The sequence below is a fragment of the Lithobates pipiens genome, unplaced genomic scaffold (assembly GCF_037356315.1).
Source record: "Lithobates pipiens isolate NorthernLeopardFrog02 unplaced genomic scaffold, aLitPip1_a1.2 Scaffold_1, whole genome shotgun sequence".
In the NCBI taxonomy this organism is placed as follows: domain Eukaryota; kingdom Metazoa; phylum Chordata; class Amphibia; order Anura; family Ranidae; genus Lithobates; species Lithobates pipiens.
In genome coordinates, this window is record NW_027507685.1 from 220,940,786 (window position 1) to 221,084,964 (window position 144,179).

Genomic DNA, 144,179 nt, shown 5'->3' on the forward strand with positions numbered 1-144,179 from the left:
AATCAATGTTGCCAGTTAATATTTTACGCATGCTCAAATACAAGAACGCGTGTAAAATGCTAATGTAAAGCGGTTAGGATTGCATTGTGGGAGCTCAAATTTATTTGACCCGTGTACACGCATACTTGTAAATGAAGTTTGCAAATACACATAAATACATGCAAAATAAATGCAAGATATTTTAGCCAGGAATAACGATGGTAAAAACATTAGTACTGCGTGCAATTAGCCTCCAGGTTACAAATATCAACCTTAAGATAGAACACACAATTCAGTGTTGTCTCAGAAGACTTTTATTGGGTGGGGGTGGGGGAAATTGGAGGAACTGTGTGTTTTTTTAAAAGGGAAGTAAAGCAGCCATTACACACGGTGAAAGTCATCCCATTCGTAGCAATAAGAAAAGTGCATTCTGTTTCCAGGCAATTCTCAGCATGCTGACATCAAGTCCTGATTTCCGGTGTCTGGCGGACCTGCTGAGTGTCATTATTCAGATGCAGAGTTCCATATAAAAGCTTTGTGAGTCTTGTAGCACAATAATACACAGGGGGAGTGGGGGGGATGGGGAGGGGGGTGGGGACACAGTGAACAAGTAGGGGTCTCGATACGGGGGTAAAAGTCATGTAAGCCATATCCATACAACAGAAATGAGGTACACGTAGGACATTTATATAGGAATACACAGGAGAGGGGTCTTCCCAACCTCCAGGTCTAAGGGTCGCCCTTGAATGCTCTCTGCGTGTTCGGGAATCTCTGAGGATTGCAGGACTCATTGTCTTGTAGAATTTTATGGATATCCTGACACAGCTGGAATGTAAAAATAAAATTATTACTCTGAACACCTCGATACAATATTACTATGTTAGCACATGGCCCAGAGATCTCCTTCAAAGTAAAATAGCCCCAATAACTGTTTTTGGCTGACAAGATCTTGGGGTTGATTTACGAAAGAAAAAAAAATAGGCTTTGTACATTTTGCAAGGGAATTTTCCCCAGAGCTTGCTGTATGCGTCAAAATTTCACTTTACAAATACCCAATCATATGCAAAATCATCAAGACAACATTTTTGCTTACATAAGATGGAAGTCAGCAAAGCTTCATCTCGTTCAATAAGATCTGCAGTGAATTCCCAAGTGCAACTTCTCTTACAAAATTAAACAGCCTATTTGCCTTTAATAAATCTACCTCCTTGTGTCAGGTGTGTCGGTCGTCGGTTGAGATTTTCCTTAATTTCCTGTCCCAAAATCTGTAGTCGCCATATTGGGGTCTTTTAAAGCTGATCTCCACGTTTACTGTTGATTTAGAACATGTCCTCAGCCTGGCTCTCCGCCTCAGCCATTTAGAGGAATCTTTTTATTCAAAGAATACAAAACTGCCTATGAATGGCTGAGCGCTGCTAAAACCAATGCTCATTTTGTTCCGGTCTTCTGTCGAGAAGTGTCCCCCATCGAATCGTGCCCAGGCAGGATGGAGCCGCACTTCAGCCAATTTGCCGATCAACTGGAGTGACGTGACCAGGTTGCAAGTGCACATCTTAAGAGGCATCTCTTGATGGGAGATAACATTTCACAGCCACCATTGAAACCTATAGAAAGAGCGGGGGGAGATTGTAGTTCTCACTGTACCTCGCTGTTGCGGGGCGGCTTTACATGTGCCGATGGTCCTGTTTTGTCTGTGTTGCAGGGCGGGTTTTCTGTGTTGAAAGGGCGGGTTGCAACACAGACAAAACCAGCTCTTCAACACAGCCACTAGCTGCCCTCCAGCAGCAGCGATGCACAATCTGAGAACTACGGTCTCCCCCACTGGTTATGTCAACCCAGCTGATAGGAAGACTAAATGGGGATCGTTACTTCCTGTTCCAGTGATGGTGGGCACCGACACAGAAAGTAATAGGGAATGTGAACTTATCTGCCAGAGGTAGTAACTCTGAGCAGTCACTTTTGTGATTTATACAACTCCACCACAGCCAAGAGGGTGATACAAGTTTCACTGTTAAGAGTATTAAAAATATAGTGGCATTGCTTTTCTGCCCACAGCCTGCCGATTGGACAATGAAGGAAGTCATCAACTCTGCTCACACCTGGTTCAAAGTGTTGCGTACCCCCAACCCTACGGGCTGCTGTTGAAGAGATGAAAGGAGGCCGATATTAAAACAAAATCAGTTACTTATGGTAGCAGGAGTTCCACTTTAGGAGCTCCTCATGTCCCATGCACTTCATCAAAATCTGTTCTCAGTATTTCCATCTCTGTTATTGCTCTTCATTGTGAACCGGCCAAATTTCCTCACCTGTTCTCTGTATCGGCCTTGTACCTCGCTGTTGTCCAACTCTCTCTTCAGACTATCCATACTGGTCTCTGGTTTGGCTCCTGTACACTTCACGGCCCGATTCACAGCGTCAGAGAGGGAGAGGTGAGGTCCTTCTCCTTGCATTGTCTGAAGGAGAAGCCATGATGAATCACAGTACAAGACAACAAAAGGCACACACATTGCTCCGGCCAAATTAAGTCTACCTTGCGTCTCTTGGCGGGCATTCCGCTCAGGTAGGCATCACTCAGTGGTGGTTGCTGCTTTAGCTTCCTTTGGGTCTGAATGTCCTGCCTAATAACAGGGACCCACTCCTGGATAAGAGGGAGAAGCAACAGTCATAAACAAAAAAGTTAAAAAGGACAGTAACATCCCAAAATAAGAGCCAAAGACAACAAAACGAGAGTTTAACAGGATAAAGAAAAGTAGAAAAAAAAAAAGAAGAGTAATTGACAGGCGACAAGCATATGGCACTCACCGGTGGCACTGCTGCTGCCCATGGCTCAGACCCAGCCTCTTCTGGTTGAGGGAGCTCTGGGTCCGGACATAGAACTGGTGCTGAAGCCTGAGTGGGCATAAAGAGGACCTCTTCTACTGTGGTGGCAGGGGCTGGAGAAGAAGCACCCGGCTGTGGGACAGATAGACAGACATGGGTGAAGACAAAGAAGCAAACAGAATAAAAGAGAAAGTATCAATGGGTAATATAATGCTACAGAAAATGGGGCAAACATCAGTCTAAAAAGTTTTTTTTTACCATAAGAACTTTAAGCATAAACCTCAATAACCATAAAAATATATAAATCCATTTTATGTGTACCAAAAGCACATGGCTCCTGCATTTACACAAGATTTGCCCGCATGGGTTTCACCTTCTAGTACCCTCTTGCCCAACTTCACATTAACATGGCAATCAGAAAACCAAAATTTTAAAAAGTGTGCTAAAATTATATACCGTATAGTCAGATTATAGTCACAACCATAAAGAGGATGGCTTAAAAAAAAAAAAAAAAAAAAAATCAGCAGCTACAAAAGTACTGTAGCTGCTGACTTCTAACAAACAGTCCATCGCTGTCTTCACTGGAGCAGATTCTACGTTGGGCTTCAGATCTTCAGTGCCAGCAACTTGGATGTGGGAGGCACTGTGACCTCCTTTTTTTTTACAGCCAGTTTCCCACTGTGCATACGTGAGATCACACTGTGCTTTCAGATTGGTCCTGCAGCCTTCTGGGATGAGTGACGTGTCCGGGGGGGGGGTTAGATAAGCTGACAAATTATTAAGAAAAGGATGGCTTCACACCAAAGGAAAAGGATCCAACACATTTTATTCCAAAAATGGCAGATGACAGCCTGAAAGACAGTGTCACAGGACCCAGGATGTGACATGTTTCACACTGACCACAGTGCTTCTTCAAACATTTTCTTCTCATTTGATCATCAGTGGTGAGCCATGGTTTGCACCCAGCTGCATCGATTGCTCACCAGGAGCAGCGTTTCCTTTCATTTGAACTCTTGACATCATTATTGCCTAGGTGGGAACTGCAGAAGTGGGAGCAGTTACCTGTCCGCAAAAGGTACCCCCACCCAGGAAAAAATAAACACCAATTTTGTTGGGGGGGGGGGGGGAGAATCAGGATGTGCCCTGCAACAGAGCTTTAACCCTGCAGCAAAGCAAAAACTGGAGTCTCTGCCCACCAAATTAGTATCAGTGAACTCATGACTTGTGTCTGAAGTAATGTAAGCCTCACAAAAACAATATTTCTGAACAGATTTTAGATTCAACTATAAGACAAAAAAAAAAAAGGGGGATACGCACACATAAAAAAAGCCTCTCAATACAACTAAAGCAGAAAGAGTCACATTTTCGATCATTTTTAAAATATAACTGATTATGCCACACCATTTATATCAAAAGAAGACAATTATTCAACGCTATCCAAATGTTCTTTAAGTTCATTATAAAAATAATCTCCAATGTGAATTTCAAGGTAATATATAGATGCATGGATCAAAGTGTTAAAAATGCAGAGTTTAGACACTAGATTAAAATGCACATGGGCGCTAAGACCTTGCTGGTATTACCTGAGCCTCAGCAGGAGAGGTCTCCATTGGCTGCTCCTGTGGGGACTGCTCTGTATCCTAATGAGATGAGAACAGAAGAGAAGGACAGAATGAACAGTCGTGTAGGAAAACCATGCCAGGACAAGATGTTCTTGGGACTTGTGAAACTAAAGTATCTAAAAGAATAACTATTCTTGTAACCCCCAGTAATTAAAGCGGGAGTCCACCGGGACTCCGCGTTTTTTTTTTTTTTTTTAAAGTCAGCAGCTACAAATACTGCAGCTGCTGACTTTTAAAATAGTGACACTTACCTGTCCAGCGCGCCCGCGATGTCGGCACCCGAAGCCGATCTCTAGATCGACACTCGGGTGCTGCCGCCGCCATCTTGGGTATGGGAATCAGGAAATGGAGCCTTTCGGCTTCATTTCCCGGTTCCCTACTGCGCATGCGCGAGCCGCGCTGCGCAATGAGGACGGTCCCCGCTGCCTCTGGGATCTGTGTGTTTCCCAGCAGGCAGCGGGGCACTTGCGGAAGGGGGCGGGCACTTGCGGAAAGGGGCGTAATGTACGCCCCTTTCCGCAGAGAGCTAGCCCGGAAGTGGGTGCAGTTACCTGGATTATCCAGGTAACTGCACCCCCCCCCCCCCCGAAAGGTGCCAATTGTGGCGCCGGAGGGGGGGAGGAATCCGATGAGCGGAAGGTCCATTTTAGGGTGGACCTCCGCTTTAAGAGCAGAACCATATATATTACTCACAATGAACCAGTGCTTTGTCCGTGTAGGAAAACAACAGGTTGACTTTAATAGTTGCCACCCCTTCACCAAATGCTCACCCTCTCTTTCACTCCCCCATCATTGACAGCAAAACAAAATACCTGGCAGATCTAAGTATGTGCTCACCATTTCCTTTGTGCCCATGTGACAGTGCTGGTGTTTGGCCACTCAGGCACCCAGTGCTGCCATATAGGAAGCATGGTGCACAGCTCTTTGTAAGCCCCAGATCATAGATTGATATAGGAGTGAGGAAGACTGTGCACAGCTCTTTACTCCAGATCAGGGGTTGCTGTGATGGAGGAGGCTGTGATTGCTAGGAGCACTGCAATATAAAAAGGGGACTGCACTGCAAAGGGGCACTGTAATCATTATAGTGCAGTCCCTTTTACATCACAGTGACCCCCTTAGAGAGCAGTCCCTGTTACATTAATGTAAAGGGGCATTGTGATGTAAAGGGGACTGCACTGTAAAGAGAGGCTGTGATGTGAAGGGGAACTGAGGACACTGCTATAAAGGGGGACTGTGCTGTAAAGGGGAGCAAAGGACAGACAATGAATAGCCCCAAAACCCCCCCCCCCCCCCGGTCCCTGATGCCAAAAAGGTTGGGGACCGCTGCTACAGATCAAAGCTTCATATAGAAGCAGGGAGACAGTGCTCATCTCTTTGTAAGCTCCAGATCCTAGCTTGAAGCAGACACATCATTAACTCTCCCGTGAATAGATTGGCAGGAAAGGGAAGATAAGTGGATGTGCAGCTGGTGGAGCCAGAATGGTCAAACACATATGTTCACCTTTACAAAAAAATAAAAATAAAAATTATAAAATGTAAATTTTTCATTTTTTTTTAAAAGGAGCTTGTAAAAGCATTGCACCCACGATCAGCAGATAATGGGTGTAATGCCAGGCTCCGGCAGACTGTCTGCTCATACCTCAGGCAGGCAGTTACTGAATGACAGGAAGCTCAATGAACTACCTAGAGCACTCATCAGTGCCCTGGTAGTTAATGGAGAGCTATAAGCCGTTAGCCGCAAAGGCTGAAGGTAGTTGTAGTTCACTGATTCACAGGCATCTCTGAATGAATAGTGCAGACGAGTGGCCACACTCTCTTTGAATTGTGACAGGAGGGGGGAGATCCCCTGCCCACTGTCACAGGTCAGGGGGGGGGGGGGCGATCAGGGGAAGAGCAGGCAGATGCTGAACATGTTACACCCCAAATATGTTCAGAAAGGTGAACTTCTCTTTTAAACTTAAAAAGGAGGATTCTGGTTGAAGCAAATGAGTAAGGCCTACTGTTATTAAATATTACAACTTACTCTAGGAGGGTCCCCCACTCTGCGGACGTGCCTCTGCACCTCTCCCTCTGTCACTGGCATTTGGCCCAGAAGAGCTTGCAGTCGCAGGGACAGGACAGAAGTCACCCAGGAAACTAATGCAGGAGAAACATCTGTGGAGAGTCTCCTCTGTAAGAAGAAAAAAATATAAACAAACAGGATTCAAGGAATGGAAAAGCAAAAAAACGTCAGTTCCAAAACAGATATACACCTTCCCTCTTAGATTGTAACCTCTGATTGTTCCATCTGCCTTCATTTCGTAATGTGCTGCGCAAACTGTTGGCGTTATATAAATCCTGTATAATAATAATAAACCCATCCAAAAAAGAGATTGTGCATTGTGCTGGTTATCTGATAACATTATCCAATATCCTTCTCCAAGGCTAGGAAACAGCACATGGTGGTCTTGTTTTATACAACTGAAATCTCATCAGCACACTTTGTAGGTTCTCATCATGTTGGGGCTACATATAATTCATGAAATTAAGAACCTTGGCCATCAAATCTTGCTGCGTCTAGATCTAATTCTTATGAAGGGTCATACATGACATGTTCTGCGAATACATACATCATCGTAACGGATGTTGGCTTGCCATGTGTGACCTTTCATAAAAATATCACTGCGGTGGCGATCGTTTTGCCCTGCCTCGTGGAGGATCTTCTTATGTTCTTGTGAACCTTGCCTGTTTTGCCCTCAAGATAAAAGTATATGTCCAGTAAACATGGTTTCTTCGTTTTGGAAGGAGTGGGGAAGAATTGGCCGCCGCCATCTTGGCTATGGGAATCAGGAAGTGGAGCCTTGTGGCTTCATTTCCCGGTTCCCTACTGCCCATGTCGCGCTGCGCAATAAGGATGGTCCCCGCTGTCTCTGGGATCCGTGTGTTTCCCAGCAGACAGCGGGGGACCTTCGGAAAGGGGAGTAGATATCTGCAGAAAGGGGCGTATATTCTGCAGATATCTATGCCGGAAGTGGGTGCAGAATACCTGTACTGTACAGGTACCTGCACCCCCCTCCCCCCTGAAAGGTGCCAATTGTGGTGCCGGAGGGGGGGGGAGGGTTCCAATGAGCGGAAGCTCCACTTTACGGTGGACCTCCGCTTTAAGATCCATCTGGTTTACTGCTATCTAAGGCTCCATTCGAAAGATTTCCCATCAATTCCTGTCCAGCTGACAACCGTTCCAACTGACAGGAAGTGAGTTGGGCTCTTCAACAGAAACATAAAAACGCCATCCTTTAGCAGAGCCGAGGAGGGTTACAACCCCTTTCAGATTTCTGCCTCCCTTGGGCAGAAAGCGAGAGGAAATCTATGGCTTTTATTGATATCTGGGGTTCATTTACAGAAAGGGGTTCCAATCTGTCAATATTCTATCCAAAAGAAGGAAACGTTTTTGGCGTGACACCAACTTTTATTCCAGATTCCTCATAAAGCTCAGCAGTGCTACTTCTGAAGGAGGAAGGAATTCACAAAAGCTACAAGCGGTTACTTAATCAGCTCACTGACTGGTGCAAATATTCTGTGCCATCACTCCATGCACCAGATGCTGTAATTATTCCTACCTTTGTCTTCTCTACTATAATAAAGATAAATTTCAACTGAACGGTGGAGTTGGAACAAGTTAAAACATTGCAATGAACTAAATATTAAAACTTTGCGTTTTTTTAAAATAACAAACATGTCATACTTGCCTGCTCTGTGTAATGGTTTTGCACAGAGCAGCCCAGATCCTCCTCTTCCCGGGTCCTCCCACTGGCTCCTTCCTCCAAGTGGCCACCATAGGAGGCTGCTTCCTATGGTGGTCATTGTGCAGGCTTCACTTAGTGTCCAGTCAGACACAGCCAGGCTCGGCCCCGCCTGTCAGCTTTTGACTGACAGAAGGAGCCAATGGCTCCTGCTGCTCTCAGCCATGCCTGTAAGAGTCAGGAGAGGAGCTGCTGCAGACATGTGCAGAGCTAGACTGAGATCGGGTTCAGGCGAGTATTCAGGGGGTACTGTGGGGAAATCTGCTCTTGAACATTTTTTTTATTATTTTAAATGCAGGTAATGCAAAAAAACCTTTTACCTTTACAAACCACTTAAAGTGTGACTTTAGTCAAAGTTAAATCCTGCTGGAACACTTCATGCTGCCACTTTTGCAGGTATAGCTATGTAAAACATTAAAAATAAGTGTCTATACTGTTTAAAATCCAGTAATGCACTGTCTCACCTTGCTCTCCACATGCTCAGTTGCTCTCGATTTTAAGGCACTGTGCCGAATTTGTAGAGGCCGATCTGCTGACAGCCTAAAGATTTGCTGCTGTTCAGGGGTACTGGGCTTCAGCAAAATAGCAGCCTCCAGCAAGAAGAAACTGGAGGAATGCTGGAGGCAATTTAACACTCGTTTTGGTAGCATAAATATTATAATTGTGGAATGTATGTTCCTTGCTAAACATTTTTATCAAGTTGTTATGAGTAAAATTCAATTTTTAAGTGACACGTACACATGTAGGACACCACTTACGATTCTCTCATTAATGACAGATGTGAGAGCATGCTGGTCTCCTCGTAGGCAGTACAAATTCAGGGCAAGCCATTCAAACAACGATTGGTTACACATCTCCAGAAGACGCTGCCCGAACGTGGAGTCTACAGGACAATACAAAACATTTTACTAGTTTCCATGACAGACTAAAGCCATGTAGTACACATGACGAGATTATCGGACAAGTTATCGTCCATTTTTTTTTTTTGCATGCTAGTCTCCATATTGAAGTACGAAGATTCTCATATGACAGAATAAAAATTCAGAAGTGATGTAATGTATTTATATTTTCGGACAAAAGCTGTACTGATTAAACGGACATTGTACGAGAATTTTTTTTTTGTTTTGTCCCTTCTGATAATTTTGGATGAAAGCTGTGCACCAACCATCAGATAATTGTACGATCGTGTCGATATTCTGATCGGGTGTACTAGGCTTTCGCCTGCCTTCAGAGCTCATCATTGCTTCTCTGCATTGCTAACCATAATTGCTTCATTCTCACGGCCTACTTTCCTGAGAAAGCAATAAAATAACTTAGGCGGTGGGGGGTCCAGTGCCAAAGTATAATGGTACATCATTAGCAGAGACGTAGAGTTTAAATAGACCCCGACACTTAAAGACTGTAGGTAAAAACTCAGAAATAAAGTATCTTAAATGCTTCGATGTAGGGATGAAAGATCAAATTGGTTCCATTTCTTTTAATAGTTGAAATTGAGGTAAACGTTTTGCCTTCTGCACAATCCTACTTTCCATAAGATCATTTTGATCATTAAAGTGGTTGTAAACCCTATACAGACCACTTTGACCTACAGGTAAGCCTAGATTAAGGCTTACCTGTAGGTGCAAGAAATATCTCCTTAACCTACACGGTTAATAAGATATTGGCAAGAAAGACAGCACCGATGTCTACGGTGCATGTGTGGCGTAGACACCGGCGAAGGCGCAATGAGCGTGCCGTTTAATGAATGGGATTGTGCCGTCACTGGCGGCTCCCGCGCGCATTTGCGGGAGTGACGTCATCGTGGCTCCGGCGCTGTGACTGCCACTCCGGGTATCATGGTGGCAACGGAGGTGGTGACCGAGGACCGCTGCGGGGGCTTCGATCTCAGGTAAGTAATTCACAATGAGCTAGTATGCTATGCATACTAGCTCATTATGCCTTTGTCTTGCAGGGTGTTTTTTTTTTTGTTTTTTAGAGAGGGTTTACTTCCTCTTTAACATATCTAAATAATTTTATCCTCTCTCTTTGGTTACAAAAAGATCTTTATAAACCCTGGCTTCTTAGTGTGAATTACAATCAATACACCAGAATACAAGCATCTAGTAGGCACCCATTCTAAGTTTATCATTATGAAAAGTGTAATTTTGTACAATGTTCAAACTATTATAACAATGTATATAGACACGCTTTTATCGACATGTCTTGCAATTTTATTTGTGGCGATTTCTAAGCATAATCATTTACAATGGTTTTTTCTCTTATTTTTTATTATTTTTTACTTCATGCGACACTTTCAAAAAACTCCAGAGGAAGCTCATCTGAGCGAAACATGTAGAGTAAGAAGTGGTTTTATATGTCAAAAGAATTAATATGAGATCCTTGCAAATGTTTATCGCGGTTTTAAAGAATATATATATTTTTTCTAAATAAAAAGAAATTTATAAAAAAAAAAAAAAAGAATATATATATATTTTTTTCTAAATTGACTGTTTAATTCAATCCTTGGTACCTTAGAAGTCCCACTTGCCCTTTTTTCTTTTTTACTGCCAAAATGGGATGTGGTACCTAATTATTGACGTCATGTCACCCAGTTCTTAAATATATATCTTAAAGGCTTATTTTTTCCATTCTATAAACAATGGTTTATTCACTTGCAATGTGCCTTTGAACTTGCTATCAAATCTGACTTCAAGACGAGTTCATTCCCACCACAACCCCCTCCTTGCCGGTCATAGCCCTCTCCTCTTCTGGGATCATCTCATTTTTGTCTGTGCTGACCCATCTCCTCCCTCCTTACCCTTCGCCTCCCTACATAATCTATTATGTAACAGCCAGGGGAGGAGGAGCAAAGGGTAATATAGTGCATAAAGCCCAGAGGGCAGCACCCAGCAGCAGTCTCCAAGATTCTGAATGTCTACACAAGGGAGGATTTACAGGTAAATAACACTCATAAAACCTATTAAAACGTACCTATAATATATTATAGCAAGTCTGTGGCTTAAAGCAATGGTATGGAGACGGGGGGTAGATTTACTAAACCCGGAGCACTCAGAATCTGGTGCAGCTGTGCATAGTAGCCAATCAGCTTCTAAAGTTAGTTTGTTCAATTAAGCTTTGGCAATAAAACCTGGACGCCGATTGGTTTCTATGCAGAGCTGCACCAGAATTTGCACTTTCCAGTTTTAGTAAATAAACCCCAGGGTGTATCACTTGCAGAGACGCATGCATTACTCACAATTATCTAGCAACTCCTGACATCTTGGTGACAAAAACAGAAGCCTCTAGCAAGTGGAAATGCTCATTGCACAGAGATGGTCTAATCATTGGAAAATCTCCCTTCACTCAGGCCGGATTCTTTTCTCCACATCAAAGGAGAGGAAAAGTTCAAAATATTACATATACAATGATGTTGCCATCAACTATCATGGTTTGTACCAGGGCTCAGGTAGTCAAGGATAGAAAGAGCAAGATATGGACCCTTTCCTGCCCTGTGTTTTCCTGCAGCACTTCGGATACATGTCATGTGTTATTTACCTGCACAATGTAGGATGTGCGTTGTGATCCTATTAAACTGCTCCTGCAGGAACTCGAGATTAGTTCTCGTTATGTCGACATCTTCGCGAACAGGGGCGGTGGCCTGCATATGAAGGGACAAAATGATAAAGGAACTAAATCTTAAGGTGGAACTTTACTCAGTCCTGCTAGATCACTTCATGCTGGCCCCTTTTGCAGGTACAGCCATCTAAAACATAAAAATAAGTGCCTTATACTGTTTAAAATAGTAACACAGTGTCACCCTGCTCTGCACATGCTCTATATTTTTAGGCATGGTACCGAATATGTAGAGGCCAATCTGCTGACATCCTTAAAGTGGAATTAAACCCTCCTATCGTTTACAGTCTGTTTGATCTGCAACTGCCATGGCGCTGCACATGTGAGCCATTAAAGCGGGAGTAAACCGCTAACTTTTTTTTTCTTTCTACACCTATAAAAAGGCAAAAGGCATAATGAGCTAGTATGCGCCGCATCCTAGCTCATTCTGAAATACTTACCTTAGAACGAGGTGCCAGCATCTCACTCGGTCCACGCCGAGGGAGACGACATGTTCCCTCTGCGTCTTCTGGGTATCGTGGCTCTGGCGCTGTGAGTCGCCGGAGCCGCAATGTCGTCACTCCGGCGCATATGTGTGGGAGTTTTCTTCCTGGCAGGGTCTGGTGTCTGCCGGACTTTCAGCCGAGATTCCCCGGAGCGCATGCGCCTCTGAAGTCAGGGGCTCATTGATAGGGGAAGATCTCCTAAACCGTACAGGTTTAGGAGATATTCTTTTTTACCTACAGGTAAGCCTTACAATAGGCTTACCTGTAGGTCAAAGTTACAAATATGACTATACAACCGCTTTAAGACACCAGACATTTGATGGTTTGACAGTTTGGTTGAAGAAACAAGCAAATGGGACAGCAATCCAGGCATGGAACGGTTTTGAAACCGATAAATCTACAGGTTTAATTCCTCTTTATGATTTACTCAGTGGCTCGGGACTTCAACAAAATGGCATCCTACAGCAAGAACAAACAGGAGAAATGCTGGAAGCAATTTACAGGACACACTAATTTTGGTAGCATAACTAATGTGACATGTATGTTCCTTGCTAAAGAACATTTTTTTCCCCATAAAGTTTTTATGGGTAACATTCCGCTCTAACTCCATGTTTCCTTACATTTTATATAGTTTGCTTAGGTCAAGTTAGTCCAAATGAGCCACTTGTATAATGAACTTTTTTCCGGCTGCTATCAAAGCAGCATGATACTTTAGTAGCATTGACTATATACTCAGTATGCAGTGCTGAGTTTCAGCAAAGTCACGGCAGCTTCCCGTCTGCTGCAGGAACAAAATGGAGTTGGGATGAGTCCTTTTCAGCCAGAGGAAGCCTTGTATTTTTAATCAGTGCAAGGCTTCCTTTGCTTGGCCTGAGGTGGAGAGGCAGGCAGATGATGCCGAGATCTCCACCTCTGACTATCAGAGGTAGCGTTGTATGGATGACATGAACTTTAATAAAAGATGCAGGAGTGGAATAAGACAAACATTGCAGGACTGGAATGGAATGGACAGGCATCCCTTACAAAGCTCTCGCGGATATATTCTTCCAAACCGTTCATAAGATTCCGCGATGCCATCTGAAAGAAAAAACATTTATACTGTCATTTATTCTGTCCCCTCATCAACAATTTGATAAATATCAACATCGGAAAACTGGTAAAGTCCAATGTAATTTAAGTTTAATTTAATAGTAACATTATGCCATTTATACTGCTTCAAAGACATACTTCCTCTTCTAGAGATTTTTCATTGTGACTACACATGCACCTTGTATTTAAAGTATACAATGACATTTTAGGTCATTTGAGACCAACAGACAGATGTGTCACGAAGAGGATTAGCAGAGCTGAAAAACATTTCTAGTATACGGTAAAATGTCTGCTCCAGCTGGCTCCTAGCACAAGTCAGAGAAAATGAACCTCCCAGGAGACAGACCCCAAGATCACACACCTGTGTGGTGCAGCAGAGTTCTTGGGATGCGGGCATCTATCCCCACATCCTCCTCGACCCTCCAAGAGGTGCACAGCAGCATCCCCGGAGTCCCAAAGCCTGGACACCTCCTCTCCGCTCCAGCATCAGTAGGGAGGCCCAAAGGACGAGGACGGGCAGGAGGTGAAGGCTGTCATGGAGCTGCTGAAAGAAGCAGCAGAGCACCGCCCAGATCAGGAAGATCATGGAAGATACCAGGCATCATACACTGATACACAGAACTACCTGCAGACTGGGATAGGAGGGCAGAGGAGGGACTGCAGACAGTCTCTCTCCCTCTCTCTCATCTGCCCCCTCACGCCCCCCTCTCTCTGACAATTTACGGGGGGGGGGGGGGGGGGGGTAGGGAGGAAACTGGTGGCGAGTAACTCTTAAGGCCTGGCTAATAGCTCAGGAAATTTTGAACCCTGATATGCAATCTGATAAAGCAGACTTCTAGCATTAATATCACTTTAAATAGTTTGAGCCAAGCTGGCCCAAATTAACCATTTATATTAGAAAACAACGCGACGGCGGTGCGTGTTGTAATATATTGTAGTAGCATTAGGTACAGTAAGCGGCATTGCATTCCAGCAATACAGGCAACTTCCTGCCTGCTGCCGGAAATAAAGAGTTGCGCTAAGTGCTTCTCCGCCATTCAGAAGCCTTGTATTTTTATCGATGACTACAAAGCTTCCTCCGATTGGGCAAGGTGGAAGGCCTGACGTCATCTCCCGGCCTCTCCATCTCCACCCAGCTTGGCCAAAACATTTCATTTGATGAAAGCTGTAAACCTGCTCATCTCCCAAAATGTCTATCCTCACTTTCCCCGTCAAATTTTGAAAACAGCTTGAAGTCCCGATAACAGGCACATTATGCTTGAAGAGGTCATTCAGCAAACAGAAGGATATAAGACAAGTATTTGGCGCAAGTCAAAAATATTAGGTTCCCACTGGGGAGAAGAAGAAGGAGTCTGTGAGATTACATGTAGTAGTGAGTGCAGGGGATGCACTACTTTTGTCAAGTCCAGGGATAGATAACAATAAAAGTAAAAATAAAAATAGAACGTTCTTTAGTTCATAAATAGAAGAGGAGGGGGGGATGATGAATCCACATGCAGGGCTGCCACCTAAAAGAGCTGAAACTTGGGCTCTTGGAATGCTGTAGATAAAGGAGAAAAGAAGAGAGAGAGGGGCGCCTCTGGGTGTAGATGTTTCAAAAAGTATTTATTTTCAATATAAAAGCATAAGATTTTGCACTCACATTTAGTAGGCAAAAAATAGGCATTGAACACAGAGGGTCGTCTGGTATATCTGATTGTGGGACGTCAGCCAGTAATCCGGTCCACATCCGCTTCGGCGAACATCGTAGACTAATAGAAGGAGGCACAGACCCCCATAGTGTGCCTAGACACTTCGCCCTCTTCCATAAGGGGTCCACATCAGGCCTCAAGGTCTGGGTCATTGAGCAGATCCCCAACCATCTCCCTCCAGCGGAAAGATTAAAAAAATTATGCTCTCGTGAAACCTTCTGGATCTATACCCTCGACGCACTCTCCCCAGGGGGTATCAACGAGTGCATCGAAATTGCCACCATCCTCTGATGTCCCATCCGTCCATGGTGCTGGTCTTATCACACAACATTACTCTACACAAAAACATCCCCTCACCCATATAGATATCTTCTGTAATCTATCTGCTCGTTCTAGCTACCTATGTTTTAGGCAAATATATTATTTTATATTATATTATTTTGTATACTGTGTTACCAATACCGTATTTGTCTAGTGATGATATTCTCTTCCCTTTTTTTGTAAAAAAATCATGTGTTGTAAAAAATCATGGATTGAAATCGGTCTGTATATGTACCCATGCATATCTAAAAAATGTTTTTTCGCATTAATGTAACACTTCCCATTCCCCCCCCCCCTCCCTCTGCCCAACCCCCCTCTTCCCCCCCCCCTCTTCCCCCCTTTTTTTCCTTATTTCATCATTTACCCATCTCTCTATTCCCCCCCCCCCCCCTTTTTTCTTCCTCTCCCCGTGCCCAACACCCATGTATGTGTGTACACACATACACACGTGTCCATGTATTTTTATGCGTGTGTGTGTAAGTTCCTGATTTTACCTTCTCTTTTTTACATATATAGATTTTTATACTCGTTTAAACTTTTATCTTTTGATCTAATTTTATTTTTATTTTTATACTTACTTTCAATTTTACCTCTTTTATTATTATTATTTTTATTTTCACTCCCATAGAACCTTTTATTGTTGTATACATAAGATTTCCCCATAGACATGTTTTTTTCCTCGTTTTTGCCAAGCTGCTGCTGCCCCCGCCCTCTCTCTTCCTTTTTCTTTTCTCTTCCCTCCTCCCCTCCCTACTCGTTCGTCTTTCTCCTCCCCACACATTCGGCCGTAACCACGTCCCTTCACCTGTTCCTAGTCCGTTCCCAACCACGCCTACCGCCTGCCCCTATTTAAATCCCGTGTTCCCTTCGTTCTATTCTGATTCTGCCTGATGAAAGAGCGCGGTCGTACGACAACCCCGACCCGCACGCTCAAGAAACGCGTCGCATACCCTCGGACGTCACAGCTCCGCGACCTGGTCATCTCTGCCTCCCAAGCCTCGTTCCAAAGACCGCACACCTTGTGTACACCATAAGCCGGCAAAAACACCTGTAGTGGACCCCATGTGAAAGGAACAGGAACACTAAAGATGATAGATGTGGACCGGATTACTGGCTGACGTCCCACAATCAGATATACCAGATGACCCTCTGTGTTCAATGCCTATTTTTTGCCTACTAAATGTGAGTGCAAAATCTTATGCTTTTATATTGAAAATAAATACTTTTTGAAACATCTACACCCAGAGGCGCCCCTCTCTCTCTTCTTTTCTCCTTTATCTACAGCAAACAGAAGGATGTCCGTACATTGGCAGTGAGGGGTGTACCTGAATATTCTGTGGTGTGGGGTCAGCCTGGCGTAGATACTGCTGCAGGAAGAAGGATCGCAGCTGAGGTTGCAGGTTCTGCAATGGCTGGGACTGTCCATGTAGTAACATCACTACGTCCACAAGTGAGAAGTGATGACAGATGAGAGACAGGAGATCACCAAAGAAACCTGGAAAAAGGGAAATGTAACAGTTTAAAGAGCATATTCAGGCACATAAGCAGCCAGTGGACTGCTAATGCTATCAAGGAAACACTGCAACCATGCTTTGTCAGATGGATTCAGCAGGTTATTCACAGTGCTTCTCAGTCAGACTTTTATTCGCTTCTCAAGTGATTCTTTGCTGTGCAAACAACCCCATCATGCTCCCATACATGTAGGCGAGGGCTGCAGAGGACTTTGAGAAGGTGGTGTTGGAATCAGGGGCCACATTAGCCACAAACTATGGGCATTTAAAAGCCCAACATACTAGCAGCGGAAAGAGTTTTGGTTTCAGGATAGCCATGTGCACTAGATGAATGCAAGAGCAAAAATTCTCAGTCCAGGCCATCACTTTAAAATTAACCTATACTTTAAACTACTTTCTATGTTTTCTATGATGAGAAAACAAAAAAAAACATCAGTAAAATGCCTAAAATACGTACCTTTCCTGGGAGAACGTCCTGCTTCAGGTTTCTTCTTGTGCTGCTCATATAACCAAAACACAAAGGCAACTGGTTATATGATGTGTTGAAGAAGAAGAGGGACCAAGTTGCTCCCCCCATTCAGCAGAGATCAGGAAACCAAATAGCTAGGTGTTTGGTTGCGTCAGCAACACAAAGGCCTGGCAGCATTTTTTACTCCTGGCAAGTTATTTAATATTTTCTACCTAGCTTCCTTTTTTTTTTTTTTTTTTTTTTTATAAGATATGGCAACTAAATGTAGGCGATCAGCCCAACATATCAGAAGTAATCGATCAATGGCAGCCTTTGTATTCTCACGACATTTTGACTTGAATTATTGTCCTGCAATACAAAGGTGGACCTGCAGAGGGCAGTTTATGGGGACAGAAGACATAAAACATCCTTAGCTCAGTGATACAAATAGGGTGCAGTGGAGGAGAGCGTGGCAGGAAAGATACCGACCTCCAGGCCCCTCTGTGTCTGGTTGAAAGATGTTGGGGGAACCGCTGAGGCGCTGGATGAAGGCTGCAATGCTTTCTGTCCCGCTCTGATCCGCTGCACTAAGTGAACCCAGCATAGAGGACAGAACACCCTGCACCACGCTGGTGAAGAACTCTGGTGGGAGGGAATCTGGAGCAGCTGCCTGTGGTGGTGGTGGTGCTGAGGCAGCTGGCGGTGGAGGTGGTGGAGGTGCAGACGCAGAGGGCTGTGCAAACGACTGAGGTGGTGTGACAGACACATTGATATTTTGTGTAGCCTGTAGAGGATAAAAAAAATGGAAAACACATAGAAATCGTAGCATTATAAAAATATAATACAAAAAAAATGGTCTTAAAAAAAAAAAATATTGTAATTCGGCAGATTTGCTAGAAAAAAAATAAAAAAAGTGCCATTTACGAGGGCAGGAGCCTTGATGGCCTGTGCTCCAGGGAGTGGGTTACATGATGCTGGGTGTCATTTAACGTGGAAGACAAGCATCAATAGATCAATGGCCTGGTTAGTCTGTGACAGGGACAAGTAATACTAAATCTTTGGCCCAAGCTAAAGTTGCGTTTTAATCTTTGCTTCAGCAAAAGAGATAGAGGATGACAAAATTCCAACACATCTTACTGCTAATGATGTCTCTACAATCCACTGATAAGAATGTTCAATCTAAACATGTGGAAAAGGTTTCTGGCAATTATGGCCTATGTATGGCCACCTCCACAAAAAGGGAAAACTGCAAAGAGAAATGTGGAAATGCAAATACCTGCAATAGGTCAGTGACTCCTTGCATGAACGAGGGCATTCCAGGAACTGCCACGGCAATGCTTGGCGATCCCATTGCTATGTTGGCCACGCCAGAGCTTGCAGTGCCCAGTAACGAGCCGAGGAGCTGAGACAGCTGCTGTTCCAGACCAGGAGGTGGCTGCGAGGGAGGAGCGGAGGGGGCGGAGGGGGTAGAAGGGGTAGAGGGAGCTGAGGGTGCAGAGGGTGCAGAGGGAGTGCTTGGAAAGGTGGAGGAGGATGTGGTAGTGGTGGTGGTTGACGTTGAGCTGGAAGAAGTGGAAGTGGAGGCGGAAGCAGAGGTGCTGGTTGTGCCGCCACTCTGAGCTACAAGAAAGGGTGAAACTGTTAAAGCCCCAACAGGGTGACACAGGACACAACAACAATCAAATATGGTCAACAAAACAAAAAAGAAGAAAAGAAAAAGAAAAAACTGAGTAAAGCTAATCACGGCCCCTCAACAAAAAAAGTATATAGTGCCTTGCAAAAGTGTTCATACCCCATTGACATGTTACAACCAAAAACGTAAAATGTATTTTATTGGGATTTTATGTGATAGACCAACACAGTGTCACATAATTGTGAAGTGGAAGGAAAATAAATGGTTTTCAAAATTGTTTAAAAAATAAATATGTGAAAAGTGTGGCGTGCGTTTGTATTCTGCCCCCCTGAGTCAATACTTTGTAGAATCGCCTTTCACTGCAATTACAGCTGCAAGTCTTTGGGCATTTCTCTACCAGCTTTGCACATGTAGGGAGTGACATTTTTGCCCATTCTTCTTTGCAAAATAGCTCAAGCTCTGTCAGATTGGATGGAGAGTGTCTGTACAGCAATCTTCAAGTCTTGCCACAGATTCTCAATTGGAAGCCGATGCCTCCTGTATAGCACCAGCTCCCATCACAAACGGAGTGATACCAAAATGCACTCTGCATGGGATGGCAACAGCCGGCGATACCTGAATGGAAGACTTATTAAAAGCTAAGTTTGATACTAAAATCACAGAGTATAACATGGGCATATCTGTTCTGCAATAGTTACTGGGCTGCTTTTAAACTGATCTATAGAATCTGGTTATTACCTGTGGGTTCGGTGTGCTTTCAGAAAGTGCACCACACCTGCAGGATATACAGTGGATATAAAAAGTCTACACACCCCCTGCTAAAACATCATGTTTCTGTGACGTAAAGAAAATAGTCATAGATAAATCATTTCAGAACTTTTTCCACCTTTTAATGTGACCTATAAACTGTACAACTTCATTGAACAACAAACTGAAATCTTTTAGGTGGAGGGAGGTAAAAATTTAAAAAAATAATAATAATATGGTTGCATAAGTGTGCACACCCTTAAACCAATACTTTGTTGAAGCACCTTTTGATTTTATTACAGCACTTAGTCTTTTTGGGTATGAGTCTATCAGCATGGCACATCCTGACTTGGCAATTTTTGCCCACTCTTCTTTGCAAAAAACACTCCAAATCTGTCAGATTGCGAGGGTATCTCCTGTGTACGACATACTAAAGGTTTTAGGACCGTCAAAGATGGAAGGGTGTACCATCCTCAAGGGGATGGTACACCCTTCCATCTGGGTGGATCGGATCAGAGGGCCCATAGCGTAGAGTGGGCTGTGTCCACTCTGCATATGCAAAGTGAACATGGACCTGTCTTCCGCCCACTCCACTCGTTGCTTAAAGAGGAAGTAAACTCTCCCACTCTGATGCTTCTTTTCATTTAATCCATTATAATAAGTAATTATCAAACTATAGCCACTGTAATCCAGCCCAAATCACATATTACTTACTGTTTAAAGAAACTTTAAAAAAAACTTGTTTCCAGGGGTTAGGCAGCTCCATCTTAAGTATTGTTTTCTGAGTCCACAGTGGAGTTTATTTCCGCCCTTACATGGAGCACTTCCTGTACTGTTAAAGCGGACCTCCACCCTCAAGTGGAAGTTCCGCTCATCGGAACCCTCCGCCCCTCCGGTGCCACAATTGGCACCTTTCAGAAGGGAGGGGATAGCAAGCCGCAGATGCCCCGCTCCCCCGTTATGTTCTGGGAAACACACAGTTCCCAGGGCACAGTGGGGACCAGTCTCATTGCGCTGCGCATTAGGGAACCGGGCAGTGAAGTCACAACGCTTCACTTCCCTGACAGAGGATGGCGGTGGGGGCAGCTGAAAGATGAGCAATTGCTCGTCATCTGCTGCCGACATCGCTGGACCCTGGAACAGGTAAGTGTCCATTTATTAAAAGTCAGCAGCTGCAGTATTTGTAGCTGCTGACTTTTAATAATTTTTTTGCAGGTGGCGCTCTTCTTTAACCAAGCCTCCTTCTCAATCCAACGTTTCTATGGCAACCCTGCTTCTCTGTTCATAGGCGACTTGTTTTATTTCATAGTATTTACTTGTGCCGATTGTCTAATGTTTACCTGTGTCAGTCTTATCAGCTTCAGGTGATAAGACTGCAGTAATGGCCAGGTTTACACTGCATGTGATGTCACATGGGGTGTAGGAGGAAGCTCTGAGTGATTATGCAGCCTCCTGGGATTTCATTGTTGTGCCGTAGGAAATCCTGATAACAGATAGACAAGCACATAGAGAGTGTGCCGTAAATCAGGGGAGATCTGGGCATGCTCAGTGACGTCATTCTAAAGAACAAAAAGGATTAAAGCAATACTAAGCAAGTAAGGAGATATCTACAAGCAGTGTTCATTCGGGTTTTTTATGCTGATTTACATGGGACAAAGTTGTGGGGGGAGAGTTTACAACCACTTTAAGTGGCCCTCGTTTTTCAAAAGGTTGGGCACCCCTGATCTAAACCATTCCATTATAGCTCTGGCTGTATGTTTCGGGTCGTTGCCCTGCTGGAAGGTGAACCTCTGCCTCAGTCTCAAGTATTTTGCAGACTAACAGGTTTTCTTCTAAGATTGCCCTGTATTTGGCTCCATCCATCTTTCCATCAACTCTGACCAGCTTCCCTGTCCCTGCTGAAGGAAAGCAACAACACAACATGATGTTGCTACCACTATGTTTCACAGTGGGGATGGTGTGTTCAGGGTGATGTTCAGCTTTAGTTTTCCACCACATACAGAGTTCTCTTTTAGGCCAAAAAGTTAAATTTTGGTCTAATCTGACCAGAGAGCACCCTTTTCCACATTTGCTGTGACCCCCACATGGCTTTTCGCAAACTGGACTTTCTATGGCTTTCTTCTTGCCATTCTTCCATAAAGGCCAGATTTGTGAAAGAGGCGGCTAATAGTTGTCCTGTGGACAGATTCTCCCACCTGAGCTGTGGATTTCTGCAGTTCCTCCAGAGATATCATGGGCCTCTTGGCTGCTTCTCCGATTAATGCTCTCCTTGCCCAGCCTGTCAGTTTAGGTGGACGGCCATGACTTAGTAGGTTTGCAGTTGTGCAACTCTTTACATTTTTGGATGATGGATTGAACATTGCTTCTAGCCTTACTTTAACCACTTTCAGACCGGACCAATTTGCTGGTCAAAGACCAGACCACTTTTTGCGATTCGGCACTGCGTCGCTTTAACTGACAATTGTGCGGTCGTGCGACGTGGCTCCCAAACAAAATAACGTCCTTTTTTTCCCACAAATAGAGCTTTCTTTTGGTGGTATTTGATCACCCCTGCGGTTTTTATTTTTTGCGCTATAAACAAAAATAGAGCGATAATTTTGAAAAAAAACGCATTATTTTTTACTTTTTGTAATAAATAAATATCCCCCAAAAATATATAAAAAAACATTTTTTTCCCCCCAGTTTAGGCCGATACGTATTCTTCTACATATTTTTGGTAAAAAAAAAAAAAAAAAAATCGCAATAAGGGATTATTGATTGGTTTGCGCAAAAGTTATAGCGTTTACAAAATAGGGATAGTTTTATAGCATTTTTATTAATAATTTTTTTTTTTTTTTTACTAGTAATGGCGGCGATCTGCGATTTTTATTGTGACTGCGACATTGTGGGGGACCCATCGGACATTTTTGACACATTTTTGGGACCATTGTCATTTATACAGTAATCACTGCTATATAAATGCAGTGATTCCTGTGTAAATGACACTGGCAGTGAAAGGGTTAACCAGTGGGTGGCAGTGTAGGGGTTAAGTGTTCCTAGGGGTGTGTTACTAACTGTGGGGGGGTTGGGCTGTCATTTAGTGTACACTGATCTCTGCTCCAATCACATGGAGCAGAGATCAGCGTCACTAGTTGCTAGGCAGAATGGGAAAATGTTGTTTATACAGCATTTCCTCCATTCGGCCGCTCCGTGAGACGATCGCGGGGATGCCCGCGGCGATCGAGTCCGCGGGTCCCGCGACCGGACTCACGGGGGTCCCGACCAGCGCGGGAGCGCGCCGCCGGCGGCGCGCTGCCGATGGCACGGCGGCAACGAATATTGGACGTACATGTACGCCAATATGCCTGCCCGTGCCATTCTGTCGACGTACATCGTCGTGCGCTGGTCGGGAAGTGGTTAAACTTCTCCACAACTTTATCCCTGACTTTCCTGCTGTGTTTCTTGGTCTTTACGATGCCATTTGTTCACTATGGTTCTTTAACAAACCTCTGAGGGCTTCACAGAACAGCTGTATTTATACTGAGATTAAATTACACACAGGTGGTCTTCATTTACCAATTAGGTGACTTCTGAAGGCAATTGATTCCACTAGAGATTTTAGTTGGGGGTATCAGAGTAAACGGGGCTGAATACAAATGCACACCACACTTTTCACATATTTGTAAAAAAAAAAAAAAAAAAATTGAAAACCATTTATCATTTTCCTTCCACTTCACAATTATGTGTTGATCTTGTTGATCCATCACATAAAATCCCAATAAAATACATTTAAGTTTTTGGTTGCAACATGTAATTTTCTACATTTTGTCAAGGGGTGTGAATCTTTTTTTCAAGGCACTGTATGCAAACCCTAACATTTAAAAAAAAAATTTGCTCCCATTCAGTGCATTATACCATTGAAAACAATATCTAACAGCAAAGAAATACAGAGCTTTCTTGTACCCTATGCACTCTGCAGTCTTATCTCATGCATTTTTTAACCATGCTCTGGTTACTTTTGTGAACTACAGAGCACCTCCCAAATTCTAGATATAAGGAGAAGGGGAGATGTTATGCAGTCCTAACACTAACACTTTCTGTCATAGGGTGACAATACTGTTCCTCCATACATACACAATGAGTGAACATTGTCACCTTAGGACAGAATTGTGCTACTGACAGGAACACCAGGTGAAAATATAGGGGGAAAAAAAAAGCCTGAAAAAAGGAAAATGAATGCAGTGACCACATTTAAGGACTAGTAAATAATATTTTACATTTTTGTTCTTTGGTTTAGATAACCAAGTTCTCTTTTTAATCGGTTGCGTCTTTTCTTTTAATATGTTGTCAGTACAAAAATATCCCCAAAACTTGTACAAGAAAATAGTAACAATTAATAGGGTTTCATCCATACTCCCACATTGCTAAATGTACAGTATGTGACATTGTTAATAAACGTGGTTCTTCTATTTAACCTGATGGATAATACCCAATAGTAAATTTGTCTAGAGCAGGGTTTTTCAACCGGGGTGCCGCGAAAAAATGACATACAGCCCATTACTATCATATCATTAAAGAGTCACTGTTAACGTCCGGATACAGAGAGAAGGTGGAAAGCTCACCCCACACATCCTCTATGCCAGCGGTCATCAACCCGGTCCTCAGGGCCCACCAACAGGCCAGGTTTGCAACATAACTGAAATACATCACAGGTGATATCATTTGCCACTCAATGATTGCACTATTCTAGTCTGCATCTCCCCAAGGTAATACTTAGAACCTGGCCTGTTAGCGGGTCCTGAGGACAGGGTTGATGACCACTGCACTACGCTGTTATCTGTACCCTTACAAAGGCAAAACTGAAAGCTGTGCAAGCCGCTTGCGTCCTGCCAATCGATGACGTCATCAGCTACTAAGGTCAGGTCGGGCGGCTTGACTGCTTTCAGTTTTGCCTGCAAGAGTACAGATACAGTAAACAACGTAGAGGGGGACCCCTCTTCCTCCTCTTTGTACACCAAGTAACACTTATGAGATATGACTGCAAAGGACTTGACTGTAAAGAGCTTGATTACCTCCCTCTACCTCCTCTCCAGGCTGCTCATGTCCCATGGGTGGGGCCAGTAATCTATCCCTGTATAATCCTGCACAAATCCCCCACCCTGTGGGATGGGTGGGGACGATTGTGTTAGCGGGGGTTGGGGGATTTACAATGTAGAGACCACTTAACTCTGCCTCCCAAACTACATTTTATGGCCTTTTCACTGCAGGAACGAGTATGAAATCATGTGTTTTCCTGCACCGCACAAAACTGAGCTGCATTTTTCTTAATGGCACCCCCATGCATCCAACTGCATTTACATTTGCACCCACTAAAACGCATGGTTCCGCTGGTGGGGTGCGATTTAAAAACCATGCCAGCACCTTTTTTTTTTTCATAAGCATAGCGCAGCCTATTAAAGAACACAACAGGCAAAAAAGGTCTGGCACTCAGGGCGCATCTCCTTGTGTGAACGAACCGTCAGTCTGAGGTGTCCCAGGATTGTGCACAATTATAAAGGGTGCCTTCACTGAAATAAGGTTTAAAAACACTGGTCTAGAGAAATGTTTGCATGCCATACAGTGAGGGAAAAGGTATTTGATCTGATGCCGATTTTGTACATTTGCCCACTGACAAAGAAATGATCAATCTATAATTTTAATGGTAGGTTTATTTTAACAGTGCGAGACAGAACAAAAATATCCAGAAAAACGCATTTCAAAAAAGTTATAAACTGATTTGCATTTTAATGAGTGAAATAAGTATTTGATCCCCTATCAATCAGCGAGATTTCTGGCTCCCAGGTGTCTTCTATACAAGAAACGAGAGAGATTAGGAGCACTCTCCCATGGCCAGGTTCACACTGGTATGACTGTGGATCCGACTTTGCCCTGCGACTTGAAGTCAGACATCTGTCCGACTTCAATGAACTTGGATCCTGACAATGCCAGGCACTTAGTGTCTGGTATGAATCTTTAGGGGGAACTCCACACCAAGTAAAAAACACAAAAACTGCATGGCGCCCCCTCCCCCAGGAGCATACCATGCCCTTCGGTCTGGCATGGATTTTAAGGGGAACCCCTTTTGGAGACCCTTATTAGAGTAAGCAACCCAGCAGGTGAGGACAAGAAACCTTGCCCCCTCTCCCCACATAAAAGCATCTTGTTCCCATGTTGATGAGGACAAGGGCCTCTTCCCAACAACCCTGGCCGTTGGTTGGCGAGGTATGCTGGCGGGGGGCTTATCGGAATATGGAAGTCCCAAGATCCCAGCCCCCTACATTATGTGAAGGAGTACCAGGTGCATTGTACCCCTACCCATTCAGGAAAAAAAGAAAAAAAAGAAAAAAAAGAAAAAAAAGTGTCAAATATAAAACACAGTACACATGCTTTGATATGGGTCTGGTATAGATTCTGGGGGGAACACACGCCGTTTTTGTGGGGGATTCCCCTTAAAAACCATGTCAGTAAAAGCCAAGTCAGTTGGAGTGGAGCTCCCCTTCAAGATCATCAGAGCACAAGTCACATGCCAAAGTCGGATCAGTTAAAACAGCAATCCAACTTTGATCCGACTTCAGTGATATTCAATGGGCTGAAGTAGGATCAAAGCCGGACCAAAGTGGTGCAGGGACCATTTTCCAAGTCGGACCAGTTAAGACGGCTCATAGGAAAACATTGATTTTCACACGTCATGAGCACCAATATGGGAGCGTTTGTTGCACCAGTGTGGGACCCGGCCCAAAGGGAGTGCTCCTAATCTCAGCTTGTTACATGTATAAAAGACCTGTCCACAGAAGCGATCAGATTCCAATCTCTGCACCATGGCCAAGACAAAAGAGCTGTCCAAGGATGTCAGGGACAAGATTATAGACCTACACAAGGCTGGGATGGGCTACAAGACATCGCCAAGCAGTTTGGTGAGAGGGCGACAACAGTTGGTGCAATTATTCGCAAATGGAAGAAACACAAAAAAACTGTAAATCTCCCTCGGTCTGGGGCTCCATCCAACATCTCACCTCGTGGAGTTTCAATGATTGTGAGAACGGTGAGGAATCAGCCCAGAACTAGACAGGAGAATCTTGTCAATGATCTCAATGCAGCTAGGACCATAGTCACCAAGAAAACAATTGGTAACACAGTACGCCGTGAAGGACTGAAATCCTGCAGCGCCCGCAAGATCCCCCTGCTTAAGAAAGCACATGTACAGGCCCATCTGAAGTTTGCTAATGAACATCTGAATGATTCAGAGGAGAACCGGGTGAAAGTGTTGTGGTCAGATGAGACCAAAATCAAGCTCTTTGGCATTAACTCAACTTGCCATGTTTGGAGGAGGAATGCTGCCTATGACCCCCAAGAACACCACCCCACCGTCAAACATGGAAGTAGAAACTTTATGCTTTGGGGGTGTTTTTCTGTTAAGGGGACAGGACAACTTCACCACATCAGAGACAATGGACATGTATCATCAAATCTTGGGCGAGAACCCCCTTCCCTCAGCCAGGGCATTAAAATTGGGTCCAGCAGGACAATGACCCAAAACACAACAAAGGAGTGGCTCAAGAAGCAACACATTAAGGTCTTGGAGTGGCCTAGGTCTCCAGACCTTAATCCCATAGAAAATATATGTGAAGGGAGCTGAAGGTTTAAGTTACCAAAAGTCCGCCTCAAAACCTTATTGACTTGGAGAGGATCTGCAAAGAAGTGGGACAAAGTCCCTCCCGAGATGTGTGCAAACCTGGTGGCCAACTATAAGAAACTGTCTGACCTCTGATTGCCAACAAAGGTTTTGGCAAAAGTACCAAGTCATGTTTTGTCAAGGGGTCAAATGCAAAATGCTTTTTCTGTTTTTTTTTTTTTTTTTTTCTGTCTCACTGTTAAAATAAACCTACATTCCCCTTCTGGGTGTAAATCTTGCATGGCCTTGCCTAGATTTTCCGATTCTCAACATGAGTATGTCTGTTTGTTTAGTTGTTTCAGCAGTTTGTTATTTAGGACTCATTGGTTCATTATCTGAGCCCGATTACACATCTCTCTCATCTCAGAAGCCTATCCAGAATCAGTGGAGTTGTTGCTAGGCCCAAAACCCCAACCAACTGTACCTTTAACTTCATCTTTCTAGAGGAGGGCATACACCTAAAGCTTTAGGCCCCTTTCACACACGGTGGATCAGTGCTGATCCGCCCCGTGGATGTCCGCTTGCTCAGCGGGGATTGCCGGAGTGATCTCCGCTGAGCAGAAGATGACGGGTCCGTCTCTGCACACTGCGCAGGGACAGACCTGTCACAGCGCCGCTCTCCCCTATGGGAGATCGGATGACGACGGACCGCAGTGTCCGTCGTCACCCAATTCGATGACGGATGGAAAAATAGCTTTTTCCTCTGTCACACTTTTTCGGATCGGAGTGGGTCGGATCGCAGCGGACATGTCACCGCTGACATCCGACGCTCAATAGACCCCCTATGGAGCATCCGTTCAGGTCCGCCTGAAAAACTGACAGGCGGGCCTGAACGGCTCGTTCGTGTGAAAGGGGCCTAAACTAAAAGTAAAAGCAGGTCTGCTGTGTCCTCCAATGCATGTTCAAAGACATTCAAAAACTCCACCATCCTCACACACAGCAGTGCATGTTAACAATGGCGCTTTACTAGCCGAAAGTAAATGACAGTCACTCTCACAGTTAAAGTGTACGCATAGCCAAAATTAAATTTGCTATGGATAGGAGCTTAAACAATTTCCTACTCCAGCATGTTATTTTTTGGTGTCTGTGTTCTGATGGGTAGTTTTCTTTTCACTACCTGTCTTGACAACGCAACAGGAAGTGAGGGAAAATCTCCCTAAAGTGAGAGCAATTACGATCTTAGGGCTGCTGTCAACAGAATTTTTTTCCCTCTCTTGGTCTCATGACAACTCTAAAATTTTCAGTAGAATTCCAGGATATACATTATATAACTAATCTTAAAAATTTCAATTTTCCCCTCCTAAATTCTGACTAATCTGTGTAAGAAAGATCTGTATACTTACCCATACCCATTTTCAGGCCGCTCCAGTCTGGTCATGTGATCTCATCTGTGTCAGCCAGCTTCAGCTGCAAGGGAGAATGGAGATCGCCCGACAGCGGCTGGTAATGCCTGGAGCCTTCGACGTTACCCATATGACAGTCATTGTCTGTGCTTCTTCCTCTCCCCTGGTGATATAGGGGAGGTCAGGTCATGTAACCACACTGGAGTGGTCTTTCTTACACAGGTTTGTCAGCATATGAGGGGGAGGGAGAATTTTAAATATTAGTTAGGTGTATCCCAGAATTCTACTTTAAGATGCCCCCTAACTTTGTCTTAGCGACAGTGGCCCCCGGGACAAATAAAAGGGATTTACCTCATCAGGGGGCACAGATTGCAATAACAAATTGTCAAGGGTCTAAAGCCTAGTACACACGATGAATGTCGAGCGGCATTCGGTCAAAGTGTACAGCAGCTGGTCCGACAAAAACTGTCCGTTCAAGGCATGTCGAAGGGGCATGACCGAAAAAGGTCTGCTGAGAGTGCTGATCGAAGCATTCTGGTGGGGGGCTATTCCCCAATGTCAGAATAGCTCAGCGAGGAGGAGATCACTGTACCAACGTTTTGTAGTTTTTTTTTGTTTTTTTTTCGTTCGGCCCACTCGGTTGAACACATTTTTTATTTTTTTTTAAACAGTAGTGTGTGTGTGTGTGTGTGTGTGTGTGTGTGTGTGTGTGTGTGTGTGTGTGTACTAGGGCTTAAGCTTTCAATAATAAAAAAAAAAATGCCTTTAAATCAAAGGAAAGGGATTAGAAATACAGGACTGAGAAACACACCACTACACCGATTACTCACCCACAATGACCGGATGCATGAGAAGTTGCCCCACTAGACCACTGATCATCTGTGTTAGAGAGCTTGGAGCAGCCTAGGACAAATCAGAGGCAATAAAGACAATAGGCAACATAAACGCAACCTAGCGGACAAATTCCAAGGTCATATACACACGTGAAATGCTTTACCTTCCAAAATATTTTTACTTCTGTGCACCCACTCATAGTCCACATACTCCTACTATGGCACAGACCTTACCCATATAGGAGGAGCTATTTTGGGGTTGGTACTTTCTGATTCATTCCAGATGGGGAGATGCATGCTTACCACTGTTAAAAGAGGCAATTACACTTTGCTCTTGGGCCCTTTGGTATGTAGGATTTGTCAAGCATTATGTCTATTGCTCCCTTCGTTCTCTCCATAGAACCAAATACCTAGCTTTTGGAAAATATTTGTGCATGGGACTCTCTGGTGCAGTCAGAATCTGGTGCAGCTGTGAACAGTAGCCAATCAGCTTCTAAATTCAGCTTGTTCAATTAAGATTTGACCAAAAAAAAAAAAAAAATGGAAGCGGATTGGTTTCTATGTAGAGCTGCACCAGATTTTGCAACCCCCCAGTTTTAGTTAATCTCCCCCTATATGTCAATCATACCATGTATTACTGTACAACTATACAGTTGATTACAGATATTGTTTAAAATATTCATAAATGTATATACTGGTATGTCTTACTAGCACCTTGAAGTCTCCTGAGGAAGTCTTCAAAATGTGTTAGTACAGCATCTTTCCCCCACCATTCAGCAACATATGTTATACTCTCATGCAGTTGCTGGCCTATTTTGATAGCATTGTAGTGGGTGGGATACACAAGGTGTTTTGTCTCGTCACGTGACCATTCTTCATGGCTGTAATGAATTTCAGTCTTTTGACTGCAGTCTGTTTACCACGGTTTTTTTTAATATACAAGGTCTTATAAATTAATAGATTTTTAATATATATTAGTGTCTTTTGTCCTTTCCTAAGTTTTTTTAGCACCCTGAAAGATCCATACTTTTCTACCCTTGTTATTTGTATACATCTTTTTGGCACTTTTAATAACCACCTACACAACCTCGTTTAAAAACCTTAATCACTTTGCCTCTCTGGATGAAGGGTTTAAAACAAGCTCATGGCTGCGGTAGTCACTGTGGTACCACCCAAGCACCTTGCAGGTCCTTTTCACACAAGCGGACCGTTCATTTCATCAGTTCAGTCACAAAACGGATGAAGTTTCCATCAGTTTTCCCATCAGCTGCTCATTCGTTTCTCAGTTTTGTTTTAGATCCACTACCAGTGCAAAGACAGAAGCAAAAACTGACCGTTTGTTGTCCGATTACATCTATTTGTTCACCTGTTCCTTTTTTTTTTTTTTTTTTTTTTTTAAACGGAAGAAAAATAGAGCTTTGATACGTTTCAAAAAAGGATATTGACTGTTGTGGATGAAAACCAACTTAAAGCGGAGGTCCACCCTAAAATGGAATCATCGGAATCCCCCCCCCCTCCGGCGCCACAATCGGCACCTTTCAGGAGGGAGGGGGGTGCAGTTACCTGGATAATCCAGGTAACTGCACCCACCTCCGGGTTAGCTCTCTGCGGAACGGGGCATACGCTTAGGCCCCTTTCACACGGGCTTTCCCCATTAGGTCAACCGTTCAGTTTTTCAGGCGGACCTTATCGGATGCTCCATTCACCTCTATGGAGCGGCAGATGTCAGGGGTGACATGTCTGCTGACATCCGCTGCTCTCCGATCCGATTCTGTCCGTGACATCCAGATGGATGGAGACCCCATTTTCCACCCGTCTGGCAGATCGGATCACATAAAAACAGACAGGCAGTTTGTTTTCATCCGATCTCCCCATTGAGAGCGGGGTGCTGACCACTCCCATCTCAGTACAGCGAATGGAGACGGAACTGTCATCCGCCTGCTTAGCTGAGATCAGTGGATCGATCCCCCGCTGAGCAAAGCGGAGTGCAACGGGCGGACTGCTTGTGTGAAAGAGCCCTTAAAGGAATTGTAGCAAACTGGATCATGGTTTGCTGGGGTTTTTCGTCTTCCTCTGGGATCAGCTGAGCGTATAGGTTTGTGTATATGGGATTGTATGACTTTTTTTTTTATTGGTTGAACTAGATGTCTTTTTTCAATGTCATCAGTAAGGCCCCTGTCACACAGGCAACCCAATCAGGTCCACCTGTTAGTATTTCAAGCGGACCTGATGGGAGCCCCCATTCATTCCTATGGGGCAGCGAATGTCAGCGGTGACATGTCCGCTGACACTTGCTGCTCTCCAATTATGTCCCTGAAATCCAGACAGATGTAAACGGAAACCCCATTTTCCATCTGTCTGGTGGACCAGATGAGCAGGGCTCTGACAGGCCCATCTCTGCACAGCAAGCAGAGACAGACGTCATTTACCTGCTCAACGGATCAATCCCTCGCTGAGCAAAACAGAGTCCGCCGGGCGGAAAGCCAGTGTAAAAAAAAAAAAAAAAAAAAAAAAAAAAGGACCTTAAAATGGTGTTCCACCCACAAAAAAAAAATAAAAAAAAAAAAAAAAAAAAAAAAAATGCTTAAAATAATAAAATAAAAAACATTTGGAATTTTTTTAACTCACCTCCAAATGCCTGTTGCTAGGGGGTCTCTCGTAGTCTGCCTCCTTCAGTGCCTGGGCTCCTGATGTCACTTCCCCTTGGCGCAGGAAGGGCTCAGCTCCGCCCCCTCCCGTCAGTCATCTGGGACACATGACAGGTCCCAGATAACTACACGGCCAATCATGGCGCCGCTCACGCATGCGCAGTGGGTGCCCGGCTGTGAAGCCACAGCCAGGTGCCCACAGTTGCAATGCCAGAGCCACCTAGAGGAGGGGGGGGCGAGCGGGGCTTCACTCCCCCACATCGCTGGACCCTGGGAAAGGTAAGTGTCCGATTATTAATTTTTTTTTTAGTTTATATATTTATTTATTTTTGGGGGGGAAACTCCTCTTTAAGTGCATTAAGACTAGAGTTCTCTATACGGACTGCTTGCTACACCACCCTATGTTATAAAGGTGATGAAAGGGGAAATTATTCTGTAGCCCTAACACTTTGTTGTGTCTCCATAGATACAGTACAGTATAATTCAGTGTTGGGATGGAAATTGTTTTACCAGAGGGTTCACCAGGTGAAAAAAAAAATGAAAAAAAAAAATGCATTCACCACATCTAAGGACTTGTGAGCTGCAATACGCTGTATTTCATTTTGGTGTTTAGGCAACATAAAAAAAAAAAAAAAAAAAAAAAGCTCACACACTTGAATTCACCTGTTTATCTGGAGCTCTGGGAGGAAAAAAAAGAAAAATAACCATACAAAAAGGTAACTTGCCCTTACCGCTGTTCCAGATCCTGCCCCAGGAGAAGTCCCTGATCCAGTGGAAGGGGTGGCGGTCGTGGTTCCAGCCTGGGGTGGGTGTGGGGGAGCAGCTGGTCTTGTGAATACAAAACGTGGAGGAGCAGCCTGAAAGCCAGGAATTTGCTGCCCTGTGAACAATTTTGTTAATAAATGTGTAAAGTCCTGGAATAAGGTCATATACGGAGGCAAATAACTTTTTATCATCTAGATTTCGACACCAAGATATCAGTGGGAGTAAAGTAAGTACACAGCTTGAAGGGCTAACCTAGTTTTAGGGCTTCTCTTGAAGAGAACCTGTTAAGAATGGCCATTTGTAACAATCTGAATCTCCCCACTTAAAGTGGAACTTCACTCTCCCAATAAACATTGATTATTTCAATCCTCATGCTACTAGCATTAGTAAATAGATGAGAAAACGTATATCATATTTACTGGTTTTAAACTTTTTTTACATTTCTTCAGTTACTTCCTGGTTTCTTGCCTAGGCAAATTATGTCATACATCCCAAGAGTCTTCAAAAAAGGGAGGAGAGGAGGCGGGTTTTCTCAGCCAAGCACACTCTCAGGCATGCATCCTTCATCTAAGGGCAGCTAGATTCCAGGAAGTAAATGCTACATGAGTAATTTCCCCTCACTCACGATAGACACGGCCAGAAGTGCTATGGGGTTGTTTTTCAAAGTGATTTCTCAACACAATAAAGCAGAGTCGGATGGGGGAGTTAGCTTTGTATATTAAAAGTTAATTAAAATAGTGTGTTTTGGTTTGTGGTGCTCAGATACAGTTAAGATCCATTTTAAGGTGAGCCCAGAAGTGTCGTGCTGTAAGCCCCCGTCTCTTGCCTAAGCTCAAGGCTTGGAACATGCACTAGTACCCTGTACTCACCTGAGGCAGCAGCCATGGCTTGTTGAGTGATCTGATGAGAAATAGCCTGCATGAATTCAGGAGGTAATCCAGGCATGTGTATATGTGTGCCACCACCTGCAACACAGAACACCAATTACTAGTACAAAGTTTATTGCAGGCATGCAAAAAAAAAAAAAAAGTCAAAAAAAGAACGCACAGGGAGGTTAGGAGTTTGTTGGGTGCAATACATAATAGGAGGGGGTACTCTCCAGTTTCATAGAGCCTCCCAGGGGTTTGGCTTATACTGGCTGAACAGAAATATCAAATGGGGGAGGTGCACACTGAACATCGCTAAGCACAATTGACATTTGTCTCACCTGCTGAGGTTGGTGGAATATTTGACGACCCACCGGGTCCTGATTCTGAAAAAAATGCACAAGGTTATAATCTGAAGCAAAGTATGGTGATGGCTAAAAGGTAGCTAACCAGATCCAAAGTCTAACCAGCTCACCCTGGATATTCATCATCATCATGACTGGCTCCACTGTCTGGTGTGTGATGCGTATAACACGAGGGTGCGGGGAAGGAGCAGTGGTGGGAGGAGCCGGTGTTGGGGTGGACTCCCCTGAAGGAGGGCCCTGGGTGTCACTGGATCCACGTGCCGTGTCTGAAGTGCTAGTAGTAGTGGCTGAGGTTGCCGTTCCTTCACTTGTCTGATTAGCATGGGCTCCATTCCCCGTCATTGTCACTGTGGTACCGACATTAATCTGGAAGGAAAACAAATTCCCCGTACACAATAAGCAAGAAACAAGAAAAAGTGATTGGCCTCACTATAGTGGCCTCTGCCATTCATGTGTACAGTCATTGACGCTGTGATAGTGACATTTCAATGAAGGCTTTGTTCACACCTGTGGACCGCGGTATCATGCGGTAAAACTCACACGCTAAAAGTAGTCGGCGGGGGGCTTATGCCTGAAAAACGTTGATTGTAATACACGTTACACATCACTGCACACATTGGAATAAGAGCAATAATTCTAGCACTAGACCTCTTTCGTAATGCGAAACCGGTGACCTATAGGGGGCTGGAAAATATAGGGTACTGACAGGTTTAAAGGTTTGACATGTTGGGTATCCATTTACTTGGTGCAATCTCAGCTTTTATATTTTACAAAAAAAAAAAAAAAAGGGGTAATTTACTGCATTTTTGTGCCCCTTAAAATTAAGTTGTGTTTTTTTTTTTTTACTGAAATTTATTTTTCCTAGACCTGTCTGCTTTCAGAAAATATACAATCCTTGGGGGCTTTTTGTAATCTTCTGGCCTAAAATGACTTTTTAAACATGTACAAAAAATGTTCTGGCTGTGAAAGGGTTAAAGGATACGTTCACCTTCGGTAATATGTCACATGTTCTATCCGCAAGATTTGTTGGTTAAAAAACTGGCTCCTAACTTTTTTAGTTTGATCCTAGATTCAAAGCAAATTTGTTAAGCCCTGGCCTAGATTTATACTAACCTTACCCACGCGTTTCGCCCACAGCGGGGGGGGGGACAAAGTCGATACTCTTGCAATTGGCTAGAGTGTCTTTCTCCCTAAATCAAAGCTACTCTGCATTTCCCAGGAATCTTTCCATAAGAGCAGTGATGTCACACCCAGAGAAGCAAAAGGCAGGGATGAGATAAATAAATCTAGCTTTTTTTTCTTTACATGTACATTTTGGATTTAACAATTTATACAGGGGGTCTGGACAGTATATTCGGACCTTGCTGCAAGGTCCACTTTAACAACGCATGTTAAAGCCTGTGTGTAAGACCCCTTTCACACTGGGGTGTTTTTTCGGGCGTTTTTCAGGCACTTTAGCTTTAAAAAAAGCGCCTGTAAAACGCCTGAAAGAAGCCGCAACTGCAATCCCAATGTTAAAGCCTGAGTGCTTTCACACTGAGGCGCTGCGCTGGCAGGGCGTCAAAGTCCTGCAAGCAGCTTCTTTGCAGTGCTTTTGGAGTAGTGAATACAACGCTCCTAAAGCACCCTTTCCCATTGAAATCAATGGGAAGCACCTGTAAAACGCCTGAAAAGCGCTACTGGCAGCAGTGTTTTGTGGGCGCTTTTAACCCTTTATTTGGCCACTAGCAGGGGTTAAAAGCGCCCCAATAAGGCTCGAAAAACACTGGTAAAGCGCTGCTAGTTTAAGCGGCGCTTTACGAGCGTTTTTCGGGTGCTGACATTGTCAAAGGGCTCTTAAAGCACTTGGGCTTTCACATTGGGATTGCAGATGAGGCTTCTTTCAAGCGCTTTACATGCGCTTTTTTTAACGCTAAAGCGACTGAAAAACGCCCCAGCGTGAAAGGGGTCTTAATGGCACGGCAACAGTGAGTGGAGAGGAGAGGTGAGGAAAGAAAGAGGGAGCGAGAGTGACAGAGAGGGAAAGAGACAGAGGGGGAGAGATTATAATAAAAATGAAAAAAGGTAATAGATCATCTCACCTGTATAGGGATGGCTGCCTGCTGGAGCAACATAGGACCTGTGTAGTGTGACATGGGTCGGACCACGTGCATGTGGCGAGGTGCTGCCATAGAAAGATTACACCGCAAATCAGACACTGCAACCAAAGCGTTCCCTAGCAGCCGAAGACACTCGCCAACAAGATTTATAATTCGCTGTGCCTGTTCTCGTTCCTCCTATAGAAGCAACACAGAGACAGAGTCAAAAAGGCTAATGCGATAGTATCTTACATCTAAAACGTAAACAGACAAGATACAGAACACATAACAATAAACAAATAGCCAGCAGAGCTATAATGGAATAAAATGAGGGTCACCAATAGAATAAATGTGTTGAATTAACCACTTGCCTACAGGGCACTTTTACCCCCTTCCTGCCCAGGCCAATTTTCAGCTTTCAGCGCTGTCACACTTTGAATGACAATTGCACGGTCATGCAACACTGTACTCAAATTAATTTTTTTCACACAAATAGAGCTTTATTTTTGGTGGTATTTGTTAAAGTGGGGTGCCCCCCCCAAAAAAAAAAAAAAAAAAAAAAAAAAATGTAAAAAAGTCAGCAGCTACAAATACTGCAGCTGCTGACTTTTAATAAATCGGACACTTACCTGTCCCAGGGTCCAGCGATGCGGGGGAACGAAGCCCCCCCGCTCGATCCCCGCTCCGCTCGCGGCGCCATCATTCGTACTGTGGGCACCCACTGCGCATGCGTGAGCGGCGCAGTGCGCCGTGATACGCCGCTCAGTCATCTGGGACATGTGACAGGTCCCAGATGACTGTGCGGCATGAGGGGAAGTGATGTCACCAGCTCGGGCAAGGAAGAAAGCAGAGTACGAGGGACCCCCTAACAACAGGTATTTAGATTAAAAAAAAAAAATTTCCAATTATTTTTAATCACTTTTTTATTTTTTGGTGGCAACACCACTTTAAATAAAAAAAAGCTTGAAAGTTTTGAAGAAAAAAAAAAAAATATGTCTTATAGTTTGTTATAAAATTTTGTAAACCGGTAATTTTTCTCCTTCGCCGATATACGCTGATGAGGCTGCACGAATGGGCACTGATTGGCAGCACTGGTGGCTCCTGTTGGGACTGCACTGATAATCAGTGCCCTGTATATCAGTGTAAGTGTCCCTTTAACACAAGCTGGCTATCGGTACTCTTCTCCTCTCACCATCAGAGCGAGGAAAGTAAAGCAGATAACTGGCTTCAGTTTACATGATTATCAGCTGTCATTGGACACAGCTATCATGTAGTAAAGGGCTGCTGCGATTGGCCCTTTACCGTGAAAGGCTCCGTGATCACAGAGAGCGGCGTCCATGCACTGCAGGGTATGTGCGGGTAGCGCGATCACGGGAGGACGTCCATGGACACCCTCCCGGCTAAGTAAGCCCATCTTTCGGCTAGAGCATGGGCAGAAAAGGGTTAAATCAAAAATGTCCAATCAGACTATTTCCTAATGGATACTTTTTCTTCTTTTTTTTTTTTTTTAGAAAAGAAGAAGAAAACTATGAACGGTTTCCAGTCATGTTCTTATATGGTCATCAATTGTTGATGGATAATACAATAAAGATTGTCCTTTACATGCATTTATTCTTACTTGTGTATTAAAATAATGACTCTGTTCACTACATCGACTGTTGGGTACACTCCTCCTGCAGACCCAGTAAGCTGTCTGGCTGAACTTAGTATATGGGCAAGCATTTACTGAATGGCAGGAAGAATCAATGAACTTCATGAGCTCTCACTAGCACCCTCGCAGTTCATTGAGAACTACAAGCCATCAGCTACAACGCCTGACAATACTTGTAGTCAAATTCATTCATGGGGAAATTAACAGAGCCCTGCACTGCTGCTCTGTTTTCAAATTGTGGCAGTGGGTGCAGAGAGAGGATTGGAGCACTGGTGGAGGGAGGTGGATGCATAGGAGCATGTTACATCCTAAAATGTGAACTTTATACCAAACAAGGCATACGATTGGCACCTGGGAGCAACAGCACTAGTTTTAGTTACAAATTCATAAATCAGTCCAACAGGCTGCGGTTATCACCAAGACCCCTTTCATACTGAGGGCGTTTTGCAGGCGCTACAGCGTTAAAAATAGCACATGCAATGCACCCTCAAACAGCTGCTCCATTCTCTCCAGTGTGAAAGCCCAAGGGCTTTCACACTGGAGCGGTGCATTGGCAGGGCGTCAGGAAAAGTCCTGCCAGCAGCTTCTTTGGAGCGGTGTGTTTACTGCTCCTCCACCAACGCCCCCCATGGAGATCAATGTGGCAGCGTGGCTATACCACTGGCAAAACGCTGATATTGCGACGGTTTCAACCCTTTCACAGCCGCTAGCAGGGGTTAAAAGTGCTATTAGCGGTCGAAATGCGCCGCAAATCCGACTGTAAAACAGCGCTAAAAATAGCAGTGCTTTACTGCCAATGCTATGGGCGGCACAGTGTGAAAGCAGTCTTATAGTGGATAATAAGTCAGAGATAGAAACCAGAGGCGCCAATATATCGAAAAGATAGACAGAAGTTGTTCCTACATTCTCATAAGTGCCATTAGTAGCATTGCTGATGATCTCTCTGTAGCGATCCATGAAGGGAGCCAGGCGTTCTTCCACCCGTGATAAAGATTGGAGGACCTCCACATACTCAGTAGGGGTGGGGTGGCTGCAGTGAGATAGAGTACATTATGAGCAGAATTGCATAGAAATAAATAACACAAGAAAAACCAGAGGAATTGGTGAACTAGGAGCTTTGAATCATACAAGCAATCATAGGGTAGGCAAGTAATCCTGTTACCTTGTCGGTGCTGTACCAGCTTGTCCCTCTGAGCTCTGTGTACTTTGGGATGGCATTTCCCGATTTCCAGATTCAACTTCAGGTCCTGATGTTTCCATAGGTTCTGCAGTCTGATCATTACTAGGTTGTTGCTGCACAACAGGAAAATATTACAGACCACAAATGCATAAAATGTCCTTTTCTCAGGCTGCTACCCTTATACACAAGACAGATAAAGTACACAGAGCAGCGTCATGCACCCTCACACTATACCATGACATTATGCACAGCACAGGTATAGTGCACACAGCAGTGTTATCTCCATCCTCACACTACACCAAGACATGTACAGCCGTGGCCAAAAGTTTTGAGAACGACACAAATATAAAATTTGCACAAAGTCTGCTGCTTCACTATTTTTAGATCTTTTTGTCAGACGTTCGTATTTTATACTGAAGTAAAATTACAAGCATTTCATAAGTGTCAAGGGCTTTTATTGGCAATTGCATTAAGTTTATGCAAATAATCAATTTGCAGTGTTGACCCTTCTTTTTCAAGACCTCTGCAATTCGCCGAGACAGGCTGTCAATCCACTTCTTTGCCACATCCTGACTGATTGCAGCCTATTCTTGCATAATCAATGTTTAGAGTTGTCAGAATTAGTGGACGGGTTTTTTGTTCACCCGCCTCTTGAGGATTGACCACAAGTTGCCAGTGGAATTAGGTCCTGGGAGTTTCCAAACCATGGACCCCAAAAGGTAGCCGTTTTGTTCCCCAAGCTACAGTTACCAATTTTGCCTTATGGCAAGGTGCTCCATCATGCTGGAAAAGGCATTGTTCCTCACTAGAGATGGGCTCGGGCTAAACTAAACTAATCACAGGCTGCAAGACATTTCTTGGTCTGTGCAGCTGCAGTGTCGGCTTCCTGGCAGGAATGGGCAGGTGGGTTGGGACTAGGATCCCGAACACACCCGAGCCCATCTCTATTTCTCACCAAACTGTTCTTGGATGGTTGGGAGAAGTAGAGTTGCTCTTGGTGGATGTTTTTGCAACATTCTTTATTCACGGCTGTGTTCTTAGGCAAAACTGCGAGTGAGCCCACTACCTTGGCTGAGAGGCCAAGTCTCAGAATGCTTTACTGTTGGCATCACACAGGACTGATCTCACCTTTTTCTTCTCCAGATAAGGTTTTTTTCTGGATGCCCCAAACAGTCTGAAAGGGAATTCAGAGAAATTGACTTTACCCCAGTCCTCAGCAGTCCAATCACTGTAGCTTTTACAGAATATTAATCTGTCCCTAATGTTTTTCCTGGAGAGAAGTGGCTTCTTTGCTGCCCTTCCTGACACCAGGCCATCCTCCTAAAGTTTTTGCCTAACTGTGCCTGCAGATGTACTCACAGCTGCCTGCTGCCATTCCCGAGCAAGCTCTGCACTGGTGGTGCCCCGATCCCGCAGCTGAATTGACTGTAGGAGACGTTCCTGAACCTTGATGGAATTTCTTGGGCGGCCTGAAGCCTTTTTCACAACATTCGAACCTCTTCCCCTTGAAGTTCTTGATAATCCAATAAGTGGTCAATTTAGGTGAAATCATAGTAGCAGCAATATCCTTGCCTGCGAATCAATTTTGTGCAAAGCAATGTTGACTGCACGCGTTTCCTTGAAGGTAGCCATGTTCAACAGAGAAAGAACACAAATTTCAAGCACCACCCTCCTTTAAAGCTTCCGGTCTGTTATTCTAATTCAGTCAGCATTACAGAGTGATTTCCAGCCTTGTACTCATCAACACAAGTTAATTATCATGAGAAAGAGGGACTTTTCAATTAATTGCAATTCATTAGATCGCTCTTTATAACATTCTGGAGTATATACAAAATGCCATCATAAAAACTGAGGCAGCAGACGTGAAAATTAAGATTTGTGCAAGTCTCAAAACTTTTTTGCCGGAGCTGTATGCACAGGTACAGTACACACAGCAGCATTATCTGGATCCGCACACTAGACCATGATATTTATACAAAGCACCGGTCAAGTACACACAGCAGAGTTATCTCCATGCGCACACTACACCATGACATGTATACATAGCAAAAAGTACAGTACACACGGCAATGTTATCTCCATCCTCACCATACATCAAGACATTACAGATTCAGCCAGTTTTGGAACACTTACCTCTAGGCGATCCAGTATCGACTGAATATCTTGTAATATATGTTGCGCCAGAACAAGACGAACCCGGGGCTCACTCTGTATAGGGAGTAGTAGGAAGGAACAAAGGACATAGGAGAGAAGGATATAGAAGGATATTAACAAGAGCAAGCAGAAAACAAGTAAGGAGGACGTGAAAAAGATAAAAGGCCCAAGGTTGCAATGGTAGCAAAAGCAAAAACATAATGAAGACCAACAGAGGAGAGAGTTGGAAAAGAGCGCCAGACACAACAAGTAAAAGGTGGATGGAAGCAAGAAAACAGAGACAAAGAATGCATTAGACGGTTGCAGCTAGACACAGGTGAAGCATTGGATAAGAGCAGCTGACAAGAACCCCACCACCATCTACATTCACATGCCTCTTAGCCCTCCATATTTCTGGATCGGATTCTGATCTACATAAAATATGATCCAGTCTAAAACTATACTTATGTATCACCCAAGATTATTATTGGGTCCCTGGCTTTTTGATATCTTAAAAATAATTACGTGCCTTTTCAAATAACAAAGCCCAACTGAACTTTTAGTTTAAATCAGCTAAATATATTCCAGGTGTTAGAGTAAATTATTTTCGAAGCAGCCGCAGCCTAAGTATGAAAAGCCTATTCCCTGCCAGCATGTTGCAGAAAAAGGACCCTTGCTCTGTGTGGAAACAGTGGCCTCTCTGTAAACGTTAGGAGAAAATATATATATATATATACACACACACACATATACACACACACCTCTCTTTGTGAAAGCAGTGGTTTCCCAGCGGAAATCTAAGGCTGGATTCACACCTATGCAGTTTTAGTGCTTTTTGCACTGCAGTCCATTTAACATGGTTTCCTATGGAACACGTTCTATAGAGCAAATCTGCAAAATGCACAAAAAATGCATAGGTGTGAATCCAGCCTTACATCTCCGCTGGGAAACCACTCCTTTCACAAAGAGAGCAAGGGTCCTCCTCTACAGAATGCTGGCAGGGACAAGCTTTATTATTGAAGAGGTGGCTGCTTTCTAAAGAAAAACAAAATGCAAACTTTGCATACTTTTAGGTTCTGATGCATCTGGAATGTGTTTAGGTGATGTAAAAGTTTAGTCTGACTTTAATCAGGTTGTGTGTAAAAGTTTATAAAAAACAGGCATTACTTAGTACTTGCAGGAACTGATAGACACGGTCAAGGAAACGTTCAATTAACCTAAGAGCCCCCACAATCCTGAATGAAGCCCTCTACAGCAAAGTGGAGCACCAACACAACCCCACTGCAAAAACACAATGCAAAGCAGGTAACTTATTAAGAGTTGTTGCATTGCACATTAGAATGCAATGGGCATGTACATCCATGACTTTCCAAAAAGCCAATATTTACCTTAAAGTCCCTTCATTAATCTTCAGTCCTCTTCTGTGCATTTTGGGGCCTTTCGATGTCATACATACAAACAAAAGGAGGCTCTGACTTGAGAGGTCTTCTAGACTCAACCCCAGCACCTCACAAATCTAAACTGATGCCCCTTTTTGGCTGCAGAGGTGATCTCACTGCTTTGTGGGGGGGGGTGGACCCAGCAGAAATTCATAACCAACGTCACAGCTTCATTACTGCATTACGGGGCCTTGACCCTGGATCAATCTTGACCTGGGCAGTAGTCAAGGCCCCATGTGCCGTAATGAAGCTGCAATGTACCGCTTATGCCTAAGGACCCAAGGGGAGGGCAGACACAAGCTACTTGGGTACTTGCAAGCTTCACTGTTACCTTAAGTTCCCGTTCACATTGGCACGATTTGACAGGTCAAATCGGAGCCTATTGAAGACAATAGGCGCTTCCCAATCGGTGCAACGCCAACTTCACAGCACTGAACCGATTGCCAAATGTAGTTCCTGCACTGCTTTTGAAGACTTGGGGGGCGATTTCAATAGACATCTGTGCATGCACCCGCACAGATGTCTTGCCAAGTCGCCCCTGAAGTTGGACTGAAATGCGGCTTTGAAGTCGTGCAAGTTCAGATGAACTCGCACAAATTTCAAAGCCGTGTTCAGTGTGAAAGAGGGATAAGTCTAGGTTCACATATGTGCGATGCGGGAAACTTAGCAAATCCTGTGCGTTTCCCACACCACACTGAGATTGCACAGCGTTAGTGCGATCTGCTGCGGGTGTCAATGTTAAATTTAACGACCCCACAAAAAAATCTTGCAAAAGCAATGCAATTGTCTGAATTGAATCGCATGGGTGTTCACACGCATGCAATTCAATCCTGGTGCGGATGCGATTGGAGCTGTACAAAATGAATGGCTCAAATCACACCAAACAGACATCACATGTTATTTGCACAGGAATGCGGTGCGATTCCTGTGCGAATCACACGCGGTGTCTCGCACAAGTGTGAACCCAGGCTTCAATGTTTTAGGACAGGAAATTGTGCGCACTGAACTTTATTCCTTTATTGATTGGTGGGTCTCTAACCCAGGGAGATAAGGGAATAGCGATTGTAAAAACACTGGATTGGAGAGCCTATTAACAGTATTATACATTGCATGGGAACTGTGCACTACAAAAATAAAAAGGTGCCGTCGGCTCTATAGCAGTTTTACTGCTGCAGGGAGGCAGCTGTGCACTGGATTATAATATACACACAGGCGATTCCAGACTTCTGCCTGTAGGGACACATGCCCGTTATAATTCACAGCAGAAGCTGATCTGCGGGTGCCGGGCACTCCATCTCCTCTGGCATCCACCAGTTATTGGCAATACACAGAAAATCAGAGATATCCCCGATATGTAAACAAGACCTACCACAGCTCTAACGGGGGTGGGGAATGGATTGTGCGTTTCTGTAGGGACTAGTAAAAGCAGCACAGTTAACACACAAACGCTGGCTAAGCACACAGTTAACCCCTTGGTCACCCCTGATGTTAACCCAGTGTCAGTTAGTGTCAGAATGTCCGCCGCAATATCGCAGTCCTGCGCAATACAAAAATACCTAGCAGAATACGTATTGGCCAAAATGTATGAAGAAATTAGATTTTTTTTGATTACGGTAATTTTTTGGGGTATGTTTTCTAGCAGAAAGTATGAAATCGTTTTTTTTCAAAACTGTCAATTTATTTTTTGTTTATAGCGCAAAAATGATAAATAAATAAAAATAAAAAAATAAATAGTAGAAATCAAATAGCCATTTGTGTGTGTGGGGGGGGGGAGGTACCCAAAAAGACAAATGCTATTTGGGTACAGTGTTGCAGGACTGCGCAATATTCCGTTCATATAACACAGTGGTGTATCACAAAAAATGGCCTAATCATGAAGGGGGGGGGGGGGGTAAATCTTCCAGCATTCAAGAGGTTATTTGCATTTGTTTTTTTTATTATTTCTGAACAATTTCAAAAAGAGGCCATAAAATCTTCAAAAACATGTTTTTTGTCCCCCCCCCCCCCCTAACAGCTATAAAAGGAAGCATGTAATGTGTAGATTGCCAATGGTGCCCTCCTGCTGAAAAGTCGTTATTAAAAAAGGGGTTGTAAACCCTCGTGTTTTTTCATCTTAATACAGCCCAATGCATGAAGATGAAAAAAATTCTTCTAGTGACCGTCCCCCCCTTTTTTACTTACCCGAGCCATGGAATATCCCACGGCGGAGACGTGCTCTTCCTCTGCCCGGGGTTCTCAGCTCTGGATTGGATAGATAGATAGCAGCCATTGACCCCAGCTTCTGTCAATCAAATCCAATGACGTGGGGCCGAGTTCGGCATTCTGTATCTATGGATGCAAATGCTTGACTCAGGAGCGCGCCCTCAAGATAACCACCCAGGAGAGCGCTTCTCCCAGGAGGTTATACGATGCAGGGGAGGAGCTACCAGCGCAGCAGGGGGACCCCCTGAAGAGGATGGCCAGGGCCACTCTGTGCAAAACGAACGGCGTATATTTCAATGCATTGACCGGTCCCAAACTAGTTTTGGGGGGCGGAAATAGGAGGGAACAAATGTATGAAAGTGTAATGCCCTGTACACATGGTCAGATTTTCCGACAGAAAAACGTGCAATCGACTCATGTTGTCGGAAAATTCGACCGTGTGTGGGCTCCATCTGACTTTTTCTGTCGGATTTTCCAACGCACAAAGTTTGAGAGCAGGATCTAAAATTTTCCCGACAACAAAATCCGATCGCATAAATTCCGAAGGACACGCATGCTCAGAATAAACTAAGACAAAAAAGATATTGCCCCGTTTATAGTCCCGACATATGTGTTGTACGCCACCTTGATCAGATTTTCCGTCAACTTTGTGCGACCGTGTGTATGCAAGACAAGTTTGGGTCAAAATCTGTCAGAAAAAATCCGATAGATTTTGTGGTTGGAATGTCTGACTGTGTGTACAGGGCATAAGTGTGTAGTGATCCTATGATGTACCTGAAGCATGGTGCTTCTAATTGCTATCTTTCTTTATTGCAAAAAACTCTTACAAAACCAAATTTTAATAAAAAGCAACTAAAATTTCCAACAGTCATCAACAAAAACCCTGTGGTCATAGCAAAGATATTTTCAAAATTTGTCAGTCAAAAGTATTTCTGTGCAGAAGATATCCCCCCCCCCCCCCCCCCATTACAGACTTATCATGCCTTGTTGTGCACTGGGTGGAGTCAGCCATCTTGGCAGAGGCAGGCCTTTGCTTTCTTATGTCAGAGCCTCCAGCAAGGAGAACAGTGAGCAGCAAGGTAGTGACATCACCAAATCTCACTCAATCAGGTGACACTAGCAGTGCCTTAGCTCTCACACTGCAGCTAAACTGTACGGCAATGAGGAGTGTGCCTAGGCACAAAAAAAGTTAGAGCCAGCAACTGCAAAAGCAATATGAATACCTTTTATTGCTTACAAAAATTTAACTATAAAAAGGGCTAATGGATTTTGGCAGGCTGTAATCAAGACTACTTGGCGAAACGCATTAGTCCTTTTTATAATCAAATCCATGTAAGCAAGATATTTATATGTATTTTGGCGTTGCTGGCTCTACCTTATGTTTTTGACTACTATCGATAGCTGGAGGTCAATCGAGCCAGAACACCCATTTTTGGATTGCATCTTTGACTCACAAGTAGTTTCCCTGTTGCTGCACCTACATACCAGGAAGTACGCAGATTTTTTGGGGAGGAAAATTTTTCAGGGCACGACTTCAACCTCTCAAAACAAATCCAAAATAAAAATCACATAGATTCAATATACAGTGCCTTGAAAAGGTATTCATACCATTTGATATTTTCCACATTTTGTCATGGTACAAGCAAAAACAAAGTATTTTATTGAGATTTTATGCAATAGACCAACACAAAGTGGCACATAATTGAGAAGAGGAAGGAAAATGATAAATGGTTTTAAATAATTTTTTTTTACAAATATGTGAAAAGTGTGGTGTACATTTCTATTCGGCCCCCCTGAGTCAATACTTCGTAGAACCCCCTTTCTCTGCAATTACAGCTGCAAGTATTTCTGGGGATGTCTCTACCATCTTTGCACTTCTAGAGAGTGACATGTTTGCCCATTCTTCTTTGCAAAATAGCTCAAGCTCTGTCAGATTGGATGCAGAGCGTCTGTAAATAGCAATTTTCAAGTCTTGCCACAGATTCTCAATTGGATTTAGGTCTGGACTTTGACTGGGCCATTCTAACACATGAATATGCTTTGAGCTAAACCATTCCATTGTAGCTCTGGCTGTATGTTTTGGGTCGTTGTCCTGCTGGAAGGTGAACCTCTGCCCCGGTCTCAAGTCTTTTGCAGACTAACAGATTTTCTTCTAATATTGACCTGTATTTGGCTCCATCCATCTTCCCAGCAACTCCGACCAGCTTCCCTGATGAAGACAAGCATCCCCACAATGTGATGCTGCCAACACCATGTTTCACAGTGGGGATGGTTTTTTCAGGGTGATGTGCAATGTTAGTTTTCCGCCACACAGTGTTTTACTTTTAGGCCAAAAAGTAAAATTTTGGTCTCATCTGACCAGAGCACCTTCTTCCACATGTTTGCTGTGTCCCCCACAGGGCGTCCTACAAACTGCAAACAGGACTTCTTATGGCTTTCTTCTGGTCACTCTTCCATAAAAGGTCAGATTTGTGGAGAGCACGACTAATGGTTGTCCTGTGGACAGATTTTCCCACCTGAGCTGTGGATCTCTGCAGCTCCTCCAGAGTTACCATGGGCCTCTTGGCTGCTTCTCTGATGAATGCTCTCCTTGCCCGGCCTGTCAGTTTAGGTGGACGGCCATGTCTTGGTAGGTTTGCAGTTGTGCCATACGCTTTAAATTTTTGGATGACGGATTGAACAGTGCTCTGTGAGATATGCAAAGCTTGGGATTTTTTTTAGTTTATTTTTTTATTTTTTTTATAACCTAACCCTGCTTTAAACTTCTCCACAACTTTATCCCTGACCTTTCTGGCGTGTTCCTTGGCCTTCATGATTCTGTTTGTTCACTAAAGTTCTCCAACAATGGTCTTTACAGAAAAGCTGTATTTATATAGAGATTAAATTACACAGATTACAGTAATTAGGTGACTTCTGAAGGCAATTGGTTCCACTATTTTTTTTTTTTTTAAATCAAATGTAAAAAGGTGTTGGCGCTAAAAACATCAAGGTGAATAATATAAATGGAGTGTGAACAGTATTAAGGAAAAGCAAGTGATGATTGAAAAAGCAAAATATATAAAAGTCCAAAAGTGACAAACCCAACACCATAAATAAATGTGAATCTTCTGGTTTGATGCTTCAAAAAGCTCCACCATGAGTGCTGACGAGGTAGATCGCACGCCGCATTGATTACAATATATCCATCTGCACATGCTGTAGACACCTTAGTGCTGGGCATAGCACAGACACATGTGAGTGCAAAATCTTTTGAAACATTAAAAAAACAAAACTTAGCACATCATAAGAGACCTTTTTGTGTGTCCTTAGTGGAGTCTGTTCCCTTATCCTCAGCCGCCATCTGGAGGAGGTCACTCAGTGGAGAGATGCCTACCTGGCGTTCCTCTGGTCCAATCAAAGCATATTTTGACCTACTGTACAAAAGTGTTCAGACACCTTTGCCGAGTTGCCATCTACCTCATGAGCAGGAACATCAAACCAGAAGATTCACATTTATTTATGGTGTCGGGATTGTCACTTTTGGACAATAATTTATATATACATATACACACACACACATAGTGTGTGTGTGTGTGTGTGTGTGTACTTTTCACATATTCGTTTGTAAAAAAAATTTTAAAAAAAATATGTAAAACCATTTATCATTTTCCTTCCACTTTACAATTATGTGCCACTTTGTGTTGGTATATCACATAAAATCCCAATAAAATACATTTACATTTTTTGTCTGCAATATGAGGGGTATGAATACTTTAAGGCACTGTATACTAAACATGAATCCTTTAAAATCAATTGATATACAAATAGTGAATAATAAAAGTCCATATGACAATATGAATGATCCTTTTTAAAATCCTCTAAACCACCAAGTCTTCAGATTATAAAGTGCTTAGAACTCCTTCAATTAGTGCTCCACCACAGTGTGTACAAAATGCACACTAACCAACTATACATGTTATATAAACCTTGGATATTTACCCACTTAAGGACCAAGCCTATTTTTTTACACTTGGTGTTTACAAGTTAAAAAACTTTTTTTTTTTTGCTAGAAAATTACTTAGAAAATTACTTAGAATCCTCAAACATTATATATATTTTTTCAGACACCCTAGAGAATAAAATGGCGGTCATTCCAATACTTTATGCCACACTGTATTTGCGCAGCGGTCTTACAAATGCAATTTTTTTGGGGGGAAAAAAAATGCACTTTTTGGAAAGAAAGAAAGAGAAAGAAAGAGAAAGAAAGAGAAAGAAAGAGAAAGAAAGAGAAAGAAAGAGAAAGAAAGAGAAAGAAAGAGAAAGAAAGAAAGAGAAAGAAAGAAAAAGAAGAGAAAGAAAAAGAAAAAAAGTTAGGCCATTTTTTTTATATTGTGAAAGATGTTACGCCAATTAAATTGATACCCAACATGTCATGCTTCAAAATTGTGCCCGCTCATGTAATGGCGACATGCGATGTTTAAACATTTCTACAGGTTACCAGTTTTAAGTTACAGAGGAGGCCTTTTACTAGAATGATTGCTCTCGCTGTAATGATTGCAGCAATACCGCTCGTTTGGTTTGAACACTTATACAGGCATGACTTACGTATGCGTTTGCTTCTGTGCGCGAGCATGGAAGACGATTTACATTTTTTTTATTATTATTTAATTTTACGTTAATTTTTACACTGTTCCTTTAAAAAAAAAAAAAAAATAATTGGATCACGTTTATTCCTATTACAAGGAATGTAAACATCCCTTATGATTAAAAAAAAAAAAAAAAAAAAAAAAGCACGACAGGACCTCTCAGAAGGGGATATATAAGACTCCAGCAAGATGGCGGAGAATGAGCTTCCCGATTAAGCTGGTATGCTAAATGCATTTAGACTGCGTGTCCGCCATCGTTGACATCGCTGCCTGTTGGGTTTGGATTAGCGCTTCTTCTTGTTAGAATGCATGCCGACTCAGACCTTGTGGCCTGCAGAAAAAAACTAGGCTGTATATGTTGGTGCCGACATTGGCAACATACAGTGCAAGTGCAAAATCGCTTTTATATTTCTTTTAACTTTTAGGGTACTTTCACACTGGAGCGGGGCTGGCATTTAGTAGCGCTTTACCACTGTTATAGCTGTGCTTTTAAGCGCCCGCTATCGGCCGAAGAAAGGGTTAATAGAGCCCATGTTGCGCTGCCCATTAATTTCAATGGGCAGGGCGTTTTGGGAGCAGTGTATACACCGCTCCTGCACCGCCCCAAAGATGCTGCTTGCAGGACTTTTTTGTTAAAGCGGGAGTCCAACGGGAGTTCCACCGTTTTTTTTTTATTTATTTTTTTTAAAAGCCAGCAGCTACAAATACTGCAGCTGCTGACTTTTAAAATAAGGACACTTACCCACCCAGCGCGCCCGCGATGTCGGCACCCGAAGCCGATCTCTCGATCGTCTCTCAGGTGCTGCCGCCGCCATCTTGGGTATGGGAATCAGGAAGTGGAGCCTTTCGGCTTCATTTCCCGTTTCCCTACTGCGCATGCGCGAGTCGCGCTGCGCAATATGGATGGTCCCGCTGCCACTGGGATCCGTGTGTTTCCCAGCAGGCAGCGGGGGACTTTCGGAAAGGGGCGTAATCTACGCCCCTTTCCGCAGATAGCTATGCTGGAAGTGGGTGCAGATACCTGTACTGTACAGGTACCTGTACCCCCCTCCCCCCTGAAAGGTGCCAATTGTGGCGCGGGAGGGGGGAGGATTCCAATGAGCGGAAGGTCCACTTTAGGGTGGACCTCCGCTTTAAATCAGGCTTTCACACTGGGGTGGCATGAGAGGAGCTTTTCAAGCACTATATTTAGTGCTAAAATGCCTGAAAAGCACCCCAGTGTGAAAGGGGTCTTAATAAAATGATATTACACCGTCTTGGAAAATTACACTTTTCTTCTGGGTCCCGGTGGTTGGTAAGGAGATCTGGAGGGTCAGTGGTTAATGCAACTGTATGTGGAAGTATATATGTGGATCACCACATCTGTATTTTGAGGAGCAATATCGGATGATACCCTTAAATATCCAAGGCGTATACAACTTGTATGGTTGGTAAGTGTGCATTTTGTACTCACTGTGGTGGAGCAATAATTGAAGGAGGTCTAAGCACTTTATAATCTGAAGACAAGGTGGTTGAAGAATTTTAAAAAGGATAGTTCACTTCTTCATATGGACTTTTCTTATTCACCATTTGTACAGTGCCTTGAAAAAGTATTCATACCACTTTAAAATTGTCCACAATTTGTCATGTTACAATCAAAAACAAAATGTATTTTATTAGGATTTTAGGTGATAGACCAACACAAAGTGGCACATAAATGGTTTTCAATTTTTTTTTATTTTTTTTACAAATATCTGAAACGTGTGGAATGCATTTGTATTCAGACCCCCTGAGACAATACACACAGGTGGACTCTATTTATTAATTAGGTGACTTCTGAAGGCAATTGGTTCCACTAGATTTTAATAAGGCCTATTTCATGCAAACGATCCATTCAGGTCCGCCTGTCAGTTTTTTTAGGCGGACCCAAATGGATGCTCCATAGACCTCTACGGAGCGTCGGATGTCAGCGGCGACATGTCCTGACATCCAACCCGCGCCGATCCAAAAAAAAGTGTGATGGAGGAAAAACCTACTTTTCCATCTGTCTGAGGATCGGATCAGGCAAACGACGGACTGCGGTCCGTCGTCATCCGATCTCCCATAGGGAAGAGAGGTGCTCTGACAGGTCCGTCTCTGCACACGGTCATCTTCTTGCTCAGCGGGGACCGATCAGATGTTCACGGGGCAGATCATCGCGGATCTGTCCCATGTGAAAGGACCCTTATGGGTATTAGCGTAAAAAGGGGGCTGAATACAAATGCATGCCACACTTTTCACATATTTATAAAAAAAAACACGTAAAACCATTTATCATTTTCCTTCCACTTCACAATTATGTGCCACTTTGTTTTGGTCTATCACATAAAATCCCAATGAAATTTATGTTTTTGCTTGTAACATGACAAAATGTGGAACATTTCAAGGTATACGAGTACCTTTTCAAGGCCCTGTATATCAATTGATTTTTACGGATTCATATTTAGTACACATTGTATCCAAGTGACTTATGATGGATTTGTTTTGAGAGGCCGAGATTGTGTGCTAGCGCCTAATTTTTTTTAGTCACTTTTATTCGGGGAGGTGGGTGTCCACTCAAAGGGGCAGCTACATGTTTAAAGGATTTAGGTTGGCGTCATACTCTTTTGGCAACACCATTTTTTTTTTTTTTACACTACTTAGGCACATTTAACATTTCCACATGTTCCCTATAATATAACAAATCCTTTAGTTGTATTGTCCATAATGGTGACAGGCTTGCTATAAAGTTCCACTGTAAAGTAAATATGGACCAGCTACAAGCCTCACTTAGACATTAGCCTAGTCATTTATTCCTTCCACTGGTTAACAGGTTCCTACACATTTTTTAGTGTATTCATCTAAAACAGTCATAAAAAAAAAAAAAATAAAAAAATAAAAAAAGTATAATTTTCTAATTCCTCATTTTGTTTCACAAAAATCTTTGACCATTACTTCTCTTCTAATGAATTAAAGATCTGAGCAAATCCCCACCCAAAACACAAAAAAAAACTAACACTGTTTGTCTGTGGTAGAACTGCACACTTAAGAAAACTTGACAAACAGCAGTAACTGATCAACCATGAGAATACATGTCAAAGGACTAGAGGCAGAATCTCCACGTCTCGTACCTGGATGGGGAGCTGCTGGTCCAAGTTTATATGGACATCAAGAGAGGAGCCATCACTCTAAGCAGAGAAGGTAGGAAGGAAGAAGAGAGCCAGAGGGGGATCAGGCGGGATGAGAAAGGGCAGGATGAAATCAGGAACATTAACAAGAGATCAGAAAGGATGCCGAAACAGCAAGAAGGACGAGAGAAGGTAGAGAGGACGAGGAGAGACATGGAAAGACATGAAAGAGGAGCAGGACAGGTGGAGGAGAAGAGAAGAAGGAGGACAACAGTAAACGGTATAAATCAGAGAATTGTTCTAAACATATTAGATCTCCTATTCTACATGTAAACCAACCCATCCAGGAAAGGGTTATACATGCAAACACCACAGGAGAAGACACATTGCTTACAGGGACAGGATGTCAACCAACACAGAGAAAGGGAAATCTGATGGAGGCCTTATAAACTTACCCCACTGACTGTGGAAACACGTGGAGCTCTGCCAGCCTCACCCAGACCTGACATGACATGCTACAGGAAGAGAAATGAAAAGCATGTTAACCTAAAAAACGACTCCACTCTGAAAAAATCATCAAAGGTTTTTAAAGTCCCTTTCACACGGGTGTTCCCTTTTCTCCATCTGTTCAGTCAAGATTTCTTTTTGTTAGAAAATCAGATCCATTGTGTACATCCGTTTTCTAACGAATCTCTAATTTTTGGAACGATTAGAAATTGAAATCGAACGTCGATCGACCAATTTAAATTCAATTTGAAGAATAGCTGGTTGCTAAGGAGCAGGCCAACCGCCATGTCCTTAACAACCCATGAGTCATCAGCTGTCAGCATGCCCCTGGGCGATGTCACAAGGGGACGGGGTCACCCAGGGACATTGGATGGCCGCGCCTCTTATTTAAGATCTGTCAGACAGCGGGAGCCAGCATCGAGTGCACTACACTTTTTTGGGGTTGGTGAATGGGTGGGGGTACTATGCAACCCATACGTATTAACACGAGACGGGTGGGAACTGGAGGCCTCTGGTTAAAAGGGGCTTCCAGATTTCGATAAGCCCCCTGCCCGCAGACCCCCACAACCACCAGCCAGGGTTGTGGGGAAGAGGCCCTTGTCTCCATCAACTGCATGTTGTAGTTTTTTTTTTTTTTTCAATAAATGGCAGACGTCCAGCTACAGAGGTACACAGCAATGAGGAAAAAGGAGACAGGAGACATAAAAATGTAGCCAAGATGCTCAAGTCACTAGTTGGGGACCTAAAATAAAATCGATCTAGTGGATTTCCTTACCGGCAGATTAAACGCTCCCACCATAACGTAGCCGTTTCCGTTTCTCTCAGGACCGCTGGATCCTGGTCCGCCCGCAGCACCACTGCTAGAGCTGGAAGATGTGCTGGATGATCCAGAAGCTCCCCCAGTAGTGGTCTGTGTCTGAGGAGGCGCACGCTCCACCAAGTGAATGACCTTCCCATCCACATCTGAAAGAGCACAACACAAGCTGGTTATTGGGGAAAAAGAGCCACAACCTCTGTTCAAAGCCTACTGTGCAGCTAGACAATGCCAGGTACTCACTGTACTCCTTCAGCTTTTTATCTTCCTGCAGCACACGACCCTGATATATGAGCCGCTGCTTCTCTGGAGGAATGCCAACCGAGGAAGATATGTGATCCTTGAAGTCCTTCACAGTTATCTGTAGGGGGGAAAAAAAAAAAAAGGCAAGATGGCAGCTCAGACAAAGGCCTGTTGTGCGCACACAGAGTACAATCAACATTCTGCTCTGGGTCTCAATAAGAAGAACCCAGAGACTAGTAAGCCTACTTACAGCTTTCTTCTAAAAGTGTAAGAATATAAAACATCCTTTAAGCACTGTATAAAAAAAGGTTTAGCTACAAGGAGATTCTTCCCAACATACAGCTGGCTATGAGTAATCATGATATAAAACAAATATCATTTACCTCTTAGCTTAAAGAGGGTCTACAAGGGAGTGTAAAGTCAAATTTTTTATTTTATTTTTTTAACTCCTTTTCAATTGTCCAACACATGCAGCTTTAACACCTACACGTGGCACGTGCGTCTCTGGTTGACCGTTTAAGTGCGAAAAAACGCTCACTGTACACTCGTAATTCAAAGACTGAGCTGTCACAGACACCTCTTGGTCCGGGCTACAGATCAGAAACTAGTGGGACTGGCTTGTGATCATTTGAGCACTGTGGTAGCAATCACACGATCTCTGATCCTTCATGCCCCCAGGTGTTTTGCACGGTTTAAAAAGGGATGCCAAGGCAGGAGGTGGGAAGATGTTAATAAAGCGTCATCCACTCAGCTGTATAGCAATGCATTGATCTCTAGTCTTGCAGAATTACTTTATTTTTGAACTTTAACTGTTTGCCGACTGCATAACTTGGTTAAATGGCAGCAGAGCAGCTCTCCTGTGCCATACCACATCCCTATTACCTGACCCTGAACTTCCTGGTAAGAGGCTCCCCAACAGTGGCGTGTTCAGTACTTATTTTACTAGCTGTATCAACATAGCCTTTTAGGTGCCTGTGTGAATGAGCCCTAAAAGCAATATGGGGCAGCTGATGTATTCTGGCTCCTCACACATGCAGTAATTATAAACCGCTCTCTGTAAACACACCTCTGCATCTACTGCGAAGGTCCGAGATTGCGAGTCCAACGTTTTCACCGTCACCTCCATCTTCTCGTCAGCCGCCATCTCCCTCCCTGAAATACAAAGAAGAGAAGGTAAGAGTGGTGTGAGCTGAAGGACATTTCCAGGCAGAATTTTGACCTGTCATTGGAGAAGGTATACTGTGTCTTGTAGTTCCACAAAAGAGAAGATGAAACCAGACTACCCAACTTTGACTTTGGATATCCATAAAGAAAAAAAAGACTGTCTCCAGTCCAAAAATAACAGCTTTATCAGACAATATTTACACACAGTGATTAGCCTTCTGACAAACATCTAGGGACATAACAACCCCAAGGGCTCAGAGGACATGGACCCTGCCAAACCAAACTACTTGCTTTGTATTCATAAAATGAATTGTGACCCAATGGAACACTAAAGGAGGTTTATTTAAAGGAGAACTTCAGGCAAGCAGGAAAATACACAGTAGACATAGATGTGGGAACTTACACCAGGCAAAGTATAGATAATTGTGTGGCCGGTATTTTGATCCAGATAATCCTTCCAGATAGCACAGCCAGATCATGGACCGCAACAAAACTCCAGTTTGGCTTAAGAACACAATCCTGGCCTACTATTCACTCTACTCTCTCCTCCTGTCAGCACGTTCCCATTTTGGCACAGGTGGATACAGAAGAGCTGATGCCTAGCAGAGTCGCACCAATATATATATTTTATTGGTGAGTACGAGTACTGATAAAAAATAAAATAAAAAAATTGGTGCAAATCACACTGGAAAGAATCGCATGGGATTTCCCCCAGTGTGTGTGTGTGTGTGTGTGTGTGTGTGTGTGTGTGTGTGTGTGTGTGTGTGTGTGTGTGTGTGTGTGTGTGTGTGTGTGTGTCTATAGATATAAAAAAAAAGGGAAAAAGCACCATCTAGCAGGCAATTTATTAAAAATGGTAGAACTCACAGTACATATCTGGCCAAATGCAAAATCTGCATAGGTGTCCCGGTCCTGCCGATGATAGCAAATCGCAGTCGCTGGAGGTGGTTACAGGGATGAAGGAGAAGTTCCGGTGTTCTGTCCAAAAATGTCTGCCTATCCTATAGTGTCTGCTGTGTACTGCGCAAGCGCATCGTTTACGTAGTACGGAGCACAAGGGGATTGGGAAAATCTCCAAAGATGAACGGCGCCTGCGCCCTTAGTTGTGGTGCAAGCCCCACCATCCAAGTGGACATAGGGCTGCACATAGAGGGCCCCTCGCGGGCTCGCCACGCTTCGGGCACGGCCTCGCTTCGCTCGGCTCTTTTTATTCTAACTCTATGTCCACTTGGATAGTGGGGCTTGAACCTGGACTCACGGCACAGACACTGTTCATCTTCGGATATTTTCAGAAACCACTCGTCCTAGCGGACACTATCCTACAGGGGACACTATTTGACATGACACCAGGACCCTGTGGGTATAGGGCAGAAGTGACGTCAGCTTTGGGGTGGAAAGCCTCTACAGCTCCTCTGGCCCTGTGAGCTACTCCAGCAGCTGTGATTTGCTAGCATTGGCGGAACTGGAACACTATGCAGATTTAGCATTTGGCCAGATAAGTACTGTGAGTTCTAAAATTTTTAATAAAATGCCCACTAGATGTCTTTTCCCCTTTCTATACACACACACGCGCGCGCACGCACACACGCCGGGGGGAACCCATGCGATTCACACCTAATAATTCTGTATTGAAGCAAATCGCACCATATTCTGTATTGATGCATCATGAAAATGCTTGGTATCAGTGCATCCCTAGTATCTAGCGCCGCCCCTACCTCTCCTAGTCTGAGTGATGTGGTATTGGGATATATTCAGGTATTTACATTAGACAAATCAATAAATACAATATAGGAGTATATATATATATATATATATATATATATCTCACACATACACATCTCTATCTCAGTGTATGTGTGTAATCTCTCTCTCCATCTCAGTATTACATTGTATATCCCTGTATGTTGTGGTCGTTGAGGTGGTTTTCTAATAGTTTCTTGAAACTACCAATGCCCCCCGCTGAGACCACCTCCTGTGGAAGGGAATTCCACATCCTTGCCGCTCTTGCAGTAAAGAACCCTCTACGTAGTTTAAGGTTAAACCTCTTTTCTTCTAATTTTAATGAGTGGTCACGAGTCTTGTTAAACTCCCTTTTGTGAAAAAGTTTTCTCCCTATTATGGGGTCACCAGTACAGTATTTGTAAATTGAAATCATATCCCCTCTCAAGCGTCTCTTCTCCAGAGAGAATAAGTTCAGTGCTCGCAACCTTTCCTCATAACTAATATCCTCCAGACCCTTTATTAGCTTTGTTACCCTTCTTTGTACTCGCTCCATTTCCAGTACATCCTTCCTGAGGACTGGTGCCCAGAACTGGACAGCATACTCCAGGTGCGGCCGGACCAGAGTCTTGTAGAGCAGGAGAATTATTGTTTTATCTCTGGAGTTGATCCCCTTTTTAATGCATGTCAATATTCTGTTTGCTTTGTTAGCAGCAGCTTGGCATTGCATGCCATTGCTGAGCCTATCATCTACTAGGACCCCCATGTCCTTTTCCATCCTAGATTCCCCCAGGAGGTTCTCTCCCCACCCCCCCAGTGTATAGATTGCATTCATATTTTTGCCACCCAAATGCATTCTTTTACATTTTCCTACACTGAACTGAATTTGCCATGTAGTTGCCCACCCCATTCATTCAGATCTTTTTGCAAGATAGCTCTCCCAGATTCCCAGCTATCAATTGCTACTTATTATTTAATAGCAATTTTAGTAGCTTCTGCCCTTTGTAGGTTTCATGTGCTAAAGCTGCCCATAACCTAGAATCCACAACCAAAATACTGAGAGATAATCATTTATAAGGTCATCGCCTGAACTGACAAGCTCCTGACTTCTGTAATAGTTTGCATATACTGGCACTATAGAATGTTCTCCAATGATGGAGCCAACTCAAGCATTGCAAGTAATAATTAAAGTGGAGCTCCACCCTAAAATGGACCTTCCGCTCATTGGAATCCTCCCCCCCTCCGGCGCCACAATTGGCACCTTTCAGGGGGGAGGGGGGTGCAGGTACCTGTACAGTACAGGTATCTGCACCCACTTCCGGCGTAGATTCTGCAGAATCTACAGCCCTTTCCAAAAGTCCCCCGCTGCCTGCTGGGAAACACACGGATCCCAGAGACAGCGGGAACCATCCTTATTGCGCAGCGCGACTCGCGCATGCGCAGTAGGGAACCAGGAAATGAAGCCGAAAGGCTCCACTTCCTGATTCCCATACCCAAGATGGCGGCAGCAGCACCCGAGAGCTGCAGTATTTGTAGCTGCTGGCTTTTAAAAAAAAAAAAAAATGGCGGACTCCCGGCGGACTCCCGCTTTAAGGAGTTACCTTGCAAAGTGGGGGTTGGTCAAAAACCATCTCCCAGCATACTAGGACAAGGGAATGACAGGGCATACAATGGATATAAAAAAGTCTACACACCCCTGTTAAAATGTCAGGTTTCTGTGATGTAAAGAAAAAGTGAGACAAAGATAAATCATTTCAGAACCTTTTCCACCTGTAATGTGACCTATAAACTGTACAACTCAGTTGAAAAAAAATAATATCTGCGTAATATGCGTAAAAATGAAAAATTAAAATGCGGCTGCCTAAGTGTGCACACCCTCTTATAACTGGGGATGTAGCTGTGTTCAGAATTAAGCAATCACATTCAAACTTGTGTTAAATAGCAGTCAGTACACACCGGCCATCAATTAAAGTGCCTCAGATTAACACCAAATAAAAGTTAAGCTGTTCTAGTAGGTCTTTCCTGACATTTTCTTAGTCACATCCTACAGAGAGCTTCCAAAGCATCAGCGGGATCTCATTGTTAAAATGTATCAGTCAGGAGAAGGGTACAAAAATAATTTCCAAGGATATTGCATGGAACACAGTGAAGACGGTCATCATCAAGTGGAGATAACATGGCACAACAGTAACATTACCAAGAACTGGACATCCCTCCAAAATTGATGAAAAGACGAGAAGAAAACTGGTCAGGGAGGCTGCCAAGAGGCCAAAGCAACATTAAAGGAGCTGCAGGAATATCTGGCAAGTACTGGCTGTGTGGTAGATGTGACAACATCTCCCATATTCTTCATATGTCTGGGCTATGGGGATAGAGAGGCAAGATGGAAGCCTTTTCTTACAAAGAAAAACATCCAAGCCCAGATAAATTTTGCAAAAACACATCTGAAGTCTCCCAAAAGCATGTGGGAAAATGTGTTAAAAGTTTTGGCCATAATTCCAAAAGCTATGTTTGGTGCAAAAACACTGCACATAATCAAAAGAACACCATACCCACTGTGAAGCATGGTGGCAGCATCATGCTTTGGGGCCGTTTTTCTTCAGCTAGACCAGGAGTCTTAATCAAGGTAGAGGGCATTATGAGCAGTTCCAAATAGAGGTCGACCGACATGGGTTTTTCTCTGGCAGATTCTGATATTTAGAAATCGAGCCAACCGATGCCAAATTTTGCAGCCGTTTTTTTCTTTTTTGGGCAGGTGGCGCTGGTAGGTTTCACACTGAGCCGATTTGTCAGTTTCAGTAACCCTATATGTAACTTAATGCAGAGACCAACTGTCAGAATTCAGCGTAATGTCAGTGGTGGGCAGGACCTGGGGTGGGTGGTGCCCTGCAGCTATCAAATACCAGCCAATGATTGGGCTGCTTAAGAAAGTGGGCGGGCCACATGTAGCAGCCTGTCCAGATCCCATCCCATTGGCTGGTGTTTGATATCTAGGTCCCGCCCACCCCCAACATCACGCTGAATTCTGACAGCTCCTCTCTCTGCATTCAGTCAATGGAATCAATTGGTATTCCAGAAGCACTGTTTGACCTTCCTCTAAAAATCCTTTATCCTTTAATATTTTCCTGCAGCTTTTGGTGACCTGTTCACTTTTAAAGAGGCAGCTTCCATTAGGTTTGTTCACCGATTTCACAGGGCGCCATTCATCGTTTTTCTATTTTTTTATTTTTTTTTTAACTCAAAAAAGGTGCTTCAACATTGGTATTGGTTTAAGGGTGTGCACACTTATGCAACCATATTTTTAGGGCTGAAACAACGAATCAATTATGAAATTAATCGATTAATCGGCCAGTAACATAACAGGGTAAAAAAAAAAAAAAAAAAGAGCCCTTTATAGTACAAAAAGAGCAAATAAATCTCAGCTGTAAATATTACTTTCACAATTCTACAGGAAGGAAAAAAAATTAAAAATAAAATGAACCTACAGTAGTGATTATTTGCTTTTTTTCTACTATAAAGGGCTAATTTTAGTTTTTTTAACCCCATTATGTTACTAAACGTCTTAGACCTGGTTCACATCTATGTGTTTATTGGTGCTTTTTGCAGAAATACACTACAGTTCATTTACATGGTTTCCTATGGGACACGGTCACATCTGAAAGGGTCAGGGACCTTTAAAAACGCAAAATGGTGCTTTATTGGTTCAATATACTTCAATGGAGAAGCTGCAGAAAATCATGTAATGCGCTTTTGCAGCAATTTGTGTTTTTTTTTTTATTCTGCCCAAAAAAATGCAAAAAACCCAAATTGCCGTAAAATCACGTGCGCAAAAATCAAAAACGCACAGCAAAAAGGCACTGCAGAAACAGATCAAAAGAAAACTGCCCAGGTGTGTACCGAGCTTTATGCTGGTAACACAGAAAAAAAATTTCAGATGAGAATATTCAGACGAAAAATCTTCGTACATTCGCTGAATGAAAGAATTTTGTTTGAAATTTTCACTTGTTTTTAACATTCAGTTTCTAAAATGAATGTTATTTCTGAACAAAAACCACATACACTGTCTGAAAATTGACTAAGAAGTTTTCTATTATTTCCAAATTTTCCCGTCACTGTGGTTGAAAATGAACGTCCATTTGACCAACTTTTATTTATTTATTTATTTTTTTTAAGGTTATTAACCGACTAATCGATACAATAATCGGCCAACTAATCGATTATGAAAATAATCGTTAGTTGCAGCCCTATTTAATTTTTTTACTTTTATTTCCCTCCACCTAAACTATTTCAGTTTGTTGTACAGTTTATAGGTCACATTAAAAAGGTAGAAAAAGTTCTGAAATTATTTATTTATCTGTGTCTCATTTTTTTCCCCATCACAGAAACCTGATTTTTTTCTATCCACTGTATTTCAAATCCCACATTACAAGAAATCGGAAATGAAGAAATGAAAGTCATGGCGGTTCCATCTGATGGAAGGTAGTTTCAAGGAAATACAACTTGTAATTATCAACACCAAGACTATGGAAGAACCTAAATGAACGGTTTTACCTACTTTACAGTCATTTAAAAATGTATTTTATCTGAAGAAAAGGAACAATGATACTGAATACTATGTTATTTACAAAGGCAGTCCATCCAAGACCACCCATTCACGGCATGCCAGAGATTTAAAGGGTTAGTTCACTTTTTTTAGAACAGGAAAAGATGAAAACCAAGGATGAGCTCCGGCGTGTTCACACAGCCCACGTGCCGAGCCCGCCAGGAAGTCGGCACTGCGCTAATCACAGGGAGTGAGACATTTCCTGATCTGTGCAGCTTCCTGGCGGGCTCTGCATGTGGGCTGTGTGAACATGCCTGAGCTCATCCTTAGTAAACACACTACATCCTCCCCCACCCCCTGGTTCCTGCTGTACTTACCTTGTGGTTGATGAGCTGTCAGCATTGTTCAATTCTGATTTGGTCATAGTCTTTAGACTAAAATGCCATTTTGGTTTTAGTCGCATTTTAGTCATCTGAATTGTTTTAGTCTTATTTTAGTCGACTAAAACTGAATCGGTTTAGTTAAAAAAATTGTTATGCATTATTGAAGCATTTCTCTAGAATTGTAAAACTCATCATATACTCCTGGAGTAAAAGTGTTATTATTTATGGTGTTGGGATCCAAGGGGTTAACAGGCACCGGTGACACAGTTCAGTCAACCTAAAAAAGCTTTATTCAGAAACAAGCAACACAAAAATGACAGACTTTGCCTTCATGGGCAGTTCAAAACACAAGGTGCTGCGCTCATCGGCTATATAAAAGTCCTTTTAACCAAAGGACCGCCGTATTGCCATTGTACGTCATCACAATGGCACAGGCAGGCACAAGCATGTACATGTACGTGCCTGCCTTCCAGCGGGTGGGGGGTCCAATCGGACCCCCTCCCGCTGGATACGGCGGTCCGGTTCGCTCCAGGAGCGATCCGTGATGAGGGGATGGCTGTTGGTTTCTGGCCACCCCCTCTGGATCGCTCCTGGCCAATGAGAAGCTTCCTCCCACTGTGTATTGTTTACACAGGAAGGAGGAAGTGATGTCATTCTCCTCGGGCGGTCTTTTTGACTGGACTACGGGGAGAAGACTAAAAGTAAGTGTGCACCAACACTACACTGACATGTAGGTACACACAGGCACACAAACCACCCCCCCCCCCGATCGCCCCCCGCCCTCCCCCCCAGTCACAGTGTCACTGATTGCACTGATCATTTCTTTACTGATCACTGCATTCAGTGTCAGTTGTAACAGTTAAAACTGTCAGGGCAGTTAGTGTTAGGTCCAGGGTAGCCCCCTATCACCCCCAATAAAGATTTAACCCCCTGATTGCCCCTAGAGTTAACCCTTTCACCCCCTTTTGCCAGTGTCACTAAGCGATCATTTTTCTGATCGCTGCATTAGTGTCGCTCTTGTCGTTAGGTAGCTAGTTATTTTTTTAGGTTCACCGCCTGGTTTTTATATCGCTAGGTACCCCGATATACTACCCAATAATGGTTTTAACCCCCTGATTGCCCCTAGTTAACCCTTTCACCAGCGATCATAGTATAAGTGTCACTGGTGACGCTGGTTAGCCAGTTAGTTATTTAGGTTCCCCGTCAGGTTTTTATATAGCGCCAGGGACCCCCATATACTACCTAATAAAAATTTGAACCCCCTGATTGCCCCTAGTTAACCCTTTCACCACTGATCACCGTATAAGTGTTACGGGTGACTCTGGTTAGGTTGCTTTTTATAGCATCAGGGCACCCACCATTTATTACCCAATAAAGGTTTAACCCCCTGATCACCCGGCGGGCGATATCAATTAGGTTTTAGGGTCAGGGTCTGCGTCGCCCCAGGCAGCGCTAGGTTAGTGCCAGTACCGCTAACACCCACACGCAAAGCATACACCTCCCGTAGTGGTATAGAATCTGAACAGATCAATATCTGATCACATCTATACTAGCGTCCCCAGCAGTTCAGGGTTCCAAAAAAACGCATTGTTAGCGGGATCAGCCCAGATACCTGCTGGCACCTGCATTTTGCCCCTCTGCCCAGCCCACCCAAGTGCAGTATCGATCGATCACTGTCACTTACAAAACACTAAACACATAACTGCAGCGATCGCAGAGTCAGGCCTGATCCCTGCGATCGCTAACAGGTTTTTTGGTAGCATTTTATATTTAAATCCGGAAGGCAGTGCTTGGTTTTCGGGGTGCCGTGCGCGACTAGACTCCCAAAAAGTCCCACACATGTGGTATCCCCATACTCGGGAGAAGTAGCGGAATATATTTTGGGGTGCAATTCCACATATAACTATGGCATGTGTGAGCAATATATCATTTAGTGACAACTTTTTGTAAAAAAAAATATTTTTTTATATTTTTTGTCATTATTCAATCCCTTGGGACAAAAGAAATATTCAATGGTCTCAACATGGCCCTCAGCAAATAGCTTGGGGTGTCTACTTTCCAAAATGGGGTCATTTGGGGGGGTTTTGTGCCATCTTGGCATTTTATGGCCTTCAAAACTGTGATAGGTAGTGATAGGTAGTGAGGAGTAAAATAAAAAATGTATGCCCTTAGAAATCCTGAAGGCAGTGCTTGGATTTCGGGGTCCCGTACGCGGCTAGGCTCCCAAAAAGTCCCACACATGTGGTATCCCTGTACTCAGGAGAAGCAGCGGAATGTATTTTGGGGTGTCATTTCACATATGCCCATAGCATGTGTGAGCAATATATCATTTAGTGACAACTTTGTGCAAAAAAAAAAAAGTTTGTAATATTCCCGCAACTTGTGGCAAAATATAAAATATTCTATGGACTCAACATGCCTCTCAGTAAATAGCTTGGGGTGTCTACTTTCCAAAATGGGGTCATTTTGGGGGGTTTTGTGCTATTTTGGCATTTTATGGCCTTCGAAACTGTGATAGGTAGTGAGGAGTGAAATCAAAAATTTGCACCCTTAGAAATCCTAAAGGTGGTGATTGGTTTTCGGGGTGCCGTACGCGACTGGACTCCCAAAAAGTCCCACACATGTGGTATCCCCATACTCGGGAGAAGTAGCGGAATATATTTTGGGGTGCAATTCCACATATAACCATGGCATGTGTGAGCAATATATCATTTAGTGACAACTTGTTGTAAAATTATTATTATTATTTTTTTTTTGTCATTATTCAATCCCTTAGGACGAACAAAAAAAAAATATTCAATGGGCTCAACATACCCATCAGCAATTTCCTTGGGGTGTCTACTTTCCAAAATGGGGTCATTTGGGGGGGGTTTGTACTGCCCTGCCATTTTAGCACCTCAAGAAATGAGATCGGCAGTCGTAAATTAAAAGCTGTGTAAATTCCAGAAAATGTACTCTAGTTTGTAGACGCTATAACTTTTGTGCAAACCAATAAATATACGCTTATTGACATTTTTTTTACTAAAGACATGTGGCTGAATAAATTTTGCCCTCAATGTATGACTAAAATTTAGTTTATTCGATTTTTCTTATAACAAAAAGAAGAAAATATCTTTTTTTTTCAAAATTTTCGCTCTTTTTACATTTATATTGCAAAAAATAAAAATCGCAGAGGCAATCAAATACTAGAGGTCGACCGATATGGGTTTTTCTCTGGCCGATGCCGATGCCGATATTTAGAAATCATGGCGGCCGATAGCCGATATATGATGCCGATTTTTTTGGGCCGATATGTTAGGCCGATTTTATTTTATTTATTTATTTTTAATCCCCCTTGATCTAACACACCTTTCCCACTGGGGCGTTTTCAGTCGCTTTTGGGCTAAAAATAGCGCCTGTAAAGTGCCTGTAAAATGGCTCCCCTGCAGTCTGTGTGAAAGACAGAGTGCTTTCACACTGAGGCGATGCGCTGGCAGGATCTTAAAAAAAAGTCCTGCAAGCAGCACGTTTGGAGTGGTGTATACCGCTCCTCCACCACTCCTGCCCATTGATATGAATGGGCACCACTGCCGAAGCGCATGCAATGCGATTTGGCAGCGGTGCTTCATGGGCGCATTTAACCTCTTCCTTGGCCGCTAGCTGGGTTATATGTGCCCCACTAGCAGCCAAATAGCACCGCTAAAATGATGGTAAAGAGCCGCTAAAACTTGCGTTTTACCATCAACGCCTGCCGCTCCAGTGTGAAAGCGGCCTTCATACTTGATACAGAAAATTTCTTACACTTAAACATTTATTAAACAAAACAAACCTCCAATCAGTTTACTTGTATGTATGATTTAGATAAAAAAATATATATATATATAAAATAAAAACAGGTAGTCAAAACTTTTGGACAAAAAAAAAAAAAAAAAATGGGCTAACTTTACTGTTTTTATTTTATTTTTATTTTTTAAATGGTGTATTTTTTTCCCAAAAAAATGCATTTGAAAGACCTCTGTGCAAATGCCGTGTGACATAAAATATTGCAACAACCGCTATTTTATTCCCTAGGATCTCTGCTAAAAAAATATATATAATTTTTGGGGGGGGTCCAAGTGATTTTCTGGCAGAAAATACAGGATTTTTACTTGTAAGCAACAAGTGTCAGAAAAGATTTAGTCTTTAAATGGTTAAACTGAGAACTTCTACACAGAGATGACTTCATTCATTCAAGTGTAAACATTGTATCTTTCTGTTCTTTTCTTGGCAGCCTGCCCAGAGTGGAGGAAAGGGTTGCTATGACGACTCAGTCAACTTAGAACATTCTATACAGAAGTCATTTCAAAGTCCCGCTGTAGTTCTAAATCGGCTTTTTATCAGCACAAATCGGCCGATGCCGATTATTTAAAAAACGGCAAATATCGGCCGATATATCGGCCGGCCGATATATCGGTCGACCTCTATCAAATACCATCAAAAGAAAGCTCTATTTGTGGGAAGAAAAGGATGCAAATTTCGTTTGGGTGCAATATTGCATGACCGTGCAATTACCAGTTAAAGCAGCGCAGTGCGAAATTGGAAAAAGACCTCTGGTCCTTAAAGAGGAAGTAAACCCTGATGGGTTTACTTCCTCTTTTTTTCCCTGCAAAGGTAAAGCATAATGGACTACTATGCATCGCATAGTAGCTCATTATGTGTCACTTACCTGACACAGGAGCCAGCGAAGTCGCCGCTGTCCCCTGTAGTCCGCCGCATCCATCTTGCTGGTGGCGTCTCGCAGCTCCGACCAATGACAGCGGCGAAGCCGCGATGACGTCACTCCCGCGCATGCGCACGGGAGTCGCGTCTCGCAGCTCCGCCGCTGCCATTCGGCGAAGCCGCGATGACGTCACTCCCGCGCATGCGCACGGGAGTCGACAAATTAGGCAGATCCATTCTTGGACTTAGTGCACATGCGCCGTAGACAGCGGTGCCCATTTTCGGGCAAATATCTCCTAAACCATATAGGTTTAGGAGATATTGCTTGGACCTACAGGTAAGCCTTAATCTAGGCTTACCTGTAGGTCAAAGTGGTTTAAAAGGGTTTACTTCCTCTTTAAGGTGTTTATTGGTCCGGGGCTGTAGTGGTTAAATAATGCTCAGCGTCCCAACCAAACATTGCAAAGTCCCAGTTCAGGGGAACTCACCCAGCGGGTTCAGATCAGAGGCAATAGTCTTCCATCCAGCATCACCCTCCCCTCAGCACTGATAGCAAGACAGACATCCTCTCCCCCTCCTCTCTGACCAGCTGCCTAATAAGCAGGCCTGAAAAGGAAGTACTGGGCCTCTTTCATTAACCCTCTCTTAACTCTGCCTCATGCTGACTCCCTACAATGGTACTAAAGTCTTACTAAACCCAGGACCTTGCACTCACTATCTGGTCTCCCACAGTACACATAACATGGAAATGCAATTAGTTTACTAAATATAAACTGCTAAATATCTTTTCTCATCAGCAGTATATAGCAGTCTTGTGACTTCTATCGGTGTCTGGTTTAAGCATCTAGGATGAGTTTTCATTCTACTCCGACCGTCCTACGAGGCTGCAGGACCCCTGACCCTCTGTTTGGACAGCGCTGATTGGCCCTGTGCTGATCACATGCCCTCTACCAAGGAATAACATTTTTTTTTTTTTTGGCAATTCACACCAAACTGAGCATGTGCATAGTGACTGCAAAGGCTCTGTCTTATCAGAAGATGGATTGGGGGCAGTGGAAGAAGGGGGGGGGATCAGAGAAGACAAGATCAAAACAGCCTTTTTACACAATGCAGAGGATTAACGCCTTAGGTTCCACATGCTTTACTGCATATACAGACTGATTTTACTGTTGTCGCTTTAGTAACACTTTAAAGGTTTGAGCATGCACTACACACACAGATTTAGCTGTTGTGATATAGAACATCATTATAAATAAAACCAAGTTTCATAAACAAACAAAAATATTACTTTTTTGACAAAACAGAAGTGCAACTTTAAAATATATGAAAAAAAAAAAAACCCACACTAAAATCTATTGGCTATAACGCCATTGAACATATTAAGGGAGACCCTTAGATTTTTTGCGCCCCCCCCCCCCCCATCTAAAAGGAGACCCTTCTTTGCGGTCCCCCCCGCCCCCTATCCAAGGGAGACCCTTCTTTGCGGTCCCCCCGCCCCCAATCCAAGGGAGACCCTTCTTTGCGGTCCCGCCCCCCCCCCCAATCTAAGGGAGACCCTTCTTTGCGGTCCCGCCCGCCCCCCCAATCTAAGGGAGACCCTTCTTTGCGGTCCCACCCCCCCCTATCCAAGGGAGACCCTTCTTTGCAGTCCCGCCCCCCCCCCCATCCAAGGGAAACCCTTCTTTGCGGTCCCGCCCCCCCCCCCCCATCCAAGGGAAACCCTTCTTTGCGGTCCCGCCCCCCCCATCCAAGGGAAACCCTTCTTTGCGGTCCCGCCCCCCCCCCGCATCCAAGGGAAACCCTTCTTTGCGGTCCCGCCCCCCCCCCCCATCCAAGGGAAACCCTTCTTTGCGGTCCCGCCCCCCCCCCCCATCCAAGGGAAACCCTTCTTTGCGGTCCCGCCCCCCCCCCCCATCCAAGGGAAACCCTTCTTTGCGGTCCCGCCCCCCCCCCCATCCAAGGGAAACCCTTCTTTGCGGTCCCGCCCCCCCCCCCATCCAAGGGAAACCCTTCTTTGCCGTCCCGTCCCCCCCATCCAAGGGAAACCCTTCTTTGCGGTCCCGCCCCCCCCCCCATCCAAGGGAAACCCTTCTTTGCGGTCCCGTCCCCCCCCCATCCAAGGGAAACCCTTCTTTGCGGTCCCGTCCCCCCCCCATCCAAGGGAAACCCTTCTTTGCGGTCCCGTCCCCCCCCCCATCCAAGGGAAACCCTTCTTTGCGGTCCCGTCCCCCCCCCCATCCAAGGGAAACCCTTCTTTGCGGTCCCGTCCCCCCCCCCATCCAAGGGAAACCCTTCTTTGCGGTCCCGTCCCCCCCCCCCATCCAAGGGAAACCCTTCTTTGCGGCCCCCCCCCCCCCCATCCAAGGGAAACCCTTCTTTGCGGTCCCGTCCCCCCCCCCATCCAAGGGAAACCCTTCTTTGCGGTCCCGTCCCCCCCCCCATCCAAGGGAAACCCTTCTTTGCGGTCCCGTCCCCCCCCCATCCAAGGGAAACCCTTCTTTGCGGTCCCGTCCCCCCCCCCATCCAAGGGAAACCCTTCTTTGCGGTCCCGTCCCCCCCCATCCAAGGGAAACCCTTCTTTGCGGTCCCCCCCCCCCCCCATCCAAGGGAAACCCTTCTTTGCGGTCCCCCCCCATCCAAGGGAAACCCTTCTTTGCGGTCCCCCCCCATCCAAGGGAAACCCTTCTTTGCGGTCCCGTCCCCCCCCCCATCCAAGGGAAACCCTTCTTTGCGGTCCCGTCCCGTCCCCCATCCAAGGGAAACCCTTCTTTGCGGTCCCGTCCCCCCCCCCCATCCAAGGGAAACCCTTCTTTGCGGTCCCGTCCCGTCCCCCCCATTCAAGGGAAACCCTTCTTTGCGGTCCCGTCCCCCCCCCCATCCAAGGGAAACCCTTCTTTGCGGTCCCGTCCCCCCCCCCCATCCAAGGGAAACCCTTCTTTGCGGTCCCGTCCCCCCCCCCCATCCAAGGGAAACCCTTCTTTGCGGTCCCGTTCCCCCCCCCATCCAAGGGAAACCCTTCTTTGCGGTCCCGTCCCCCCCCCCATCCAAGGGAAACCCTTCTTTGCGGTCCCGTCCCCCCCCATCCAAGGGAAACCCTTCTTTGCGGTCCCGTCCCCCCCATCCAAGGGAAACCCTTCTTTGCGGTCCCGTCCCCCCCATCCAAGGGAAACCCTTCTTTGCGGTCCCGTCCCCCCCATCCAAGGGAAACCCTTCTTTGCGGTCCCGTCCCCCCCCATCCAAGGGAAACCCTTCTTTGCGGTCCCGTCCCCCCCCATCCAAGGGAAACCCTTCTTTGCGGTCCCGTCCCCCCCATCCAAGGGAAACCCTTCTTTGCGGTCCCGTCCCCCCCCATCCAAGGGAAACCCTTCTTTGCGGTCCCGTCCCCCCCATCCAAGGGAAACCCTTCTTTGCGGTCCCGTCCCCCCCATCCAAGGGAAACCCTTCTTTGCGGTCCCGTCCCCCCCCATCCAAGGGAAACCCTTCTTTGCGGTCCCGTCCCCCCCCATCCAAGGGAAACCCTTCTTTGCGGTCCCGTCCCCCCCCATCCAAGGGAAACCCTTCTTTGCGGTCCCGTCCCCCCCCATCCAAGGGAAACCCTTCTTTGCGGTCCCGTCCCCCCCCCATCCAAGGGAAACCCTTCTTTGCGGTCCCGTCCCCCCCCCCCATCCAAGGGAAACCCTTCTTTGCGGTCCCGTCCCCCCCCCATCCAAGGGAAACCCTTCTTTGCGGTCCCGTCCCCGCCCATCCAAGGGAAACCCTTCTTTGCGGTCCCGTCCCCCCCCCCCATCCAAGGGAAACCCTTCTTTGCAGTCCCATTCCCCCCATCCAAGGGAAACCCTTCTTTGCAGTCCCGTCCTCCTCCCCCCCATCCAAGGGAGACCCTTCTTTGCGGTCCCGCCCCCCCCCCCCCCATCCAAGTGAGACCATTCTTTGCGGTCCCGTCCCCCTCCCCCCCATCCAAGTGAGACCCTTCTTTGCGGTCCCGTCCCCCTCCCCCCCATCCAAGCGAGACCCTTCTTTGCGGTCCCGTCCCCCTCCCCCCCATCCAAGCGAGACCCTTCTTTGCGGTCCCGTCCCCCTCCCCCCCATCCAAGTGAGACCCTTCTTTGCGGTCCCCCCCCATCCAAGTGAGACCCTTCTTTGCGGTCCCATCCCCCCCCCCTCCATCCAAGGGAGACCCTTCTTTGCGGTCCCATCCCCCACCATCCAAGGGAGACCCTTCTTTGCGGTCCCGTCCCCCACCATCCAAGGGAGACCCTTCTTTGCGGTCCTGTCCCCCACCATCCAAGGGAGACCCTTCTTTGCGGTCCCGTCCCCCACCATCCAAGGGAGACCCTTCTACGCGGTTCCCAAAAATGTAAGGAAGACCCTTCTTTGTGGTCCCCCCAATTTAAGAGAGGCCCATCTTAGCAGACTTACAATCTTTAAAGAAGGCCCTTCTCTGTCCAATCACATGTTGAACACATGTAAATGCCTGTAATCAGCTCTCCTCGCCCTGACAGAGCGTGAGGAGAGGAGAGCCAATCAGCGGCATCTCCTCACAGGGAAGATCTGATTAACAGTGCCCAGCAGTGATGCCAGTCAGTGCCGCCTCATTAGTAAAGGAAAAAAAATACTTATTTACAACATTTTCTGACAGAAATTAAGAAAAAAGTTTTTTCTTTTCGAATTTTTTGGTCTTTTTTCATTTTTTTTTTTTTTGCAAAAAAATAAATCCCAGCAGTGATTAAATACCACCAAAAGAAAGCTCTATTTGTGTGAAAAAAAAATGATATATATATAAAAATGTCATGTGGGCACAGCGTTGTATGACCGCGCAATTGTCATTCAAAACGTAATAGCGCTAAAAGCTGAAAATTGGCCAGGGCAGGAAGGGGGGTAAAAGTGCCCGGTATTGAAGCGGTGAAGTATAATCTTAGGGGGAAGGTTGTTGTGAAGTGACTGTCATGGTGACAGGGTGTCTTTATTGTTTTCTGTCTGGAGCTCATGTTGTGTAATGACAGGTCCTCTTTACATGTAGAAAGCCTATCTATTATCAGATCATCCAATAGACACGATGATCTGGGACCCCAGCACACCCGGTCAGGGTGATGTCTGCAGACCAGACACAACATTCCAGGGACAGCTCCCTACATCTCTCTATGACATGATGGCAGCCATGTTGTATAATGTGCCTGTCTACATAGGACTGATCCACTGCGATATACAAGCTTAGTACCCCCGCCTCCCTCAACCACACTGCTCATAAATACCCCCCAATAAATCTCACCTGCAATCCCGGCCCCTCCGGCAACCAGAGACACCGGCAATTATCAACTGTTAGAACGCAAACAGGAGCAGCCGGCCAACTTCCGGGTTCTCACTCCCTGTCTTCCGCTTCTGAGGGTGAAGGTTAAAAGTGAGCGACTTCCGGCCTTTGGAACGCACGGATAGCGCCTCCCGCCTTCCGCCCACACGCTGTAGACGCTGTTTCTTTGCCTTCCGCCCTCACACTGTGGACGCTGTTCCCTTTTCTCCCGCACTTACGTTGCTGTTCCTATTACTTCCGCTGTAGGCGCTGTCTCCTTACTTTTGCCCTCACGTTGTTCCCCTTCTGCACTTACGCACTCTGGTTCATTTGCTTTGGTCACGTGATGGAAATGTTCCAATGAATGCCTTCTCATTAGTTACACACTATCAGATTTTCTGCTGATTTTGTCCTTCAGATTTACCAAAACCATATAATATGAGGTTTCAATTTGTATGCAGTCAGGCAGGCCCATGCACTACATGGTAAATCTGGAGACAGAAATCAGCATAAAATCTGATAGTGTATGGGGCTTAATAGTTTTCTAAACCTAACAACAAAAGATGTAATGTATTGTAGCATAGCAGTCCCTAGAAGGGGTGGCTTCATTGGTTTTCTTCTTCCAGCCTCTTTTATATAGGGACAGCTGCAATACATGGATCTTTTGTTCTTGGATGTAGTATAAAAATTATAAACAGGCTTGTTGGCTGCCTCCCGCTGTCTTTTATTTATCTTGATGTCATTGTAAAGCAGAGACTGTCATGAAACAGCGCTGAATTACATTTTTGTTTTGGCGGAGATTGTCATATAGATGAGATTAACCCATTCGCTGCCAGAGCCGTTTTTGCTTCTTTTTTTTGCACATGTTTAAAAAAATCATTTTACGCCTGAAGATTAGTTTAAGCTGCCAAAACAGCATGCAAGACATTCCAACCTGCAAAAACTATTTTCAGGGAGGTGGCAAACTCATTTTAGGGAGGTCACACTCCGTGCCAAACCCCCCCCCCCCCCCCCCCATTCATAATAAAATAATACTTTAAAGATAATTAATAATATAGTGTCATGATAAAATAATACTTTAAAAGATAATGTTGTGTCACACTCACCAACAATGCACCCTCACTGTGCCCATTTGCAGCCTCATCAGTGCCAACAATGCAGCCTCACTGTGCTCATCTGCAGCCTCGTCAGTAACCATCAATGCAGCCTCACTGTGCCCATCAATGCAGCCTCACTGTGTCCATAAATGCAGCCTCACTGAGCCATCAATGCTGCCTCACTGTGCCCATCTGCAGCCTTACTGTGCATATCTGCAGCCTCACTGTGCCAATCTGCAGCCTCACTGTGCCCTTCTGCAGCCTTACTGTGCCAGTCTGCAGCCTCACTGTGCCCATCTGCAGCCTTGTCAGTGCCCATCAATGCAGCCTCACTGTGCTCATCAATGAAGTCTCACTGAGCCATCAATGAAGCCGCACTGTGCCCATCTGCAGCCTCACTGTGCCAACAATGCAACCCCATCAATGTCCATCAATTCAGCCTCACTGGGCCATCAATTTAGCCTCACTGAGCCCATCTGCAGCCTCATTAGTGTCAACAATGCAGCCTCACTGTGCCCATCTGTATCCTCATCAGTGCCCATCTGCAGCCTCATTGTGCCCATCTGTATCCTCATCAGTGCCCGTCTGCAGCCTCACTGTGCCCATATGTATACTCATCAGGGTCCATCTGCAGCCTCACTGTGCCCATCTGCAGCCTCACTGTGCCAACAATGCAACCTCGTTAGTGCCCATCAATTCAGCCTCACTGAGCCATCAATGCAGCCTCACTGTGCCCATCTGTATCCTCATCAGTGCCCATCTGCAGCCTCACTGTGCCAACAATTTAGCCTCACTGTACCCATCTGTATCCTCATCAGTGCCCATCTGCAGCCTTACTGTGCACATCTGCCAACAATGATGCCTCACTGTGCCCATCTGTATTCTCATCAGTGTCCATCTGCAGCCTCGTCAGTACCTTGCTTACACATAGCGGGTGTCTCCCGCTGTGTCATGCAGCTGCAGTCTTAACTGTTCAGTGGCCTTCCACCGTAACAAAGCCCCGCCTCCTCATCCATGATAGACGGTCAACTGAACACTGATACGATGCTGGGAAATTGAATCAGTGTTCTGTCTATCATGGATGAGGAGGCGGGGCTTTGTTACAGTGGCCCGCCACTGAACAGTTAAGACTGTAGCTGCATGACACAGCGAGAGACACCCGCTGTTTGTGATTACTCCAGGCTGATTGGCAGTGCAGGCTCAGCCGGGAGATCGTGCCGCACTTGCGGGTGTCCATGAGCCCGTCGTCAAATGCGGGAGTATCCCGCGAGTCGCAGGAAACTTGAGATGTCTGGTATACAGTGAGGGAAAAAAGCATTTAATCCCCTGCTAATTTTGTATGTTTGCCCACTGACAAAGAAATGATCAGTCTATAATTTTAATGGTAGTTTTATTTTAACAGTGAGAGACAGAATAACAGCAAAAATATCCAGAAAAACGTATTTCAAAAAAGTTATAAATTGATTTGCACTTTAATGAGTGAAATAAGTATTTGACCCCTTCGCAAAACATAACTTAGTATTTGGTGGAGAAACCCTTGTTGCCAATCGGAGGTCAGACGTTTTTTGTAGTTGGCCACCAGGTTTGCACACTTCTCAGAAGGGATTTTGTCCCACTCCTCTTTGCAGATCCACTCTATGTCATTAAGGTTTCGAGGCTAACGTTTGGCAACTCAAGCCTTCAGCTCCCTCAACATATTTTCTATGGGATGAAGGTCAGGAGACTGGCTAGGCCACTCCAGGACTAGGGTTGCCACCTGTCCAGGATTCACCCGGACAGTTCGGATTTGGAATCATGTGTCCGGGTTTCAGACTGTCTGCAACCCGGACACATTATTTAGACTGGCCTATGGCTTCCCAGCAGGTTTGCTGGCTGCAGTTGTCTAAGCTGAGAGTGTCTGTTACTCTCTTTCACACTCCCCAAAGCCAACATTAACAACCCCCCCAAACACATACAGACGGGAGAGGAGAGAGGGCTCGATCTGAACCTCTTCCCCTCTTTGTCTGCCCACACTCCAATCCCTGGCACTGTGCTTCAGAAAAGGGAAATTTGGGCCAGAAATTTGAAGTGCAGCAGCCTCACATCCAACTGGATGAGAGGTGCTGACTGTCAAGAGGTGAGTGAGCTCACCATCCATCTCACCATCCATCCATCTGTGATTGAAGTCTCCCCCCTTCACTCTCTTGCCTCTGAGTAAGTACACTAAGGCAAATTAGGGTTCTCAGAGCACCCCTTATATCAGAGCTTCCCTTTACACCAGAGGCCACAGTCTTTCCCCTTACATCAGAGTCCTCTCCGTACATCAGAGTTCCCCCTTAGATGAGGGTTCCCAGCGCATCCCTTATGTCAGAGTCCCCAGAGTTCTCCCTTACATCAGAGTCTGAAAAGCCCCCCCCCCTTACAGTGAAAGGGAACCCTGCGAATTCAGATGTAAAGAGGAACTCTGTGGACTCTGATGTAAAAGGGAACTCTTGTTATTAACTTCAAATGATAAGAAATGTTTTTTTAGTAGCAAAATATATGTATAGTTTATACTATAAAAAAAAATTGCTGTGCACCGCTAAAGTGTTCGGGTTTGAATTGAAGAAAAGGTGGCAACCCTATCCAGGACCTTAATGTGCTTCTTCTTGAGCAACTCCTTTGTTGCCTTGGCTGTGTGTTTTGGGTCATTGTCATGCTGGAATACCCATCCACAACTCATTTTCAATGCCCTGGCTGAGGGAAGGAGGTTCTCACTCAAAATTTGATGGTGCATAGCTTTGTCCATCGTCCCTTTGATGCAGTGAAGTTGTCCTGTCCCCTTAGCAGAAAAACACCCCCAAATCATAATGTTTCCACCTCCATGTTTGACGGTGGGGGTGGTGTTCTTGGGGTAATAGGCAGCATTCCTCCTCCTCCAAACACAGCAAGTTGAGTTGATGCCAACAAGCTAGATTTTGGTCTCATCTGACCACAACACTTTCATGCAGTTCTCCTCTGAATCATTCAGATGTTCATTAGCAAACTTCAGACAGGCCTGTACATGTGCTGTCTTGAGCAGGTGGGCCTTGCGGGCGCTGCAGGGTTTCAGTTCTTCATGTAGTCAGGGCCATCTTTAATATTGATTGGGTCCTGGGCAAACATTTTCTTGCCCCCCCCCCCACCAGGCAATTTCACTCTCCACCTGCTCTGAGACATACAATAAATAGCAGCTGGACTTAAAATCAGTTTACTGTATCAGATCAGGCAGCAATTGTGATTGGTTACCAGCAGTTATAGCATATCATCACTGCTTACTGACTGGTTGCTAGAGGTTACAGCACACATTGCGGCCCACTGATTAGTTGCTAGAGGTTACAGCACATCATCTCCTCACTGCAGGGGAGCATGATATACATATGAATGTCGCCTTTATTTACATATCAATGCTACCAGCCGCAGCTATTTACTTAGTATTGCAGCCGCTATTTACACATGAATGCCGGTTATTTACATGTAAACACTGGGTCTGCAGGTGAGTCATCTATACACATCAACAGGGCAGAGCTGGGCAGCATTAGGACCAGCACTTCACGCTAAGACATTGGGACACTTCAAGGGACAAGGGAATTTAAACCTGGATAGTTAGCAAGTATGAGGCAGCTGTTTTGGGCCCCACAACAAGGACAGGGCCCAGGGCAGCTGCCCCTTTTGCCCTGCCTTAAAGACGGCCCTGTGTGTAGTGTGTATGGTTGCCACCTTATCCCTTTAAACCCAAACACATATTAATTGCACAGGTTCGTGTGCAATGGTTGGTGCCTTATCTGCATTTGATTGGCCTCAGAACCTGTGTAATTCAAAGGTGTTTAGGTTTAAAGGGATGAGGTGGCAACTCTAGTCACGTGTTACCAATTGTTTTCTTGGTGACTATGGTCCCAGCTTCCTTGAGATCATTGACCATATTGTCCTGTGTAGTTCTGGGCTGATTCCTCACCATTCTTATGATCATTGAAACTCCATGAGGTGAGATCTTGCATGGAGCCCCAGACTGAGGGAGATTGACCGTTATTTTGTGTTTCTTCCATGTGCGAATAATCGCACCAACTGTTGTCACCCTCTCACCAAGCTGCTTGGCGATGGTCTTGCAGCCCATTCCAGCCTTGTGTAGGTCTACAATCTTGTCCCTGACATCCTTAGATAGCTCTTTGGTCTTGGCCATGGTGGAGCGATTGGAATCTGATTGATTGATTGATTCTGTGGACCACGGCCTTTTTACAGGTAACAAGCTGAGATTAGGAGCACTCCCTTTAAGAGAGTGTTTTCCTGTATAGAAGACACCTGGGAGCCAGAAATCTTACTCATTGATAAGGGATCAAAAATGCATTTCACTCTTTAATGTGCAAATCAATTTATAACTTTTTTGAAATGCGTTTTTCTGGATATTTTTGTTGTTATTCTGTCTCTCACTGTTAAAATAAACCTACCATTAAAATAATAGACTAATAATTTCTTCATTAGTGGGCAAACGTACAAAATCAGCAGGGGATCAAATGCTTTTTTCTAGGGCTGCGTAAATTAACGATTAATTCCTCAATTAATCGATAATTTTTTTGATCAATCAAAATTCCTTTGATTGGTACTCACCTCTCCGTCGGCTTCCGTGTCTTCAGGGAGTTCCGTCAGAGATCCGGTGACGTCACGGACATCGACGTCACCGGACTCCTCCCCCTTCCCCAAGTGCCTCCATCTGCTAACGAAGGGAAGGGGGGAGGAGTCCGCTGACATTGATGTCTGTGATGTCACTGGACAGCCTGGACAGTGATGGTAAATATGGATGTGGTTAACTGGGATCATTCAATGAGCTAAGCGTAGGCAAATTTGATAACCTCTGTTTTTAGCATTGTTGTCCTTAGAGGCCGATAAGCTGTGATATTTTTAACGTGTGGATCAGCACTGGTGGAATAACTTGTGGATCTGGCTGTTTATCATCTCTCTGGACTGCTATTTCATCCCTCTAATTGCCTTCAGATTTATTATTATTTGTTCTGTTGTTATTATTATTATTTTTTATTGTTTTTGCGCTGCATTTATATCCATATTTACCATTGCTATTTGAATTCTGTGAAAATTCTTTAGTGTCCAGCTTGCATAAGGGGGGTGTATTTTAGTTTAATTAAAAAAAAATGACTTACGTCAGTGCAACAGTTTGAATTTAAAATGTATTTGTGTGAACTGTGAAGTTAAGTCATGGATTGTGGAAACCAACTAGTGTCAGGTGATTGTATATAGTGTATACCACATTTACCACTGACTATTGCAGAGTTGCAATGCAATGAGCTAAAGGTAGTTGGATCTGTATGTGCATTATAAATAATCAAAATTAGTCGATTAATCGATTTAAAAAAACGATTAATCGAACATGAAAATTTTAATCAGTAACAGCCCTACTTTTTTCCCCTCACTGTATATTTTCTGAAAACAGAGGCCCTGGGGGGAAAAAAAAACGTAACCTCTTGGTGCCAACGGCACTCAAATATGCGGCCTCTCGGCGGGTGGGCCTTGTCACAGAGCGGCCACATATATTCACATACCAGAGCAAACACAGCTGTGCTGAAAGTGTGCACCCTACAGTTTCTGGCGGCTAAGGGAAAGCTCCCAATCGCAACTTGTAATCGAGAGCTTTCAAATCATGTGATCGCAATGACAGCCAATCACGGCAGTCACAGGATCATAAACCTCGCCTCTCGAGATTTGAAACCCCCTTAGAAGGCAGGGAGGTGGCTGTGCCAAGGGGTTAAAGTGGTTGTAAACCCTTACAACCAACTTTGACCTACAGGTAAGCTTAGATTAAGGCTTACCTGTAGGTCCAAGAAATATCTCCTAAACCTACACGGTTTAGGAGATATTTGCCGAAAGACAGGCACCGCTGTCTACGGCGCATGTGCCGTAGACAGCGGCGCGCAGGCCCACTGAGCGCGGCACCTGTCAACGCTGATATGCCGGGCTTGGTGGCTCCCGTGCGCATGCGTGGGAGTGACGTCATCGCGGCTTTGCCGAATGACAGCGCCGGAGCGGCGAGACCCACCAAGAAGATGGATGCGCCGGACTACAGGGGACAGCAGTGACTTCGCTGGCTCCTGTGTCAGGTAAGTGACACATAATGGACTACTATGCGATGCATAGTAGTCCATTATGCTTTACCTTTGCAGGGAATGAAAGAGGAAGTAAACCCATCAGTGTTTACTTCCTCTTTAAGGTAATTTATGGCCACACAAACGCAATATAATATGCAATTTTAGTAAAATATAAAAGATTAGGTGAAATGAAGTAAATAGATAACCAATGTATCAAGCCTTAAAATTGTGACCGACCGTGAAGCAACTACAAGCTTAGGTTCCACAGTGAGTATAACAAGAATGCTTTACTGCATATACAGACTGGTTTTACTGTTGTGGGTTTAGTAACATTTTAACTGTGAATTATGGGCCTAGAATTACTGCTCTCACTCTGACGTGCATGTCGTTATGTGACATGTTTAGCGCAATCAAAGTTTTCGTAAGTAGAGGCCCCTACACATGTGATTATGTTGTAAGGTGGGATTGGCTCAAAAAACTTTTTACGTGATTTTAAGTGTTTGGGTAGAACTTCAGTGTTTTGCCTTTTTTTTCCTTTTTTTACTAACTTTATTTTTATCGCATAAGGACCAAAGTCCGACATGTTATAGCATTTTGTTGTGATAGGTTCTCTCTGATTTTTCCCGTGGCCGTGTCCTCCACTGAAGCTAATGGAGCACAGATCTCACTCCATCAGCTTTTCCAGCTGCTGACCCAAAATTTTCTTAGTGCACATTGCTTCTGTGTTCATTCTAAGTAATGGATGTTCGCTGGTCTCCCTTCCCTTTTAACAACTGACACCTGCCCAGGGGGGTCCTGGGCCCACAAGTGGGAAAGCAGAACTCCAGGACTGTGGCGGGGAAAATGCGAGGAGGTGCTGCATTACCAGGGACCCGTAGAAGTGATCAGACAGCTTTACAGCCACCCATTCTCTTCCACCACATAGCTGACTGTTGCCTTGTCAGATTTACACACATTCCCAGCTGCTGTAGCACTCAGAGGTGCGTATAAACCCCCCCCCCCCCCCACTAATCCTGATGTACTGTATGACATACGTTGGTGGTAGCGAAAGGGTTGTATCATTATACAAAACCAACAAAGCCAAGCTGTAATTGTAAAGAAAAAAATGCTGCTGCAATGTTTAAAAAAAAATCTGCCAATGTCCTCTGGTAACTGAGTCAATCTCCAGGGACCCCCCATGGCTCTCAAGGGTTCCTCCATCTGACTTACACATTATTAATGTATCTTGTGTAACATCACACCCCTGTTCCCCTATCCTATGTAGGGTCCGTCCAGGTCCGAAAAAAAAAAATCAGTCCTTTTCCATTTTTTCAGACGTAAATAGTTTAGGGCAGTCTGATATAAATGAATGGAAGTCTGTTTTCATTGGGCTGCCCATAGATCCAACATAGGTCTGTGAAGGTTCAGTTTGTAAATGCAGAAAAAACTGAATAGAAATTATTGTCACAATAGTAACATCTGTTCCCATTCTGCTCTGATATACAGTGCCTTGCGAAAGTATTCGGCCCCCTTGAACTTTTCAACCTTTTGCCACATTTCAGGCTTCAAACATAAAGATATAAAATTTTTATTTTTTGTGAAGAATCACCAACAAGTGGGACACAATTGTGAAGTGGAACGTAATCTATTGGATTTTTGAAACTTTTTTAACTAATAAAAAAATAAAAAGTGGGGCGTGAAAAATTATTCGGCCCCCTTGCGTTAATACTTTGTAGAGCCACCTTTTGCTGCGATTACAGCTGCAAGTCGCTTGGGGTATGTCTCTATCAGTTTTGCACATCGAGAGACTGAAATTCTTGCCCATTCTTCCTTGCAAAACAGCTCGAGTTCAGTGAGGTTGGATGGAGAGCATTTGTGAACAGCAGTTTTGAGCTCTTTCCACAGATTCTCGATTGGATTCAGGTCTGGACTTTGACTTGGCCATTCTAACACCTGGATACGTTTATTTGTGAACCATTCCTTTGTAGATTTTGCTGTATGTTTGGGATCATTGTCTTGTTGGAAGATAAATCTCCGTCCCAGTTTCAGGTCTTTTGCAGACTCCAAAAGGTTTTCATCCAGAATGGTCCTGTATTTGGCTGCATCCATCTTCCCCTCAATTTTAACCATCTTCCCTGTCCCTGCTGAAGAAAAGCCGGCCCAAACCATGATGCTGCCACTACCATGTTTGACAGTGGGGATGGTGTGTTGAGGGTGATGAGCTGTGTTGCTTTTACGCCAAACATATCGTTTTGCATTGTGGGCAAAAAGTTGGATTTTGGTTTCATCTGACCAGAGCACCTTCTTCCACATGTTTGGTGTATCTCCCAGGTGGCTTGTAGCAAACTTTAGACGAGACTTTTTATGGATATCTTTGAGAAATGGCTTTCTTCTTGCCACTCTTCCATAAAGGCCAGATTTGTGCAGTGTGCGACTGATTGTTGTCCTATGGACAGACTCTCCCACCTCAGCTGTAGTTCTCTGCAGTTCATCCAGAGTGATCATGGGCCTCTTGGCTGCATCTCTGATCAGTCTTCTCCTTGTCTGACTGAAAGTTTAGAGGTACGGCCAGGTCTTGGTAGATTTGCAGTGGTCTGATACTCCTTCCATTTCAAAATGATCGCTTGCACAGTGCTCCTTGGGATGTTTAAAGCTTGGGAAATCTTTTTGTATCCAAATCCGGCTTTAAACTTCTCCACAACAGTATTACGGACCTGCCTGGTGTGTTCCTTGGTCTTCATGATGCTCTCTGAGCTTTCAACAGAACCCTGAGACTATCACAGAGCAGGTGCATTTATACAGAGACTTGATTACACACAGGTGGATTCTATTTATCACCATCAGTCATTTAGGACAACATTGCATCATTCAGAGATCCTCGCTGAACTTCTGGAGTGAGTTTGCTGCACCACCTTTCAGTTTTTTATTTGCTAAAAAAGTTTAAATTATCCAATAGATTTCGTTCCACTTCACAATTGTGTCCCACTTGTTGGTGATTCCTCACAAAAAATTAAAATTTTATATCTTTATGTTTGAAGCCTGAAATGTGGCAAAAGGTTGAAAAGTTCAAGGGGGCCGAATACTTTCGCAAAGGCACTGTAGCCTGGGAACTGTTTATGGATCCCCATGCTGATTGGATCAGACAGCACCTATGAAATTGGGAGAAATAAAAAAAATCTGCTGAAAAAAAACTAGGGATAAAATAGTTAGATAAGGGCTTTATCTGGGTTAGCATTAGACTATATTTAGATGTGTGGCGGTTTCTGCTCTCCGCATTGGATTGGACTTCAGACAGCGGTACAGGAGCAACTTGCAGGCATTCACGGGGCAATCCTGCCAGCTCCTGAATGCCCGTTGTTTTCTTTTGGCTATTTGTTTTTTGGCAAACAATGATTTTCAATGTAATTTCAGCGCTATTAAGCACAAGCCCAGTGATTGGTTTATGGTGCAGTCCCATCAAGGGCGGACTGACAACTCATGGGGCCCCCGGCAATAGGAGATTATGGGGCCACACAGTATACACAAAAACACACACACAGTATACAATCACACAGTATACACAGACATGTTTCTATTGGCCGAGAAGGTACTGGAGAGGTGGGGCAGCTATAATCTCGGGATTTTTAGACCAAAAGGATGTCGGTAAGGGACATTTCAGAGACAGATGTAACAAAAAAATAATAATTTTACATACTGTCCCTGGTTTTACTGAGGCTGGCAACCTTGATGGGGCCCCCTAGTGGCATGGGCCCCTCGGGCGGTGCCCGAGTGGCTCAATGGTCAGTCCGCCCCTGGGTCCCATTGACTTCAATGGGTGAGTTTTACAGACTTTGGCAGTAGTCTCTCAAACTCGCTAAGCCAAGTCAAATTTCCTGTCCCTTACCTATTTAAGAACTGTCAAACGGCAGAGCAGGCATTCGGAGGTTAATCTTCGTTGCGGGTGCAGCGTTTTTTTGTTTTTTTTGTGTCCAGTGGTGAGGCAGGCGTCGTGATTGACGATGAATCTTCATTGGGGGACATTGTTTTTTTATTTATTTTTTAATAAAGGAATTGTTGAAAACTGCCTCCTGTCTTTATTTATTTTTGACGAGAGTTCTTACATGAACCAAACCAGGGCAGTGTTCGGCCCAACTGTATGAATGGTATTATAATATGTATACTCCAGTACTGGGTTTCAAAAGTTGTATGTGTCCGGTGATAGGATATACATATATCAATCAACTCTGAATCACCTATGTCTCCACAGGGCAACCTCACATCAAAGATGTATAAATCCTTATCGGTCCTGAGGAAGCGGTGAATTAGTGAAACAAGTAGACCTAGAGCTCTTCTAAGGATACACATCAAGACTATGACAAATTTCTTTGTAACAATACTTTTAGATGTTTTCCACAATGTTATACTAGAATTTTAATTTATATACAATAAAATCCTTATTTTGTGTATATATATATGTTGGATATATGTTGGATTTTATTATCTTTGGTGGTCATCAGTGGTATATTCAAAGTCCCACCTAAATTGGTCCTACTATCCATTGACTCACTAGCTTACACAGGATTTTCCTTCCCTCTGGCTGAATGGAGCAGAGACGGGGGGGGGATAAAGAAATGTAAGTATATGCTGCAGTGCTGGGGATGGCTAAATAAAGTGAATCTGCTTATCTGCCCTGCATGGGACAAGCAAGTTCACTTTAAAAACTAGGGACCATTCCTGTTTAAAGTTTTCATGGTTGGAACCTTCCAAACCCCAGGACAGTTTGATTTCCCAGCTCCATCCCCCTGTCTTAGCCCTTGTACACATGGTCGGAGATTCCAACAACCAAATCCATCGGATTTTGTCCGTCGGATTTTGTCCGACAGATCTTGTCCAAAACTGTTGCATACACACGGTCGGACAAAGTTGTCGGAAAATCCGATCGTTCAGAACGTGATGACGTAATTTCGTTACGATGGGACTACGTTCAGGCTAGTAGCCAATAGCTTTTATGTAGGAATTTGATCTGAGCATGCGTGGCACTTGGTCCGATCCGAATTCTCTACACATGATCGGAGTATGTCCGATCGGACCAGTTTGTCGGAAAATATTTCCAGCAAGTTGGAAAATTTGGTCCGACAGATATTCCGACGGAAACAGTCCGATGCATACCACACATAGTTGGATTATCCGACAAAATGGTCCGATAGGACACATTCCGACGGATTCTCCGACCGTGTGTACAAGGGCATAGACTTTTTGAGAAAATCTCAATCTTCATGTTGAAATTTGCATATAAGTAAATTCATATAGAATGGATAAAGAGGAATCTTTTACAGTGGAGGGGTAGACCTCCACAATAGGATCTGAGCAATGAGGTCCCTATAAGGAAATCAGTGGGGAGTTTAACCCAACAAACTCCACACAAAACATTCATTTTGGATAAACTTGTCCTCTGAAAGTTTTTACATTTAGCTAGTGTTCTTTGGCTTTTTTGAATGTCAGAAGCTATATGGTACTGTAGCTGCTGACTTTTAAAATACACATACCAGGTCAAAAAGTCTAACTCTGTCTTCCAAGAACCAGAGGTGGTGGGGGGAGTAGCCAGTGGTAGCCAATGTGAGAAACGAGGAAGTGGGAGCAAGTACCTGCTGGAAAAGGTACTTGCTACTCCCCCAAAAAATACCAAATGTGCAAAAAGTAGGGGGGAGGGATAGGGATCTGCACTGGCTAATATGTGGGTGAAGGTTCATTTTAAGCCTTGTTCCGAGAACAGGGTCTTCCATTGTCACAATCATTGAACTGACCATCCACCCCTCTATGAACACTAGGAGAGAGCTCTAGTTAATGATTTCCAGATGCAGAGAACAAGGGTCTCTGAGTGGGAAAAATAAACAAAAAGTGAAAAAAGAGCAAGGTTCTGAGAGATAACAGGAGAGAGCAGAGGCACAAGGAGGGCAGAAGAGTCATTTACCAAGAGACTGCTTGCCACAATATTGTAGCCATCGTGGAGAGACCATCATAGACATGTTCAACACTGCTTGGCGTTATTTCCTCTACCTATATGGCCTGGCCATCGACTCCCTCTCCGTCTGTGAACACAGTGACCAGCTCTCAGCATCACACATCAATAGGACCCAGGTAACCAACAAATCATTCAGCTAGAGAGACATAAAATGAAATAACGGTCCTCGTGTTTTGTGATGGACTAAATTAGCTCAGTTGGGTATGGACAGACTCCGAATAGTGGCACTGGTGAGACCCTAGATTTTTTTGTGATGGTGGTGATTGGCTTTTTAGGATGGAGTAGGTAGAGAAGTTTTAATACAAACAAAACACTGCTGAGATGTTAGGCAGACTGATTAAAACTCCAAAACAATGCAAAATTTTAGGGCATTTTAATTACCAGCATTTTTTGTTTTAGTTTTGGATAGAGTTGGGAAGGGCTAAAACCCCTTTTAGATAATTATTTTGCTTTCTGTGACCCAATCGGGTGATCTACCTTCACTTCCTGTCCCAGAGATGCAATAAAGGAAAATTCTCTATAGTGATGGGTACTCTCCTTTTAGACAGTTGCCACCATAATCTGTATGCATTGCAAGATGTAACCTTAGCTCTTGTTTTGGCAACAATTTTCTATCACTTTCTGCATGGTTCTAAGCCAGCCCCCCCCCCTGTTTTTTTATTTTCTAAATAGGTTCCTTTAAACTAGTGCATTGTTGGTTCACTTACCTTTTCCTTCGATTTCCCTTCTAAATGTTTTTTTCTTTGTTTTCTTTGTCTGAATTTCTCACTTCCTGTTCCTCCTCAGTAAGCTATTCTGACTGACTAAACACCGCTCGGATGATGGTGTGAAGTTTATTGAGGAGAAACAGGAAGTGAGAAATTCAGACAAAGAAAAAAAAAACATTTAAAAGGGAAATCATGGAAAAGGTAAGTGAACCAACAATGCAGTAGCTCAAAGGAACCTATTTAGAAAATAAAAAACAAAGCTTTACAATCCCTTTAAAACCTGAGATTTTCTGACGTGTTGGGATCTCTGTGCAACTAATTTCCGTTTGTTTCTTTTTCTATAGAGAAATTAAAATAATTCTATTTAAAAATGGACATTTATGGTATAATATTTAATTTTTTGGCTTCATGGCAAATGACAAGTTCATTGTGCTTGCTTTTGGCACAGGAGCATCACCACAGCAAATTTTTGTCTCTAGTTCTCAACCTAACCGTACCTCAACCTCAACTATTTTAGCCCAATTTCAACAAAATCCTATTTGTACCACTAATCTATAATTTAATTAATCTATAATTAATTAATTAATTTCATTTCATTTAATTAATCTATAATTTAATTTAACCTCCCTATCTCTACTAACCTCTCACACTAACATCCTAACCTACCTAAGCAATCAGCCTAACTGCTAAAGCTTATCTTTATCTATTCCTCAAACCTAAAGCCAGATACTGGTAGAACTTTACTAGAAAATAGTTGTTTTCAAAATGTTCATTCATAGTTCTAATGGTTTAGATCAAATCAATGATCATTTCCAACCACAATTACAGGGAAAAGGAGAAGGATGTAAAAAAAAATATATTTTTTATGTGATTGAATGACATTTGAAATCACATTCTGACCATCCTGAAACTGAATGATAAAAATCGCAACATTGTCATAGCAATCAAGCAAACATTTCCAGGACTTTCACGCAAAATTTGTATACACGATAGTGGTGTTGTTGAATGCTCTTGAAATGATCTTTAAAATTTAACCATGTATGGCCAGCTTAACTCTACCCTTTTTTCCCCTAAGCATAACTTGTCTAAAACAGTAGAAATTATTGTAATGCCAATATTCGCTACATCCTGGAAAGTTCTTCCACCAAAACAAGGCTGTGCTGTAATAAATCAGCACGTAAAATTGTTGTCAAAAATTGGAAATGTGTGTGTGTGTGGTGCACACAGTTAAATCATTTACCACCTTGCAACACTGACCCCTCCGAAAGAGGTCTGTTTTTCTCTTTACCCAGCAATCTAGTAATGGAGCTACTATCAATGGAGGTCTTGAAGGTTTACACATGGTGTACCTCTTGTACTACCTGACCTGTCAATAGATTAGATAAGGGTGCACAGCAGAGTCAACAAATCTACACAATATCCTACATTACCATTTTTTTTGAAACCTCAAGCAACACTGACCCCTGAGAGCAAAGGTGGAATACAACAAACTCTATGTTCTTTATGCTCCATGGAGCATACTCAGAAGTATAAAGGGTTATGGGTTGGGTTCCACGTGGATTTATCACATTGGATACCAGAAAGATCCACAAGCAAGGCACCCGATTATAGCTTTGTGTGCAACAGTAAAGCAGGCCATAGATTATGTCATTTTCTTTCCTGCAACATCAGGCTTTAGACTAGGATGAGACCTTGTAAGGGAATGCTAAAGTGGTTCCTTAATAGGCACAGGGATGAGGTTCGGGTTTGCAATGAATTCCCTGGGATACAAGAGGTTTGTGAATCACTAACTTTTGTCCGAAAACTTTGCAGATTTTCCACCCGAAATAAGGAACAGCCTATAATGCAGTGCATAGCCTTTGCCCTATAAGCTATGTTAGGGGGAGTTTACAATACAGCATTGTGTAGGGAAAGATACGTTTTTTACATTTTTTTATTATTTTTTATTTATTATACGTTTCCATTTACATAACATAATCTAAAAATAAAAATTTGTGCAAGTAAAGTTCTCAGAAATACAATTTTCCTCTGCCATACAGATTAAGATGGGGAGTTAATATGAATTCCAGGTATGGCAATTATTACATAGTTACATTGGTCCAGGACCAATGTAACTATATACTGTATACACCATACCTGGCCAATGCCCATGGAAGCTGGAAATTACTCTAGTAATCACCGCTTCTACACACAAGGTTGCTTACTTAGCATAAGCATTGCATTTTCCCAATAAATGCAAAGCATTCTCTGATTGTTTGAGGTGGATAGGCGGGGTGGGGATCTCCACCTTGTTCAATCAGAGAACATTTTGCATTCATTGAGAAAATGGAAAGTGATTCCTGAATGGTGCCCATGTTGAGTGCTGACCTCCTGGGTTCAGTAAGCTGAAGTTCCCCCACTCTGGATGGAACCAAAAGGCTAGTAGTAGCGGGATCCCACAGGGTTGACCAAGCTGTAAAAATTTCCATACTTGCAATTAAGCTTTAATGTTTAGCATAGTTAAGCTTGTCTTTAGTGTGCTGGCAGATTTCAGTATCAGTTGTAAACTAGATTTGTACATGGTCTATCTTAACAAAAGGGTAAAGATCTAGAAACTTGGCTTCTCTATTTTATGTTAATAAGGGGAAACTTGGTGTGTTCAGAATAGCTTGTAGTCAGCCCAATGCCTGCTCCAAACACCTAGAAAGTTAGAAAATATTTTTTAAATTATTTTTTGGCATGCTGCGTGAACGGGAACACATAAAAACACAGTGGGTTTTTTTTTTTCAAATATAACTGTAAATGTGGAAATACGCTTTAAATTATGAGCCAGCCAAGAGGCCGGTTTCCAACCTTGTGTTCACTTTATAACTGCTCATCTTGTCATACAAGTGTATGGGAATGAAAAAACTTGTTAAGGTAGGCTAAATGCAGGTCAGAAGGCAGTCAACTACACTTGTTAATGAATTATGAATGATCTCAAAGCATTGTTGACACTGGCTCATAACATATCATGTATTATTGTATACTATCTGGGGACCTCAAAATAGATTCTGGGATCCTGTTTTAATACCCTGCCCACAAATTGTGTACTTGTGTTGTAAATAAAAACTTGGAGGCCTCACAATGAGATCTCCATGATTAATATTTTGACCAATGGTTGACTTTATATTAAACTCCTGGCAGTTCCCATTGCAGTACATGGGGAGGTGGCACTTCTTGGCTGCGGCAGCACATCATGGAAGCCAGGAGCTGGAGATTTTCAAGGTTATGGATAACGCCCGATTCAATGTCCAGGAAAGCACAGAGAGAGAGAAACTGGAGTTCACTGCATCCATCAGAGTGTGAGATAAACCGTATGTCTTTATCACCCTATCCCTGCTCTTTTTCTGTTATCTTCTATCTGCTCCACAGAGGGGGTCAATCGAATGTAGGATGAGATTGTTGCATGATACAATTATTTATCAAATATATCACAATGTAAAGACCATAGAAGATGGGGACAGTATGTTGTAGAGGATGATCCCCATGCTCTTTGATGAGTCAGCATCTTCTGTTGATGTCATAATTCACTTACTCCTATAGCACCTCCTGGGTCAAAGATACATTTTCCATGAGTCCTCTAGAAAAAAAAAATGCCCAACTAGGCATGTTGGGTGATGCAACTGATTGCATCCCCCTAAGTGTCACTAGTTAAAACCCTTAATGACCAGCATTAGGACAAAGGTTTGCATGTATCCATGAAAATGTACAGTAAAATGTAGTATGTACTGTACAGATTCCAAATGAAGAGTGTTCATACTCATATTCCCTTGTCCCACCATTCACATTCTATCATTTTTTTGGTTCAAAAACCTTCACATTTGAGATTTCGGGGTGTGTTTGATGCCTGGTCCCCCGCTGTGCTCTGTGGTTCCTTTCCATCAGCCCCGACATCACTACAAAACACAATGAAGTAGGGATAAGTGGAAGGTACCACTGCGTTCAGCAGGGGACATAGGCATCAGCAAGCGTTGAATGGATGGTTCTTGAATAGAGTTAAGATCCGAGAAACGGGAGACAGGACAGTCAATTATAAACTTTTTTCATTTTTTTTTTCATAAGCATTTTATTGAAATTTTACAAAGGTACAAAGTACATTCCGTACAGAGAAATAGCACATAATCCAAAAACTGGATATGCTGTTCACATATATTTAGATGAAACCACAAATAATTCAGTACATTTGGTAATGCGCAAGCAAGTGAAATAAGTCTAGGTTCACATCTATGCGATTGCGTTTGATCCGTTTTCCAGGCACGTTTTTCAGTGCATTTTGCATTTTTAAACCAGCGTTTTTGATGCTGTTTTCATGCATTTTAGCTTTTTTTCTCTTTAAATGCACTGTAAAACACAATGTATAAAGCTGGTTGCTAAGGAAGGGGCCGGTAAGCTGGCTGCCACTTCCCTAACAACCGATGAGTCATTAGCTGTCAGCGGGGTTCCTGCTGAAAGCTGAATTAAAAATAAAAAAATTTGCCGTCCAAAAAATTCGCGAAAAAATGCTGTGGGGTCCCCCCCCCCAGGTCCATATAAGGCCCTTCGGGTCCAGTATAGATTTGGAGGAGATCTCCCCCCCCCCCCCTCGCCAAAAAAAAAAAACGTGTGGGTTCACCCCAATATCCATACCAGACCCTTATCCGAGCATGCCGCCCGGCAGGTCAGGAAAGGGAGGGGATGTGGGAGGGGATGAGGAAGGAAAAGAGGGAGGGGTCGAGGGAGGGGATGAGCGAGCGCCCCCTCCCTCCTGAACCATACCATGCCCTCAACATGGAGGGAATGGGTGCTTTGGGACGGGGGGGCTCTGCAGCCCCCCACCCCAAATCACCTTGCCCCAGGTTGATGAGGACAAGGGCCTCTTCCCGACAGCCATAGCCGGTGGTTTCCGGGGGCTTGCTAGCAGGGGGCTTTTTGGAATCTGGAATCCCCCTTTAATAAGGGAACCCCCAGTTCCCGGCCCCCCACCCTATGTGAATGGGTATCGGGTACATCATACCCCTACCCATTCACCAAAAAGGCAGTGAAAAGTAAAAAAAAAACAAGAGCCAGTTTTTGACAATTCCTTTATTAGTAAAATAGCTCTGAGCCGCCGTCTCTCCCGGTGTGGTCTCTCCCAGTGGCCTTGTCTTATTCCGCCACCGTTTTTTTCCTGGTGTCGTCTTTTTCCTCGCCGCCGCCGCTTTCTTCCTCCTCGTGTCACCATCTTCTTCTTATTCTTCCTTGTTGCCCCCGGTTACACGCTAAAAATTAAAAAAAGCTGATCTCGTCTTCCTCCATTGTTATGTTCCTCGCTGTTCGGCGCCTCTTATATAGGCATGGGGTGTTCCCATCCAATGACGTTGCCCGGAGAGCCCGCCCCTTGTGAAACGCAAGCGTTGAACTAGTACCATAGGAAACCATGTTAAATGGACTGTAGTGCGTTTCTGCAAAATGCAAAATACACTAAAAAACGCATAGGTGTGAACGTAGGGTAAGATGAACAAAAAAAAGTTTGACCAACAACTGGGAATTGTTAAACAAGAGCAAGTAGCTCTGTTCACACGTCCGGCCACAGTTTCAGCACAATTTTTATAGAGAAGGCTGCCGGTTCACGTCATGCAAATTGGATGCGGTTTAAAACGTATCCAATTCACATATACAGTATGTGAACCCAGCCTAAGACAGAACAGAAGCTTTTATTTTGCAGGTCGTACGTTTTAAAAAAAAAATTTACTTAGCAATAAAGTATTTTCAAAGGGAATGTATACTGGTTTCATGCATATATTCTTTCCTTTATTTTCTATAAAAATTATATTTTTAAATTATTCAGGTAAATGTAAAATAATGTATGTTATTATTTTGTATTCTTTTGTTAGGTCAGCAGATGGTACTTTAGGATCTTTATCATATGGCCTTACTTACCTCTAAAAAAGACTGCTGTTTACAGACTTCAACAGCTTCAACTGAAATTTACTTACACAGGTGGACTGTGACTGATCAGCAGCAATTCTTCCCTCATGTGAAGGAAGAAAAAGGGGCCTAAAGGCAGGCAACCACTGCTGTTCTGCATCTTCAGCTAGCAAATAGTGCTCTGAGAATCCTTTGTCATTAAATGTTTATTTGTTAGATAAATAAATAAATAAATATAATAGTAAAAAACTGTTTAAAAATGTAAAACATTGAGTGTCATTCAACCCCAGAAGTAGAGTGAAAATGAATTGCAGATTGGAACTAGAGGTAATATGAGTACTGCAGGGAAAGGTGATCTCACTACTGCTCAGCTTCATACAAGAAGGGCAATGATTCTGCAGCATAGAGCCGTGACTTTTAAGGAAAGCTGCAACAAGTAAAATGCTGACTTAGCTAGGAGGGATTAGTCACATTCAGCTGGACTTGTCTTGTAATGTTGAGATGTTTCACCACCATTCCAAGTGGCTCCGTCATTTCTAATGAATGTACATGAACATATCCAAGTATATATAGCCACGCATGTAACTCTGTAACCTTAAAGTGTTTCCAAACACAAGAAAAAGCTATGACTATATTCAACTCACCTCCTTAGATGTGGTGGCTGCGTTAGTTTTTTTTTTAGGATTTTTAAAAAAAGTATCTTCAGCTGAAGATTCTGCCAGTAACACAACTTCTGTCCTAGGGTGACAAGCTCTCTCACTGTATTATATTAAAAGAGAAGTTTTTTTTTTTTGTTTTTTTAATCATACTTAATAGGTGCATGCAGTATCGATCTGATGCTGCATCTGTACCCTGCCATCTCTAACGGTGAGAACTGAGCAATCAAACACAGCTGATCGTTCCGTTCTCCCCGCCACTCTGAGCAGAGAGCTAATGACTGTCAGTCACCGCTCTCTGCGCTGTTTTTTTTTAAAATTTTCCTTACACCCGATTGGGTATTCTGTAGAAAGTACAGCAAAGAAATGTTATATCCTTTGGTACTACTAATAAACAACTCTTTTTCATACAATATTGACAAATTTTTTCACTTTGCTGTCTAAAAACCGCACTCTGGGGGAACCGTTCTCCCTTGTGTTCTTTAGAAAGTGAAGCTTTACCGCATTCACTAAGCTCTGGGGAAAATTATTGCAATGGCAGCAAATAGGAGGTGTTTATTGTTAGGGTTTGCATACACTTTAATCCAATCACCGCAAAATGTGTAAAGGCAATGCTGGTTGCAGAAAAATGATAAGAGCCTGTGAAATCACTCATTCTATGCATGAAGGTAAAAAACCTTCAGTGTGCAGCTTTCCCCCAGCCCCCCTCCCCACCCAAATACTTACCTGAGCCAGATCCCGATCCAGCAATGTGCACGAGAGCAGCTGCTCTCCCGGCTCTCTCCTTCCTCACTGACTCAGACACAGCAATGGGAGCCAATGGCTCAATCAGTGAAGAGGGGCAGGGCTGAGCTTTTCTTCTGTGTGTCTTATGAACACACACACCAAGGAGCACTCTGCAGGGAGGAGGAGCCAGGAGCACTGGAGGGGGACCTGAGAAGAGGATGATCGGGGCTGCTCTGTGCAAAACCAACTGCACAGAGCAGGTAAGTATATCTTATTTGTTATTTAAAAAAAAAAAAAAATTGAGCCTTTGGTATCACTTTAAAGTGTCAAGTGTTGTCAATCGACCAGGGTATTAAAATACCATTATATGGGTGACAGACGGTGTTAAAGGGGTCCCCAACCATTTAGGAATGCCTGTTCCAGTTTTACATAGCTGATCTCTTTCAATCTTTTTACAAACCGGTTGTCCCCTCTGTCCATAATACACACCTCAGTGCTATTGATAACCTACTTCTGAAAATGCTAGTTGCCTGACAGGCATGCACATTTTGGGTCACTGACGTGTAAGATACATGTAGCCATTAAACTCACAACTCTTTATTTACATATTTTTTCTTGGTCAGTATTTTAGAATACATTAAAGCCATTTAATCAATATGACAGTCAGGCAACCAGCATTAGAGTGAGAGTGGCAGTGGCAGCGTGCTCCAAATTAATTAAAATTTTTGTTTAAAGTGGTTGTAAACCTCAGACATAAAATATGAACAAGGCATACCCCTCTACAGTGTGTACTTGTCTCAATTAAGAGCACTGAATGTCATTTCTGTCTGCTGCCTCCTTCCTCTGATATCAGCATGAGTCACTTCTGACAAGTTTTCCTGACACCAAGAGAAAAAAGGTGACGGGGAGATCAGGCCGATTGACAGCCACAGCTCTGTGCCTGTAAACTGTGAGCTGATTTCTTCCAATCGGCTCTCAGAGCTCTCATCACTGAGCTCTGCATAGTGTAACTTCAGCTTTCCGTCCCCTTAATTCTGACAGCTCAGTCAAGCTGTATAAATTCTGCACTTTGAACACTTCACTGAGCATATGTAAGTGTTACAGGGGTACTTATAAAGTTGTAATTTGACATAGAAACTAATTCTTCTACCTGGTATTTGTATTCTGTGTTGTGTCTGTTGGTCATCCATTTACACTGGTCTCTGTCTCTCTAGTATGGATGGGTCGTGTGTTCCGCGTAAGTGGGTTTATCTCCTAAATGAGGGCAGCACAGAACTCCGGACTGAAGGTCAGTGATCAACAGTGCAATACAAATAAATCCCATCTTATCTGAATTAAAGTGCTCACTCCCCAATTTTAATTGTATCCTGTCGGCAGGACATCCAGACAGACTGACCGAGCTGTTTTCGTGTCATTGCCCCGATTGCATCATCCTGAAGGAAACCGATAACAGCACCAACAGGCTTCTCCTCTACTGTAAGTGAATTAAGGCAATACAGAAAAATGGCTAACCAACCTACCTGCCCAAGTCCATGTGGAAGATTGGTAGGAGTTCCACCTTAGTGTCTTGCCACATGTGGTTGTAAGGGAGGAACATCTGTATTTCAGGAATTGCTCAAGGCTGCTCTATTGCTCAGGAACTGTCTTCCTAGGTCCACTAGAAAACTGACACTTCCAGGAGTGTTGACCTCCTTGGTCCCCTTCAGCTCTCAGTGGTTCCCTACGCTGACCCCCCTTGTCACTATTGTGTCATGTAATGATGTGGAGGTGGTAGCAGGAGGAACCAATAAGATCTGGGGGAAACTCAGGGGAATTTCCCGGAAATGTTGGTTTTCCAGCAGACGTTGGTGGACCATTTCTCAGAAATGGAGCATAGATTAACCATGCAAGCAACTGAAGGGTATGTATATAAACCAGTGGCGGCTGGTGGTATTTTTTTGGACCCACACCCACAGCCACAGACAACCCCCCACCCCCCGGTCGGTATTCATTCCCTATTGTCACACAATAGCCCCCCGAGACCACACTTTTTGAAGACTATTAGAGCCTCTGGGTCTAATCACGTGCTTAAAAAAATAAATAAATATGATTGGAATCCATGTGTCCGGCGCCTCGCATTACAGACCGCCACTGATATAAACCTTTGTTTTACAGGTAGATCATTTCCTGGAAAATATAGTATAGCTACAAAGGCCAATATAAAGACCAATTCCATCTTTTCCTTAATTTTTTTTTATAATACTGAGGTCCAGCAGGTATGAGAATACAAAAGCAGCTCTGGGCAGGGCAGGACTTAGGGTGGTGGGGGCCCCTGGGCTTGAGTCACTTTCGGGCCCTACCTTCTATACATTACCATATTTATCAGCATATAACATGCACCCCAAGTTTAGGAGGGAATTTTAAGTAAAAAAAAAACTTAGGAGGGAAGTTTAAGGAAAAAACTTACATTTAAATGCTCATCATCAATTCAGCCTTATCAGTGTCCATCTGCAGCCTTGCCCAATGTCATTGCAGCCTTGTCAGTGTAGCCTTGTCATTTGCAGCCTTGCCCCATTGTCATTTGCATGTCCTGTGTATCTCAGCAGCCCTCGGGTCCTCTCGGCAGCTCTCGGGTCGGAGCCGAGAGTAGCCAAGTGTACTCAACTCGGCTCACAGTCACACCCAGTCCCTGTGTTATGTCCATCATAGGGCAGTACTGGGCATGACTGTGAGTGGAGCCGAGTCGAGTACACTCTGCTATGTATCTGGGCAGGGCCCAGAGTCCTGTGTATTTCGGCAGCTCTCGGGTCCTCTCGGCGGTGAAATGACATATTCGGCGACTACTTAGATCTTGAATTTTAAAAGCAGCGGCAACCCTGCTCATCGTTTACTAATCTGACAGAAGTTCGCTGCTTTTAAAATTCAACATCTAAGTAGTCAGACGGAGTTGTAAGTACTATATTTCACTACATACTAACTTTAATGTTATAAATAAGTCTAAAATGAAAAACTCCAGTGGGTGTAACAACATGTCCGCTTTACCCCTTCTTAGTGTATCCTTACTGTGGACGAGTTCGGGGTGTAGCAAGATGGCGGCAACGGAATGTCACTTCCGTAGCAAACTGAGATGGGTAACCTAATATTACAGCGGATCTCCTGAGCGGAGATGAGAGTAGCCAAGTGTACTTGGCTTGGCTCACAGTCATGCCCAGTCCCTGTGTTATGTACATCATAGGGTGAGACTGGGCGTGACTGTGAGCGGAGCGAGCCGAGTACACTCGGCTATGTATCTTGGCGGGGCCCCCTATTGGACGGGGCCCATGGGCTTGAGCCCAGTCAAGCCCAATGGTAAGTCCGGCCCTGGCCCTGGGGCTGATCCTTGTTTTGCCTGAGCTCCTGTGGTCCTGAACATCACTGTGCTAACAGACCTACAGAAAGACTACAGAAAAAAAAGGTAGGGCAGAGGGTGGGGGTAGGACTGGAGTTGGGCTTTAATGGACTTGTAAAGGCAGAAGATTTTATTTTATTTTTTTAAACTTAATGCATTCTCTAAAATAGAACTATAGGCATATTGTTTTTTTTTTTCATTTTGGATAGAGTAAGGGAGGGTTATAACCCCTGCCATTTTTTCTGCCTTCTGTGTCCCTTTGGGGATATTTCACTTCCTTAACCATAGACAAAACTGGGGAGAGGAAATTCCTGCAAATTAAGGGAATCCCATGGGGCCCCAAGGTCACTAGAACTAGTGCCCCCATTGCAGTGGCGGCCGGTGCTCAATATTTGGGGGGGGGGGGCAGCAAACTAACACCCCACCTAGGGTTGCCACCTCATCCTTTTAAACCCGAACACATAGGTACTGTGGCTGATTAATGTGGTAATTACACTCACTTGGTGCCTTATCAGCTTTAACCACTTAAGGACTGAGCCTCTTTCTGAGATTTGTTAAAAACTGTTTTTTTTTCCTAGAAAATTACTTAGAACCCCCAAACATATACTTTTTTTTTCTAACCCCCTAAAGAATAAAATGGCGGTCGTTGCAATACTTTCTGTCATACCGTATTTGCGCAGCAGTCTTACAAGCGCACTTTTTTTGGGGAAAAAATACACCTTTTTTTATTAAAAAATAAGACAACAGTAAAGTTAGCCCAATTTTTTTTTTATATCGTGAAAGATAATGTTGCGCCAAGAAAATTGATACCAACATGTCACACTTAAAAATTGCGCCCGCTCGTGGAATGAAGACAAACTTTTATCCTTAAAAATCTCCATAGGCGCTTTTTAAAAAATCCTACAGGTTGCATGTTTTGAGTTACAGAGCAGGTCTAGGGCTAGAATTATTGCTCTCGCTCTTGCTCACATGTGTGGTTTGAACACTGTTTTCACATGCGGGCGCTACTCACGTATGCGTTCGCTTCTGCACGCGAGTTCGGCGGGACAGGGCACGTTTACATTTTTTTTCTTATTTATATTACCTTTTATTTTTTATTTTTACAATGTTCTTTAAAAAAAAGAAAAAATGGTGTCACTTTTATTCCTATTATGTATACATCCCTTGTAATAGAAAAAACGCATGACAAGACCTCCTAAATATGAGATCTGGGATCAAAAAGACCTCAGATCTAATATTTACACTAAAAAATAAATAAATAAAAAATGTTGTCATTTGGGAAAAAAAAAAAAAATGGCCCTTTAAGAGCTATGGAGGCGGAAGTGATGGTTTGACGTTGCTTCCGCCCTGCAATGGTATGGAGATGGATGGGGGCCATCTTCCCCTCACTCGTCTCCATACCCAGAAAGCAAAAGGATCCGATCGCCTCCGCCATTACCGACGGCTCCAGTAAGCGGCACCGGAGAGCGGCAGGAGGGGGGGCTTCCACTGCGAATCCGCCGCAGAGACCACTATTATCGGAAACCAGACCGCCTGCCGAAGAAGAGGATACAACGGTTATGGCAGCTGGCTGCTGCCATAACAAAATATCCCTCTTCAAAGTTAGGACGTATATTGGCGTGCGGTGGTCCATAAGTGGTTAAATTAGTCTCAGAACCTTAAAGAAGTTTTTAACTACCTCCCACCCCCATAGACAAATGACAGTGAGCACTTTAATTCTGGGATGACATCATATGAAGTTGCCCCAGTCTTACAGCTCTTGAGCGCCTGCGGGGGCACCCATTGCAGTGATCGCGGGCACGCTGTGTCCCTGGGACATGGCGTGACCCCGATCTCGGTAAAGAGCCAATGACGCAGTTCTTTACCTATGTGATCAGGTGATCACATGTAAACAAGAAAGTGCCGGTAATCAGCTCTCCTCACCTCACACTGACAGAGTGCGAGGAGAGAATCAGATCAGAAGCATTTCCTCGCAGGGAAGACCTTTACAGATAATCAGTGCCCTGATTATCAGTGCAGCCCCAACAGTGCCCAGCAGTGATGCCAATCTGTGCCCATCAGTGATGGCAATCAGTGCCGCCTTTCAGTGCCGTCTATCCGTGCCCATCAGTGCCACCTATCAGTGCCCATCAGTACAGCATATTAGTGCCTCCTCATCAGTGCCGACTCATCCATGCACATCAGTAAGGCTCGGTTCACACAGGGGCGGCACGACTTGCAGCGCGACTCACAGACGCGACCTGCACACGACTTCAGCGGCAACTTGCAAAACGACTTCTGTATAGAAGTCAATGCAAGTCGCCTGAAGTCGCCCCAAAAGTAGTACAGGAACCTTTTTTCTAAGTCGGAGCGACTTGAGTCGCTCCTATTAGAACGGTTCCATAGTACAGAACGGAGCGCGACTTGTCAGGCGGCTAAGTCGCCTGGACAAGTCGCCCCTGTGTGAACCGAGCCTGAAGGGGAAAAATTACTTATTTACAAAATTTTCGCAAAAAAACCCAAAAAACCCAGAGGTGGTTAAATAACACTAAGCCTGGGCTCACACATGTGTGGTGCGAATTGAAGCTTGGGTTTCCCTGTTCAGCGTTTCATGTCAGTTTTTGATTAGTATTAGCTCAGGATTGCTTCAGTATCAGCTCAGGATTGCATCTGTATTTTATCCTGTTCACAACGGAACACATCTGCGAATCAGATGCGTGCCCATAGAAGATAACGGGCCTGAATTCGCACCTGAGCTGGACCGCACTGCCTAGAAAACGCACACGTTTTTTGTGCGATGCGGAGTGCGAATGCACCGCAGATATGTGAACCAGCCTCATTAAAATGAATGTATTTTGAAATGTCCTGCGAATTGGATGCGGTGTAAGCCGCATCTAATTCGCATAGGTGTGAACGGGGCCTTAAAGAAAGCTCTATTTGTGTGAAAAAAATAAAAAAAATAAAAATAAACACGCAATTGTCATTCAAAGTGCAACAGCGCTGAAAGCTGAAAATTGGTCTGGCCAGGAAGGGGGTGAAAGTTCTCGGTACTGAAGCGGTTAAACTTTGTGTAGAGTCACAAAATAGCGGAGGGGGGAGGTTATATATAAGGATTTTCAAGGTGTCAGTCAGTGGACTGCATATTAAAAAATACGTTCACACCTCAAGGAAGAAAGTAAAAGTACACATTGCTTATGTCTACAGGTATCAACAGATTCTGAAACGATTCTAACTTTCGGGAAGATTAAAAGTGTGCGTTACTCACCAATCACCTTGTCCCCTTTCTTCCTTCCTCAGCTCGCACCCCGCAGTTAGAAGAAGGCTGCATTGATGAGTTCAAGCGCAAATCTGATTGTGAAGGCTACAAAGACATTCTATTGATTCCTCAGACTCTAGGTAATGGTTCCACCAATGATTATACATGATAAGTGATCGATGAGGATCCATTTGATTATGAGAGTTTGTGAGAGTAAATCTGGTTATATGAAAAGTGACGTAAAGATGTTTTCTGGCAAGATGTGGTCATACAAATAAACAGGCAGCTTCTCTGCTTAGTAAGGCATTGTGGTACCGTCTTTCCCCGAAAGTAAGACATCCTTCGAAAATAAGACCTACTTACAGTTTTGCCTCTCGCTGTAATATAAGGCATCCCCCGATAATAAGGCATCCCCTGATAATAAGGCCTCCCCGATAATAAGGCCTCCCTGATAATAAGGCTCCTGAAGCTACCGTAAGGCATCTGACTCCTCTGGACCACAACGGTGGGCGCGGCCACGCAGCTCACTGATTGGCCGCAGCGCAGCCGGAGCTGTTCAGGCAGGTACGAGGTCTCTTTAAATCAGTGAGCTGCGGCCAGCTCTCTGGATGACGAGTGACATCACTTGTCATAAGAGAGCCCGCCCTGCCGCCAGGACAAGCTGCCACCTTCTGCCGCCTGCTGCTCGCTCTGCCCTGACGGAGTCTGGCTGACTCACAATTAGACAGTGAGTGGGTCGCGTGGGGCAGGAGTCGGGCACATTGTGTGGAATCTGGCCGCCACAGACACACAGGGGTAACTTAGGTGGAGGGGAAATGTCTGATAAAGGTGGGGGATGTCTGATGAAAGGGGGGGGGGTGTCTGGTGCAGATGAGAGGGGGGGACTAAATTATCCACTGGCACAGGGGTTCACTTAAAATGACACACGGTGGATTATAGGGGGGGGGGATCAAAATGGCACAGGAGGATCAGAGGGGGGGGGGGGGGAATCAATAAATGTGTGCCGTATTCATCTTCATGGAAATATAAGACATCCCCTGAAAATAAGACCTAGCACATCCTTGGGAGCAAAAATTAACAGACACTGTCTTATTTTTGGGGAAACAGGGTAAGTAAAATAAAATACATAACTAGGAATGTTGGCACTCTAGCCACGGTGTTTGCATCGATGGCCTCTTGCATGAGTTGTTCAACCGCACCTCATTTTCTGATCACACCACACCTTATGTAGTATCATAAAATGAACATAGGGTGTGTGTGAGTTTATGAGGTTAGATTTTCACCCCAGTGAGCAGTCTTGACCCAACTTGCTATCTGCTGCACTGGCATCGTGCCACCCAACCTTCGTCCTCAGGGATTATTTTTACCATAATGTGCCTTGGGGGGCCAGGGTCTATGAAAGCATGGCTGGAAGGGTAGCACCAAGCATTTCTTTTTCCATCTTCTGTTGGATTCTGGATATTTACACCTAAACTTAGCCAAATAACTTTAGGGATAGAATGTTTTTTTATTTTTTTTCAAAAAAAATGTATTGAGAAAAGAAAAGGGTACATTACAAATGGGTGAACAGTACGTACAAAATTTTTCTCATTTTGAAAATTTACAGGCTATATAATAGCAATATATTGAGCAACAATTGGTGCCAGGGCACCGTCCCATGGGATAGAATGGTTTTGAGAGGAGTCACAAGAACCTTTAGTTAAAAAAAATGAAACATCTCTTCTTTCTTTTGTTTTCTGGGCCTGTACAAAAAAAAAAAAAAGTAGAGCAGACTCGGTTTGCCTTCCGTGATAAATTCTAGTAGTAGTTTTAAACTAAAACAAATACAAGAGCTTGAAAAATAAGCAGAAGCATGCACAAAGGCTGTCATTATTTAGGTATGCTGTTTGACAGTGTTCCTACGTCATGCTAGTCCAGTAATTCAAGGAATGATAAGCTCTCATGACCTAAATTCAGAAAAATCTCACCCTACAGAACCAGCCTGACCAGGGCTAATGCTATGATAACCTCCATCTCTCTAGTATACCACCCCAGCTGTCAACGTAAAGATGACTTATATCAGGGATATACAATTAGTGGACCTCCAGCTGTTGCAAAACTACAAGTCCCATCATGCCTCTGCCTCTGGGTGTCATGCTTGTGGCTGTCAGAGTCTTGCTATGCCTCATGGGACTTGTAGTTTTGCAACAGCTGGAGGTCCACTAATTGCATATCCCTGATTTATATGATTAAAGTGGAAGTAAAGGCTAACTATAAGTTTTGTTAAAATGCTGCCTCTCCTTCCTCCTACTGATGCTGTGCACCCTGTATAAGAAAGGGCAGCGTAACTACCTCTTTATCAAGCTGCTCCAGTGTGGTCACCTGATTGAGAAGCTTTGCTTGAGAAAGGGGAATACGCCCGGAAACGCGTAGCCACGCCAACCTACGCGTGCCGTCATCTCGGCCACTTCTGGCCGCCACCTGCTTCCTCCTTGTGGTTCACCTGGGCCTCCAACCACAAATAAACAGTCGTTTATTTCTGATTCCTTGCTCCTACTGCATCACTTCCTGTGAAGCTACATAATAGAGGCATCCACTGGAGTCGAGAAGTATGCCACCTATTCTTTTTTTATGAGAATTCATGTTTCATATAACCACATGAGAGTGCAATACTGTTTTAAATTTACCCCCTTAATTACAAATAAATGCTATCCTGAGAGTGGTGCTCTCCCTTTTTTGCGTTTCCTTTCCCCAATGCCCATTGAAGGTACTGGAGAGACAGTCCCCTGCTGAACATCCTGCTTATTGTTATGCGGTACCCAGGTACTTCAGATGTGAGTGTAATACTCATTTAATTTATCACATTTATCACACATACAGTGTCTCACAAAAGTGAGTACACCCTTCACAATTTTGTAAATATTTTATTATATATTTTCATGTGGGAACACTTTGCTACAATGTAAAGTAGTGAGTATACAGCTTGTATAACAGTGTAAATTTGCTGTCTCCTCAAATTAACTCAACACACAGCCATTAATGTCTAAACCACTGGCAACAAAAGTGAGTACACCCCTAAGTGAAAATGTCCAAATTGGGCCCAAAGTGTCGATATTTTGTGTGGCCACCATTATTTTCCAGCACTGCCTTAACCCTCTTGGACATGGAGTTCACCAAAGCTTCACGGGTTGCCACTGGAGTCCTTTTCCACTCCTCCATGATGACATCACAGAGCTGGTGGATGTTAGAGACCTTGCGCTCCTCCACATTCCGTTTGAGGATGCCCCACATTGTAGCGCATTAATAAAAAGTTACTTCTACAGATCTCTTTCAAACAGCCTATGCAGCATGGGTAGGAGGAGGGGAAGCCAACATTTATAACAACACATACACTATAATGCCAAAAGTATTGGGACCCACCCTCCAAATCATTGGATTCAGATGTTTCAATAACCTCCATGGCCACAGGTGTATACAATCAAGCACTAAGACATGCAAACTTCTACAAACATTTGTAAAATAATGGGTTTCTCTCAGAAACTCAGTAACTTCAAGCGTGGTACCATGAAAGATTGCCACCTGTGCAATAAATCTATCTGTGAAATTTCCTTGATACTAAATATTACATGGTCAACTGTTAGTAATATTATAACAAATTTGAAGCAACTGGGAACATAAGCAACTCAGCTACCAAGTGGTGGGCCACGTAAAGTAACAGAGCGGGGTCAGCACATGCTGAAGCTCACAGTGTGTAGAAGTCACCAACTGTCTGCAGAGTCAATAGCTACAGACCTTCAAACTTCGGGGCCTTCAGATTAGCGCAACAACAGTGCATAGAGGGCTTAATGGAATAGGTTTCCATGGCCGAGCAGCTGCATCCAAGACTTACATCAACAAGTGCAATGCAAAGGGTCGGATGCAGTTCTGTAAAGGAGGCCACCACTGGACTCTAGAGCAGTGGAGATGTGTTCTCTGGAGTGAAAAATCATACTTCTCTGTCTGGCAATCCGATGGATGTGTCTGGGTTTGCCAGTTGCCAGGTGATCGATACTTACCTGACTGTATTGTGCCAAGTGAAAAGTTTGGTGGAGGGGAGATTATGGTGTGGGGTTGCTTTTCATGGGTTGGGCTTGGCCCCTTAGTGAAGGGAACTCTTAGGCTGGGTTCACACTGCTGCGGCTGGGAGACCGGGATGTGATTCGCACACCGCACTGCAGTGCAAATCACATCCGATCTCTGTGCGATGCGAGTTCAGCCATACAGATAGTATGGCTGAATTCGCATCGCACCCACTCCAAACTCGCACAGGACCCTTTTTTTTGGTCCGCAGCAGAATCGGATCGCATGGGTGTTCACACCATGCGATCCGATTCCTGTCCGAGTTTGCAGATCGCACTGCGATATGCGAACTGATCTGGGGGTGTCATTAAGGTTTCACTGACACTCCCAGCAGTCCGCATAGGGCAGTGTGAACTGCCGGCGGGAGGCATGCGATGCGGGAACCCGCCGCGGAATCGCGGCGTTCCCGCATCTCTTCAGTGTGAACCCAGCCTAAAAGTGGTTGTAAAGATAAATGTTTTTTCACCTTAATGCATTCTATGCATTAAGGTGAAAAAACATCTGACACTGCCTGCGCCCCGAGCCCCCCCCCATTTTACTTATCTGACCCCTTGAAAATCCCGCGCTCGCCCCCGCCGTCCTCTTCACCGCTCAGCCTGACCGCTGATTGGCTGGAGTGGATGGATGGAAAGCAGCGCAGCCATTGGCTCGCACTATTGTCAATCACATCCCCTAAAGCAGAGCGCCAGGGGGGGGGCCATGTGATACAGCCAGCGGCTATAGCCGCTGGCTGTATCACGGGAGCGCGCCCACAGGTGCTTCTCACCATGCGAAGGAGCTCGCATGAACGTGAGAAGTACCTGCGGGAGGAAGCAGAGACAGCCGCCGAGGGACCCCAGAAGAGCAGGTTCGGGGCCACTCTGTGCAAAACGAGCTTCACAGTGGAGGTAAGTATAACATGTTTGTTATTTAAAAAAAAAAAATGTACTTTACAACCCCTTTAAGGTGTCAGCATACCAAGACATTTTGGACAATTTCATGCTCCCAACTTTGGGGGAACAGTTTGGGGATGGTCCCTTCCTGTTCCAACATGACTGTGCATCAGTGTTACATTGTTACATAGTAGGTGAGGTTGAAAAAGACAGTCCATCAAGTCCAACCTATGTGCGCAGTGCACAAAGTAAGGTCCATAAAGACATGGATGAGCAAGTTTGGGGTGGAGGAACTTGACTGGCCTGCACAGAGTCCTGACCTCAACCCGATAGATTAGTTAGAGTGGAGACTGTGAGCTAGGGTTGCCACCCGGACAGTTCAGGTTTGGAATCTTGTGTCCGGGTTTCAGTCTGCCTGAAACCTGGACACATTATTTAGACTGGGCTGTGGCTCCCCAAGTAACTGAGATACAGTGGAATCTTGGATTACTAGCATAATCCGCTCCAGTAGAATGCTTGTATTTCAAATCACTCGCATATCAAAGCGAGTTTCCCCATAGAAGTATATGGAAGTGAAGATAATTTGTTCCGCATTAACTTCTATTGCATGCAATACCGCATGTGGCCAGAGGTGAGGGGCACTGAAAATACTATATTTGTATTTTCTAGTGTTTCCGAGTATTTCCAAATGGCTTCGAACTGTTCCGAGTGTCATTGGTGCCCCCCACACCTCTGGCAAAATGCGGTACTGCACACCCCATTAGCTTGAATTCTGCTTGTTTTGCGAGACAAAGCTTGCAAACCAAGTCTTTCAAACTGCTTGTTAACCGCGTTAACCCATTGACCAAGGTTCCACTGTAGTCACACAAGTCTGTTGCCATTCGGGAGCTGCTGGCCACTGTCTCAGGGGGCAGGTTTGGCATCACTGGGGGGGCCATGATGTCAGAGCATTTTGGCCACACCCACTGTTTGCCACAATGAGCTGCATTACCACCACTCTCCATGGGGCATCCAAAGGTGTCCCAGGTCTTTTATAGTCCTATTGTGTATACCACGAAAAACGAATGTGCCCTGTGCCACTAAAGTGTTCGGGTTTGGCTTGAAGAAAAAGTGGCAACCCTACTGTGAGCCAGGCCTTCTCATCCACATCAGTGCCTGACCTTACAAATGTTCTCCTGGAAGAATGGTCAAACATTCCCATAGACACCCTCCTAAACTTTGTGGACAGCCTTCCCAGAAGAGCTAAAGCTGTTTTAACTGTAAAGGGTGGGCCAACTCAAAATGTGCATGTACAGGCAGGCGTCCCAATACTTTTGGCAATATAATGTATATTTAGCCTTACATTCAATCTAAATGTTTTGTTTATGCTGCGATATTGATCTTGAGTTCTCACGCTTGAATTGAACTAAACACAAGACATAAAGTCATCCTGATGTAAACACTGATATTTTTTATCTTTAAAGAAGCGCCGTCATGGTACTGCCGACGGCAACAATGGGACCGGGAAGTCGGCTTGAATCCTGGTGAACCAAAGCAGATTAGCTCATCTGCAGTCATGTGCTTCCGAGTGTTGGATTGAAATATTCTGTATAAACATTTGCTTTCGCCACAAGAATGGCTCTTAAAATAGTTTCCAGGAGCACTTGAATAAGCTATTGAGAAAAACACTGAACTCACTTCTGTGTCTGCTCTGTGTCACCGGCAGAAAGAAAGGTGACAGAAACATTTCTCTTGTGTTAGTGACGCCATTTTGCAATCTCATGGAAACTAGAAAATAATCTGAAATTGCAGCCGGTATTCAGTTTAGTGCAGCAGACCAAGAACTTTAAATGTCACAAAACAAAGCAAGCATCCTGCCAACTAATCTTCTCCACATTTTCATGCAGGCCAAGCTGACCAAATAAGAGAAAAACAAAAAAAACAAGAGCTCATTTATATTTTGGAGTTGTGTTGGAGTGGGTTAGTGCACATGCATTGCCTTGCATTAACCGCTTCAGCCCCGGAAGATTTTACCCCCTTCCTGACCAGACCACTTTTTGCAATTCGGTACTGCGTCGTTTTAACTGACAATTGCGTGCCCATTGTCATTTATACAGCGATCAGTGTGGAAAAATGCACTGATTACTGTATAAATGTGGGTTAAACACTAGGGGGTGATCAAGGGGTTAAGTGTGTCCCAGCCCCACCAAATTAAAGGGGACGTACAGGTTTGACCATTTGCCCACCGCTGCCATTGTGCCGACGTATATCGGAGTGGAGTGGTTGGCAAGTGGTTAAAGAGGAAGTAAACTTCCATCTCTGAATTCTACCTACTTTATAGTAGGGGTGCAACGGATCAAAAAACTCACGGATCGGATCGTTCCTCGGATCAGAGTCACGGATCGGATCATTTTTCGGATCAGCAAAAAGAAAAAAAAAAAAAAAGACAAAACAAATCTTGTTATATCCACCGGAGTTTTAGATTTCACAGTTATTTTCAACACAAAACGGAGCTTATATGCTTAAATACAGTATTTGTAAACACGATTTGTAAATTTAACATCTAAACAGTCCATCGGATTTACAAATACTGTATTTAAGCATATAAGCTCCGTTTAGTGTTGAAAATAACTGTGAAATCTAAAACTCCGGTGGGTGTAACAAGATGTCCGCTTGCCCCCTTCTCACTTCATCATTACTGTGCAGGAGTGTGGGATGTAGCAAGATGGTGGCGACGAGACAGCGGCCGCCTCCGGGTGTACCAAGATGGCCGCCGCTCTGGAGCTAGGCCAAAGCCACAGCCTTTCCTATGGCCAAGGCAGCGGAGCTCTCCGCGGATCGTGTGGTGTGCCGATCCAAACAGGTTGACCCGTTCGGATCACAGATAGGTGACGATCCGTTGCACCCCTACTGTATAGGTAAGCATATAATAACGCTTTCCTAATACCTATAGGTAGGGTATATATCTCCTAAACATGTACCATTTAGGATATATTTACTGTACATGAAGCCAGTGACATCACTGGTGCTCTGAAGGAACGCCCACCTGTGCCGTTTCCTCAGAGCCATGTGCCGTGACCGTGCAACATCATTGTGGCTCCGGTCAGTCACAGAGCCGGAGTTTGCGAAGCCGGAAGCAAGATGAGTGAAGATGGAAGCGGCCTCCAGTGATACGATATCATCAGGCCTCGTTTTCAGGTAAGTTTTACATAACTGGTGCAGTTGTTAATGGTAGCCAATCAGCTTCTAACTTCAGATTGTTAAATTAAGCTTTCACCAAAAAAACCTGGAAGCTGATTGGTTTCTATGCAGAGGTGCACCAGATTTTCTACACTCCAATTTTAGTAAATCAACCCCAAAACTCCCCTCCCCCCAGACTAAGGGTCTACCCTTAAGTGCCTCCGACAGCCGCCTCACCACTTCATCTCGAGCTTTCACCTGAATTCCACACTGCCCCTGCTGGCCTGACTCTGAGTATTTAAGAGGGGCCTACCCCCTGCCAGCCTATTTTTCTGGGGTTTGGCTGGGGTCTTCCTCAGTACTCCAGACAGCTCCTCCTAACCTCCCATTCTTCTGGAAACTTCTCCAAGGTTCCGAGGTTACAGCAAGTAGGGAGAGGTACTAGAGGTGCTGCCTGATGAGTCATCCAACCTTCCCAGGTCACTAACCCTGACCCAGACTTAGGACAGGCTAAGTCTTAAGTCTGGGTAAGGGTGAGGAACTTGACTGGCCTGTACAGACACCTGACCCCAACCTGATAGAACATGTCTGGGATGAATTAGAGCAGAGACTGTGAGCCAGACCTTCTTGTCCACATCAGTGCCTGACCTCACAAATGGGGTTTTGGAAGAATGGTCAAACATTCCCATAGACACACTCCTAAAATTTTGTGGACAGCCTTCTTAGAAGAGCTAAAGCTGTTTTAACTGCAAAGAGTGGGCCAACTCAATATTGAACCCTATGGACTAAGACTGGAATGTCATTTAAGTTTGTGTAAAAGCAGGTGTCCCAATACTTTTTGTAATATAGTGTATCTATATAGTTTAGCTTTAATTTTCTTGCAAACAAGCAGGGAAAAAAACCCAATAGAGGCTCTGATTTTTCCAGATCTTTATGTTTTGACTAGAGATATACATTATTAATGAAAGCAAAAATTCTCTGCTTCTAACATCCGGTGCAAAGGCGGCACCTGACTCACAGCTACAACAGCTGCCAAGCGTCACCCTAGCTCCAGGGCTTTCTGAGAGCATTGGTCGATTGCCTCAAAACACAGAAGTGCCTTAATAAATAACTTCCTTCTCTGCGCGATTTATGCGCTTGAAATGTAGCGTGCCTACGGCGCATGGAAGCTGTTATTACCATATCTCCCAACTGTCCCTAATTTTGAGGGACTGTCCCTGATTTGAAGAAATGTCCCTCTGTCCCTCATTCCTCCTCATTTGTCTCTCAATTTGGTCTGATCTATATAGATGTATATAAAATGCACTTTTTATCTATCAAAAAGTGTTTTCCAGCACTAAACCTTTCATCTGATTTCTAAATTGCTGCATCTGTAAATTACAAAATCCAATATAAAGAAATAGTAGCGGTTAAAAAAAAGCAATTGTGGGTTTAACCAATCTTGTTTTTTTTTTTTGTACAATTCTCCTTTAAGGGGGCGTGGCAAGGGGGTGTGTCCTATGCCTGCATACTTTTGCTGAAAGGTGTTTCTCATTCCCATCTCAAAAAGTTGGGAGGTATGGGTATTACTGTTGTGGCATCCCAATACCCCATGTGGTTGTTCTTGCTTAACCACTTTCAGACCGGACCATTTTGCTGGCTTAAGACCAGACCACTTTTTGTGATTCGGCACTGCGTCGATTTAACTGACAATTGCGCGATCGTGCGACATGGCTCCCAAACAAAATTGACGCCCTTTTTTCCCCACAAATAGAGCTTTCTTTTGGTGGTATTTGATCACCCCTGCGGTTTTTATTTTTTGTGTTATAAACAAAAATAGAGCGGCAATTTTGAAAAAAACGCATTATTTTTTACTTTTTGTTATAATAAATATCCCCCAAAAATATATATATAAAAAAAATTTCCCTCAGTTTAGGCCGATACGTATTCTTCTACATATTTTTGGTAAAAAAAATCACAATAAGCGAGTATTGATTGGTTTGCACAAAAGTTATAGCGTTTACAAAATAGGGGATAGTTTTATGGCATTTTTATTAATTTTTTTTTTTACTAGTAATGGCAGCGATCAGCGATTTTTATCGTGACTGCGACATTATGGCGGACACATCGGACATTTTTGGGACCATTGTCATTTATACAGCAATTAGTGCTATACAAATGCACTGATTCCTGTGTAAATGACACTGGCAGTGAAGGGGTTAACCAGGGGGTGGCAGTGTAGGGGATAAGTGTTCCTAGGGGCATGTTACTAACTGTGGGGGGCTGGGCTTTGTGTAAGTGAACACTGATCTCTGCTCCAATCACATGGAGCAGAGATCAGTGTCACTTGTTGTTAGGCAGAACAGGGAGATGCTGTTTACAATGGCATCTGCCCGTCCGGCTCCCCGTGAGACAATCGCGGGTATCCCCACGGCAATCGAGTCCGCAGGACCCGCGACCGGACTCACAGGGGTCCCGACCGCCACGCGAGTGTGCCGCAGGCGGCGCGCACGCGATGGCAGGGCGCATATAGAAATGGACATACCTGTACGCCAATATGCCTGCCCATACCATTCCGCCGATGTACATCGGCGTGCGCTGGTTGGGAAGTGGTTAAAGGTTCGCCAAAGAGACAACCAACACAAAACAGTAAAAACACAATGTGTGTTCTCTCTACGCCATTGTCCGTTGGAGAACACAACCCTCCCCATATCAGATGTTTTCAGATTTGGACATAGAATCCCATGTAAACATGCAGAGAACAGTGCTTCTTGTTCTCTCCGCTTGTTACACACTCCTGCCCACAGCCTGCTGGCAAGACATGAAACAAACTCTGTAGCCATGAGAATAAGACAATTATTGTCATCTCTTCCCACAGATAACAGCCGAGCCAAAGAGTTCTCATGTAACCCAGCAGACAAATCAGTTTATTTAAAGGGAGCATTTTACAGTTTCTTAGATATGATGTAAATAATCTGATTAGCATACTGCACATCCAGAAAGTATTCACAGTGCTTCACTTTTTCCACATTTTGTTATATTACAGCCTTATTCCAAAATGGATTAAATTCCCTATTTTCCTCATAATTTTACAAACAATACCCCATAATGACAACGTAAAAGAAGTTTGTTTGAAATCTTTGCAAATTTATTAAAAATAAAAAGTGCCATGCACATAAATATTCACAGCCTTTGCCATGACACTCAAAATTGAGCTCAGGTGCCTCCTGTTTCCACTGATCATCCTTGAGATGTTTCTATAACTTGATTGTGCCACACCTGTGGTAAATTCAGTTGATTGGACATGATTTGGAAAGGCACACACCTGTCTCTATAAGGTCCCACAGTTAACAGTGAAGGTCAAAAAACAAACCAAGCCATAAAGCTAAAGGAATTGTCTGTAGATCTCTGAGACAGGATTGTATGGAGGCACAGATCTGGGGAAGGGGACAGAAAAATTTCTACAGCATTGAAGGTCCCAACGAGCACAGTGGCTTCCATTATCCATAAATTGAAGAAGAAGTTTGGAACCACCAGAACTCTTCCTAGAGCGGGCCAGCCGCCCAAACTGAGCAATCGGGGGAGAAGAGCCTTAGTCGGGAAGGTGACCAAGAACCCGATGATCACTGACAAAGCTCCAGCGTTTCTCTGTGGAGAGAGAAGAACCTTACAGAAGAAAAAACATCTCTGCAGCACTCCACCAATCAGGTCGGTATGGTAGAGTGGCCAGACCGAAGCCACTCCTTAGTAAAAGGCATATGACAGCCCACCTGCAGTTTGTCAAAAGGCACCTGAAGGACTCTCAGACCTTGAGAAACAAAATTCTCTGGTCTAATGAAACAAATATTGAACTCTTTGGCCTGAATTACAAGCGTCATGTCTGGAGGAAACTAGGCACCACTCATCACCTGGCCAATACCATCCCTACTGTGAAGCATGGAGGTGGTAGCATTATGCTGTGGGGATGTTTGTCATGGTTATGCAATAGAGTTTGTCTGCTTACCTGTCTCCATGTGTTCATTTCTAGAGACCAGCCGACCCTCACCTGACTGCTTTTATAATCCATCCTCTGGCATGGCTCCACCCTAGCTCCTATCAGAGAACTCTATATTAACCTGTGCACTGCTAGCCAACCCTGCTGATCAACCTTTGTGTGTTAGCTTCCTGTTACCTGCCGTGTGCTCTTCTATTGTTTTCCGTTACTGACTTTGGCGTGTCCTTGACTATCCCTGTTTGCCTGTGATCCTGAGCTTTTGGCGTGTCCCCAACTTTTCCTGTCTGCTTGTGGCCCCCGACCTTGGCTTTGTCCCTCACCATCCCTATCCTCCTGTTGCCTACTGTAGGTGTGAGCTGAGGGACCCTGGGGGTCGCGACCTGGAGCCAGTTGCAGCCAAGTCCAACTCACCACTCGAGGCTCTAGTGAACACCTGCTGGCTCTTAGACTCCGCGCCCCAGGGAATCTTACGCTCTAACCCTGGTGGGATCCATCTTGGTGTTCTGGCAGCCCTGCCTTCCTTATCACCTTGACCCCTGTCCGCAGCAGTCAGCCGTAGGGTCCACAACCTTGCACTCCTAATCCCTGCGGTGTGCATCTGTCACCTGGCCTCAAGGTGACCTGACAATGTTTTTCAGCAGCAGGAACTGGGAGACTCAGGATCAAGGGAAAGATGAATGCAGCAATGTACAGAGACATCCTTAATAAAACCTGCTCCAGAGCACTCTGGACCTCAGAGTGGTGCAAAGGTTCATTTTCCAACAGGACAATGACCCTAAGCACACAGCCAAGATAACAAAAGAGTGGCTACAGGACAACTCTTTGAATGTCCTTGAGTGGCCCAGCCAGAGTCCAGACTTGAACCCAATTGAACATCTCTGGAGAGATCTGAAAATGTCTGTGCATTACCGCTCCCCATCCAACCTATTGGAGCTGCAAAGAAGAATGGGAGGAAATTCCCAAAAATAGGTGTGCCAAGATGGTAGCATCATACTCAAAAAGACTCGAGGCTGTAATTGGTGCCAAAGGTGCATCAACAAAGTATTGAGCAAAGGCTGTAAATACTTACCTAAATGGGATTTTTTTTTATTTTTAATAAATTTGCAAAGATTTCAAACAAACATTTTCACGTTGTCATTATGGGGTATTGTTTGTAGAATTTTGAGGAAAATAATGAATTGAATCCATTTTGGAATAAAGCTGTAACATAACAAAAATGTGGAAACAGTGAAGCAATGTGAATATTTTCTGGATGCACTGTATATGGTAAGATTCCCATGTTACTGTAGATGGTATGCAGTGATATGTAAATACTTTCCGGATGCACTGGATATGGTAAGATTCCCATGTTACTGTAGATGGTATGCAGTGACATGTGAATACTTTCCAGATGCACTGTATGGCAGGCTTCGTTTACAGCAGTGCATTGTGGGAATGCATGCAAAACAGTGTGCTTTCCCACAATGCACAAAAATGCGCTGCCCCTTTGCAGACTGCATGGCAGTGCCATTAATTTATAATGGCGCATCATGCAAACATGCAAGCACCAAAACACCTGGTACCTTACTACTGTGTATTTTGGTGCGGCATGATTTTTAAAACTATGCAGGCACCTTTTTTGCGCATTTCTGGCATACAGGGCAGCCCATTGAAAATAATTCAGAGAGTACCGCACTTGTGAACAAGACCTTATGGTGGCACCAGGACTGGTGTGGTGGTGACTGGGGACACTGTAACTGGCTACACTAGAATGGTGAAATTGTACTGCTGTGGCGGTGATCAGAGACAATGGCTAGGTGCATTAACATACAGTGAATATCACAGCAGCTGTCCATTGTCTCTGATCACCGCCACAGCAGTTCAATGTCCTTGCTACGGTGGCTGAAAGTAAAGTAAAGGATGTAAAATTCCTGCCATGGCTGAGGATCAAAGCATCACAGCCATGGCATATGTACACCCCTGGCTGCTGCCTCAGCATCTAAAGGAGGTAGTGTAGTGGCAGAACTACCAGGGTCGCAAGGGTAGAACTTGCAACTGGGCCGTGGCCTTCTGTCACCACAGTGGGCCCCAAAACATGGTGGAACATGTGAAAGGGTCCCACCGCATGACCAGCTCTGTTCACTTTGCCGCGACACCAAATTGTGCGACTTACCTGCAACTTGCTTGCAATTTCCTTGCGACATTTGTGATTTTACATTCTATACCACTCAGTAGGAGTAAAGGGTATCGGGATTAGTGGGAACGGCCCCAGGCTTGGAGGGAAGGGCCCCAGGACCAGAGGAAAAGGCCCTAGGACTGATGGAAAGGGCCCCAGTAGACAGGGGAGCCTTCATGGTTTCTTGCACGGGGGCACTAAAGGTTCAAGTTCCTCCTCTAGGGTAGTGGTTGGGGGGCAGTAAAAGCACAACTACATCGCTGAGCTATAATGCTCACAACACTAAGATGCCCACTAAGAGCCTCTACCAGTCCAGTTACAAATATGGGAGGTGGCATTGCTGACTTGTTTTTTTGCAAGTGCAAGCTTTGGGGCTGCGATCTTTATATTGAATAAAAAAATAGAAAAAACTGAGCTAGACATGTGCACTGCCAAAAACTTTGTTCGTTTTCAATTCATTCGTTTTTTTTGTTTTTGTTTTTTAATTTTTCGGGTCATTCTTTATGATCGCAATTAGTAAATTTGTGAATTCGTAAATGTGTAAATTCATACATTCATAAATTAGAAAATTTGTATATACGTAAATTCATACATTCGTAAATTAAAAATACAAAATTCAAAAACCCGAAAATGATAAAATCTGAAATAGTAACTAACTGTTAAATTATAGGTATTGTAATTTCCTTTCTAATTTGGCTGTTAGTGAATGTAATGAATACGAATTTATCCAAAGTTATGAATTATCCAAAATAATGAATGCCGCATCTAAATAAAGAACAGAACAAATGAATAATAAATAAAAATAGTAAAAAGTTTTTATTATTATTATTATTGTTATTTATTATTATTAATGCATTCGTTTGGATACGGCATTCATTATTTCAGATAATTCGTAACTTCACATAAATTTGTATTTGTTACGTTCACTAACAGCCAAATTTGAAAGGAAATTCCAATACCTATAATTTAATAGTTAGTAATAGTTAAGTTATTATTATTAAATTATTATTTCAGATTTCCGAATTTACAAATTTAGGAATTGACTAATTTACGAATGTACGAATGTGCAAATGTACGAATTTACGAATGTACGAATTTACAAATTTTCAAGCATTCGAATTTACGAATATTTGAAAAAATTCATTAAATGGGTTTTTGTTCATTTGGATATTCGAAATTCGTTAAAAAACTAATTCGGAACGAAGCGAATTGCACATGTCTAAACGGAACACCGTTTATAGAGAGGTAAAGAATCCATTGACTCACCTGTGTAGTGTGGTTGTGTTTTTAATGGTTAGCATAAATTAAATTGAGATAGTGAAACCACACTATCAAAAAGAAAGGCACCATAAACCAAGCAGTTTGATTCGAAACAAACTGCTTGGTTTATGGTGATCTTTATATTGACTTTGCTTTTTACTCGGTCATTGACCTGGGACGAGCACATGGGCGTCCGCAGAACTTTTTTCAGGGAGGGGCATCATTTTAAGGTCACCCATGCTCTGACCCTTTTCGGCAATGTCATTATCACATTATCACGGTCATAGACTGCCGACGTAGTACAGGTGATGGTCAGAGACTGCAGACATGGCTCAAGAGACTGTCAGAGACTGCAGACATGGCCCAAGAGACTGTCAGAGACTGCGGACCTGGCCCAAGAGGCTGTCAGAGACTGCGGACATGGCTCAGGAGACTGTCAGACTGCGAAAATGGCCCAAGAGATTGTCAGAGTTGGCATACATGGCCCAAGAGACTGTCAGTGACTGCATACATGGCTCAAGAGACTGTAAGAGACTGCGGACATGGCACAAGAGATGACCAGAGACTGCATACATAGCCCAAGAGACTGACAGAAACTGCATACATGGCTCAAGAGACTGCGGACATGGCACAAGAGACTGTCAGAAACTGCATACATGTGGGGGGTGACAGGGAGAGAGAGAGGGGGGTGACAGAAAGAGACAGAGGGGGTGACAGAGAGAGACGGGGGTGACAGAAAGAGACAGAGGGGGTGACAGAGAGAGACGGGGGTGACAGAGAGAGAGGGGGTGAAAAAGACAGAGGGGTGAGAGAGAGAGAGAGGTGACGGGGGTAATCACTCCTGATCCAATTCCTGATTCCAGGGGGGGCTCTTGCCCCCCCTTGCCCCTACCTGCGGACACCCATGGACGAGCATGTAGCTATGTGTGCCTTTTCCAGGTAAGAGACTCACCAAATAGTGGCAGAAGGATAACGTTGACAGATTTGGAGTTTTGCACAACAAGTTATGAATGGAATCTCCTATATTTCTGTATGGAGAGAATATAATGAGTACCTTCACTTACCATAACAGCCAATCAGATTGAAGTTTTCTTTGGTTTAGAAAAGTCAGAACAGTGAAGGACAGATTCTGATTGCTTGCTAAAAAACGGAATTGTTTCTTACTTTTTTCAATCAGGGTAAAGTCTTACCTGCTTTGGAGCCCTTAAAGGGTTATTTCACAAAATAGGACTCCTGCTAGATATTTCACTATACAGATACTTGTATTCTATCCAACTATAAATGGCCCCCTTGGCAGCATTTACATATGAACAGTCTGCCAAGTGAGATTAAACAACGAGGGACAAGGGTGCTTCTGGTGCTGGACAGGGATCTGTACCTAAAGTGTACCTGTAAGAGAAAAACTTTACTATATTGCAGTTTAAATGTCCTTAAATGTGATTTCTGATTTATTTTTTTTTTGTCTTTTTTCCTATATTCTGTTATCCTGCCAGTGACACACTTCCTGTCCTAAGATGGAAACCTCCAGTTTTTGTGGTGCATCCATAGGTGTGCGAAGGAGGTGTGCCTAGGGTTACCACCTGTTCAGGATTTACCCGGACAGTTCCGGTTTGGAATCATGTGTCCGGCTTTCAGACTGCCTGAAACCCAGACACATTATTCAGACTGGACTATGGCTTCCCAGCGGGTTTGCTGGTTGCAGATGGCTAAGCTGAGAGTGTCTGTTACTCTCTTTTTCACACTGCCCAAAGCCAACACTAACAAAACTAACAATTCTCCCACCCCTCCACACTGAGAGAGGTCTCAATCTGCACCTCTTTCTCCCACCCCTACCCCTCTGTGTCTGCTCACACTCTAATCCAAGGCATTGTGCCTCAGAAAAGGATAGTGGGGGGCCAGAAACTGGAAGTCTAGCAGCCTCAAATACATCTAAATGAGAGGTGCTGACTGCCAAGGGGTGAGTGAGTTCACCATCCATCCCTGTCTGTGACTGAAGTCTCCCCCTTTTCTCTCCTGTCTCTGAGTGAGTACACTAAGGTAAATCGTGGTTCTCAGAGCACCCCTTATATCACAGTTCCCCTTTACACCAGAGGCCACAGTGTTGGCGCTTACAGCAGAGTCCAATCCGTACATCAGAGTGCTCAGTGTTCCCAATCAAATCAGGGTTTTCAGAGCATTCCTTAGAGTCCCCAGAGTTCTCCCTTACATCAGAGTCTGCAGAGTCCCCCCTTACAGCAAAAAGGAACTCTGTGAGTTCAGATGTAAAAGGGGAACTCTGTGGACTCTGATGTAAAGGGGGACTGTTGTTATTAACGTCACATGATTAGAAATGTTATTTAATAGCAAAATATATGTATAATTTAATACTATTAAAAAAAAAAATTGCGCCGCTAAAGTGTTTGGGTATGATTTGAAGAAAAGGTGGCAACCCTAGGTGTGCCAGGTGTGCCTGGGCACACCCTAATCACTCTGCGTGGTGCCGACTCCCCCTACTGCCTGGGCTCCCCCCACGGGGGATGTTTCAGGATGGAAAGAGGAGCAAGGGCTAGTCAATATGTAATTTACTGGCTCCTTCCTTTTACACGGTTTACTATGCTTCAGTGTGTTTGCACTTTGGAGTACACACACTAATGTAATAGGCTGCGCACACCTATGGGTGCATCTATAGAAGTGGTACTTGGCACCCTAGAAAAGATAGTATATCAGGACTACAGATCACCTCACCTGCGTAACATGGTGGGGAGATGTTCTGTATTTCACAGAGGTGCCCTAGTCAGAGATGATAACACCGAGACCCCTTTCACACTGCCAGCGTTTCTCAGGCGCTACAGTGCTAAAAATAGCACCTGTATAGCGCCTGAAAAAAGCGGCTCCTTTTCACTCCAGTGTGAAAGCCTGAGGTTAAAACCACCCCGCTAGTGGTCGAATAGCGCAGCTAAAACGATGGTAAAGTAGCGCTAAAAATATCGCTGCTTTACCGCCGATGCCCTAGGCGGCTCATTGTGAAAGCAGTCTGACTGAGATAACTCTGCAGAATGCACAGCACATGGTTTTTGGCAGGATCGACAAGTATATTTTGTATTTTCTGTCACTGGCTACCAATGTAAGGGGATCCTTCTTTATCAACAACCAATGTAAAGGAGACATTTCTCTACTGACCACAAGTGTAAATGGAGAATTTTTCCACTGACCACCAATGTAAGGGGATCCCTCTCCATCAACCACCAAGGTTAAGGGGACATTTCTCTTTTGGCCACCAATGTAAGTGGATCCTTCTGCGGGGCTGTCTTAAGGCATGGGTAGCCCTGGGCACTGTGCACTTGGGCCCCATGATAATCTAGCATTACATCATACTTGACAATTGTCCCGGATTTGCTGGGACAGTCAAGCTTTTTACTGAGTGGTCCCAAGATGGCCGTGTTCTAGACAGTATCCTGGATCCTGTACTGTGCCCTCCTGATCCCAGTATTGTGTCCTCCTGCCACTTGACCTGTACTGTGCCCTTTGTGTTGATTAGTCTTTGATTTATGGTATGTTTTCTTAATAATTAAAATCTATTTTTATTGGAAGTACTATGTAGCATCCACCACCTTTAGGTGGGTGCTAATAAGTAGATGTTAGGAGAAATTGCCAGTGCCTTACACTGTTTCTTTGATTAGGCCTGGTGGGTTGATCTGGGTTTGGGAGGAGCAGTAGAATAGAGGAGAGTGTGACCACCTGTTCTTCACCCTGGAAGACCTCCCTTGCTTCTCCAGGGTAATGTTCTTCAAAGAAGGCGGGACAGGGACTGAAGAGCAGGCAGTGTATATGGCCCCGGCCCAATCATTAATTTGTATGGGCAGGGGCGGGACATACATATATACTGAGGTCACATGCTTCCTAGGGGGAGATGGGAAGAGACTAGGTCCAGAGAAGCTTCACAATGTGACCTTCAGGAATAGGCTCAAAGGCCTGGGGTTTCAGAGACCCCAGCTCCGGAGAGCAGGAACCTGACCGGAAGGCCTGAGGGTTCAGAGACCTCAGAGCTGGATGGTTCAAGTCTACAATCTGCACCAGAAACCCTGGGAAAAGAAACCAGGCATCCCGGCTGGGATGGATCATTGCACAAGAACAGGGAAGTAGCTGCAAAGCGGACGGAGTAGACCGTCATACTTCCTTGCACTACTGATAACACCATGGACCGCAGCAAGAAAATAAATGTTCACTGTTCAACTATTCGAAGGTGTCTGTTGTTACTCGTGTGGGGTGGAAGAACGGGGAAGAACGGGGTTACACCAGCAGTACTGTAATGAACTACACCAACAGCTCCCAAGTGAGTAGTGTGCTACAACTAATAAATATATGTTTACTACTATGAACTATTTAAACTTTAATGCCGCGTACACACGATCAAACTATCCGGCGGACTTAGAAAGTAGTTTTGACTCAAAATTTGTCCGCCACACTCGCAGTCCGGAGGACAATACGGCCCTGAGTGTGCTAGTCCACCGTACTTTTGAAATGAACGGACTTTCCCGCGCACAGAGGAAAGTCCGTTCATTTTTTGAGTGCACCTCCAGGTAGCCGGGACTAGCGAAGGAAGTCAATGTCACTGGCCCCGTCACCTGGTATGGACTTAAAGGGCAACAGAAGAATGGGCCCCTGCCAGTAAAAGAGCCGGAAGAAGGAGCGGAGGCTCGGCAAGAAGAACCAAAGAGGGGGACAAGACCCCCGAAGTTGGAAGAAGACCCTCGGGCGGCAGCGAAGAAGAAAGCCAGGCTCCTCCGCTAGTAAAAGAGCTAGCAGAAGATAGCGGAGGAGTCTGGAGAGAAGACCCCCCAAGACGGAAGAAGACCCCCGGAGCTGTGCAATAAATTATTTTTAACCCTTGTGTTTTGTGTTTTATTTAAATTTTTTCACAGGTGAATGGGTAGGGGTACATCGTACCCCATACTCATTCACATAGGGTGGGGGGCCGGTATCTGGGGGCCCCCTTATTAAAGGGGGCTCCCGGATTCCGATAAGCCCCCCCGCCCGCAGATCCCGACAACCAACGGCCAGGGTTGTCGGGAAGAGGCCTTTGTCCTCATCAACATGGGGACAATGTGCTTTGGGTTGGGGGGGGGGGGGGCGCTTGCTCGTCCCCACCCCCTTTCCTGACCGGCCGGGTAGCGTGCTCGGATAAGGGTCTCATATGGACCTGGGGGGGACCCCCGCGCAGTTTTTTCGGCGTAGGGCTTCCATACCATAAGTCCATACCAGGTGACGGGGCCAGCGACGTGTCAATCTCGCCGCCAAAGGCGGCGAGATTGACTTCCTTCGCTAGTCCCGGCTACCTGGAGCCGCGCTCAAAATGAACGGACTTTCCTCCGTGTGTGGGCAAGTCCGTTCATTTCAAAAGTACGGCGGATAGTCCGGCGGACAAGTCCCGTGTGTGGGCAGGTCCGGCGGACTTTACGGCCGTTTGTCCGCCAGACTAAGTCCGCCGGATAGTCTGATCGTGTGTACACGCCATTATTATTGAAAGTAGGTGCATAAATTGAGGCAAGCTGGTATGCGCCCCACTGTATTACTTTACCCAGGGACCCATGATGCTGTTAAGGTGACCCTGTCCTTCTCCGCTGCTCACCAATGTAAATAAGGCATTTCTGTACTCACCAGCAGTGTAAATAGGGCATTTCTCCACTGACCACTGGTGAAAGGGGATCCTTCGCCACCAACCACTAATGTAAAGGGGACATGTTTCTTCTGACCGCCATGTAAATCGGGCATTTCTCTTGTGATCATCAATGTGAGGGGATCCTTCTTTGCCAACAACCAAACTAAAGGAGTCATTTTTTGGCCACCAGTGTAAATTGGGCATTTCTTCACTGGCCACCAATGAAAGGGGTTCCCTCCCCATCAACCACTAATGTAAAGGGGATATGTTTTGTCTAAGTACCAATGGAAGGGGATCCTTCTTCTCTGACCATCAATATAAATCGGACATTACTGACCAAGAATGTAAATGGGGCATTTCTCCACTGACCACACATGTAAGGGGCACTTCTCTACTGATCACCAATGTATGTGGGCACCTCTTCACTGGCCACCAATGTAAGAGGGCACTACACTGACCATCAATGTAAGGTGGCCATTTTCCACTGAAAACTTGAGGTGGCACTGCAATGGCCAACAGGGCTCTCAACTAACCACCATTGAAAGGACCCCACATATTTCACTACCCGCCTTCCTCTTTTGATAATTATAGGTATTAGTTTAATTTCTTGATTTGTACTAAATCCAATCTTGTATAGGGCAGTATGTTGTTAAAAAAATGATATTTCTTATTCCTTCAAATGTAACATGTGCTGTAGATATTATCAATTTTAGCAGTAGTTCCCCAAGACCTGAAAATGATCTCAAGAGTTTTTTCCCTTAGTAAAAAGGTTAAGTCTGATTTGTATGTACTGTATATGTCTGTTATGTATATCCTGCCAGTATTCAAGCATTGGAGTTCAGGCACAGGGCCAAAATAGCATTGGTACAAGATGAGGCAAGCAGGCACTGAGTCACAAATGCCACTAATAAGTGAAATATCTTTGTATGGGGGAAAGTAAACACTTCTCAAGATGCAGTTGGAACAAACTTCCATTTCATAATGAAGGAAGAATTCCAGGTATGGCAACTTTTATATAGTCACATTGGACCAGCTTGGGCCAGTCTACATACAGTATGTGCCATATTGGTGGGGTCTATGGTTGCCATTTTTCTCATCAAACCTGAACACATTAACAGCAATCAGCAAAAAATGAATTTTTTTTAGTATACACTATAGGATTGTAACAGACCTGGGACACGGACACCTTTGGGCGCACCAAAGAGAATAGTAATTGTGGCGTGCAAAGTGCTTCCTGTCTGAATATTGTGTCAGGGTTTCAGGTGGACTGAAACCCAGACACATGGTTCAAAACAAGGACTGTCCAGGTGAATTCCGGACAGGTGGCAACCCTAGTGGGATCCCTGAAGAAGCTGGAAATCACTCTAATAGGAACTGCTGAACCAGTGATCTCTAGTAGTTTCTGGGTCCTTTGTCACCTGCCTTGCAGCTTACTGAACACAGTAGATGTGCTAGCCACTATGCTGTCTTGGCACAGTTTTCTCAATAAAAAAGTTTTCTGATTGGACAAGATGGAAGGGTGGGACAGTTACATTACGTTCTCCACTTCCTCCAATCAGAGAACACTTTGCATTCATTGAGAAAATGAAAAGTGTTCTCTGAATAGTACCCATGCATGTTTCTGTTAAAGCGTGTTCCTATGTTAACTAAGTAGAAGTGCAGCTGAGAGATCCAGAAGCTAGCAGCAATCACTGTAGTATAGGTGCCTACTACGGTGATATCCATCCATCCATCTCCCACTTGGATCCTACAGTTATGGCAATTGCATACTTATGTTGGTCCAAGCTTCCATACCTAAACTTCAGCTTTAAAGTGGTAGTAAACCACAAAAGAAAAAAAAATTGGGCCCCTGCAGGATAATGTCATAATGTGCTGGTATTTACCACATACTAGCACATTATGGCAGACTTACCTTAAAATGAAGCCCTCCAGCAGGGCACTCTCATTACTGACAGGACTTCCATATTTACCTGGTCTTCCTTCCGGGTTTGCGGCTTCGGCCATTTGATTGGCTGAGCCACAGGAGCCATGGCTGTGGCACAGTTCTCTCAATGCCGTCCATTGAGAGTGCAGTGTGCATGCACCGGTGACATCACTGGCTGCTACTAAAGTAAATATCTCCTAAACAGTGCATAGGAGATATTTACTGTACCTCCAGGTGAGCCTTATTATAGTTTTACCTGTAGGTGTAAATCACAATCCAGACTTTACTACCCACTTTAATTGATATACATAGCACTTTTCTCCCTGGGGGCAGTCATCTTGGACACGCTTAGTAGATCGTACTAGAGCCTATTAACCTACCAGCATGTCTTTGGACTATAGTAGGAACCCCACCAAGCACAGGAACTCCATGCAGATAGTTCCCATGGCAGGACGACTCAAATGGAGAACACTAGTGCTGCAAGGTAGACATGCTAGCCACTATGCTGTATGTAGACTGTACCTATTGTGTGTATACATGTCATGGTGGAGTAACATGGTGCTTTCCTTTCTTTTTGTTTTTTAGAATACTGTGGTCTGACTGAATGAGCTTACAGCTTCAATATACCGTATGGTTATATTTTGGAAGAACCTAAACAATAAACTGACTGAATGTAAATCTATATTGTGTCCATAAAAACCCTGTGTTTTTTTCAGTTACTGTGTTATTGTGCTCATTTTGATAAGGGGTATTTAACCACTTCATTACTGGGCATTTTCACCCCCTTCCTGCCCAGGCCAATTTTCAGTTTTCAGCACAATTGCGCGGTCATGCAAAACTGTATCCAAATGACATTTTTGTAATTTTTTTCCCCACAAATAGAGCTTTCTTTTGGTGGTATGTAATCATCTCTGCGTTTTTTATGTTTTGCACTATAAACAAAAGAAGAGCGACAAGTTTGAAAAAAAACTATATTATTTACTTTTTGCTATCATAAATATCCCAATTTTTTTTATATATATATTTTTTCCTCAGTTTAGGCCGATATGTATTCTTCTACATATTTTTGTTTAAAAAAAATTCAATAAGCATATATTGATTGGTTTGCTCAAAGGTTATAGTGTCTACAAAATAGGGAATAGTTATATGGCATTTTTATCATTATTTTTTTTAACTAGTAATGGCAGTGATCTGCGATTTTTAGCATAACTGTGACATTGTGGTGGACATATCGGACACTTTTGACACTGTTTTGAGACCATTCACATTTATACAGCAATTAGTGCTATAAAAATGCACTGATTATTGTATAAATGGCACTGGCAGGGAAGGGGTTAACAGCAGAGGGTGATCAAGGGGTTACCTGTATTACCTAGGGAGTGATTCTAACTGTAGGGGGAGGGGACTCACAAGGGAAGGGGACTGATCGGTGTTCCTCTGTACTGGGAACACACGATCAGTATCTGACAGGACGTGGAGCTGTGTGTTTACACACACAGGTCCATGTCTCATCTCTGTTACTGGAAATCGTGGGTGCCCGGTGGACATCGCGGCCGCCGGGCGCCCGGGAATGTCATTTGACTATGGGCAGGGAAGGAAATTACTTAAAAACAAAATGTATTTTACTTGCGGTTCTACACACATTTTAAAAATTCTGCCTGTACTTATCTGCAGAGTTAATTTAGCTCTTGAAACAGTTTTAGATTATCTGGTTATAGTAGCATATATCAGCGAAAAACAGCACAACATCCCGGATTAAATAGAACAAAAAAAATAAGCTAATGGGACTTTTAGATGCTGAAACCTCCTAATGGAATAATATCTGACACAGTGATGTATAAAATACCAAATGTATTAAATACATAAAATGTCTTATCATTTAAGACATGTGTAACAAAAATTTGAAACAGCAAACTCTGTATACACCCGTAAACAGCCCCTACAAGAAGGTGAACAATTTCCTCAATAGTCACATTATGTGTAATCATGAGCATGATAAACACTCAGGACCAAGGTATGAGAAAGGAGACACACCCAACGCGTTTCTCATGGTAGCTTCTTCAGGGGTTTTCATTGACAGAGAGGTCAGTGCACTAGAGCTGATTCAGTAATCAGCAGTTCTGGGAAACCTCAAATGAGGTGTTGCATGTTCCCACCAGGGCACTGCAGAAAGGGTCAAATGTCTGTCTCAATCATGTAGGTCTGGAACCAGCCCAAGAGAAGATGTCCCACAAAGCACATCAGAGATCCCATACACAGGAAATGGCAATTCCAAGCTAAATTGATCAAAGTTCTGCCATGCTGCACTGGGAGAAACACCCCAATATAGCTATAGACAACTGCAAAGGTAATGAGCAGCTTCCAAATGCTGATATGATCACAAAGTTAAATCTTCAATCATGGCAAATAACATCAAAAAGCCAACCGCAAAAGGCTCCCTTCCTGGTGTCACAATAACCACACATTCCCTATGGAAAGCAATCTCCAAATCAGGATCCACAGGTTCTCCTAGTGCAGCATGGCAGAACTTTGATCAATTTATCTTGGCATCACAATTTCCTGTGTATGGGATCTCTGATGTTCTTTGTGGGACATCTTCTCTTGGGCTGGTTCCAGACCTACATGATTGAGACAGACATTTGACCCATTCTGCAGTGCCCTGGTGGGAACATGCAACGCCTCTTTTGAGGTTTCCCAGAATTTACTGAATCAGCTCTAGTGTACCGACCTCTCTGTCAACAAAAACCCCTGAAGAAGCTACCACGTGAAACCATGTGAAATGCGTTGTTGTGTTTATCATGATCATGATTACACATAATGTGACTATTGAGGAAATTTTTCACGTTGTTGGGGCTGTTTACGGGTGTATACAGAGTTTGCTGTTTCGTATTTTTGTTACACATGTCTTAAATTTTATTTATTTAATACATTTGGTATTTTATACATCACTGTGTCAGATATTATTCCATCAGGAGGTTTCAGCATCTAAAAGTCCCATTACTCTATTCTTTTTGTTCAGTTTTAGATTATCCCCTGATATTTTGTTACATGGTGTCCTTGACACAACTCCTGTCCTATAGTGGTGTGATTGGATTTTTCAACTATTGACAAGGTAGTATCCCAGCATCACAGGGTAGGGGTCTTGTTAGCACCCCCATAAAAATTGGACTGGTACTGGGTACTCGTTTTTAGACTTTTGCGTGGCATTATACCTTTAAAACCTCTATATCAGCCGTGTTCAGTTGGAATTTGCATGTTTGAAGATTTGTAAGAACAGAAGGTCTATGACATGCCATTCCTGTAACCCAGCCCTGTGTGTTCCAGATATAGAATAGGAGGGTGAGATGCATGTATATTATCAGCCCCAGCCCTTACGTAAGTAAGGTGTGAGTCATGTTTGCCATTGCCTTGTCTCTGTGTTATAACCTGAATCTGCTGACAACTGTGGCTCATGTACTAGATAAGGCTGGTCATACAGTAGTAGATTTTCATAAAAAAAAAAAAATGTATTTTCTAATTGATGTAAGGTCATTTTCGGCATTCGTTTTTTTCGACCACAGCGATGAAACAATTCAAAAGAGCAGGATGGAAAATTCTTCTTGAAATTTCTAACAGTGAATGTGGTTCTCGTTCAGGAAAGTCCATTCAATCCAAAATAATATGTTAAAAGCAAAACTTTTAAATGACATCGGTCGGGTCACTGAATGTATTCGTACAAATATTCGTTCAAAAATCTACTAGTCTATGGCTAGCTTTAAGGAGCCAATACATCATTCATTTTTTTTTTTGTTCAACCCAATTCAATGTGGATGGGGGAATCCTCCCCACTGTGGTATTGTATTCTGACAGTGGGGAAACTTCCCTGCCATCAGAACACATTTATCAGTGCTGCCGGCTATAACAAGCAGCACTGATCAATCAGGAAAAAACTCAACAGGCTGATTGTACAGAAGTTGAGCAGTAGATCGTTGTCTGTACGACCAGCTTCCAAATTCAGTCAGTCCCTGCTAAACCAACTGAATTTCAATCCATGTATGGCTGCTCTAATGCCCTGTACACACGGTCGGACATTCCGACGACAAAATCCTTGGGATTTTTTCTGAGGGATTTTGGTCCAAACTTGTCTTGTATACAGACGGTTACACAAAGTTGTCAGAAAATCCGATCATTCAGAACGAGGCGACGTAAACCACGTACGATGGGACTATAAAGAGGGCAGACGCTAATAGCTTTTGTCTCGTAATTTATTCTGAGCATGCATGGCACTTTGTCTGTCGGAATTGTCTACACACAATCGGAATTTGTTGTTGCAAAATTTTAGATCCAGCTCTCAAACTTTGTGTGTCGGAAATTCAGATGGAAAAGTCCGATGGAGGCCACAGACCGGGCCACGGAGAATGATGTCACAGCTTGGCTCCCCCTTCCTCCTCCTTCTGCTGCCGGGCCAGTAGAGGATGTGCAGCAGTGCCTCTGGCATGCGCAGTAGGGACCCGGCGTGAAGCCGTAATGCTTTACTACCAGTGTTCTGGCACAAAGTGTCCACCTATCGGATAGTGTCCGGCCCGTACTGTGCAGGCGCATCGCTTGAGCAGTACGGGGCACAAGGAGAAGACGAACATCTCCGAAGAAGAAGAAGAAGAGTCCAGGTTGAAGCCCCACCATCCAAGTGGACATAGGGTTGCAGATATTAAGATGGCCCCTCACGGGCTCGCTTTGCTCGCCACGCTTCGGGCACGGCCTCGCTTCGATCGACTCTTTTATATGCTAACTCTATGTCCACTTGGATGGTGGGGCTTGAACCTGGACACAGTGCGCAGGTGCCGTTCTCCTTCAGAGATGTTCGGCTTCTCGGCGGACACTATGTGATGGGGGACAGTATCTGATAGGACACCGGGTTCCCTTACTGGCAAAGGCGGCAGCAGCAGCAGCACTCGACAGCTAATGGAAACATCAGTTGCAGTGACAACATCGCTGGACTCTAGGACAGGTAAGTGTCTTATTATTAAAGTCAGCAGCTGCAGTATGTGTAGCTATTGACTTTTAATTTTTGTTGGGCAGACCTCCGCGTTGAGGCTGGGTTCACACTAGTGCAGATTGGAATGTGGGTTTCTCTGCATCCAATTCACATGGCAGGAGAGTGCCCGGCTCTCAATGGCGCTGGTTCACACATCTCTGTGGCGGACTCCGAATGGATTGCACAGGAATCCTATGCGTCTTTGGCTCAGTTTCAGGTCCAAAACTCAGGCAAATATTCTGGGCTGATTCGTTCCTGAAACGGAGACACACCGGACCCTTGCTGTGAGCTGCGTCCACACCAAGTGTGAACTCAGCTTTAAGTATATGTAAACACTCACCTTGTAAAACAGCCTATTCAGTTTAAAGTGGTTGTAAAGGCAATTTTTTATTTTCTTTTAAATAACAAACAATCTGTGGAACTGACTACGCTGTGCTCTCATGTCTAGTGTGGTCAGTTATTAATAGGAAAGAAGAGGGACGGTCAGGAATACAAGGAATTTCACACAAAAGAAGCAATACAAAGAGCACAGGAGATTTTTTTCATACAAGTACATGGTACAGCAGCCACATATCAGGAATATAAAGTGTTGGGTTTACATATTCTTTAAAGTGGATGTAAACCTGAAAAAAAAAATTTAATTAGTTCTTGCACCATGTACAGTATAGGATTTCATGTCATCCGTGCCCAGTCTTGCCACGAAGAGTTAATCCAGCCCTGAGCAATCCTCATCTTTTTTCAGTAAGATAAAAACTGACACACAGTGTCAAGTGATTTACATATCTCATGTAGGAGCCTGAGAGAGGCATTCTGTGTACTTTAGAGCCCCTCCTTCTTTCTTCTCCAGCTCTCCCAGGATTGGCTGCTTCACACCTCAGCATGATTGGGCATGCTGAAGTCATGTGGTGACTTTTCTGGGTTTTGACTGGATGTTAGTGATCATAGAAGAAGTTCAGCGTAAGAAATACACAGGAGAAAATGCATGTTGACAAGGGGAGTGAAGAGGTGGGCGGGGAGTCTTCTGACATCACGACTCCACCCAACGAGCTCCAGACAACAGACCCACCCACAGAATCTGCAGTTTTTCGGGTCTCATAACAGATAGAGGGGAGACATTTGACAGGTAAGGATACATGCAGGATGCATATATATCCTTATAGATAACCACTATGGCAGTAGTTTGGAAAGGATGAGAGTGGGTTTACATCCACTTTAAGGACAGGTTAACAGAATAATACTTAGCAGTGTTGTAAAAAAAACATTTAATGGTTTTCGAATTAACACACAACTGGACTAATGTCTTCTACTGTTGACTGATGATAATCCGGTAGCAGTCCTTGACTTTTCATAGTTTGATACACCTGTACCAGCCAGTGTGAAAATTCATCCACTTTATAACTATAAAGTTGCTCACAGCTCCAACAAAAAACTAATCGATACAACAGTTAAAAATAAAAAATAAAATAATAACCGTGCAGAGTAGCGTACCTTTGTAATTACAATGTGCAGATATAAACTGTACGAACCACAGATATTAAATATTAGACCCCTGGCTCAGAATGAATGTTGATCCCCCTATAGATATTCTGGATTTTCACTTTGAACTTTGTGGTCCCTCTTGTGTTGACCTGTCTTCCAGAACAACGGGAACTATTTTATGTTGAATAGGTTCCACCAAAATGTCAGTTTGCAAGGTAATCCCCATTATTCTTACAAATATTTGATGTCAGTTTAGAACTGCAATGCATTCTGGTCCATGTGATATTAGTATATTACTGATGAAAACCTGAACAGTGTTTTGCTCATTTCACAGGAAAACCTACAAATATCTATAGAAATATTAATAATAATATAAATGATTGGATCCCAGTGTACTCTTCTTGAATCAGACCACCACTATAATCTGGGGGGGGGGGCAGCCAAAATAAATCATATAAACTTCCTCCCAACAACTAAAATAATAATATTAAGACAACATATTAGTTATATTTAAAGCTGAACTCCAGTCAACCCAACAAATAGCTTTTTGGTGAACTTCCCCCCTACAGAGTAAGGGTTAAGGGGTTAGCTCACCTATGCCAAAAAACTGTCTATGCAGGGGTTAGTGTAGCTAAGAACAAAGTGTGCAGCTTTGACCAATGTTAAATAATGCCCTTGCTATAGGTGTTGGCTATTTAAGTACCTTCCAAAGCCTTTCTGAAAAACTCCCAGCGTTGGCATCATCCTGTCCTGCCTTGTTGTTAATACGTTGCTAAGATAGTACCAGCTGATTCAAACTCCTTTGCATGTGCTCTCATACCTGTTGCAGTAGCTTTGAGCTCAGCAATGAGATAGTTGACCACGCATGTGCAAGGATTTGAGCGCTCTCTCTGGTGATGGTGGGGGTGAGCAATAATGGCTGGGAGTGTCATAGCAACGTCCTAGCAGTAAGATAGAATGGGATAATGCCATCTCTGGGAGTTTTTGGGTCAAGCTTTAGGAGGTACGTAAATGGCCTACATCTATAGCAAAGGCACTATTTAACTTTGGTCGAAGCTGCACAAGTTTGTTTTTATCTACAGACGCCCCCTTACATGCATTGGCAGCTTTCTGGTAAAGGTGAACTCTTTAAGACGTTAATTTGAAGGTGTAGGACCGGCAAAGGGGAGCAGCTACGGAGGACCAATAGTCCATCTGGGAACCGGTGGGGGAAAAAAAAATTATTCTTCTGCTTTACTCTCCACTAGACTCAACAATCAATTAAAAGGTCAGCTCACCTTTACAATAAAATTGCCCATGCATTCCAGCACCCCCACTGCATTAAAAACACTTCTCAGGTATTAAAAAAGAAGCACTTTTGCATGGCTTTTCCCAAGCCCCTTTGAAAAAGTCCTAGGTAGGCAACTGAACCCCTCCTTTCCTCAGGCCTACTTGGATAGCACAGGGCAGACACAAGGCATGCACCCCTTATTTCACCTTTACAATAAAATTATTTTAAAGGGAATATGTGCCCTGGGTGCAGTGCTGATATATGGATTAGGGGGCATGCTGGATGCTTTGGCCAGTCCATTCTCTGGTGGCTAACTGGCAGTCATGACTGCAGTGTCACTCCTGTCAGAGGGAGCAGGGGCCTCAATAGCTACTGGAGGGAGGATTCTGCTCTCTTCTACCTCCAATAGCAGCCTACTGTGAACAGAAGAGAGCAGGCTGCAATTGAGAACACACCCCCATCCCAGCAAGGAGCCACTGGGGAGGGAGGGCAGACTGCTCTTCTTCTCGTCTCCCCTTGTCATATTACATGCCCCGAGATGGGAGGAAGGAGAAGTCGCCTTCATTCCTGGTCCTCTCTCAAGCCTGTTTGAAAAACTTCTAGGTTTGCATCTGACCCCCCAGGCCCATCTAGACAGGACGGGCCAGATGTCAGGTGTGCACCTCAGTGTAGCAGGAAAGAACTCTCGGGCCCATACAAAACCTGCACGTGCCCAGTGTGTCTATGCCTCCCTCTGTCACAGCCGTGGTTCAGATCAGCAGTGTGTGCGTGGGGGAAGGTGGTCCTTACCTAGGAGTTTTTTAGACAGGCTTAGGAGATCCAGCTTACAGTCTAAAGGTATAACATTAAAAGGCTGTTTCTTATTTAAAACCTGAGCAGTGTTTTTGAATGCCCTGGGGACACAGGATTGCCTTTGCAATTTTATTGTAAATGTGCACTAACCCTTTAACCCTTACTATACAGAAGGGGGTATTTTTTTAAATGCTGACCAGTGTTCATATTTAATAAAATAGGACTTAATTGGCTGCAATAAGAGACACAAGGAGTAAAATCACAGTTCTGCATCAAGTTAGCAATGGCAGCTTCCAACTTTTGTTTTCTATGGGAGATCCAACATTTAAGTTTTCCCTACTTTGGCTCTGCTGAAGAAATCACATTGTAGTATGTCAGGTTGTACTTTTTCACAATATTTCCTTCAATCTTTAAAGTACTTAAGGCATTGTGGTGTCCAATATAACAGACAAAGATAGCTGCTTTCCAATCTACTCAAGCATGTCCAACTTCCTCTTCCCCCTCGCTCTCCCACTCATCCTGCGAGTTGCCTTCATCTTCACTTCCCCCGGCCCACCTGTCCTCTCCATACTGAATTTCTTCTTCAACATCTTCTTCCTTCTGCTCACTCTCAATGGCTTCTTCTTTCCCCTTTTCATCCTCCCGCTCTGTCCTGAGGCTAACAATTAAGACCAGTGTTTGTAAAATCACATAAAGTGACGTCAGTTGAAAGATGTACTCTTGGGCCAGCCAAAGGAGGAGATACATGCCATACGTTGTGGCCAAGAAGACAGCCAGTCCATGGATCCACAGCTGGAGGGCTCCTTGGATTCCAAAAACATCCAATGTTATCCGAAAAACAGGAGAAAAGAGCCAGAGACAGCCAGATGCGCAAACATCTATGATATGGTGGACCAGGTTGATGCAGATCTGAAAATGTTCACTCTCAATGTTTGAATGGATAGTTGGCTTGTCGCGGTTCCTCAGTGATGGAAGGTATGACTGCAGAGTGGATATACTTGGCAAGGGTATTACTGGGAAGGTCCATTGTCTAGGTTTTTGTGGTGAGCTTTCTGGTTGTGATGGAGTACCTTTTGAAGAACGAAGGAATTTAGAAAAGAAGGCCGGTGGCGATGGCCATTTCATAGACCGATGGAGGAACATCTAGACAGATCAAAAAGAAAGAAGTCAGCTCAAGTAAATAACATTAAAGTGAACCTATCTGCTATCATAATCATAAACCATTCAAAGTAATACTCTCGTCTAGGAGCAGACATCACAAGGTGCCTGCTATTACTTGCTATAAAATATCCTATGTGTACCCTTCTAAAAGAAGTTTCACCTTGCAATCTGCCATGGCCTGGTTCACATCTATACAGTTTGATTTTGATCCGTTTTTGCATATTTTATTTTTTACATTCATTTTCAATGCGTTTTTTTAATGCGTTTTGATGCTTTTTTTATGGTCAATTTGTTGTTGGGCAGATTAAAACCACTTGAAGACATAGAAAGACACAATAGCAGCGCTCAAATGAAACCAATATAAAAAAAAAAATCAAGTCGATATATTCAAACAAGTTCATTTATTGAATGCTCTAAGGCCCCTTTCACATGGGACGGATCCATAATGATCCGCCCCGTGATGATCCGCTTGCTCAGCGGGGATCGCTCCGTTTATCCCCGCTGAGCCAGCGGATGATAGGGTGGTCCTGGCACACTGTGCAGGGACTGCCCTGTCAGCTCTCCGCTCTCCTCTATGGGGGATCGGATGAACACGAACCGTCTGTCCGTGTTCATCCGATTCGCTCTGCAGACGGATAGAAAAATTGGATTTTCAGAATTGGACAATAGCGGAGATGGACAATATCGGGTGTCTGCGGATGTTCATCCGCAGACACCCGCTATCCCATAGGAATGCATGTATGTCCGTATTTTATCCGCAAGCGGATGGATGAAATACGGACATACGTTCCACATGTGTGAAAGGGGCCTAAAAGTTAATTAGTAAATTAAGTAAATTAAAGAGTAAATGATTTTGGCTCGATTAATGATTTCAATCGATTTCGGCTTTCGGCATGTGTTCTTAGCGGCTGCACCTGTACCACCAGGGCTCTCTGCGGGATGCCGCCAAACCCCCATTAGCCAACCTGCTCAGCCTGCAACAGTGAGTTTTCACAAACCCACATCTTGTAACACATAGCGTGACGGAACACATTGCAATCAGAGCAATTACCAGGAGCTGAGTCCATCTTGATCACCACATCCTGCCTTGCACTTTGGGCTATTGGATCATATATTTCAAGATTAGAACTTGGAGTCAACTCATGATGTTAACTCTGTGTCATCTGGCGGTATCGTATACAATTTATGTTAAAGTGTCTGAGTTCACACAATGATATGTGTGTCATCACGACAATTTCCAGTTACTTTCATTTACTCTTTATACTGACAGTTGTGTGTTTTTATAGAATTCACTTTTGGGCATTCAATAAATTAACTTGTTTGAATATATTAACTTGAACATTTTTTTATATTGGTTTCATTTGAGCGCTACTATTGTGTCTTTCTGGTTTTCTATTCATCCATTTCATCCCAAGTGGTTGGCAGCTGCACTGGATACTTAATATTTTTTTATTATTAACTTTCTGACAGGACTTGAATTTGGTTATACATGGACTGCCAGATCTAGCGCCAAAAGACTTCATTTTTGAACTATTGCACTTGAAGACAGAATTTTCTGCCACTTTTTGTTTAAATTTTTTTTTTCTAGAAAAAAAATAAAAATACAGTACACACAGTAAAATACAGTATATATATATATATATATATATATATATATATATATACACATACACACTACCGTTCAAAAGTTTGGGGTCACATTGAAATGTCCTTATTTTTGAAGGAAAAGCACTGTACTTTTCAATGAAGCTAACTTTAAACTAGTCCTAACTTTAAACAAATATATTCTATACATTGCTAATGTGGTAAATGACTATTCTAACTGCAAATGTCTAGTTTTTGGTGCAATATCTACATAGGTGTATAGAGGCCCATTTCCAGCAACTATCACTCCAGTGTTCTAATGGTACAATGTGTTTGCTCATTGGCTCAGAAGGCTAATTGATGATTAGCAAACCCTTGTGCAATCATGTTCACACATCTAAAAACAGTCTAGCTCCTTCCAGAAGCTACAAAACTGACCTTCCTGTGGAGCAGATTGAGTTTCTGGAGCATCACATTTGTGGGGTCAATTAAACGCTCAAAATGGCCAGAAAAAGAGAACTTTCATCTGAAACTCGACAGTCTATTCTTGTTCTTAGAAATGAAGGCTATTCCATGCGAGAAATTGCAAAGAAATTGAAGATTTCCTACAACGGTGTGTACTACTCCCTTCAGAGGACAGCACAAACAGGCTCTAACCAGAGTAGAAAAAGAAGTGGGAGGCCGCCTTGCACAACTAAGCAAGAAGATAAGCACATTAGAGTCTCTAGTTTGAGAAACAGATGCCTCACAGGTCCCCAACTGGCATCTTCATTAAATAGTACCCGCAAAACACCAGTGTCAACATCTACAGTGAAGAGGCGGCTGCGGGATTTTGGGCTTCAGGGCAGAGTGGCAAAGAAAAAGCCATATCTGAGACTGGCCAATAAAAGAAAAAGATTAAGATGGGCAAAAGAACACAGACATTGGACAGAGGAAGACTGGAAAAAAGTGTTGTGGACGGATGAATCCAAGTTTGAGGTGTTTGGATCACAAAGAAGAACGTTTGTGAGACGCAGAACAAATGAAAAGATGCTGGAAGAATGCCTGACGCCATCTGTTAAGCATGGTGGAGGTAATGTGATGGTCTGGGGTTGCTTTGGTGCTGGTAAGGTGGGAGCTTTGTACAGGGTAAAAGGGATTCTGAATAAGGAAGGTTATCACTCCATTTTGCAACGCCATGCCATACCCAGTGGACAGCGCTTGATTGGAGCCAATTTCATCCTACAACAGGACAATGACCCTAAACACACCTCCAAATTGTGCAAGAACTATTTACAGCAGAAGCAGGCAGCTGGTATTCTATCGGTAATGGAGTGGCCAGCACAGTCACCAGATCTGAACCCCATTGAGCTGTTGTGGGAGCAGCTTGACCGTATGGTACGCCAGAAGTGCCCATCCAACCAATCCAACTTGTGGGAGCTGCTTCTAGAAGCGTGGGGTGCAATTTCTCCAGCTTACCTCAATAAATTAACAGCTAGAATGCCAAAGGTGTGCAATGCTGTAATTGCTGCAAAAGGAGGATTCTTTGACGAAAGCAAAGTTTGATGTAAAAACAATGTTATTTCAAATACTAATCATTATTTCTAACCTTGTCAATGTCTTGACTCTATTTTCTATTCATTTCACAACGTATGGTGGTGAATAAGTGTGACTTTTCATGGAAAACACAAAATTGTTTGGGTGACCCCAAACTTTTGAACGGTAGTGTATATATATATTTTTTTTTTATCAGACACCCTGGGGAATAAAATGGGATTGGAATTTTTTATGTCACAATGGTATTTGCGCAGCGGTTTTTCAAACGCAATACTCCAGCTTCTTTGTAAAACATAAGAGATGATCTTACGCCGAGTAAATAGATACCTAACATGTCATGCTTGTGTAATGGCAACAAACTACGGTACTTAAAAAATCTCCATAGGTGACGCTTTAAACATTTTCAAAAGTTACCTGTTTAGAGTTACAGAGAAGGTCCAGTGCTAGAATTATTGCTCCCGCTGTATTGTTCGCAGTGATACCTCACGTGTGGTACGAACACCGTTTACATATGTGTGCGTGACTTATATATGCGCTCGCTTCTACGTGCGAGCTCGGAGGGATGGGGGCAATTTAAAAAATATATATTATTCATTGTATTTTTTACTTTTACACTGTCCCTTTAATTTTTTTGTTCACTTTTATTCCTATTACAAGGAACATGAACATCCTTTGTAATAGAAAGAAGGATGACAGGTCCTCTATCGCCTCTGTGACCAGCCGGCTGCACCGTTGGATAATTTCCTCTGTGCGCCGGTAAAAATGGTAAGCCCAAGAAACACCGGCGAGTGGTGGGAGCGAGGGAGGGAGCGAGGGAGGGAGCGAGGGAGGGAGCGAGGGAGGGAGGGAGCGAGGGAGGGAGGGAGGGAGAGAGCGAGGGACGTCCCCTCCCGCCGCTTCTGAAAGCATTCCAGCGACTCATGCTCTACACAGGGATTTCAGTAGAGCTAAAAGCAATTGTACAATCAGATTGTAATGTGTACAGTCAGCTTTTAATGGACAATAATAGTTACCTTGTGGTACATGCTCTTAGGCAGGACTTTTACTTTTAAAGGTGCAGAATGGTTGACACGTTTGCCTTAAATAGCAAATTGATTTCATCAGATAGAAGATGATAATGTAGCATGTAATGAGGTAATCAAACACTCTGAGATGCATAACCAGTTTGATCAGTTCACCATAATGCTGTTACACATTACAAGCTGCTCACAACACAGGATCACGTCATAAAGTTGTGGTATTAAAGGGTAAGTTCACCTATGCCAAAAAACTGCCTATGCAGATAAGGGGAGTCTGTAAATAAAAACAAATTGTGCAGCTTTGACTAAAGTTGAATAATACCCTTGCTATAGGTGTAGGCCATTTACATATAGTACCTCATGAAGCCTAACTGGAATACTCAAGGACGTTGCTAAGTAATCCCAAGACGTTGCTAAGTGAGGCCTAGTCATTACTGCTCACCATCACAGGAGTGAGCTATCAAATGTTGAACTCAGAATTACTGTATCAGGGGAGGGAAAGAGCACGTGAGGGGCTTTAAACCCATGTTCACACTGAATGCGGCTTTGAAAATATGCAACTTCACTTCAAATCAGACAATGTCAAAGCTGCAGGTCAGTGCGACTTCAGGTACTACTTGGCTGACATCTGTGGGACATTATGTACAGATGTCTAAGCAAGTGGCACCTGAAATTGCAAAAAATATTGCAGGAAGTTTTTTTTAACCCCTAAGCGCCAGCCACACGCAAATATGCGGCTGCTCGTTGGGTGGACCTTGCATAGTTGCCAACTGTCCCGAATTTCCCTTTTCCTGATTTAATTGTGTCCCGGGAAATTCGGTTATTCACGATTTTTCGCCGCCGGCCGCGACAATGTCCCATCCCCTAATTAGAATACAACTCCGCCTACAGTCAAAAAAGTGCCCTGGAATTTTTTTTACAATGTTGGCAACTATGACCTTGGTGCTGAGCAGTTGCATATTTGCATGAATTGGTGTAAGAACAGCTGTGCCAAGAGCATGCCCTGCGCGCTCCCAGCACAGTAACTGGTGGCTAATGAAATCACGTGACCACCAATCACGGTGGTCAAATGGTCATAAACCCCACCCTGTCTCCTGCCATCCTAAACCTATTAAAGTGTCGGAAGGCACCGGCGCCAAGAGGTTAAAATCAGCGTGGTATAGGCAGTTATTTTTGTAAAGGTGAATTTACCCTTCTAAGGAAGAACGGGCCCAGCACTTCTAATCAAAAACAATGAGGCTTTCCCTTAGTGTGCAGCAAGGGATGAAATGGCTTATTGGGTACACTGGGAACATTTCTGGATTGTAAAGCTATAGGAGCCTGAGGTGTTTGAAGTGTGGCCCTTGGGCCCCAGCAGTGAGTATTGTAGAGGGAGGATTGATTTGTAAAAGGTCCCTTTAGTACTAGTAAAGTCTAGTAGTAATGCAACATGTCCCTAATCTCTGACTGTCTTCTACAGCATGACTTCAGTCTCCAGCCATTTTGTAGAACATTCTGTAGAGCAATCTCTGTCCATTTCCTCCATCAAGTCTTCAGTCTGAGGCATTACCTTAAATAAATAATACATGTGGCCCTTTGGAGACACTAAGGCTCCCATTACCTTGCACGTTGACAATCACTGTTGTAGGTAGTTAAGCTGTACGGGTTTTTAAGAAATGTTGTGAACCACAAGAGCTTGTTGGTCAGCTCCTTGGTCAGCTCCTCCCCTCTTTTCTATGGTTGCTGTAAGGTAGTGGAAATTTTTGGTAAAGGAACTGAATGGCAGTTGAGCCTTTCAGTCATAGCGCTTCTGCAGGCTGGCCTGCATTAATTACAATGGTAATGGGCAAACAGAATGGAGATACACAAAGTAGGCCCTAAACCTGGCACTTCCAAAATACAATGACATCTACATTACCAAAAGAACAGCGCAGATCACTCCCCCTCCTTCCCATCTTCATCAACTAATTTATGTCTAACTTAAACCTTCTCTTTTTTTGGTTTTGATGTGAGGCAAAATACACAACTAGTAGTTGCAACTCAAAACCCATGCAGATTGTGTTCCTGGTATTCACATAGTATTTACAGCTGCTACTTGCTCATTATATATGTGCAATTTCATATATATATTTGTCCTATGCTGTAAGGAGGGTTTTTCTTAGGAAAATGGAGACTCAACGCATTTGAGAATTCTCCCATTAAAATCAATGGAATTTGGTCCACCACAAAATGGCCAGCAGCCAGAGCCCTAATTACAAGGACAGATTGTTTAGCGTTGATGGAGATGCTAGGAGCGGAAGCTGTTTGCAGAGACATCTGCGGGGAGAGTCAGTCTTCACAGCTGTTCCCCGCACTGATCATTCCTGGGAGGCGCTTGTGGGTGTGTGGGAGCTGCCTCAGAAATGCGGGAATCTCCTGCACCTCACAGGAGACTTGAAATGTCTGCACTCAAAGGCTGACTCCACTATTAAAGCGGGAGTCCGCCGGGACTCCGCGTTTTTTTTTTTTTTTTAAGTCAGCAGCTACAAATACTGCAGCTGCTGACTTTTAAAATAGTGACACTTACCTGTCCGGCGCGCCCGCGATGTCGGCACCCGAAGCCGATCTCTAGATCGACACTCGAGTGCTGCCGCCACCATCTTGGGTATGGGAATCAGGAAATGGAGCCTTTCGGCTTCATTTCCCGGTTCCCTACTGCGCATGCGCGAGCCGCGCTGCGCAATGAGGACGGTCCCCGCTGCCTCTGGGATCTGTGTGTTTCCCAGCAGGCAGCGGGGCACTTGCGGAAGGGGGCGGGCACTTGCGGAAAGGGGCGTAATGTACGCCCCTTTCCGCAGAGAGCTAGCCCGGAAGTGGGTGCAGTTACCTGGATTATCCAGGTAACTGCACCCCCCTCCCCCCTGAAAGGTGCCAATTGTGGCGTCGGAGGGGGGGAGGAATCCGATGAGCGGAAGGTCCATTTTAGGGTGGACCTCCGCTTTAAGATCATGTTTCATGTTACACAAGTATTTAAGTGTAGCATGAAACATGGTCTACTTATACAACCCCCCTCCACACCTACAAGATTGCAGGGGTTCTTCGCTCCTGTAATTTTCAAAGATCGGCAAGGCCACTTCTAGCTCTGCCTGTGCAGCCACGTCATTAATTTCCAGGAATCTGTAAATTAAAAAACGACATATCTTCCACCACAGCAAAGAACTGTAGTTCTAAATGGAGCACAAGTGTGGTGAAGTCACTGTGCTCGTAGTCCATTGACTCCAGCCTCGTAACTGATGGTCTGTACTTCAGTATGGACCTGGGGCTGGAGGAAAGTCTTCAGGAGCCAGAGCATTGCACCCGAAATTCACTGATCGCAGTTGTAAAAGCAAAAAAATAATCAATGTACATTTTTGCTTTAGGCCCCCTTTCACACATACGGCCTGCTTGTCTGTTTTGAATCCATCCATTGACGGATGAAGAACTGACATCAATGCATTTCTATGGAAAAATTTATGTAAATGGATGATCATCCATTTACATACGTTTACATCTGATTCTGTAAACATCCATTTTTTGTTTCAAATTACTTTTTATTTCATTTTTAAGAAAAACATCATATTAACATTTATCCAATATTCAAAGAGAGCACACCTAAAAAAACAAAACAAAAAAAACACTTCCTTTACATAACCATATAAATATCTTAATTATAAACTCAATCCCATTCATAATATATATATATATATATATATATATATATATATATATAAAATTTCCCTTCTCTATCTCCTTCTTCCTCCCTCCTCCCCCTCCCCCCTTTTTTTTGGAACCGATTAAAGTCCTATTTTTCTTCCTTTAAAGAAAAAACAGATCGGACAAAAACAAATGTAAACAGAAAAGTGGTCCAGTTTTGCATGAAAAAAATGGCCCCAGGACTCAAGTGGTTAAGGACTCTAGCTGGTGGATGTAAAAAAATTCTGTAAAAATGTATGAAAAATGTATGAAAAACTGATGTAAACTTCATCCGTCATTTCTTTGAAAAAATGTGACTGAACTGATGTATGAAAGGAGTCTTAGGCCCCTTTCACACGGATGGCTGTTCTACCGCAGTTTAGCATATATTTTTTTTTTCTGTGAAATTCAAGACTCCAGGCACAGGGATCGGCTGCATTTGTACAGTGCAATTACCTGCGTTTGTGCGCGTTTCTGTGCAGTTGCGTTCAGATGCAGTTATCTAATATAGTCGTTCCCATAGCAACCCTTTTTTTAATTAATTTTTTTGGTCCCTTGAATACCTTCTCACGCTGCTATCCGCAGTTGACACAAAAGACTGCGATTACTTGCAGTTATGTGCATATAGCTGCGCTACATCGCACCTGGACGCATTCAAATCTATTTTTTCTATTCGCACCGAATCGCATGTAACGAAATTGCAGCTAAACGCTGTGTCTGAATGGGGCCATAGGGAAGCATTGTGTGCTTTTAGCTACGGTAGAAAACTAGAAAATCCGCAGCTAAAAGCACCATTCTATCCGTCCCTGTGAAAGGGGCCTTAGGCAAAATAGGTCATGTTATTATTTCTTACTAAAGGCTGAATTCTCATTTAAAAGGTATGTAAACCTTGACAATTGAAGTAGAACTAAAGGCAAAATGTTTTTGGATAGATTACGAGAGGGTTATAACCTCCGTTGTCTTTTTTTGCCTTCTGTGTCACATTGTGTAGGTTTCCCTTGACTTCCTGTCCCATAGACAACCAACAGGAGGTTGTCATCAGGGTCAGCCAAACAAGTGCCCCGGTGTTGTGACAAAACGACCAACCTGGCAGAATGTGCAACCCTCGTCACTTCCATGGTATGTGGAATCAGTTGGAGCTCCACCATGGCGCAATGTGTCATACATCCCTTCACTGGCTGATGTCAGTGAACTGAGGAATTTGCCTGAAAAAATGCTCAAATGACTACTGCACATGCGCACAGCGGAAATCAAACTAAGACTTACGAAATTGACTTTCTTAAAGTGGTGTTCCACCCACATTTTTTTATTTTTTTAAAGTCAGCAGCTACAAACACTGTAGCTGCTGACCTTTAATAAGGACACTTTCCTGTCCAGGGGGCCCACGATTTTGCCTCCCCTGAGGCCGATCCGTCCATTGGATCGGGTGCAGTCGCCACCATTCAAATTAAGGGAAACAGGCAGTGGAGTCTTGTGGCTTCACTGCCAGTTTTCCTACTGCGCATGCGCGAATCGCGCAGCTCTTTGTGAATGGCCGGCTGTCTTCTGGGACACACACGTCTCAGAAGATATCAGGGGGGCTCGCTGCCGAAGAAGAGGATATGACGTCCTGCGCTGCGGACTAGATGGATTGGTAATACAGGCTGTACTTCAAAAAATAGTAAGTTCCAAGAAAAAAATACATTTTTAACGAGACAAAAACAAGCGGTAGAGAGGTGGTCTTTCATTTAAGACCACCTCTCAAAAGTGGGTGGAATTCCACTTTATGGCCATCTTGCTACACCTTACACTTGATGTGAACACACCTACAGCAATAAACAGAAAAGTCAGTGCTACTACCCATACACCACATAGATAGCAGAGCTCCCAAGTGCTCAATCCACAGTCGCTGGCTGAGTAGAGTAATGTAGAAAAGATTATGTTATGACTAAGGCCTTATAGGCTGAAACACGTCAACTGACTTAATCTGTGTTTGTTCACTGTGGCTAGTCAATAAAATTAAGAAATTTTAAGAGCAACAACCGGAGTGCGGATCATATTTTCTACACCTACAGTAAGCAGGCGGAGCAGCCGAAATCTTGCTACATCAAAGCCCGTTTTTAATTAGCAAACTAATTTCAGCAATCGAGTGAGCTTAGCTACATAAATATATATTGTTATATTGCATATAGAGTTTGGTGTAGCAACATGTCCGCTGCCCCGCCTGCTAACTGTAGATGTGCTGATGTTAGGAGGAGCAAGATGGCCGTGCGCATGTGTTGGTCGAGCATTTTGTCAGGCAAATTCCTCCGTGCACTAACGTCAGCCAGTGAAGGGATGTATTACGCGTTGCGCCTGCGCAGTATGCGCGGTTTGGAGCTCCAGCTGATTCCACGTCACAGGAAGTGATGTGGGTTGTACATTCTGCCAGGTCGCTAATTTTTTCAGAACAGTCCCCATTGGAAGGATTCCCCTCTATGTTCTGGTGACAACCCAAAATTTTGAATTTTCTTTCACTTTCACTCTTGATGATAATGGTCATCAGGACAAAAAGAGAGGGTGAATCTCCCTAAAAGGGATACAGACAGCGGTAAAATATTGACTGGGGTTCTAATCCCTTTACATTATATCCAGAACTGAAAAAAAATGTTTTGCCTTTAGTTATCCTTTACCTTCTTTTATTTGCTTCCTTTTGGTCTGTTAAATGTGTATGTAAGCTCTAACGAGCAGGGCCCTCTGATCCCTCCTGTATTGATTTGTATTGTAAGTGTACTGTCTGCCCTCATATTGTAAAGCGCTGCGCAAACTGTTGGCGCTATATAAATCCTGAATAATAATAATAAAACAATAAATTAGACTATTTTCTCATTTCAAAAGTTTTTTTTTTTTTTGTTGGTAAAGTCATATAGACGATAATGCTCTATATCTTTAAATGCACACTTGCTTTAATCTAGTATTGTATTAGCTATAAGTACACATACCAAAAATTATATTTCACTAAATAATATTGAAGGCTGAAATTGTTTAACTTAACAGGAAAATCTAAAGCAGGGGTCTCAAACTGGTGGCCCTCCAGCTGTTGCAAGACTACAAGTCCCATCATGCCTCTGCCTGTGGGAGTCGTGCTTGCAACTGTCAGCCTTGCAATGCCTCATGGGACTTGTAGTTTTGCAACAGCTGCAGGGCCGTCAGTTTGAGACCCCTGATCTAAAGAGTAATCTGGGAATTAAAGGGGGCTATAAACCTTCATTCTGTGCATTAAGGTGAAAAAGCTCCTGTGATGCAGCTGCCCCCCAGAGCCCCCCTTTTACTTATCTGAACCCGGTCTTCCAAGCGAAGGGGATGAGCAACCCAGCTCCAGCCGGTGTCTCGGGTCCCGATTAGATCGATTGATAGCAGCGCAGCCATTGGCTCCTGCTGCTGTCAATCAAATCCAATGATGCAGGAGTCGGGGGTCGGGGGCCAAGTCCTGCTGTCTGTGTCAATAGACACAGCAGCAGGACACGGGAGCGCACTCACGCGAGTGCCCCGAGGGAGAGCGGCCCTCCAACGGGGCACTCGAGAAGAGGAGGAGCCAGGAGCGCTGCTGAGGGACCCCAGAAATGGAGGGTCGGGGGCCACTCTGTGCAAAACCAACTGCACAGAGGAGGTAAGTATGACATATTTGTTTAAAAAATAAATGAATAAAAGATAAATAAAAGAAAGAACCTTTAGATATCCTTTAAAGTATAACTAAACTTTTTTGTTAGTTCTTTATAGAGTAGAGAGGGATTAGAACACCTGTCAGGT

General features: G+C 44.0%; 3 protein-coding genes across 5 annotated transcripts in view; 1 reads left to right on the top strand and 2 right to left on the bottom strand.

Annotated features, from left to right (window-relative positions):
- Positions 1–275: 275 nt before the first annotated feature.
- BAG6 (BAG cochaperone 6) lies at positions 276–72,136 on the bottom strand. Of its 2 annotated transcripts, XM_077483091.1 has the most exons (27): positions 72,003–72,136; positions 55,314–55,399; positions 54,248–54,365; positions 53,966–54,153; positions 53,139–53,198; positions 52,687–52,743; positions 41,293–41,367; positions 39,142–39,272; positions 38,883–39,009; positions 36,332–36,526; positions 34,361–34,616; positions 34,227–34,271; positions 33,889–33,984; positions 32,986–33,134; positions 29,604–29,676; positions 18,637–18,980; positions 17,850–18,144; positions 16,727–16,896; positions 13,324–13,377; positions 11,738–11,840; positions 8,962–9,086; positions 6,445–6,591; positions 4,383–4,439; positions 2,782–2,931; positions 2,510–2,617; positions 2,286–2,432; positions 276–804 (listed from the first exon to the last, which is right to left on the bottom strand). In XM_077483091.1, exons 2-27 carry the CDS (start codon positions 55,389–55,391, stop codon positions 709–711), a joined length of 3,444 nt encoding a protein of 1,147 aa, XP_077339217.1. In that variant the 5' UTR covers positions 55,392–55,399; positions 72,003–72,136; the 3' UTR covers positions 276–708. The 2 variants fall into 2 exon arrangements, with proteins under 2 accessions (XP_077339217.1, XP_077339225.1); XM_077483099.1 differs by lacking the exon at positions 52,687–52,743.
- Positions 72,137–85,077: 12,941 nt separating this feature from the next.
- Positions 85,078–123,548, top strand: APOM (apolipoprotein M). 2 transcript variants are annotated; one of them, XM_077483115.1, is made up of 6 exons: positions 85,078–85,305; positions 89,062–89,219; positions 94,400–94,473; positions 94,563–94,661; positions 99,829–99,927; positions 123,452–123,548. In XM_077483115.1, the coding sequence occupies exons 1-6, from the start codon at positions 85,192–85,194 to the stop codon at positions 123,472–123,474; spliced, it is 567 nt and encodes a 188-aa protein (XP_077339241.1). In that variant the 5' UTR covers positions 85,078–85,191; the 3' UTR covers positions 123,475–123,548. The 2 variants fall into 2 exon arrangements, with proteins under 2 accessions (XP_077339241.1, XP_077339250.1); XM_077483124.1 differs by having other exon boundaries at positions 85,079–85,305; positions 89,074–89,219.
- A 4,852-nt stretch (positions 123,549–128,400) lies between these two features.
- CUNH6orf47 (chromosome unknown C6orf47 homolog) overlaps positions 128,401–144,179 on the bottom strand; it is a 32,637-nt gene continuing 16,858 nt past the window's right edge. The window contains exon 2 of the mRNA XM_077483136.1: positions 128,401–132,564. Within this exon, the coding sequence (XP_077339262.1) occupies positions 131,896–132,564 (669 nt within the window). The 3' untranslated portion in view covers positions 128,401–131,895. The remainder of the gene's footprint in view (positions 132,565–144,179) is intronic.

Coding starts and splice junctions, on each gene's coding strand:
- BAG6 (XM_077483091.1), bottom strand. CDS start 55,391: ATGGCGGCTGACGAGAAGATGGAGGTGACGGTGAAAACGTTGGACTCG. Junction 54,154..54,247: donor TAAAAAGCTGAAGGAGTACA/GTGAGTACCTGG, acceptor GTGCTCTTTCAG/ATGTGGATGGGAAGGTCATT. Junction 34,272..34,360: donor GATGATGATGAATATCCAGG/GTGAGCTGGTTA, acceptor CATTTTTTTCAG/AATCAGGACCCGGTGGGTCG.
- APOM (XM_077483115.1), top strand. CDS start 85,192: ATGTTCAACACTGCTTGGCGTTATTTCCTCTACCTATATGGCCTGGCC. Junction 85,306..89,061: donor CACACATCAATAGGACCCAG/GTAACCAACAAA, acceptor AACTCCTGGCAG/TTCCCATTGCAGTACATGGG. Junction 89,220..94,399: donor TTCACTGCATCCATCAGAGT/GTGAGATAAACC, acceptor CTGTCTCTCTAG/TATGGATGGGTCGTGTGTTC.